Genomic DNA, 140,200 nt, shown 5'->3' on the forward strand with positions numbered 1-140,200 from the left:
GAGAAATTAAGTGACATGCTCAGCTTTGCACAAATAGAAATAAAACCAACAACCCATTGCCTGTGTCAGCCACATCAGTACCACACCCAGCACCTCCATCTCCTATGACACTCCACCTAAGCCCGCATTTCAGCTTTACCACCACTGCTCCCCACAAGCCGTGTAGATGCTGCGTAACTAATTCAATACTTCTACTTGAATAAGAATAATTCAGATTGCCCAGTTCACCTCAATCTCAGTGATAAGACAGTTACTTCTAGTACGACTTCATAATTTCTCCTAAGATTCCAATCATGACATTCTTCTTTATCTCAACAATTTTTGTTTGCTCTGCCCCTGGGGAACCCACAGGCCCACGGGAGAGTAACCAAGCATCTTTGCCTTGTTGCCCAGCAGGTTGGGGAGCAGCACCTTCAAAAATATGCAGCGCCGGCACACGACACTGAGGGAGAAAGGCCGCCGCCAGGCCATCCGAGGTCCTGCCTACATGTTCAACGAGAAGGGCACCAGCCTGACACCTGAGGAGGAGCGCTTCCTGGACTCGGCTGAGTATGGCAACATCCCAGTGGTCAGGAAAATGCTGGAGGAGTCCAAGACCCTCAACTTCAACTGTGTGGACTACATGGGGCAGAACGCACTGCAGCTGGCTGTAGGCAATGAACACCTGGAGGTCACAGAGCTGCTGCTCAAGAAGGAGAACCTGGCGCGGGTGGGGGACGCGCTGCTGCTGGCCATCAGCAAGGGCTACGTGCGCATCGTGGAGGCCATCCTCAACCATCCGGCCTTCGCACAGGGCCAGCGCCTTACACTCAGCCCACTAGAACAGGAGCTCCGAGATGATGACTTCTATGCCTATGACGAGGACGGCACACGCTTCTCCCACGACATCACGCCCATCATCCTGGCAGCCCACTGCCAGGAGTACGAGATTGTGCACATCCTCCTACTCAAGGGTGCCCGCATTGAGCGGCCCCACGATTACTTCTGCAAGTGCAATGAGTGCACCGAGAAGCAGCGGAAGGACTCCTTCAGCCACTCGCGCTCCCGCATGAATGCCTACAAGGGACTGGCAAGTGCTGCCTACTTGTCCCTGTCCAGCGAAGACCCCGTCCTCACCGCACTGGAGCTAAGCAATGAGTTAGCCAGGCTAGCCAACATTGAGACTGAATTCAAGGTAATTCACCACTCACCACCCTGCAGGCAGCTTGAGCAGTGGGCTGTTCCAGGTGTGTCCAGTAGCCAAAGAGGTTGTCTTCCAGTCTAACACAGGTGAAGGCGTCGAGGTTTTGTCTTTTGGGCTCACAGAGAGGAAGGGCACTTCCTTAATCTGACAGATGAAGGCTTGAAAAAAAAAAGCAGCCTATTAGGTGAAATATTTGAAATCAGTTAAGTGTGAAGAGACGACTTGCACACAAACCCATGCTGTAGAAGACAAGCAGCAGGCAGGCAGGATCATACTGTGGTTCTGGTGTAAATGCTTCAGGTCTGCCCCCAGGGAACTTAGGAGTGCCTAGAAGTCCTGCGGTGGTTTCCTAGCTCAGGTCTTGAACTTGCTGTCTCACCTGCATGGTTTTGATTGTCTTGTCCACATCTCTATCTCATCCTGGAGTGTGCTGATCCTAGATTCAGTCTCGTATCTAATGCTAGAAAGACTTGGCAGCAGCCCTTTTCAATTTAGCAAGCTATTGCTTTGTCCTGTCAAAGGGCAGAAGAGAAGGTACACAAAAATGAAAATAAAATTGTCTGTAGAGTTGGGCTTGTCACCCCAGTAGAAGGGAATGGGGCAAAGTCCTGTAATTCAGTCACCCTGGTAACACCTGGACCTACAGGCTAGCCCACGGGTTGATGACCCACCTCCAAAGTCCACTATTCAATAGTGGGCCTATGATTTTTCTGTCAAATGACATTCTCCCTGAAAGAGAAGACTGGCACCTAATTCTCTTGACAGTGTTTAATAATAATTAAAAGCAAACATTTAGTGAGCAGTTACTGTGTATCAAAGACTAATCATTGGTATAGATGCCATTATTACCCTCATTTTAATCCTTACTTGAGGATATGATTTTTTTATTATTATTATTATTGATTTTAGAGAAAGAGCAAGGGGAGGAGAGGGAGAGAAAGAAATATTGATGTGAGAGAGAAACATCAATCAGTTGTCTAGTGTATGCACCCCAACTGGGAATCAAACCCACAACCTAGGTATGTGACCTGACTGGGGAACGAACCCACACCCCTTTTGGTGTATGTGACAATGCTCCAACCAACTGAGCCACAGGGCCTATTATCCTCAATTTGTATGAGGGCTCAGAGGTAAAGCTATATATAGCCAGTAAGTAGCAAAGCCATTATTCTAATCTTCATGCTAGGACATCAGAGCCAGCTCTTAGCCATTATAGGAACTTGCAAGTCAGAGCCCTTTCCATGCATTGGGCTTCTCAGGGTTTTATTTGTCTTTATCTGAATGATAAAGGAACTCTCCACTACAGAAGGTATGGCTAGAAAAGTATAAACTATAACTGGGCTCATAATTTCCCACCCTGCCATTCAATTGGAGTCTATGATGCCATGGAGCATATTTTAAAAGGTGTCAACTGTAAGGCTGGCATAGAGCTGGGAAAAGATGTCACCTGCAGGAGAAAAGTTCACTGTCCCTAAACAAGATGTCCTTCTGCACAGGACACAATTAGGTGGCTGAGGATGGAGACCAATTCACAGCAAGGGAAGGCCCATGGACACCACTGCTCAGGGATATCTCAAAGAAGGAAAAAAACTGGGCTGGGCCTTGCTGAGCAGGAGGAACTTATCAGTGAGAAAAGAAGTGGGCAGTTGGAGAAGGCAAGTGAAGGTGAGGTCCAGAATGGCCCACCTCAGGCAAGGGACTGATGAGAAGCTGCATGTGACTAGATTTACTATAGAGGCACACAGGGAATGCTGAGGAGATGAGTTGGAGGCAGACATCAGAGAGCCCTGTGTGTCAGGTGAGCACTTTGGGTGTTATCCTGCAGGAAATGGAGAGCCACTGAAAGTTTGTGATTAGGGTACTAAAATGATGAAAGCTAGAGTTTGGGGAATTTACTTGACTGGTAAGACGAATTAGAGGGTTCAGAGCCTGAGGCACTGTGATTAAAGAAAGGGACAATTTAGCTGTGCGTGCATGAGGCCATGGAAGCCTCTCTGTAGGAATGGGACCACCCACAGCCAGAAACAGAAGAACCAGGCCCACAGGGTGCTTCAGGGTACCAAAAACTGTGAACAGATGAAGAATACTATAATTAACTAATTTCATTCCATCTGTCCCCCATCTTAGACCCATGTACTGAACTGAAGGCTCTTCTCTACATCATGCCTTGTTCATGGCCTCAGCTAGAAAAATTGGTGGATGTAGATGTAGAGATTACCCAAGTAAGTTCACAAGAAATGTAGCTATTGCCTCTCCTTTCCTTGTTTCTATACAATAAACTCCACCTACCAGCAATAAGGCCAATGATGTACCAAGGAAACCTGGTGGAATTCTGCTGTACCCTAGGCTTCAGAATGAATCTGCATATAGGTCATGTAGAAAAAAGATGACTAAGCCAATTAATTTAGATATTTCTGGCCAAGAAAAAAACAATTCAAGGAAAAAATGTTTTTTGAATCAGATTATCTGGATAATGGCACAATTCTCTTCTTATCTGAAATCTGGGAGCATGCCAGCCTTACTAAATAAAATTATGCTAGACTAACATTTGCAATTACATCTGAGCTATTTGTTTCCTTTTACTAAAACCCAAAGTCTGGCATATTTTAGTACATATAATATCTAAAATTGAAGTTTACTAAAAGTATTTACTATGACATTTTGATTTAAAAAGTGAATTATGAAAATTATGGACAGTTAAGAACCTACTAACATGATGACAAATACTCTCTACAGTGCAATGATTTAAACACATGAGATTTCACATAACTACACATTTACTGACTATTAACATCCTCCTTTGTTTGAAATAGTATTTCAGATTGTTGACAAAGATGCATTATAAATCAATGTAAGTGTCCTGTCAGACCTGTATCCACTGATTCAGCTATCCTTGCATGTACATTCCTGACATCATAAATCTTCCCAGAGAAGACAGCAGCTTAGCCAAAGGGAACTCGAGTTGTAATAAAGGAATATAAGAGCAAGTGCATGTGTTCTACAACGCCCTCTTTCGGAGTCTGTTCTGCCTTAAGGGGACTACACATTACTGCTTATAGCCATGCATTACAGGGATGGCCCAACACCACCAACTGTATGAAAGCTATCAAGTTCTTGACAGAGATGTCATGTCATCCTCCAGAACGTTTAAAACACGCATTCTGGGATTGGCTCTCCTAACATTGTGCATGAAAACCTGGATTCAGTTGCCCAGGCTACTGTTTTGCAAGTCATTTTAACTAACCACCAGAACAAAGTCTAGTCATTAGCAAGAAGTACAGCTAATGTCAAGGTCTCCAGTAAATTGTGGCTGCAGTCAGATGCCTGCTAGAAAACCATTATTTTTAGTGTGGAAATGATACAGCTGTTTAAGGATTTTCTTATGTCTCTCTGTTCTTCTTGGGTCTAGAAGAACATTAAAGCTCAACATGGCCACTGGGCCTTCCTAGTATTTTGAATGGTGCCCAGTAATCTAGTAAGTGTTCCATAACACTTAGTGAAGGAAATGCTAAAAGGATAATCATTTCAACTGATGAAGCAAGTTATTACTATAGCTATGGTTTAAACTCTTCCTGCATGTATAGGTTTAATAGAGGTATTTGACAGACTTGGTGAAATGGGAAAGCTCTAAAGATTACAAGGTGGTTGAAGGGATAAAACTAACCCACATTAAATAACTAAAGACCAATCATTAGCTGCACTGTGTGGTGCCAATGATCACTAAACTCCTGGAGAGCAGAGTGTGTCTTTTTGGTCTTGCCCACAGTGCCTACCATGTGGAGTCTGGGAGCACTGCCCACAATGACATTTTGTTTGATTGGTTTATCTATGCAGTATGAGACAGAGAAGGGGAAGCCCAGTATGGGATGGACTATTTAGAGGCATTTCACTGCTGGAATGGTCTCTCTCTGTGTAGAAGCACCTACAGTAACATGGTAAAAAATAGGACTTTGTCCATCTCAGTTGAGTTACAGCTTCTGCCACCAAGAACATAATAAGGTCTCTACATTTCTCTTGAATGAGTCTTCTTGGTTTTCATTACTGATGATCTGATAAAATTGCTCAGGGTTCCCTTTACTTTGCTGGTGTCTTCCCCAATTCCTAGGCATTCTGCCTCATGAGTGTTGTTTATCAGTGGAGCTACTGTTTTGAAAAGATTACAGGTATTAACCCTTTGCAGTCGTATTAAATTTGGACATGGGTGTTGTACTGGTCGGAATTAATTTCCATTGAAAGAGCAGTGATACATAACATGCAATGTCGGGGCAATGTTTTGGTTCGTGACAAGGTTGCTTAGACACTTAAGAGCTTTCAGAGAAATTATGAACTGATACATGAATGAATAGAGTTAAGATTTGTACGGTTCCTTGCTGTGGTGGCTGAGAGCAGACATACGATCGCAAAGAGTTAAATCTTTCTTCCAATTCAGAGTTATGCCAAGAGCAAAGCCTAGCAGGGGTGAGAGGGGAAGAGAAGGAAAGGACAAGAGAACTGTAGAGTGAGGTTCAGGGCTTTGGAAGGAAGGAGAAGCAGGATGGGGATTGGAGGGATCCCTTTTGCTCTCTCATCTTTTGCTTCAATTAAAAAGTACCCCTTGTTCCCAAGCCAGGGAACTGTGGAAACCCAACAAACACTTCACCTCAGTTATTTAAGATTTGGTCATTCTGAATAACAAAACTGCAACTGAGAAAGCATTTCCTGTTGACAAAACATCAGCATGGAGGCTGCTTACTGTGCTTCAGTCGCATGCAATTTACCCTTACAGAGCACAGAGAAGAGTAGGTGGCAGAAAGCTAGAGCTGTAGCTTCATCTTGCTCAAAGTGTTGACGAAATTTCTGTTTGTCAATGAGTTGCTAACCACATGCATTATGAAAAATAATAATAAATTATGTATTAATGTTTCTGTTGCCATTTTAAGACCCATAAAAAACTCAGTGAGCCTAAAATACCACAAATTAAAAATGCAAATAGTAATAAATCAGACCAATTTGCCACCTGCTATGATCTCTAGTGAGGTCCCATTGTTGAAGGTAAAGATATTGAGATGACAGTTTGTAATCTGCTTGCAAACTTTATCAAAATGGAAAATGAAAGAGGAGGGGAGAAGGAGGAGGTGTGACTGTATTGTGGTAGGGACAGCTCAGAGCACATCTGAACTCTGGCCTTCTGGAGCCAGGAGCCAGGAAGCCTGAGGAAAGGCCCTCCCTGGGCCTGAGGCAGAGCCAAAGGCAGAATGAGCCTCCAGTGGAATCTGTGTTTGCACCTGTTTTTCACGCTTTGAATATTTTTAGGTTTTTTTAAATTTTATAGATCAACACCCTGGGAAAATACATTTCCTTGAAGTTTGAAATCTTGGCTGGTAATATAAACAAATGCCTGCTTAACATGCACGAAATGACTTGAAAACTGTTTCCTTTTCCATTGGGAAAATATTTTTTAAGCTGTGAAGGCTGCAGGTCTAAAAATCAAGTTGTTTTTTAAGAGACTCTGGCAGAAAACTCCTCAAAGCACTCATATGTCACTCCCCAAACCCTCAGGGATCTGACTGGGTCACCCAAGCTCTCTGCTTAAGTACCTGATAATGCAGAATGGAAGCCAAAAAGAGAAAGATGACAGATGTCAGGTGATTAGCTATGACTGGATGGCCCCCCACTAAGCATGCACAAATAAAGTGTAGTCAGAGCACCCATGCCAGTCAACAGGTCCACAATGGGGCCAGATCATCAGCTTTCATAGCTGACAGTAAGATCCAGAGACTGGCTTATCTCAAGAGAAGAAACAGAGATGACCTCTGCCCATCTTAATTTTGTCTTTTTCTATTTTTCTACCTAAGTGTCTGGAGGAGCACTTTCACTAGAGCCTTCATTAATAAATCATAACAGGAAAAGGAGCTAATTAATGTGTCCTTTAATGACAATTTTTCACTGGGTCACAACTAATGCCTAAAGTTAAATGATTTTCCTCTTCTGGGGTTTATGCCAAGAGTATCAGCCAGGGTACGCTGGGTGACAGGTATTTAGGTGGCATAAAGGAGGCCACTTTGCTAGGTAAGGACAAGGACAGCGGACAGGCTCTGATGAGCATCCAGGGCAGCCATGTTTCATTTCCTCAAGACTTTGGAGTAGAGAGCAAAATGGCTCTTGAATCCGAATGACCTGAGTTCCAGTCCCAGAGCCATCCCTTGGCAACCATGCAATCTCAGGCATCCAGTGGAAGTTAAGTTTTCTTATCTGAAAAGGGGGAAAGGGTAGGTATTAGAAATGTAAGATACCTGAAATTGAATCCTTATTTTCCCCACCCAAACTTCTGGTCTTACCCTAATCTCTGTAAATGACACACAATTCAGCCAGTTGTTAAGAGCTGTCTATGTCTCATCCCATTTAACCACAAGAAAGTCCTGACACATACTATGTACTCAGTACCTAATATGAGCTCCATAAATAAATGAGTTGGTGAGTGAACTAATGAATAATGACCTCCCAGGGTGTTGGTAAGGATTAAATGAGATGAAGAATATAAAACTCTTTGCAGAGAACCTGACCCCCCAACACACACACATGGCTCAGTGGGGATTCCTTTTTGTTCCCCAAAGCCCACTGGATTTTCAGTGCCACAACTTTTCCTCTCAACACAACTTAAATGTCAGCTTTTCTTCTATTCAAAGGGTCTTCCTGATTTTGCTAAGCTTCCCTCCGTCCCCAGCAAGAGATATTTCCAGAGCAAGATATAATATGGGCTGTACATGTAAGCTCCATTGTTAAAAACAGGGCAAGGGAATATTTTCAATTGGAAAAGTGCAGGCCAGTGAAACTGAGTAAGCCTGGAGTGCTGCTAAAATATTGTGGAAACCAGCAGCATGGGCAGGAAGACACAGGAGTGGAGGAGGAGGAAGAAGGAAATGGGCAGCCACAACTCCGGGACACACAGAGGCCACTTTGTTAAAAATATCTCCAAAGATTCATCACTGCACACACACAAAACTGAGAAAAATAATTTCCTATACAAGTGCAACTATCAGGTTGAACTATCAGAGATGGAGAAAATGGAGACCGTTCTTAGAGAATATTAGTCAATGAGTAGTAGCACAAATTAAATAAAATGGAAATGATGAAAATACAGGGCTTTTCTCTGGAAAAAGCTACAATGCCATATAAATTACTCGCAATAGGGTGGCATTAATCAAGGATGCTGCACACACCATCAACATGGAGACATGTTTTACTAGCAAATTCACTTTCAGATCAATGTGGAAAATATGTCAGGAGGGTGGAATATCAGAACTGGATAGGCGCTCATATTACAGAGCAACCTGATAATTCAGCTACCTGATAATTCAACATTCAGCATTATTAAACCTCTAGTATGAGTCAGGCTTTGGGTTGTGCACTGGGATTAATGATGAACAAAATAAAGTTCCTGCCCTCAGGACCTCCTATTCTACTGGAGAGGATCAGCCTTCTTCATACCACCTCACAAATGAACACAGCTTTACAAATCATGCTAAGCCTAAAAGGGCAATTTTAAGAGTTGAATCAGTGGGCAGCTGACTGTGTGTGTATCTACACATGCACACACATGCATGTGTTTAAAGAGCTCTCAGAGGAGACAGTGTTTAAAGAAAACCTGAGGGTATGGGAGAGAGAAACAGACGGTGTGGAATTGGAGATGGAACTAGGCATAGAAATTGCACACGAAATAGCCCAGTGCAGAGAAGGGAAAGAGAGGCCTATTAGAAAATTGTGAGTAGCTCCCTATTGCAGGCAGCAAAAGGGAGAGGTAGCAGGTGATAGAGGCACTGAAGAACACCTCAGCCATGAACTTAACATTGGCAGCTATAATAAGAAGCTGGACTTCATTTTAGGGTGAAGGTTTCAACAGGTGAGGGAAGACTCCTATCTGCAGTTTGGAAAGATCCACTCTACCTACTGTAGAAATGGATTAGAGGGGACAGACTGAAAGGAGTTGAGTGACCACTGTAGGAAGGGGTGGTCCACCCAGGAAGGGGGTGAGTGGCACATGAGTGCAGAAGAACCAGTTCATCTCAACCAGTGGGTGATTCAACACAATCAGAGTAGCAGCACAGTCTGACAAGGTTCCTGTGGAGAGGATAAATTCATTTCCCAGGTCTGGGCAAACTGTTCGTTGCAAAGCACTGCCAGCATGGAAGTACTGGAAAGTGGGCCTGGGAGTAATAGCCCCAGAATTTGAATTCCATTGGGTTTTGACGTTTCTGCTACATTTTCCAGATCCCAAGGACATCTTTCTCCCTCTTTTGGCTGCATGAACGAAGTAAAGTTTTCATTAAAATAGAGGAAAATGGTTCAATTTTACCTCTGATTTTTATTTAACTGGAGCTGGTTTTAGCATAAAGGCATGGAGTGGGTCTCTGCTTCTTCCCCCAAAGCTCTGGAATAGAAACTTACTCTTTCACAGTGCTGGAGGCCAGCCATCCAATATCAAGGTATTATGAGGGCCATGCTCTCTCTGAAGGCTCTAGGGAAGGACCCTTCCTTGCCTCTTCCTAGCTTCCGTGGTGATCCCTGACTTGTAGACACATCACTCCAATCTTTGCCTCTGTTGTCACACAGGGATCTTATTGTGTTCCTGTGGCCCTTATCCTCTTGTTATAAGGACATTCTTATAAAGACCAGTCATTTTGGATTAAGGGCCCACTCTACTCCAGAAGGGCTTCATCCTAACTAATTACACCTGCAATACACTATTTCCAAGTAAGGTCCCCTACTGAAGTTCCAGGAAAGTTGTGAATTTGGAGGGGACACTAAACAACCCAATATAATGGGATAGCACCATGCTGAGATGAACTGGGGAAGGATGAGACCAGGAACCCAGCTGATCCTCATAGCAGGGCAAGATAGAAGGCTAGAAGTCAATTATTCTGGGAAGCCAAAGTCAGTCCTAAAACTAGGAGTCAGTCTGGAAGAAAAGGAAGAGACTGCTGAATGGAGAAAGAGATATTGGAATTCTTGTGTGCTTGTGGTATTTGGGAAAGCAAGGTGGGTAAGAGATGGGAGATAGCTGACAGAAGGAATGGGAGAAACTTGGTACTAGGGAACTGCCCCTCTGAGGTATGAAAAAAATATTTTCAAGTTTTGGGTTTGGGGATAATGAAAATAAAACACACTGATTATAGAATCTTTAGAAAATATAGAAAAGTAGAGGGAACAGAAAGTTAAGCATTAATCCCATCATCTAAGAACAATTCATTAGTCTGTTTCCTCCTAGTGCTCCCCCTAACCCCAGGTGCAAAACTTATAATTAATACAACTCAGTTGATGGAACATTATCATGTTTTCATTTCCCTTCATACTTTATCTTCACTACTGTTCTCCCAAACCCCAAAAATATACACACACACACATATATATGTGTGTATAGTGCGTTTATATGTATGTATGTATGTGTGTCTACAAGTATTATTCATTCAAGAAATACTTATTTTGCACCTACTATGTGAAAACTTCTAGAGACTGGGAACACTCAGAGACCATCAAAGCCCTGTAACCTCTGCCTCACAGAGCTTACATGCTAATGGAGACCAAAGAAAAAATATATTGTTGATTTGTGTATGTATGTTTATAAATTACATAAAAGGGATCATAAAACTGTGATCTTTCTTACTCTTTCATTCACCACCAAGCTTTTTATAGTCTCTCCAAATTGCTGTATATAAACCTAGTCCATTGCTTCTGGGGCCTGAATTCCATTATCTGTAACTGCAGCCTTTCACTTTCTCATTCCCATAGTGATAAGACACCCAGATTGCCTCTAATTTCTTGTTACACAAATAATGCTGCAAAGAACATCCTGCACCTGCTTACAATCCTCTTTTAGCATTCTTGTGCTATATTCCCGGTAAGGTCTGCCATTGGTTCATTTCACTCAGTACCACTGATGCCACCGACACCTGCCCTTGGGGCTTTGGTTTGCCATGTGCTGCCAGCTTTAGGTATTACCCTGCTTTTTAATGTTTGCCAGTGTCAGGAATGTAGTTAGTTTCATTTGCATTTCTCTAATTGCTAATGAAGCTGGGTGCTTCGTATATTGTTCAGCCATGTAGGTTTCTCTTTTCTGTGACTTGCCTCTTCCTATTATCCTTCATCCACTTTTTTTTTTTTTTTAATATATCTTTATTGATTTCAGAGTGAGGAAAGGAGAGGGAGAGACAGAGATAGAAGCATCAATGATGAGACAGTCACTGATCCAGCCCACAACCCAGGCATGTGCCCTGACCGGGAATCGAACCCGATCGCCTGGATCCTAGGTTGATGCTCAACCGCTGAGCCATGCCCGGCCGGGCCCTTCATCCACTTTTTAACAGGCTTTCTGTTTGGGCGTATTTTTACATTCTTTCATGAGTTCCTCAGATATCCTAAATACTAGTTCCTTCTCTACTTCAGGTACTGCAAACAACTTCTCCCAGTCTATCGCTGCTCTGTTGAATTTGTACATAGCATCCTTTGTTGAACAAAAACCCTTAATTCTGAAAGAGTTTACGCATTTAGTTTAACAAGAAATCCTTCCCCCACAAGGTCACAAAGATATTCTCCTATATTACAGCGATTTTTTTCTTCTATTGCCTTCATAAATCTACCATCTACTTTTCAAAAATTTTATTTTACTAAATTTGTTGAGGTGACATTGGTTATTAAGATTATGTAACTTCAGGTGTACAACGCCTCATCCATATACTCTTTTCCGTCCTCTCCACCCAAAGTCACGTCTCCTTGTCACCATACATCTGACACCCTTTCCTTCTTCAACCTCGCCTCGCCCCACATCCCATTAATGAGTTTTTTTGTTCTGTTTGCTGCTTTCTGTTTTATATCCCACATATGAGTGAAATCATATGGTTCTTGTCCTTTTCTGTCTTTTTAAGTCCATAGTCCAATTGGAATTTACTTTTCTATACAGGGTAAGTTTGTGTCAGATTTCTGCTTTTTCCATAAGTTAGTTTTCCAGCACAGTTATTAGAAAATCTAACTTTTCCGCACTAACCTGTGATGCCACCTCTATCACACACCAATTCCCAAATACACAGGTTTCTGTTTCTGGACTTTCTATTTCACCCCAGTGTCCCAGTGATTATTCCTCTACAGTTTTACTCCCAAGACTCTGTTTTATGGCCTATTACCAGGTACAAAAGTCCAATGATTTTTTTCTGTGCATAGATTTGTTTGTTCTGTGCAATGGTGACAAGACTGTATAAAACAATTTGGAACCCTGGTTTTCTCATTAAATATTGTACTTTGGCATTTCCCCCAGGTGATGTCAACACTGTATAAGTAACAGTTCCTGGAAATTTTCAGTCCTGTGTTATGAGGAAAACTTTTACTCTACTGCCTTAGGTTGCAATGGTTTAACAGGAGAAAAGACAGAGTTTATTCATATGCGTATAGAAGCACCTAAAAGTAGCAGCCCCCTGAACAGTAAAGACAAGGGCTTATATATCAACTTAGTTGGGGGAAGGGAGGGGAGAAAAGTTTCTAAGGAAAAAGAGGAGCTTTAAAAAACACACAGGCTTTTAGGGGAACAAATGGAAGGCATGAGAGTTTGTGATGTTTGGTTCTCCTTTCTGGCTATAAAACCCACCTCTACTCCTCCTCACCCCCAACAGATTTATGGAGCCTGTATTTTTTGGGAGGCTCTGCTTAAAAGTTTAAAAAGAAGTAAAAGAAATTTAGTTGCTGTTTGTTCAGATGTTTTTAGCTTAATCTTTATGCCATTCTAATGGGTAAAGACTCCCTACACGTATAAATAAATCAATAAAACTAAATCTCTGACAATTCACCATTGAATCCCAAGCAATCCCTGTTGCCCAGTATACGTTGAGAGTGGGCCCCAGGAACTGAGGAAGGGTCATGTGAAGAACAGTATCTGAGCCCTTGGCCATGGAGACAAACAGGTCCGTGTAGAGAAGGGGAAAAAATTTTCCCTCCACCCTTCTGAGTTCATAGCTTTGGATTATTTTAGCGTTTGTTTTTAAGGATGTATAATGGTAAACAGTCATGGTTCTTTTCTTCCTCTATTAGACTGTAGCAGAAGAAAAAATCTTTTTCCCTCTACTCTCCTAGGTTCCCTGGCTAGAGCCCTATAAACCAGACAGGCAAAAGACAGATTAACAAGAAGAAAAATGACTAAACGTTTATTAACATGTGCATAGCACAGCAGATGGCAGAACTCAGAAAGGGGCAACTCAAAGGGTGCTGAAGACTTGGGCTTCTTAAAAGAAAAATAAAGTTTTAGAGAAGTGACAATACAAAGGATAAGGACTTTGAGCTTTTAGAGGCATCAAACTGTGGGAAGTTAAGTCTATGGGAAAACTAATGGTAGATGAGGACTAGTTTTAGCCAGTGCTGTCTCTGGACTAAGAGTCTAGAGTTGTTCTGTCCTTGGGGAGGGAAGGGAGGACACCCTTACAAATTTATGTCCTGCTTTTAGACAAAGAGGGGGAGAGTGAAGAGCTTTCCTTGCATCTACTTTTTCTTAACTGCCTTCAGTTCTGTATAATCCTTATACCAAAGAGGCATATTTGGGAGTGGCATATTCTGCTACCTTTCAAGCCCATGAATTATAAAAAGGCAGCAAATGCCACTGCAACTCCTGGATCCAAGACAGTTCCATTTAACACCACTCAAGAAAACTGAGAGAACTGAAATTGATTGCAAAGTGAAAAAAAATCTCCATCATTCAGAAATCTCACTTGTTATTGATGAACTAAGTGTTTCTCTCTTTCTTTTCCATTTCTAAAATATGTAATCAGTACCTGTGTTATACACGCAAACACAGTGTAAGGATAAGAAACTCTGCAATAAACACTGAATGTCCTAGCACAGGTTTCATTTTAAAATTTGCATTGCCTGAACAATAGGAGGCCATGAACTTGTCCATCAGCTCTCCACAAAACAGACCAGGTGGTATAGTACAATCTGCACTCTTTGTCAACCCCAGGAGGTCCGGAGGTGTTGGGAAGTACAGTCTTTTGTCACAATAGTGGCATTATGATGTAAGACCTAGGAAAACTAAGAAAACTAAAGTTGTACACCTAGTCCTAAAATTACAGTGACATAAGAATGATTGAGGCTAAAGTTTTCTAAATACAATCACTTCTCAAACATAAAGGGGCTTTCCAAATGCTTGGTAGCATAATTATCTTTCATATTATTATGATCACTCTGTCGCTCATATCTACAGTGTGAAATTAATAGTAATGACTTGTTATTCTGGGCTCCAGAGCAGGTTTGCTAATTACTGATGGTTAAATGCTTTGAAAATTAAGGGAGACACTGAAATGACCTCTCCTCCCTCCTTCTACCTTTCTCTCTCTCTCTTCTCTTTCTCTCTCTCTCTCTCACACACACACACAGATCCTAGAAATACAACACACTTCACTTTTACTAATAATTCAATTGCTCGGATGGAGTTGGGGGCAGAGGTCATGTTTTCATTCTTGGGAGCCTAGCATGCAGTTGCTGACCTATTGGGTGATGAAGACAAAGGCACTGCCAGTTTAGTTAATAGGTCTCTCTAGCTTCTCTTACATACTTTGAAAAAAGGGGCCCAAGAATCTTTCTGGTGACAATCTTCTCTGGTGATTATTAACTTTGCTTAAGGTTTATACTCCTAAGAATTCACCCAATACCTTCCCACAGCACACCAGAAACCTGATGTTTTATGTGCTTACAACTGATATTTTAACATTAGCATGGAGATGAGCTCCAGGAAATGTGCAGGAAAAGGAAAAAATGTTTTAATTCAGCTGAAAAAATTAGGAGCAACAGGATTTTTTTCCCTAAGTGGTATCTCTTCTTAGATTACCAATTTAGAAATCAGACTTCAAAGAAAGCTGGATCTTTTCTTCACCTAAAGGAAATAGTTGATGAGTGCTATCATGGTAATCAGATTTTAGAGATTACTTGAGGAAACCAATTAGCTTGGAGCCTTATGGTCACACTGTACCAGGGTATGGCATATGTCACAATGGACATGACATCATAAAGATCCTTTCAGGCAATGCTGGAATGGGGCCTTGACAGGTGAGGTTCCCAAAGCAGAAGAGAAGGCACTGAGTGAGGAAACCAGGCTCCACTATAAACTGCCATGTGACCCGGCCCAGTCACTCACTGCTCTGCAGCTCCTCTTCCTCCTTCATAAAGCCAGGTGCTTGGACCAGTAATCTCTTAATGAGTTCCTACTTCTCTAGCCCTTTCTGCTTCTCATTTCTATTAAGCATTTTGATAAACAACATCTAAGTTCAGGTTTACGAAAAGATTATTATTCCCATTTTACAGATGAGGAAGCAGACTGAGAGTGGTATCAGCAAAAGGTAGTCTTCCTTCTGTGTGCAGGACTTACCAGTGTAGACGACAACTTGGTAGTTGACTATTTAAATCAGCCCCTTAGGATACAGGCTTGGGTTGGAAGTAAAAACCTGGGAGTCATTAGCACATAGATAACAGTGGAAGCTGTTTATAAAATATGTATAAGTCCTACTTCCGAGTGTTATACAGTCATGCACTGGATAAATCAGTTAGGCAAAAACCTGGAACCTGATTTTCCTGATTAGATTTGAACTTATTTAAATGCAATCACTTACTCATCTTTTACTCATGTCTTCTGGGACTTTTAGACAGCTACTGCAGTTGTCTATGCACAATGTAATGAGCCTCTAACAGTCAGCTTTGGCTCTGAGACATCTCTGAGTTGCATATACTCCCCTTGCTGTTCCTAGATCAATGCCCTGGTACCTGCACGCCAGCACTTGCTTACTCCTCAGCCTCCTACAAATAAAATTCTTAAATCAGAGTATATGTATTAAGTCCTGTAATGTGGCATCTCCTAGGATGCAATATACAAATGAATAGAGTTGATTAGTTAAGTATGAAAATGTCAAAAATACAGAGAGCACTTTGACAGGGCTATTGGACCCTAAGAAGAAAATGCCACGGGGGTCCAGAGCATGGAACAGTGGCTTTCCCCAGAGACATAAGGAAAGTCATCCTGGAGTTATCTTCAAGCTGCTCTGAAGAAGGGGTAGGGTTTCTTAGAGGAAGCAAAGAGGAGCATCAGTCCAGGTTTGGAAACACAATGCACAGAGGCAATGAAGCAGAAAGAATGGAGCATGCTCCTTTGATCCAAGAAGTCATAAGTACTACTCCTTATCCACAATTTCACTTTCTGCAGTTACCCGCAGTCAACCACAGTCTGAAAATACTAAACGGAGAATTCCAGAAGTAAACAATTCTTAAGTTTTAAAGTGAGCACCATTCTGAAAAGCATAATGAAACTGTGAACTGTTCACTCTGTCCTGCCCAGGAGGTGAATCATCCCTTTGCCCAGCATCACACTGTATACTACCGGCACATTAGTCACTTAGTAGCTGTCTCAGTTATCAGATGGACTGTTGCAGTATCATAGCACTTGTATTGATAATCCTTATTTTACTTAATAATGGCCCAAAGCACAAGACTAGTGATGCTGGCATTCAGATATGCCAAAGGGAAGCTGTAAAGTTCTTTAAGTGAAAAAGTGAGTGCAATACAATAAAATATTTTGAGAGAGAGAGACCACATTTACATAAATTTTATTACAGTATATTGTTTTAATTGTTCTATTTTATTAGTTATTTTTGTTAATATCTTACTGTGTTTAATTTATAAATTAAACTTCACCATAGGTACATATGTCTACGAAAAAACACAATATATATAGGGCTCAGTACTACCCAGGGTTTCAGATATGCTTTGAGGATATTAGAAATTATCCCCCACAGAAAAGAGGACTCTGTACTAATTTGCCTAACTTTGTTTTGTTTGCTTTTAATCCTCACCTGAGGATATTTTTCCCATTGAATGGAAGGGAGGGAGAGGGGAAGAGAGAGAGGGGGAGAGAGAGAAAGGGAGAGAGAGAAAGAGAGAGAGAGAAACGGAGAGAGAAAAAGGGAGAGAGAGAAAGGGAGAGAAACACAGATGTGAGAGAGACACACCAACTGGTTGCCTCCCACAGGTGCCCCAACTGGGGCGGGGATCGAACCTGCAATGCAGGTACAAGCACCTGACCGGGAATAGAGCCTGCAACCCTTAGGTCCTTGGGTCAACCCTCTAACCACTGAGCCACATCAGCCAGGGCTAGGTTTTATTTTATAATTAGCAGGGCCCTACATTGTTCTAATTGCTACGTTGCTATCTAGTTATTTGCCTCTCTTAATCAATAGCACTCCTCTGCAGCACTATGCTTCAGCTCCAATAGGACAAACAGACCCCAAAATACTTGCTAAAAGCCAGTGTACCCTGAACAGCAGTTACTATACTGTCCCCTTTGGAATTCAGCTGGTACAAACAATGTCACTTCACCATGCTCAGTTTCTCTATGTATCTGTGGGATGAGCTGCAAGGTCCCACAGCCGCTGCGGGGAGGAAACTGCAAACCCTTGCCGCCTCTCCCAGTCCCCTAACTTCTTACATGAACATAGTAATCCTGGATGAGGCAGGGGAATCTGTTCTAGAATAGAGAAGGATGACCCCTTGGTGGGAGTCATAAGACCAAAAAGGATGTGGGGGAGTAGACAGACTGACACTTTGATGAGAGGCTTAGGGCCTTGGGAGGAATAGAATGTACCATCCCATTATGGATGACTTTTGCTCTGACACTTTGTCAACACACCTGCTGGTAACATATAGTGTGAGTCAAACTCAGCTGTCTGAGCTCAGCCAGCCTCACCTCTCTGGCCTTCCCCTGGGTGTGGACGAAGGGTACTGCCTTACACAGTTTCAGCACCTCTGCCTCTTGCCAAAAGGCCCTCATCTCTTTCTTCCTCGCATGAGGAAGGACTCTGAATCTGCCCCTTCAGGGAGGTGCTTGGGGTTTTAGAGCACTTGACAGGGAAGTTCGTATTTTTATTTGATGAGTACTTCCCAGTGTTGGGATTATAAAATTTGTAGTCAGCCATACCCAAGTTCAAATCCCAGCTGCCACCAAAGTCTCTGGGTCTCAGTTTCCCTGTCTAGCACTGTCATGAGAATTCAATGAGCTAAATATGTAAAGCATTCAGCCTAGGGCCCAGTACATAGTAAGCATTCAGTAAGTGATAACTAGTAATAACTAGGACAGCCTATGTTTTAATATTGTCTCCCATTCTAACGGGTACAGAAACCAACCAACCATGCTTAGGGCAGGAAGGCAGGGGAATGGTGGTGGGCCTGCTTCTATGTAAGTGAACCATGGGGCTTCCTGAGAGTCCTTTCTCTTTCAACTCACACAGCCTGACTGATGTCCAGTCACAGCTTGAAGCAATCACCCTCCCCCCCATGGAGCTGTAGGACCTTCACTGTCTACCTTTCCCTCTGGTCTGTCAGCTCCATGAGGGAAGCAACCATGCTTGCCTCATTCTTCATTGGCTCATACTAACCTATGGCTGACAGTGATGTACGTGAGGGAGGGGAGGGGGGAGAGAGAGGCAGAGACAGCGATAGATAAACGGAGGGGAGAAAGGAAGGAGGGACAGAATAAGAACAGAGCATTCAGAGAGAGGGAAGAGAGCCCTGGGGCCTTCCAGAGAGGTGTGGGGATGAGGCAAGGCTCACAGCGGTAGACCTGCCTTCAAGTCTTGGTTCCCTAAGTTCCAGCAGAAAAAGTACAAAGCTGAGGAGGTTCTTCTGGGAGCTCAACAAGAGAGAACCAAGCAGCATCTTTAATCTGGATAAGGATGTATACAGAGTGTATTTGAATTCCTCTCCAGGTACATAAAAACATTCACTTAGTAGTGAGAAATCATGTAAAACATTGGGTAATGTGCATGGCCTATGCACATAACCATGCTATGGTTAAAGTAGTTAGTAACCATATGGGTCCACATGTTGGTGACTGTTCTCTCTTCTCTAGGCCTTTGCACTTTCCAGTCCCTCTTTCTGGAATGTCCATTCCCTGTTACCTCTCCTCCCTCACCCCTGCTAGCTCATCCTCAGGTCTCAATTTATACTCCGCCTCCTCTTGAAAATCCCCCATTTCTGTAGCTGGGTGGCAAGGCATGTCCCAAGGCACTAATGTCACCTTATGGGCCTTACCTGGCTACTTGTTATTCTCTCTGGAAAGACCCTGAGTTCCTCAAGGACAAAGATTTATGTTTTACTTAGGTCTGTACCCCCAGCGCCTGGCACACAGGGGGTGCTCAAATATACTTGCTGAGCTAGAAAATCAAGTATTGAGTTGCTCTTCTGTTTCCTTGAGGGACAGCCTCTATCCTCCGCAGGCAAGCCTCTGAATCCATCAGAGGACTTGTGATAAAATCAACGAGCAGAGCAATCCATTACTTCAGGGACTTCACAATGTCATGGTGATGGATTAAGGAGCCCCTTACAATGTCAGTAACAGCCAATAAGGTAAACCAAAAAGCATGGTGGAAACCAAAGTATCAACAGAGCACTGTCAACACTGCCTGGCTAAGAAAGGTGGTGCAGTCACCTGCAGATTCAGGCTCGGCACCCAGGGGCCTGCACCTGCACTGGGAACTATCAAGGACTCTGCTCCAATCCCATGCTCCAAGCTTCCACCCTGCTGTCCTGCCTGCACCTTCCACCTGAGGACTGGCTCAGGGTGAAGCTGTGAAACTGAATCCAATGAGGGCTGAGTCATGTTTTGTTAAAGAAGGCACTCAAAGACCCACATCCCAAAAGAGAGAAATTTTCCATGTTTATACCCTCTGCTAACCTATAATCAGCAGGTATCATAGCATTGGCTAATACTTGTCACATGTCGTGTTAAGCGACAGAAATGGGTTATCTCATTTTGTTCACTCCTTGCAACAACCCTATAAAGTAAGTAGCAGCTGCAGCCCCATTATACAGATTAGAACACACAGAGAGATTAAGTTATACACTCAAATTCACACAGCCAATATGAAGCCAAGCTGGGATTTGAACTCAGATACTCTGATTTTTAAAGGCTAAGTACTAACCACCCAGTAATCCTTCTCATGTAAAAACTGATCAGGCCTATGCTGAAAACTTCTAAGATCACCACTGGCTCACATACAATCATTTTTCCCAAATCCTGAAACACTTAGAACAGAGACCCCTTGGGGAATGCAGGAAGTTTGGGATAAATAAAGGCCTCCTGCAGAGAGGAAATAATAAACTCAATGAGGCAGTGAGTTACCAGTGGCAGAGTTAGAGAGTTGGGTCTTTGAGATGTCACTGAACAGGGAGCCAGCCCTATCCCACCCCACCTTTGGGGCAGAACCCTGGATTCTGAGGACTGAGGAGTTGTCTAAATGCCCCTGGGAAAGCCAAGGTGAGAAATGCTGGATATCTGACTCATGTACTAAACTCGAATCATCTTCCTCGGATCTGCATTCCTAAATGCAGATTAAATCCTGAGGGATATTTGCCTTTTATGATACTTCGGGATACGGGCTTATTGATATGGGCTTATTGAAGGTTAATGAAAACAAGTGTGTATGAAAGCTGAACCATGGACTGAAGCTTTTCCATTTTCGTCTGCAATAATGAGCAAGCACTAGGCTCAGGTTTTTACCCAGCATTTGACACCCACTAATTATTTCAGTGATTCCAGTTACAATTAATAAGAACTCAGCCATGTGTGTTAAATCTCAATATTCCATTTTGTCATCCATCAACTGAGTGGGGGGACATGCAAAACGGAGTGCTGGAGGGCAGGATGTAGCTCTAAATTCCTTTCTTACCTAAAAGGTACTGAGAGTGACCTATGTGCCCAGCACTATGCTATGCACTTCACTTCACCTGCGTTGTCTCACTGATTCCTCACATATAATTTAGGTGCTCTAACCCCTCTTTATGTCATCACCATCTGTCTCCCAGGTCACCCCTCAGAACCTAGAATCGATTCTCCACAAGACTTCTCATACCCCAGCTCCATCCTCATACCTCCTTTCTTCATCTCCAGATATCCTCCCACTTCACCATCTGGAAATCATAGTTCCTCCTCAGTAAAATCTCTATCATTGCCCTCCTCATAGAAATGCAGCACCGTCTTACTCTTTCTAAAGACTGGCTCCCCAAAGGACAAGTGATTCCCCGGCAGCCCTCTCAAGAGAAGCTGATTTTACTCCCACAGTCCTCATACAACTGGGCTGGGAGTGGGAGGTATATCTCTCTTGCTATTTCTTACCACTTCCAGAACTTTCTCTTTATCACCTCCCTAAGAGAATTCAGCTTTAAATCACATTTCATCAGATTATATTATACAATAACCCTCATCATTGCAATCTGCAACAGTGGTCACTCTGTCATTTCTCCATGGTTTTAATCCCCACTATACAAATTCTTGGCACTTTAATATATACACAGATCACCCTTTTAACACCTTGGCTCTGTTTTAATGAACTCATCTCCTCCAGTGGTCTTATTTTAGTTACCATGAGCCTACTTGAGCCTATAACTGTCCCAATCAATAAAGGCAAACTCTTCTAATCGAGGCATCACACCTCATACTACTCCCTGACTACTTGATCTAATTTCCCATCTCCCTCCAATCTCCTAACTTTGTCAACCTTTTGCTTCCCCCAGGACCTGTCCTCCAAATCACTAACCTAACCCTTTTTTTTTTTTATAGACTTTCTTTTTAGAGCAGTTTTGGGTTCACACCAGTATTTAGCAGAAGATACAGAGTTACCATATACCCTCAACTCACATACTTGCACAGCCTCCCCATAATCAACATCCCCTCAGAGAGTAGCACATTTATTACAACTGTTAAACTGACACATCATTATCACCTAGAGTCCATAGTTTATATTGGGGTTCACTCTTGGTGTTGTACATGAGTTTGGATAAACATATATATCTACCATTACAGGATCATACAGAGTAGTTTCACTGCCCTAAAAATCATCCATGCTCCACCCTCCTCACTAATCTCTGGCAACCTCTGATCTTTTCACTGTCTCCATAGCTTTGCCTTTTCTAGAATGTCATAGAGTTGGAACCATACAGTATGTTGCCTTTTCAGGTTGGCTTCTTTCACTTATTAATATAATTTAAGTTTCCACCATGTTTTTTTCATGGCTTGATAGCCCATTTCTTTTTAGCACTGAACAATATTCCATTGTCTGGATGTAGCACAGTTTATTTATCCATTCCCCTACTAAAGGACATGTCAGTTGCTTCTAAGTTTTGGTAGTTATGAATAAAGCTGCTGTAAACATCTATATGCAGGATATTTTGGTGGACATAGTTTTTTACTCCGTTGGGTAAATACCATGGATCATAATTGCTGGATCATATAGTAAGAGTATGTTTCGTTTTGTAAGAAATTGCCAACTTTATCTTTAAAGTGGGTTTCTTGTAGATAATAGTTGGGTCTTGTTTTTCTAAGCATCTTTCCACTTTCCTTCCCCCCTGGAAGTCCTGTCTCCCTCCATACCAGCCTCAATTCCATGGACTATCATTATAATCTTCGTCACATACATCTCAGTTCTTTTGCCCCTCTCTTGATTTGTTGTACTCTTTGACAAAAATACAATCCTGGTAAGATCTAATTATCTACCTTCTCCATGCTAGCACCAGGAATGTGGTTACAAAACATCAACCATATTGACTAGTCTCATTTTATTATTTATTTATTTATTTATTTATTTATTTATTTATTTATTTATTTATTTATTTTTATCTGAGAGAGGAAGGGAGAGAGAGAGAGAAATATCTATGGGTTGCCTCCCGTATATGTCCCAACCAGGGATCTAACTCGCAACCTAGGTATGTGCCCTGACCAGGAATCAAACCAGCAACCTTTCAGTGTACCAGATGACATTCTAACCAACTAAGCCACACTGGCCAGGGTAGCCAGTCTCATTTTCAATTTCTGGTCATGAACCTCAAATGGGCTCTTATTGTCCTCCAGCAAGCATATCCTGTCTTCCTAACCCATTCACTTAAAATTCTCCTAAAAACTATTTCAGACCTCCTCTCCTCAAACTTCTATCACCTCCTCCCTAATTCTTACTTTCAAATGGTAACTTTTCCTCCTATTTCACTGGGGGGAAAAATTGAAGCAATAGAAAGAAAATGTCTAGAATCTCACCCACATAGTTGACCTTCCTCCTACCATAAACAAACTATATGCGATTTTATCTAAATTTATTCCTATGTATACAGACTAATCCAGTCACCTGTCACCACTTACTGGATTAATATAATAATCTACGGATATCATATCAGGAGATTAAGGATCAGCATAATTATCCACTGAAACATTCCTATCAAAATTTAAAATATTATGGCTTCTCCCATCAGAAGAAAGGAGGGATGAAGGGAAGGAAAGAGGATGAAGGGGGAGCTTTTCTTGACCCTACTTCTCCAATCAGCTTCTTACCATTTCTCTGCCCTCCTTTGCAATAAAGCTCCTCAAAAGAGCTTTCTATATAACTGGCTCCAATTCTTCTCTCTCTTCCCATTCCCTAATTCTCACCAGGCATGCCTTCTATTCTCCCAAATGTGCTCCCATCACAGTGATCAATGACCTCCAAGTTGCTTAATCTAATGGCCAATTCTCAGTCCTTGCATTATTTAGGAATAATAATACTATCAGCATTATAGGGTAATTGTGACCATTTAATAAAATATTAGAATGCTTAGAACACTTTTATTGTAAACTGTTATTGTAATCATTTCTTAAACAAACTTAGCCTAAATGTCAAAAGCAGAAAACCTCGCAGGATGACAGCATGCACACTTACAGTGATTTCTCTCCCGTTGTACTTCAGTTGGAGCTTTCAATGAACATTCCTTCTCCATAACTGGGTCTCTGAAGGGAGCAGAGGGGGAGTGCATTGGAGGCCCACACTCTTTTTCAATCTAATTTCTAAGGTCTCCCTTGAGGACTAAGTGTTAATTATCCTGTATTGTGTGGGTGTCTCTACAGCATCAGTCTGAAAAATTAATTTAACTTTTGACCAATGAGAGTAATAAGCTTCTCTCTCTTTTCTAATTTAAGTTTGACAGTAGCTTTGAAAATGTCTGAGAGTTGGGGGTGTTAACCAAAGTCAAGCAAACTAATAATTTCTTGGAATTGGTGTTGTCAAAACAATAGCTTCAGCACCAAACATTCAAAATTATCAACATATCATGTTAAATCCTTTGATTTAGCCTCTGAATTGGAGCCAGAGATTCATCTCAATAATAAATGAGTTTGAAATTTATAAACCAAAAAGGAAAGATAATCTGGAACAGTTAAAAAGCAAACAATCTCTGTTAACATCTATGTTGAGCAGAGCACAAGGAATAAATGGTACAAGAATATCAAAAACTATTCAATACGTTGAAAGCAACGTCTGAGTAAGAATCTGAAGGAGTTGATAAAGCTGTCCATGTAGCTACCTGCAAAAGAGCATTCCAAGCACAAAGAATGACCAGCACGAAGACGAGGCCCGTGCCCAGTGTGTCTGAAGAACAGAAGGGAGTGAGGGTGGCTGGAGTAGACTGAGGACAGAAGACAGCCATAGGAAACAAAATCAGAGAAAGAATGGAGAACTAGATAATGCATGTTCTCAAAGAACAGTGTAATGACTACTTTTACTCTGAGGGGATGGGGAGCCTCTGGAGAGTCTGAGCAGAGCAGTGTCATCCATGGTCTAACTACTTTTTCTAAGTATCCCTCTAACTGATGTACAGAGAATACACTATAGAGGACCAGGGCAGAATTAGGGAAACCAGTTTGGAGCCTCTTGGATTAGTTCAAGTAAGAGATGGCAAAGGTAAGAAGAACAGAATTGGTGGAAATATATAAAATTATATATATAGAATCTGACCATATGTATATTTGGAAGGTACAGCTGGCAGGACCTAATACTGAATTACATGTTGGGTGAGAGAAGAAGACAGCCATCATGGATAAATCCAAGATTTTTTTTCCTGGACAACTGAAAGAGTGGGGAAGACTAAGGTGGAGAAGATGAGATCCAGAGTTAGTCTGGTTAAGTCTGAAATGCCCATTTAGCATCCAAGTGGAAATATCAAGCTAGCAATTAGATATATGAGTTGAGTTCAGGAGAAAATGCCAAGCTAAAAGATATAAGTTTTGGAGTCATCAGCATATAGATAGTATTTTATGATCTTAGACAATAAGACCACTAAGGCAATGAGTATAAACAGATAAAAAGAGAGTTCAAAGGAATGGGCATATCTTTGGGCATTCCAAAATTAAGACATCAGGGATATGAGAATGAATAAAAAACAAATGCGAAAGGCAGTACTTTGGGGAGAAGAACACAGAAGGCAAGTTATGTTGGAAGCAAAGTAAAGAACTTGTATTAGGGAAGAAGAAGTGATCAGCTCTGTCCAAGCACTTGATAGGTCATGTAAGATGAGGACTGAGAGAGACCCCAACCATTGGATTTAGCAACATGAAAGTCACTTATATTCTGATAAGCTCACTCACAGTGGAGGCAGTGGGTATAGAGGTGAATGCCTTATTAAATGGGATAAGAAAAACTACAAGGAGGACAATTGGAAATACTCAGTGTAGACAACTCAATTGAAGAATTCTGCTATAAAATGAAACAGATAATTAGAGTAGTGATTGGAGAGGGAACTGGGGTCACAAGAAAAGAAGATTGCAGGAGCCATGTACTTGAGTAGGCATAAGGGGTGATGTCTAGAACACAAGAGGAGGAGCTGATCATAGACAGGAGCTGGGGCAGTCCATCCACAGGAAGAAAAGGGAAGACAGTCCATGAATAGAAACACATGAAGGGAGAACATGTGATGGTGTAAGCCCGTGGCATTCCTCCTCTGATGACTTCTAGTTCCCAAGTAAAAGAGGAAGCAAGGTCCTTATCTGAGTGTTAGGAGAGGGAGGAGGTGTTAGAAGACTGAGGAGAGGGAAAGGTATGAAATGCTTATTTAGGTGAGGGGGAAGTAAACTGCCCACGGGCACTCAAGCCTACCTGAGGTTGTAGACAGTGACTTTACACCATGCCTGTCACTGCAGTCGTGTGTTCTCTGCCACACTTACTGTGCAGAGGCAGCAGCAGAGCTGGTGGAGAGTTAGACTCAACCAAGGTTCGGCTTTTATCCAGTGCGGAGGATGAAATAGGAAGAGGGCAAGAGAGCTCCTAACATACACAGGGCTGGTTACAACGGCTGCCCGCCAAATACAGGCTCTGTAAGGAGGGGACAGGGACCTAAGAAGAAATGAAAACCAGTGGAAAGGTAGGTAGCATGGCCAATGGCTTGTAGGTCTGGAGGAATCAAAAGACTGCTAGAGTTCAGGTCTCAGAGGGAGTGAGCTAGACATAGGAGGTGGTGATGAGAGAGAGGGAAACTTGAAGTTAGGGTCATGGGTGTGTCAGAAATAACTAAGAGAATGAGTGATAGAGTTGGAGCTGAGAATAGGTCATTAGAAAATATGTTATCAAGGAAATGAGAAAGCAGGGTAATGGGAGGGTCATCTTCCTAGACAATGAAACTACCAAAAATAACAGCAGCAGTAATTTTGGGAGAGTGACAGTGAGACAGGGGTTAAACTCTTCAGGGACAGTGAAAAAGTGACCCAGAGATAAGTGACTAATACAGTAGTGCCCTCATATCTGTGATTTCAGTTTCCACTGTTTCAGTTACCCATGATCAACCACAGTTCAAAAATATTAAATGGAAAACTCCAGAAACACACAATTAAGTTTTAAATTGCGCACTGCTCTGAGTAGCATGTTGAAATCTCACCCTGTCCTACACTGTCCCGCCTGAGATGGGAACCATCCCTTTGCCCAGCGTATCCACACTGCATATACTACCTTCCTGTTACTCAGTAGTCGTCTCGGTTATCAGGCTGACTGTCATGGTATCACAGCGCTTGTGTTCAAGTAACCTCACTTTACTTAATAATGCCGCATTAACATAATTTTTATTACTGTATAATTGTTCTATTTTATTATTTTTGTTAATATCTCACTGTGCCTAATTTATAAATTAAAATGTATCATAGGTATGTATGTATGTACAGGAAAAAACATAGTATATATAGGATTTGGTACTATCCAGTTTCAGGCATCCACTGGGTATCCTGGAATGTATCCCCCATAAGTAATGGAGGACAATTGCATAGGGAAAAGTGTTCTTATCTCTTTGAATCTCAGTTTCTTCATTTGTGAGTTGAAAATGCTGATAGTCCTTCCATCATGAGGTTTTTACAAGGATTGAGTGAGATAATACAGGTAGGACACCTGTCACCCATTGGGATGACAGAGTTCAGATTGCAGAAATGTTCTTTTTAAAAGGGGTGCCTGTAAGGTCTTGGGTGTGTGTCTCAACTAAGTTGAGGAATGTGGCTTGGAAGGCTCACTGAGCTCAGGGATAACCCAGGAAATCATAATCATCATAATTGCCCAGGGTGTTCTGATAAGCCTGGGCCAGCCATGACCCTCCTATCTGCAACTATCCACATTCCTGTCATCTCCGAATTCCAGGCAGACACGGATTCTCTATTTCTTCCAGCCATCTGTAGACACCAGGCTTGCTGCCTTCTAGTAAGAGTGTCTAATACAGAAAGCAAAAATCTAACTGCTTGCTCTGGTGTGTCTCCCTGTACTATGGTCAGGCTAGCTAAAAAAGCCCAGAAAAGTGAAAATCTCTAATGAAATGATGCCTTGTATTCTGAACTGCACTGAACCAAGAAATGTGCAGAGGCTCTGGGGCAGTACAGTCTGAGTTGCTCCTAGCATGAGGAGCTTGGGCCAAGGCATGGGTCAAGCCCTTTCCACTTTTCTGTATCCATCCATGCATTCAGCTCTAGGAGGGAGTTTCCACAGAGACAAGGTCTTATCTAGTTAATAGGGAAGTTTGTGTTTTACCAGGAACAGGCAGTAATATTCAGAGACTCCTCGTTTTTGAGAAAATGCCCATAAAGTTGATAGAGTAGGGGCCAGAGATTTAGGGAGACTGAGTTGCAGCAGCAGGACTGCCAGAGTTGAATGGGCCCATGTGATGAGATGACCCTTCTTGTCCATTTTCTTGAGCTTCCCACCTCTGGCTCATTGAGGGGTCTCAGATTATCTTAGCTGGGACAAGCTCTAAGCAAGTTTCACTTAGCATTACTCTTGCAGAATCATAAGAGTGGATCCCTAGCCTTCTCTACCCCCACACTACTCAATGACCACATGTGTTCTGTTCATTACCAATTTTTCATTCCTAGTATACAATAGGCTCTCAATAAGGAAGGGAAAGAGGGAAGGAGGAAGGAAGGAAAGAAGGGAGGGATGGAGAGACGGAGGGACGGAGGGAGGGAGGGAGGGCCACAGCTCTTCGTGCCACCACCAGCTCTTTGGGCTATGCGCCAAAACACAAACTCTCCAAGCATCTTTCCTGAATTTTCCTCCATGACAATTTTCCTGAGCTGAGCAATCATTTTTCTATCCAGCATTTCCCTTCTTCTCCCTAAATTACATATATAAATAGGAGGCCACTCTTGTCTGAAAACATCTCCTTGATTCTTTTCCTCTTCCTAGCTAACAAACATTCACTTACCTCTTCTCTAATGCAAAGTGACATTTTGATGCAGCAGTGCTGGAAGGAGACAAGAATCATTAACTCAGAAAAATGGCTGAGCTTCTGTGATTTGCCCAGCCCCCACCTATTTGCTGAGGAATCCAAGTTCTGGAAAAGCAAAACTGCACTCCTGCTAATCAACTATCACAGGTGGAGGGCTGCTGACATTGATTAGCACTGAAAGTGACATTTGTCTCTTGTGTCCTTTCTGAACCAACTCTGAATAGACTCCTTTCAACTAAGAAACCAACAACGAAGCCCCTAGGGGAAGACATTTTGGGGGGAGCAGTGGCATGAGGGTGACATGAAACATTCTTTTGTCCAACATATTTTGGATCATTATCTGGAATTGAAGCAGTCTGTCTGGGGGAGAGAGAAGTTGGCCTGTCAGAAGTTGGAAGTCAGCCTCTCAAAGAAAATTCTGAAAAGTATACCGAGGGAAGAGAAGAGAGAACTCCAGAGGCAACCTACTAAAAAACAAAACAAAACAAAAAAGGTCGAGGTCTAAAATTGTTTATTCAACAGGCAAGTAATTTAAGGAGCCATGATTCCCCATACAAAAGGATTTGTAGTAAGAAAGAATCCTACTAGATTTAAATTACATTTGGTTTGTAAATTGATAATTTACAAGCAGGTTTTCCAGCATGTAAAAGGAAAAGCACACCTGTGTACATGTTTTCCCAATTTAGCATATCAGCTGTATCTTTGCAGTAAACTTCCTGTGGAGAGCAGCTGTTAAAGACTGGTGGTAAAGAGTGCTGTGTTAGTTCCACTAGCCTTAGAAGTTCATTTCTTTATTACTCCTCCCTCAGAATTGGGCAGGGAGAGCTGCTGCTTTCTAAGAGCCTGGGATGGGCTTTAGAAGGCATCAAGGTTGAAAGACAAATTCCTGGTTCTCATCCCCAGGAATTCTGACTCGATACGTCTGCAGGGCCTGATATCTGCAGTTTTAGCAAGCACCCAGGGTGACTCTGATACAGGCGGCCCAATAGAGCACACCTTGACAAATCCTGGCTTAGAGAAGATGTCCTCTAGGTTGTGTATCAAGACAAATTGCCCAGCTTCTGGATCCAGCACATCCCCTGATTCTAATGTTCTCCATAAGCTCACACTTGGTGGACAGTTGCTGATCGACACTGCTATGCTGGGCAAGCCCACCTGTGGGGCTCAGTGTGACATACCCCTGATTTCTCTTTATTCTATTAGAACGATTACAGGAAGTTATCTATGCAATGCAAGGATTTTGTGGTGGGCGTGCTGGACCTATGCCGAGACACAGAAGAAGTGGAAGCAATTTTAAATGGTGATGTGAACCTCCAAGTCTGGTCCGACCACCACCGTCCAAGTCTGAGCCGGATCAAACTCGCCATTAAATACGAAGTCAAGAAGGTAAGCTTCCCACCTCTCCTGGCCTTCCCACCTCACAGGGCTGCTGGCCTAGCTTTGTACTCATGCTTATTTTATGTTCATGCAAGGTAATAGTGGCAACACCAATACCCAACTTCTCTCTAGACAGGGAACTGCTCAGAGGCCCTCTCACCAACCCCCTTCCTGATCCCCAGCCTACCAGGAGAGAGATACCATAATAGTCATTCCATAAACAGGCTCTGAGCCTCAAGAACAAAACAGGATTTCCAGCATCCAAACCACTGGCAGGGCCAATGTCACAGTGTTCCCATCAGTGAGCAGGCCAATTCATGCATTTTCATGGGAAACATATTACTCAGGTTGTACAGCAGTATGTATTGCATTTTCTCATGTGCCTGGGGAACCGTCGTGTACAAAATGCTTTGGTGTAGAGACTTTGTGGGATCCCTGGTTCTGGGAGGCTTAGAGGAATTTTACTCCTCAGGCTCATGAAAGTCCACAGTATTTGAAAACTCCAGTTGGCTTTCACAAGAGCAAGCTTTTCTAATGGCCACTGACACCCAATAGCCCTCAGGCCCACAGTGGCTGGTCAGACTGAGGTCCTAAGAAGCAAAACTCAATTATGGTTCCAATTTAGATGTACTCTGGGTTCTTTAGAATCTGCTCTTACGTTAGATGACATCATTCACCCTGATGAAAACAGCAGAGCTCCAAAGATCAAAGATCCAAAGATGTGTTTAAATATCAAAGTGCTTTCCACAGATGCAGGATGGCTAATCAGTCTTTCAGGGTTTTCCCCCATTATTTCAAAGGGGCAATACTGAGCATATTTTCAATGCCCCCAAAACAGCCTCTAAGCATTTCTCCTCTTGTCTGATTGTCTAAATTTGTGTGGGGTGAACCGTCCTTCAACAAACCACATACATCTATGGAATTCATCTAGAGATAGCTTCTAAGTTTGATAAAACCTTCCTGCCCTTTTACTTTTAATAATAATCAAAAATTCTAAGAAAAACAGCTTTTTAAAAAAGGCTCTGAGTCCCAAATATAAAACTGATAAATCATGGAAAAGGTGACCTTAGATAAATATTTAAAAGTATAGAGTGATGGGAGGAGAGGAGTCAGGCTACAATTTGAAATACAATACTATTTTCTTGGCTCAGGGAAACTCACTTTTTAGCCTATCCCAAGAGCTCACTGAGGTTTTACATCAAAGTACTGCCATCCCTTCCTGAAGCTGCTGACACATTCATGGCCTTGAAGTTCAAACAAACCCTACTGTGAAACTGGCAATGGTAAAGAACCACCAGCATTTCCTGAGTCACCCAGCCAGATCATCCCCCTCCCTCCCAGCACAGAGAAAAAGGTGAAGATGTCTTTGAAACCCCAAAGAATCAGGAGATGCCTAGCATTTGCAGATTTACATTCACAGTTTTGGCTATTCAGGAGCAATTACAACAGTCCATGAAATACAAGCATTCACCATTTTTCTAAAACATAAATCCACATATCTTAGCAAAACTATCACTGAAGGTAGATCAGTCAGCTAGTCCAGAAGTCTCGTCACCACCTCATAGCTACATGTTCCCTCTCATTGTTAACTACCAAGTCCCAAACAGCCACAGCGATGAACAAGAAGAAAAAGTGAACCACTCCATGAACATGATGGTTCTGGTCAGAATAAAGAGGTTTTACGAGGGAAATCATTTACTCCAGTGGTATTTGCCAATTAGGCAGTTAGGAAGGTCTCAGGAAATACCCATCATGAATGTCAAGTGTCTGCTGCAATCCATAATTAGGATAACAATAAATGACCTGCATAAAATGTCAGCCTTGCTCATTCAAAGACCTCCCTCCAGTGGGTAAATTCTCCCAAACCATGTATGTCATCAGCAACAGCAGGCAGACTCATAGTTTTCCTTGACTTTTATTCTATTATGATTTACCAGTGAAAATGCCTAATATTAAAGGCTTATTAATATTATAATGAGATTTCTGTTTTAATTTATGAACTTTAGCATGCTTGCCTGGACACAGTCTAATCCTGGGTCTCTGAGTTATGAAATGACTAGCACCAAGGCCTATTTACAAATACACTGCCCCTCACACCTGATATATATATGAGTCTTAAGGCTGAAATATAAATCTACAAAAAATTCCTAATGCTCTGCCCACATGATATCAAAGCAAACCATTAATTCAGTGATTAAAACAAACTAGTTGTTCTTGACAGTTTCATGGGTTGCTAATAGGTGTGACCTTCAGAAAAGGTTTTGTGTTCCAATTAGACAGATTTCTTTGCTTAAAGACATTATAGAGCCTTTAATATGCACTACTACTCTAAAAGAAGGGGACAATATGTACTACTTAACTGCAGAACTGTATTTCTCATGGAGTATCTGGTGAAACTAGTTGTCCATGTAACAGTCTGGAAAACTCTTAATATAGAATCAGCCTAAAGATCTATGAAGTACATAGATCTGAATGAAGTGGGCACTGCCCTGTGGCTGGTACTGCGCCCTGGATCCTGTCTTTCACTTGCATGTTTGCTTCTCTTTAGGCACCACCCTCAGGTCTGGTCCCCTGGCTGGCTCTGTCATAATGCCAGCCTCAGTTAAATAAAGACAATCACCCCACCTTGGCACAGGGAACACTTGGTAAAGAAAAAGGAATCATGAAGTAGATGTCAGGAGATTTCTAGCATGCTTCTTACACTTACTAGCCATGTGGTCTTGGGCAAGTCTCTGGAGCTCTCCAGACCTCATTCCCCATCTGCAAAATGGGCATATAAGTTTTTGATTCAGAGCTTTCTGTGAACTTTGACATGAACTGACATGAAAGGAAATGATCTAGAAACTGTAATGTTCTGTGCAGCTCCTCAGCAAAGCATCAGTGCTATAACTCAGTGATGTCCCCTTCCTTGGGACTCTAGGGGTCCTTCTATCCCCATAAACATCCCCTAGCTTATCCTTTGATATCTCCCCAGACAATGCTAGAAATGTCCCCCTGTGTAAGGACATTATCCTTACAGCCTAAAATTCCTCCCAAAAGACCAAAAGCCTAAGAGGATATGGCTGTTCTCCACAACTTCTATTTTAAAGAAGGTAACTCAGCCTCCCCAATAACCCAGGTGGATGTGCCATCTGAAATATTAGCCCCTGTGCCTGGAAGGCAGTGTTGGAGAAGTGGCTAAGAGGGTACCCTTTGAGGTTAATCCTGGTTCAACTACTTATTATCAGGGTAACTTGAGCAAGTCACTAGCCTCTCCGCCTCACTTTCCTCATCTATAAAATCTGGATAATAATGCTTACTTCATAGGATTATGAGAATCAAGTGGGATAAAGTATGCATGCCTCGAACAGACACAGGCTCACCATCCTGCCAGTATAAATAAGGAATGTTAATACACACACTGCACTGGCTTAGAATGACATTTCTGTTACTCATCTCAGTCCATCCCTGCTTTTAAAGGCATAGTCACTTCAGAACCCAAACTTGCCACATGAAGAAGCAAGTATGTTTCTCTCCCCATGCTGAGTCAATTTATGCTCAGAAGCAACTCCACTTGTGTCTCATGGATAAAGGAAACAATTCCTCCAGATTTGGCCTGCAGCACACACGCACACACACACACACACACACACACACACACACACGAATACATAGACAGGCCTTAGTATTCCCCTCCAGGGTCAATCTAAATAACAGACATCTTACTGTCTTCTCCATTTCTATCTCTGTCCCCAGGGAGCCATGCCCAAATGTCCTTTTTAAAGGCCCTTTTCTCACTTGCATATCAATTCTGAATAAATGCTTAGGGGACTTCCAGCCCCACCGACTGGGAAGACACAACAGTCTGAATCTGTTTAGGTTCAGCTGGGCCCAGGCTGCACCTATAAAGGGAGCCCAGTGTCTGGAATGTGGTCATTGCTGAGTGACCAGTCATAGAACCCAGACGCAATCCTTGGTGCTGTTATCAACTTGTCCGAGAACACACATCTGGGCCCTTCACTTTCATCCCTCCCTCTCTCTCCTCTTTATTGTTTCGTCTCTATGCTTACAGGGTTGTTTTTTCCCCTACATCATTTCTGCCTTCTTCCTGACTCCAAGTCTGTCTTAATGATGATCGGTAAATCTCCTACTCACAGAATTGTAGGCATGCTTCCTCCAGGCTCAACTGCCAAAGAAGAGTGGGACAAAGAGACCCAGAAGGTTCTGTTTCGCACAACAGGGGTCTTAACTCCACCTTTAAAGGAGATACAGACCCCTTTGGATGTAACAAAACAAAGGTCTGATACCAAAAAAAGGAAAACATAAATATCTTGTCCAAAATTATATTACTCCCACCGCAGAAAGCACGTCTCACATCAGGCAATATCACCAGTAAGGGTGGTTAGTTGAATCTGACAAGTTCTTTTAGCTACCACCTATAAGATCTACAGACACTGATCAGCCTGCTGGGGATCCTGAGAACAAGACACAGCCTTGCCCTCAAAGAGCCATCAGCTGTGGTGGGTGGGGTAAAGACAAGAATGCTATGACTGTAGCATAGTAGCCTCTGCATTTCACTAGCTAAGCAGAGTAGAGTTCATCACAGTTAGCTCTTCCGGACTTCCAAGGGGCCCAGTTCTAGCATGTTGGCATGTGGCTTGGTGTGGGGAATCTAATCATGGTGCCAGCCACCTTTCCTTCCAACTAATGAGACTTCCCACTTCCCTTAAGCAGCAGCTCCACTCCACCAAGCCTTCCAATCTCTAGAATTTCTGAGGTGCCCTTTCCTGACTCTGTCAAGCTCCTGGTGATTCCTGGCTCAGAAAGCTAGTCTCCCATGAAATAAAAGACCTTGGACATGACCATGGGAAGGGAGAGGATTGCAAGGAGAAACTCTCACTAGCCCTACTCAGTAACACAGTTACCTTTCTTCACATTATTGTACTAAGAAAATAATATCCCCTGTAAGTTTCACTCAGTTACTCACTCATCATTTAACACTCACTCACTGATGTCTACTACACCACCGGCTCTGTGCTGAGCACTGAGAAGACTGCGTAGACCAAGACCCAGGCCTTACCCCTGAGAGGTTCATGCAGCAATGGAGAAAATGTCTGAACAAAGGGTTACAATCCTACCTAACCAAGGCACACAGGAATGGAATGGGGGCAGCATGGAGGCCAGAGGAAGCACTGACCAGTTCAGTCTGATCTTAGGAAATGTTTCTCAGAAGGAGAAATCTTTGAGACAGGGCTTAAAGGATGAGAGGTGCTGGGTGGGAGGACAACTTAGGCACCAAGAGGTGAGGGAGGACAACTTAGGCAGAGAGAGGTAAAAGTTGAAAAGTCATAGACACCAGAGGAAGGAAGGGTCGCATGCATATAGAACATGTTTAGAGGGGATGTTTCCTTATAGCTGTATCGCTGTAGGAAATAAAAAGACTGGAATGCTTGTCAGGACCAGATCCTTGAGGGCACTGCATGTTATGCATAGACACTTGGATTTGATCCTGCCAGCAGTATCCAACAGAATTTTCTGTTATGATGGAAAATTTTCTACTTTCTAGTAAGGTAGCCACTAACCTCATATGGTTATTTAGCACTTGAGATAGGCTAATGTGATTATGGAACTGAATTATTACTATTTTTAAATAAATTTAAATTTTTTAAAACATGTTTTTATTGATTTCAGAGAGAGGAAGAAAGAGATAGAAACATCAATGATGAGAGAGAGCCACTGATCAGATGCCTCCTGCATGCCCCCCATGGGGGATCGAGCCTGCAACCCGGGCATGTGCCCTGACCTCCTGGTTCATAGGTGTACGCTTAAATACCAAGCCACACCGGTGGAGCAATTAATTTAAATTTTAATAGTGACATGTGGCCAGTGGTTACCAAAGTGTCCACCATGGTTGTATATCCTCATTCATGCATTTGACAAGCTTTCACTGAGTGACTACAAAGTGTATAGTGCTAATCACTGGGGACAAGGTGGTGAATAAAAATAACATGTAGTCAGCCATAATATTAATCAAAACATCACACCAATAAATTATAATACTAATACTATAATTGAGGTAAGCACTATAAAAGGGAAAACATGATATATAACTTCTAAAGGTAGATGTGACCTAGTCAGGGAGGTCAATGAAGACTCCTCTGAGGAACTCAGGCTTGCTCTAAAAAAAAATTAACTCAAGGTAGGGAGGACATTTCTGGAAGAAAAAAGACATTCAAAGCATGTTCAAAGGCTCTGTGGTGAGAGGAAACATAGCATATAAGAGGAACGGAAAGAAGGTTAATGTGGCTGAATTAGAAGACATGGGGAGTGGAATGAGTCTACAACAGCAGACAAGGACCACACCTTGCAGAGGCTTGTAGACCAGAATAAATGATTTTGTTTCTGTTCTTCTTTTAACATTAAGAAGCCATTGGAGGACTTTAATCAGTAAAGATTAGGATAGATGGAGAGATAGCTAGTCCTGGCACAGGATATTAATCAAGACAGGTGAAGTAATGCTGTGTTGACAAGCAAGACCAAAGCTGTAGTGGCTTTTAACAAAAGGGGGTTTATTTATTGCTCACCCTATTTTCATCTGGCAACAGAATTCACTGAGGAAACCAAGCTGACAGACTAGCCACCATCTCAAATGTTTCCACCCTGCCAAAGAGAAGTCCAGCTCTGGAGAGACTCACACCAGTAATTCAATGTTGCCACCTGGAAGTAACACACACAGTTTCTGCTTACAACTTGTTGTCAACAATTAGTCACATCATTCACCCTACCACACGAAGGGCCAGGAAGTATAACCCTGCCGTGCATTTGAAGGGAGAGAAAAATGGAGCTATTTGGCAAATAGCGCGAATGACTACCAGAAGGAGAAAAGCTGAGGGAATTCATATTAATGGCCTTAACTTCTCTGCAAATAGGTAGAAGGCAGACTGTAAAAAAGTTAAAAAAAAGTTCAGGAAAAATTCTGTGGGAGATGTGAGAAGAGAGAGCTGAACAGGTCCAACAGCCTAGCTAAGACAAGACTGTAAATTCTTTGACAATAGCCGGTATTCTTAATAAAAATGGAAAATCTCTACGAAAAACTAGTTAACACACCAAGTCAGTGTCTTCCACGAACCTCAATTCTCTGCTGTCAACTTCATTTCAAGATTGTTTCCTAGACATGAGACCCAGAAATACACAAAGTATGCCCATGGGGCACAGTACCCAGAAGGTTCCCTTCAGAAAAGAAAGTCCAGGAGGAAGGGGTAAGCTTATAGGGAAGGAGGTGGGGGGCCAAGTCCACTCACACCACTACTCTGTCTAAAGCTGGGCCACGGCATCTATTCCCAGCACTAGTCCCTTTGCTTCTTCCAAAAATCAGCATCTTGTGCATATTTTATATTCATGCAATATGTGGGTTCATTTTTCTAGCTGGAAGAACTCCAAGAAGAAAAAAATGTTGGGTAGCAATGTAGTATTATGGTGGGAGCCTGTTACTCAGTTTCTCCACTTACTAAATATGTGGCTTTAGGTAAGTTACTTAACCTGCTGGCCTGCAGGGGCCTCCCAAATAAGGCAGACACTGCTCCAACCCTAAAGTGCCTCCTGGCCTAAATCTGTCTTAAAAGACAATGAGGCCCTGCAGTAGATGTACAATTGGCTGAAGTTCCTCACCCCAGTGCTGGGACACCAGAGAGAGCAGATGACCTCTGCTGGGGTTCAGTTTCATTTCCTCCATCTGTGCAGGACCAGTGAGCAAAGGGGACCTGGGGACATCAGGGCTTTCTGAAGGACACCTAAAGGGGAGTCAGAAGCTCACATGCCTTGAACAGAGACATTCTCCCACTGTGTTTTCCTGCTGAGGCATCGTTTGAACAGATGCTCAGAGTTAAGAAGATCAGAGTTATCAGAAACACAGTCTGGCTGGTCAGGCACTACCCCAAACTGCGCAGCAGGATGCCTGCTAGCTGCTGTTGGAATCCACTGCTGTTGAAAGCATCAATCAGCGTCCTCTTTGGGATTCCTCTCAGCACTTCCGTTACCCTAGCCTGGCCATATGGCACAAAAATGATCAACAACCATTAATCTCCTGGCTCAGAGGAGCTATCTTTTGCATATAAAAAGTTTTGCTTTTTCAAGCAACAAATCTTAAGAAGAACTAACCCAAGTATATATGTATCCCTTTTCTGCCTGGAAAACTAGCAGGAGAAGAAAAACAGGACCTGTTAGGCAACAGTATAATGTTGTGGCTAGAAGCCCAACTGCACCTGTTCAAATCCCAACTCCTTACTTTGTTCTTCTAGACACATGGCTATAGACAGGTTATTTCTCTCTGGGCCTCAGTTTTGTTATCTGTCTGATGGCAACAAATAACAATACCTAATAAACAACAATTAATGTTTATTAACACATGTAATGTAGATAGAACATGGTAAGTGCATACTAAATGTTACTTAATGGAAGCTGTTTGCCATGTTGGCTTTATAAGCAGAACTACCCTTAAGACGACACCAGGGTTTGTCAACCTCAGCATGACTGACATTTGGGACCAGATAGTTTTTTGCTGTGGGCACTGTCCTGTGGATTATAGGATATTTAGCAACATCCCTGGCCTCTATCCACTAGATGTCAGTAGCACCCTCCCCCAAGTTATCAACCAAAAACATCTCCAGACATTGTCTCTAATGTCCGTGGGGGAAGGGGAAAGACAATATCATCCCATTTAGAATCTCCAGTATAGTTTTCAGGATCTGGGCGATAACCCCTTAACTGTAAACTCCTGAGGACAAAGATTGTAATTCTCCAAGGATGCTCTGCAATCTCCCTAGACCAAATGGAAGGTTAGATAAAACTCAAACTCATTTTCTCTCTCTAGAACAAACTAAATTCTCAAACTTAGCTACACAACAGAACCACCTGGGAGCTTTGTAAAAAAACACCAATGTCAGTGTCCCACCTACAGAGTTTCTAATCCAATTCTTCTGGATGGGAGCCTGGGGATTGTGTTTTTAAAGGCTCTCTGATGATTCTAATTTTTGTAAAGACTGAGCTCCTAGAAAGTGGGACCTCTCCTCATTCATCTTGGTCTTTGAAGACAGAGCAGGCTGGGTGGTAAGTAAATAAATGGATAGGTGTAAAGTATAAAGCCATAGACTTTAATGCTTCTCCAAATTCCCCTTTGTGATTAAAAATCCATAGAACAGAATTCTGATGGTGTTCCAGGCTGGCTTCAGAGCATGGGCCCATCATCTCCATTCCCTCCATTGCTGACCTGTGTCCCTTTTGGGTTTGTAACTCTGGAAAAGAGCTCTTGCTGTCCAGAGAAGCACTGGCACCGGTTCTGGCCTGGCGGTCTTAGGGATGGAACAAAGAGCTGGGTGGCTCCCAGGGTGGCCCTGCACTATTAGAGAGGGGCTACAGGGCCTTCGTCCTCCAGAGGGGAGCTCAGCTCACCAGGCACTCCATAAAGGGTCTCAGAGTCTCCATCCATGTACTAGTCTGAGTTGCTGGCCCGCCCCCCACCCTGCCTGGCTCAGCTTTAAGAGAGAAAAGCAGAGCACTTGATGCCTCCTCTCAGCCTTTTCTCAGGCCTGCTGCTGTGAATCGTCTGACACAACTTCCTCTAAAGAGCAGACACTACTGCACATTTGCAAAAAAGATTTCACATCCTCATTGTATGAGCTGTCACAACAGGGCAGAAAATTATTGCCTTTTTAGTTATTGTGCTGCCTTTTGTTCAGCTCTTTCAATATATAAATATTTGCATGAATGGATAATCCTTTAAAACATTTTTCTTCTTCCTGGTTATCATGTTCTCTAAGCTGAGTAGCCTTAGCTTGTGTAACTATCATTATACTCATCACATGCTGCATTTGTTAACACAGTCAGAGACAGACTATTACATACTGATTTGAGAGTTAAAAAGAAGAGAGGAATTTGAAGAGCATTCAAGGGAGGAACATAAATCCCCAATGCCCCCAAGAAACAGATACAAATCAGATGCACTTACTAGCCCAAAGTACAAAGGACAAGAGCCATTTTCAAATTGTCTCTTTTAATCCCAGAGTCAAATGATCTTAGAAATTACAGTTCCCCCACCCCAAGGACCTCTGACTAACTTCAATAATTAGTCTAAAGACCAACTACACATTTCTGTCTCATTATTTCAGTGCTGAATGCTCCTATATGGATTCTGAGTCTTAATGAGCATTTGTTCTTTTATATATTCCTCCCATTATATACATAACTCATTATTCTTTTATCAACATTCATCTGCCTAAAGTCACTTGCTGATTTCTTGATGGCAGGGGAGTTTTGTAAGTAAAATTGAGGTGAAAATCTTTGCTTAATAGAGATGCTCTCATTTATATAATACAGCCATACTCCTATTTCGCCTGGATTACTGCAACAGCCTCTAACTGGTCTACCTACCTCTGCCCTCTCCCTCCTCCCCTCTTCTTCTCCACCCCGCCCCACACATACACGCGTACACACAAGTAATAATCTGAGCAATTTTTAAGTAACTGGATTGTGTCATGCCCCTGCTTAAATCTTACATCTAAAAGTGAATGAGAGAGGCACAGTCTCTGCCCTCAGGGAGCTAACAGTCTAATCATCTTCACTGCTAGAAGCAGCCTGAAACAAGGGTCCCTGTGCAAGTGAGTGATCTCTGGGGAAACCTGCAATGAAGGGCAGAAGCAGGATGGAGCAGGAGAAGAAGATAAGAGGTTTCAGTGAAGCCTAACTTCAGTCTCATCTTATGGAGGAGCTCTGGAGTGTGAGGAGCACTACAGACAATGGCCCATACTGGGGCAAAGGGACTGGCCTTTCGTACACCTGTACCACTCAGTCATTAGCTGCAGGCTGCCCCCAAGGGAAGGGCATATCTTCTCAGGCATTTGTGGTCATAGTAGCCCCAGGGGCTGAGGGGACTTTCTGGATAAGGTTTTATCTGGGCCTCTCTGTTCCCTCAACATTCCACACTAGTTCCCACCCCAGAGAACTTACTGATCCCTTTCCCTCAATTATCTGCTAACTGGATCCTTCTCATCATTCCAAATTCAGACCAACTGTCTCTTTCCCAGTAAGACCCTCCTGGCTACCTTATCTTCGTGTGGCCACCATGTTGCTCCCTCCCTCATCAACCACTCCCTATCCTAATGTCCTCTTTCATAGTAAATATCATTTGTTTCATTTGTTTATTTATTGTATATTGCCCCCAACACAGTAAACTTTGTGGCAGCAGTTCACCACCATAACCCTAGCCTAGAGCAGACCCAGTCAAAAAGATTCTTAAAAATATTTATTGAACTTGATAATTGAATGAATGCAGTTCTTATTTTTCTGAAATACAAGAAAATCCCACATTCAAGATGAGATGCATTCCTAAATGCTCTTGAGGAAACTCTCGAGGATTCTCTTGAGAATCAAAATAATATAAGCAGAAAAGTCGCCCATAAGAAGCTACTAGATACTAGGCATTAGGTATCATTCTTGAACTCCTACAACTATTGGCATCAAGGCCATGGAAACTCGGATAATGACTAATGGTTTTATTTTATTTAAAAAGAAGGAAGGGAGGAGGAGAGGAAGAAGGAAAGGTCAGTTAAATGCAAAATATCGTTTGATTAATAAAATTAGTAATAATTTGGTCACAAATTGCATCCTGAAGAAATTACAAATCAATTAATTTTTATACTAATTATTCTATAATAAATCATCTGATATGTCATCATCTGACTGCTTTGCTTGCTCCCCTTCTGATGTTAGCTCTCACTGCACAGGCAGACGTACAAGCTTCAAGAAAGGAATACTCATGTGACACCTATTCGCAGCTAAATCTGTGGACATGAAAAGACAAGTGGGACCCAGCCCTACCATCAGGAGCTTACATCCCAAAGGGCTACACAGACCGAATCCAGCCTTTTATCCAACAAGAAAAGGAAAGAGTAATTTAGGCAAAAATGATGTGGGAAACCTTCAAGGAGGGAGGCAGGTAGCTTCTGAGTCAGCGTCTGAAAGGTGGGTTGGAGCTCAAAAGAAAATGAGAATGAAGACACTGCAGATGGAGAACACAGTATGGGAAGCACAAAGGTGTAACAATGTTTGAGGGCATTTAGGAAGTTAGGAGGGAGAGGAGAAGGGGGGAAATGAGGTGGGGGATCAGGAGCATGGGGTTGAAGGAAATTGACCTGCTGGGGAAGAGGGAGGCTGTGAGGGGCTGTGGTGGGCTATGAAGATGTGCTGAAGGGCCTTATTTCCATAAATTCCATAATAGAAAAGAACCTTCAAGGTTGTCCTTACATTTGCCTTTATAAATCTACTTATTGTATTTACTGCACAAACAGCATTGTAACAAGAAAAATATTTAAAAGGCAAAGAATCGTCTACAATCATATGCCCCATGTCAGTCTTCATTTGTTTACATTCTTTCAATTCTTACCCATGTGCAGACATGTATCTACATACTTATAAAGTTATTTTGTGATTTGATTCACCTAGCATCAGAAGGTAAACATTTTTCTATTTTTTCTATAATTATTATTTTTCTGTCAGCATAAGACTGATGTACCATTATTTATATATCATCTCTACTGGTGAACATTTGTTCACTTTTCACACATATTCTATTTTACTATTATCACCACACAGTACTTTCTTTCCTTTTTTTCTGTTTGCTAACACTGAATTTCTGAGAATGAGACTACTGGGTCAAAAAACACAAATATTTGTGAAACACACTATAAAATTATTTTCTCAAATAGCTACACTGTTTTTTATATCAACAGTATTATACAACTGAACTTTGCAAACATCAGGTATTATTAGGATTTTTCTCTCCAATTCAGTGGGTGTAAAATACTATGTTATGCATACTTTTAAATGCATCCCTCTGTTCACTGGGGAGATGAGCGTTTTCTCTGTGAATTCCGCCTCCCCGTAGCCACTCATTATACCACACCACCGCCATCCTTTAGCATTTCCAAACTGGAGCCTTTATCTTTTCCATGTTGATTAGTACAGCACTTGTACAATAGAGAACTTTCTACCAGTCTGTGTCCAAATCAGTGGAAGTCATGACTGTAGGTAGCCTTGCTTCTGTAAGACAGTTCTAGTAGCAAGGTTTGATGGTGTACATGAGAATGGGACTAGCTAAGATGCTATTTGGAAGAGTCCAGTGGGAGGTGATGAGGGCCTAAAGTGAGGTGGTGGCTGTGCTCCTAAAAGGAGGAATCTCTGTAATGGTCATTTTGGAGGTGAAAACAGGACTTTGCAATCTAGGGCAAAAGTTCAATTGAGAAGCTTCTGTGAGGGTCTGGCTACCAACCACAGGATAAATGGTTTTATTCATATCCTAAGCTGTCCTAACAGAGATTTCACTTAGGTGAGGAAGGGAACTGTAGCCCATCTAGGAGCCTGGAGGACTTTGTGGTAGGATGGGGCAGTGTAAAGACCTGGGCCCACATGGATGAGGAGAGGGGTTGGGGGAGGACAAGGAGAGAAGAATCAGGACTTGACAGAGATGCTCAGAAAGAAGGTGCTATAGAGTAGCTCTCTCTCACTGAGTGCCAGCCCTGTCCCTGCTCTTCATGTGCATGCCAGCCACATCTTCATAGCAGCCTCAGGCACATATTCCCCTTTTTACTGATGAAGGAGGGAGAGAAAGTGAAGGGAAGTTAAGCAGCTGGTAAGAAGCAGGGCAAAGATTCCAACTTAATCCCTGGTCCCAAAACCTTTGTTCTTAACTACCACACTGTGCTTGGGGACCACAGGGCCAAGACCAGCCATCCCTGCCTAGCAGGCTGCCAGAGGAATTCCCAAAGCAGGGAGGCAGAGGGCAAGTGAACCGCAGAACTGGGAACTCTTGCTCAATTCCACAGGCCCTGTGCATGAAGGCAGAGCAGTGCCAGAAACTGGAGGGGGCTGCCTGCATAAACTAATACAGCCGAGATTCTCAGAGACACTAAACCTCTCATCTGATCCTCAACTACCCCTTCTTATCCAGTTTCTCCAGATTATTTTTAATGGACGCAAAATAATACTTGATTTTCTAATGACGACCCTCACTCAATAGGCAAAAAGGAGATGTTAAAATGTTCATTAATTTAGAAGCTGCTTTCAGTAACCATTATGCAAAAATTCAGTGACAAAGTTCCAACAACCAAATCCATTAGCACTAGTTACAGATCCTTCAGTGATAACAGACCACTGCTCAGAGAAAACTAGCAGTGCACAATAAGGGCAGGGATATATGCATGCACATAATATTATTTTATAATTGTACTTAGTTATTATATTTATAAACAGTGCACACACATCCTGAAGGTTCTTTACATGGATGTTAAAGACTTCTTCCTGAAATAACTGACTCCAAGATCATCAAACAATGCATGTTTCTGCTGAAACACAGACCTTTCAACATGTGGAACAAAGACTCTTGTGGAGTAGTGGTTAGAATCACAAGCTCTGGAGTGAGGCAGCCTGGAGTCCCTTAGCCAAGTCACTTAACCTCACTTTTCCTTTGTCTCTAAAGTAGGAATACTACTACTACTTGGCCTATAAATTTCTGGCACATATTAAGTACTGGTTAAGTGTGGGCTACTGGAAAATTACAAATGTATCCTTCAGGAATTATTCTGATCCATAGCAGGTACTAGTTAGGTCATTGGCTACATACTGCCTGGGTCACAGGCAAGTCATAGCACACTCCAAGTTGTTACACTCTATTACTAGAAAAAAATTCTCTATTTCTAACCTTAACCTTATCTATTGGAATTATTTTATATTATTAAATTTTAGACATATTATACATTATGTATATATATTAATATGTAACTAGTGAAGAAACAGGTATAACAACTATGACTTTGCTTCAGGGGTAAGAAATCTCACATTTTAATTGCTACTTGGTATAGATGAAACTCTAGAGTGAGAGTGTCTATGGTTCACATCTTGACTGTGACCTTAGACAAGTTACTTAACTTCTCTGGGCCTCGCTTTCCTCACTTTTTTGGGGGGGGGGGGGATTTTAAGCTAATAATTATGTCTGTGTCTTGTGAGGATTAAATACATGAAAATCACTTAGAACAATGCAATGTCTGATGCATCATAAATGCTCAATAACAGTTGGCTCTTATCATTTTTTAATTTTTCTAAAGCATGTGAAAGTTGGCTCAGTTATTCCAGAGTTTTTCAAGGAAAGTCTGTCCCAGTCACTCTGGGGCATCCTCCTCTGTGTCATACCAGTCCTGTTGACTCACGTGTGTGCCCAAAGAAGGGCTCATGGCCTGTGTCCTCCTTATTAGTACCTGATGTCCTAACATGCCGTGATCAGCACCATCTGCCCCAAGCTGCGACTCCATTTTAGTCATTCAAGAGTTTTGTTTTGTGCACCATGATGAGCTAAATACTATATTAGGTGCTGAGAAAATAATTAACAAAAACAAAACATATAAGAATCCCTTCCCTCATGGAACTTCCAATGAAGCAAGATCTCTAAGCCAAACTGGTGCCAGGACGCTCTCCTTTCACAAAGAAGCCCCTTGGGGTTGGTCAATCCCCCCAGGACTCTGGAATGACCCCATTTCTGGGTCCTTGTACCTCCTGGGCAGAGAGTTCAAGTGGAATTTTATGTCTACACCCCATGGGGAATTCCTAAGGCCCACTCCACTCTTTCAGTCTGGGAAAGTCTCTCTCCAACACTAGATACCCTCCTCCAGCCCCTCCCCTTCTCTGGACCTTGATCCCAAGAAAAGGCCAGCATGTAGTCTTCAGAACAATCCCTAAAAACCCCCAAAACTGTGACCTTACTCTTGAGCCAGGACCACCTGGCTCACAGAGCCCCCTGGTCATCTCCTCAGGAAGTGGAAGGTGAAATGCCACTTACTCTCCCATGATCAGACTTCAGCCTAGGAAACAAGACAGACTCATCTCCCAGGCAGATTATTAAGATACCAGTGATGCAGAGGGGTCAGGGGAGGAAGCATTTATGGCTAAGCAGGCGGCAGGAGGCATCTGGGCTACAGAGCTGTCAGAGGGAAGACAGACACAGAGCAGAGTGGTGGATCTGACAACCAGAGGAAATTGACACAATTTTGAGAGCAACTGCAGCGGAGTTCAGAAGCCCGATTTCAGATGGTCCAAAGGCCATAGGGAAGATCAAGAACACTGGTGAGCACCGGCTCTGATTAGGAGGGAGGGATGCTTCTTCTCCTGGGAAAGGAAAGGAGCAGAGGGGAGCATCATGGCAGTGAAGAGGTGAGGACTGAGGAGGGAGCTCTTGCCCCACAGAGGAAGAACCAGATGAAGTGCTGGGGACTGGAAACTAGAGAGACGTGTTCAACTTATCTTTTTGTGCATAAAATTTAGTGGCTTTAATAAACCATTCATTTTATTTGGTTACAATTCTGTGGGTCAGGAAATCAGGCAGTGCTCAAGTGGGAAGTTCTAATGTGCTACATCGTCTGGAGTCATTAGCTCAGCTGAATTCATTTGTTTTTTGGACTGGAATGGAAGACACCAGAAGGTTTCACTTATATGACTGGCATCTCAATGTTCCTTCATATGATGTGTCTGTCTCCCTCTCTCCCTTCTTCCCTTCCTCCCTCTCTCCCTCCCTCCACCTGGCTATGTTGGGCTTCTGAACAGCATAGTGGTCTCAGGAGCTGCTCTCTCACATAGCAGTTGCCTTCTAATACGGAGCTTTCCCAGGAGTGAAGGTAGATACTGAGGATCTCTAAGGCCCAGTCTTGGAAAGTCTTGCAGCATTACTTGTGCCATGTTCTATCGATTAAAATAGATAAATGGGAGCTAGCCCAGCTTCAAAGGCAGCAGGAATAGACCCCACCTCTCGATGGTAAAGTCAAGGTCACATTGCAGAGTTGCCATCAAATGCAGAATGAAAGAAGTATTAGAGCTCCCATTTGTGGGGGTGCACTGTAGAGTTAAAGAGATGAGCTGCATGAGTCATTCATTCAACATATATTTATTGAGAGTCTACTATGTACTGGACACTGTTCTGGGTTCTATGCAATAAAAACAGTTCTTGCCCTTATGGAGCTTACATTCCAGTACAGTGACAGACAATAAATGCATAACACACAGTCTGGTGGTTGCTAAGCAATATAAAGATACATAAAGCAGGGTAAGAGGACAGAAAGGGACTGAGTGGTAAACAGAGGGGAAGACTTCTGTTTTGGTCAGGGTGGTCAAGGAAGTCCTTGGTGTGTTTCAGGAATAGTGAGGAGGTCAATGGGGCTGATTCAGGGTGATGTGAATCAGGCAAGAACCAGATTACTGAAAGTCTTATAGACACAGGAAGAAATGGGATTTTTTTTCTAAACATAGTGGGCAGCCACTGGTCTGGCCTCTTGTCCAGCTGAAGGAGGCTTACTTCTTAGCAGACACCCATCCTCACTAGCCAGATAATGCCCTTTCCCTGCTCTGGGGGAGATGAGGGAAGGGGAGATTACACAATCCACCATCATTCTTGAGCCCTTTGGCTCATCCTCCGGTCACCAGGCTTCCCTCTGGATCCTCAGAGCTTGGAGGTAGTGTTTTTGTTATATGTTTGATGTTATAACTAGTGACTAGAAGTTATCCAAATCTGGTCTGGAAAAAAATGTAAAAAGAATTCTGCAAAGCTCCAGATGGCTTTGTAAATTAAATTAAACCGACAACTGGCCCAGGAACTTTCCCCATCATAATTACACTCCTGATCATTAACATTTGAAGAGATTATAAACAGAATCCTGGACATTGCAATAAATTATCATTGTCTACTGGGAATGTTCTATGAACCAGGTGCCCCTGGAGCCTTTTGAGACTGTCTGATGCTGTTATTTAAATGATGCTGCTCTGCTCTTTGGTAAGTGGGAGAACACGGGGGGTGGAAATGGTGGCAAGTGTGTGTGTACCTACAATCTACACTGTGGCCCATATATCTAAAAATGAAAGTCTGTTACAATTCCCCCTAGTTCCCAAGGCACCCTGCCTTTCGAAGTCATGTTTAGTCTCCATCTTGGCATGATGCAAAACCTTTGAGGGGCTCCCATCACTCCCCAATGGGGCACCCACCCTGAGCCATCTGCACCTCTCCTGACACACCAGGCTCTAAGGCAGTTAATGACAATTTATTAAGAGCTTAATCAGTGCCCTTCACCATGCCAAGTTCTTTGAATGTACTCATTCAGTGCACATCAATACTGTCATCCCCACTTTACATATGAAATAGATCCTGCTCAGAGGCAGAGTCAAGATTTAAACCAAGGTCTGACTCCCCAGCCCAAACTCTTTTCACTCCTTTTCCTCAGCATGCCCTTTCTGACTGTCTCAATGGCCTGATTACAGCCTTCATAACTCAACTCAAGAATCCATTCTCTGGGAAGCCTATCATCACTTCATCACTGTCCCTCCACGTCCCCTTTTGGGCTGGGTGTCATTTCATGGTACTCTGAGCTAAACCCTGTTATAGCACTAATTGAGCTTCATTGAATTTGCCTGTTTACCTATCTGTCTCCCTGACAAGATTTTGAGAGCCACAAGAGCCAGGACATTATTTTCAATCTTTGTGTTCCCGGTGTCTGGCATGGTAAGTATTTTCTGGATGGATGGATGAACGGATATAAATATATGAATACATAGATGTAAACTTAATATATCACAATAACATACGGGGTTTAGTTTCTATTTCTGAAGAATAGGATCGTGCTGAAAGAAAGCGATTTTATTTGCTAGAGGTAGATAAAAAAAAACAGCATTCAAATATGACCAAAATTAACTAAACCAATCAAGACATTTTCTATTTAAAAAAAGACATCATATTATATATATATGATATATATATCATAGCTTGGGTTTTAGCCCCTGAATGACAAGGGGGACTGCTACCTCTTTAAATACCAACACAAGTGTCACAGAACCTTTGCATTGGTTGCTGAATACTCACACTCCTCATCTGACATCTAAGAACAAGCCAGCAGTCAGCTGCAGATGTGCCTTCACCAGAAATGAATGTTGCATGTTTCTCAGTGTTTGGGGGTGTGATGAATTTCCACATTTCCCAGAGAAGTGAAAGGAGCAATTGAGGATGTCCAGGCTGGAAGCCATGGGTGACAGAGCAGGCACAGATACCACCAAGAGAAAAGAAACCAACAGTCACTAAGTATCTGGCTAAGGTATGTGCCAGGTTCTTTGTCTAAGAAACATTGTCCCTAAAAGTATCAGAGGGTAGAAATGGCTCCAGATGTGAAGAATTATGCTGGTTGTTGGGGACAGGGCTGTTCAAACTTATTATTTGCACAGGATGCAGAACCACAAAAAAAAATACTGAACACTGTCTACACTGGGTTTAACTTTGTTGGTCAGATTGGCGCTGGCAGGTGGAAGAGTAAGAAATGAGGTTAATTTCTTGCTCTTCCACCTGCAAATGAGAGCAAAATTCCCAGAAGTGAGAAGTCTGGCCAAGACCTGTGTACGGGATGAGCAGTGATTCTGAGTTCAACATAAGGTGGTCCTCAGAGTCCTCCCACAAGCCAAGATGAGCAGTATGTAAGAAGCTAAGAGTGCTGGCTCAGACTTAACACCACTCTCCATCCCTTTTGGGAAGCTAACTCATGTAATTAAGTGGAGGTAAAATGAAATAAAACAAGTAATCCTCTACTTGACATCATCAAAAGCAAAACCATGGAGGCCTGAACCCTGAGTAGGAGAAACTGTGAAACAATGGAAGGCATTATTTCAGCCTGGGCATCACTTCCAGAGACTCTGTTGGGGTACTGTCCTTTGAAAAGATGGACATGAGAAGAGACAGGCATTTCTGGGGTAAGCAGATGGAGATATGGAGACAGGCATGATGGAAAGCAAGTGGCTATCTCCAAGACACCCCACAAACCAAGAAGGCATTCAAGATCCTGAGCAACTCAGCACCCACTACCACGTGGGAGCCCACCAGCCCGGCAGAACTGTAAGAGAACAGCCCCTGAAAGCAGAGCAGGAGTGGAGGGCTAGACCCACTCCACAGAAGCATGGACGAGCCCAGGAGGCTCCAATGCAAGCAGAACAATGTATCAGAGAGCTGGAAGTGGGGCAACCAGAGCAGGGCTACAGAGACGCAACAACAGCTATGTCTGTGCAATGGACCTGGGAAAGTTCAGAGAACATTTAGTGGCAGGTAAAATGAATTATGTAGGGTATCTGAATCAAGTAGAAATACACAGGAGAAGGCCATCATAAAAAATAAAATAAATTAAAAAAATTTTTTTTAAATTCCCTGTCAGCCAGCCAGAATTGGCTTCAAGTCATCAAGAGTTGGAAATTAACAAGCTTCCCAAAGATAGAGGCCTTGACCATCCTGCTCACTGGTGTGGTCTTCCATGCCTGAAGGTGCTTGGTGCACAGTATCAGTGTTTACTATCTGTCTGGTGGACAGATGGATGCATGTCTACCAATGGGGTTAGGTCCTGTACTCAGCAGCTACCAAGATGTGGAACATCTGTGTCACACATATGCTATTTCTAATTCTTAAGCCAATGGTTATGCCATTAGTTCACATTTATGCCTCATATTATCAAAATATTGCTAACAGTAACATTTTATAAGTGTTTATCATTTAAAATTTCAGATTTAAAAAGTGACACAACTTGAGTATGCTTTAAATATAAAACTGCATATTCAAATAAAACTCTCAAGTAAAAATGATATGTCACACATACATAAACATTATAATTTTATAGGGGGTGAAATTAATTTTAAAGTTACTTTTAAATAATTACATAAAAGTAAAATATGAAGTGGGTAGTTTTGCGGGTAGTTTTTATCACGCACTCTACTACCAGTCAACGTAAAACGTATAAATACGTTTCCCGCATACAATGTGTTAAAAAGTAAAGTGTATCAAATACATTATTGTCAAGTGATATGCACGTTTTTCTTTGCAAGAAAAATCTCAAGAACTTGGAATCATGATGAGAAAGTTTTAAGTAAACTCCAAATATTTCCCTCTGGTTTCTTCATCTGAAACTAATATTTCTTCATCTGAGCTAATATTTTATTCAATAATTTGAGAAATATTTTTGAAAATGTATGACCACCCCACCCTATCAATTACACTAGCTCCATCAACCTAGGACTACTTGTACTGATTAGAAGCTGTGTTTCATATTTCAAGGAAGCATTTCCAGTCTCTCTGTCTTCTTTTGTTTAATTAAGTATAGATGCAGAGTTCCTCTATCAACATCGATACCTCTGGATCCATATGCTCCTTGTTGATAAAGTCTCTGAACTAGACAAGAACTATTCTTGCAAGAAAAACTTTGCTTACATTGATAATCACATTTTTCTCTACTTAAGAACCATGAAAAGCCCTAGCCGATTTGGCTCAGTGGTTAGAGTGTTGGCCCACAGACTGAAGGGTCTCAGGTTCAATTCCAGTCAAGGACATGTACCTCAGTTGCAGATTCGATCCCCGACCCCAGTCAGGGGTGCTGGGGGAGGAAACCAATCAAAGTGTCTCTCACATAGATGTTTCTCCCTCTCCCCCTTCCATTCTCTCTGAAAAAAGCAATGAAAAAAATATCCTCAGATGAGGATTAAAAAATAAATTTAAAAAAAAAAAAAGAACCATGAAAAATACAGATTACTGTGTAAATGAGCATACTTTTGATTGATTACAAATTTTAAAACATGATATAATTCTTTGGACAGGGCTATGTGATTTATATGTCTAACTTTTATTATAAAATATTATAACAAAAAAATACAGTATTTTGGCACTTAAAAGTTGAACCATAAACTAAAAACTGGAACTGCATTTTCTCAACCCTTGGAAACCCTCTGAGTTAGGCATGATTATGGTCATTTTATAGATGGAGAAACTGAGGCCCGAGAAGTTACGCTTCTCTGTCCCTCACTAGTCAGTGGTAAAGCTAAGAATGGCACCCAGGCAGGCTGACCCCAGAGCCTGTGCATCTTCTATGACCCCATGAATCTTTGCACTCAAGGGACAGTATAACCACCAGGAAAATCTGCAGTTATGGATCCAACTTGGGAACATTATCTAATCAGACCTCAGGCTCAGAGAATTACCTGAAACTATAGCTCTTCCTAGTAAGATGTATCAGGTGAGATTTGGCAAGAACCCTGAGATCCTAATAGGTCCTCCTGTAAAGCATTCTTTGGCTGGAGTCTGCACTTTTTTCAGGCTGTAAATCAGGCTTACTTAGCCTCCACATTAACCTGGTTCCTGGCAGAGTGGTGACCAGGCAGCCAGCAGAGCCATTGCTGAATCTGCTGCTGCTGTTGTCTGCGTGCGAGAGAGGGGCCAAGCTTCACCATTCAGGGAGATGAAGCTGTCTGGGAAACTGGCTTTGTGCCCTCACCCTTGTGTATTCCTGATTTTTACCTCCACTAGGACTTGGCTGACCCACAGGCAGAAACACAGAGAAATGAGAGTCCTAACAGCATCTTAAAATGTGAAGTCTCCTGGCCTCTGTGGGCTTGCAGAAATCACTGTGATCTCTCATGCTTTGGTGTGTCTGCCTGATTTTAAATCTACCATGAGGAAATACAGGATAATAGTTCAAAACATTGTCCTTGAAGTCAGACCAGCCTGGATTCAAGTCCAGGCCCTGTCATAATCGCCTTTGTGATTATAGGCAAATTACTAAATGTTTCTGTGTGTCATGCTTCCATATATAAAATAGGGACACAATAATACCCATCTCAATAAATGATGTAAGGGTTAAACAGTATAGTGACTGTTAGGAATGGAGCCTGACACAGAATACATACTCAATAAACATTAGCTGTTCTTTGTAATGATAATTATTATTATTACATAAATATCTTCTGGATTGATGTCAGTTTGCAGTGGTAACTGCATACAAAGAAAGTAAACAATCTTCAATACAAGAGACAACCCTCAAACCCTATTTTAACCTCATGTTTCAATCTTCTCTTCCACCAGAAGATAAGAGCCTGGTTTAGTTTTCATCACCTCTTCCTGTCTGCTCTCTAGTAAAGATGTGAAGACAGTTAAGTGTTCAGCAGACCCTGAGCAACAGAGGATTTGTTATATTTAGAAATTATTCTGCGATAATGAGTCAGAGAAAAAATCATGAAGCAAATCTTAGAGGCTTTGGAAGAGCATGCAATTTATCACTCAACAGATGTTTCTTGAGCACCTATTATGTGCAACACATAAGGCTGGGGATGCAAAGAGAGTTGGTTCCCTCAAAGAGCTTAAAAATGGCAGAAGAGATCAGATGTAAACACAGTGGTATAGCAATTCTCAACTTGACCACGAGCCATGATTGCCACATGAGTGGGCCACAAAATAGGACCTAAAGGAATCCAAATCTATCAGGGGGCTGAGGGACTTGGTAGGACTTCAAGGTGGAAAGAAAGTTGGGTCTCGAAGGCTGATTAGGAATAGACCCAGAGAGAAGTAGGATGGATTGTCCTTGAACACAGGCTAGCAGGGAGCAGGAGGGCTACATAGGCCATGTTTGGGAACAGCATGCAGAGCAACTTGGCTGGAAGGGAAGGCTCAGAAAGAGGGGTGAGTAGTTGGACATAATCCAAAAAGGTCTGCTAGAAGTTGCTTCCACTTCTCCTTTGGTTTCAGACTATGGCAGAGCCCTAAGTAGAGAGAGCCACTGCCCAAGTATAGAGTGTGGCCCCTTTGTGACATTGTGAAAGAGCAGAGGCAGAGATCTGAAGCCAGCTAAAAGCTCACTCTGAGCCCACTGTGGTACTCTGGCCATGATAATATAGCCAGACTGGAAAACGGGTCACCTAGTCAGCACTCTCTGGGCTCAGTGCTATGAGAGGGCTCCTGGTGAGCACTGGAAAACCACACACTTAGCATTTGCCTTGAGGAGGGCCAACCAAGGCCCCCTGCCATTCCACCTGCCCTCAGGAAATGGTTCACCCACAGCTCTAGAAGTCCAGCACAATTTGTTTGGATCCCTGCACTCTAAAGACTGAAGCATAGGCTGGTTCACAAACATCTGTCCTCATCATAGAATCCTTCTTTCCCTGGCAAGAGAGAAGCTGCCGAGTCCTCAGAGCAACCTACCAATTTGGGACATTTGTGTGAGTAATCCCTCTGGAAAATTGGAGGTTTGCTTAATTTGAGGTAGGAGCAAATTTTTCATGTCCTCTTATCCCTGAGAAACAGGAACAGAGAGCTGTCTTTGAGAATGGAGCAACCTCCTCAACTGAGTAAGTGCTATCAAATCTCTGTGGGAGTGAAGAGCCCTCTGAATTGCCCATCTCCTCTCACTGTCCAGTGGACTTCCAGTGAGCAGCTATCAGCAGGACCTCTAGCTGTGGAAAGAACTAAGAAGCATGCCAGGGTTGGCCGGGCTTGTTAGTGCACAAATGGAAGAGGAGGGAGGGAAGGCTGAAACTGAGTGAGACATCTGTACAGGCATCCACATGGAATCTTCTAGCAATGAAAAATGTTTCTGAAAGACACTCGGGTGGTCAGAAAATGGAAAATTTTGAAGGTGGTGCTGAAAAAAGATGAGGAGAGGGAGGCCGCGGCAATGTATATGAAACAAAAGAACCAAAAATCCCCGTGAACTAAGTCCAATTGCTGTCCTCGTCCTTGGCTCAGTTCTTGAGCAAACCCCTTCAGATGACAGTATAAGTTTTTTCCTGATAAGATTCTTACACTCCTAGCTCAACTGACTTTGGGGATGTAGTTGTTATTGTTTTTGGATCTAGCACTTTGATAATAAAAATAAATTCAGTGGAGACATGAATTCATTCATTTACATATTCATCATATCTCCAAGAGAGCAAGCAAACTTTCAGCCTCTTGCACCCATGTGCCTCTTCCAGATGTATTGACATGGCCAGAGTGCTGCGCACTTTGGGATGATGAGTAAGGAAGGCCACTCTGGTCCTATAGGTGACACCAGGTTTGCAGTCTACACACAGAGTAGTTGCAGCTGCACCACTTATTCATTCAAACAGTACTGCCTGAGAACCCACTCACTGAGCACCACACTAAGGACTACACGAGCCCTCTAAGAGTTTTTTCTCCAGCAGAGGATCATACAGGCATATAACTTTGATAAAAGGCAGACAGTAAGACCTGCATGAGAGGAGAGGAGAGATTCTCACCTAAGTGGGTAGGGTGAGCTTTCAAGGAGGAGATAGTTATTGAACTGGACAAAACTTGGATACATGGAGAAAAGAAAGAAAGCATTACAGGTAGCAAGAGATACCCTGAGCAGAGGCTCAGAGATGGTCAAACTTAGGTCAGGCTCTGAGAATAGCTTTGCTGGAGTTTGGTCAGAGGCCAGGGATGGGAAGGAAAAGAGCAGGAACCAAGCTGGATCAGCAGCTGAAGTCTGGTTTTAAACTCTATTGCCTTTGCTCTGTTCTCTCCTTTTACCTTCCTTCATTCCCTTTCACTTGCTTACTTTCTCCCCAACTAAAATCCCCTCCTCCATCTATGCCTCAATCCTTCCATCCAGCCCAAACAGTGCAAATGGAGTGGACATGAAATTAGCAGAGAACTTGTGCTGCTGTGGAGAGGGAAGGCATCAGTGTGATAACTGTCCTCCCCAACAGGACACAGCCCACTGCCACAGGATGAAAGGAGACACCCAGAACTCTGGCTGGAAAACCATATGTGCATCTCTGTAGCACATCCAAAATCTGCAGGCCCACAGAGATCCTCTCCTCTTTGCAGACAGAATGAAATAGTGATATGACCTGGAAAAGATGCAGGAAACTTGAGCTGGGAGAAGCAATACAAGGAGTGGTGAAAATGTCTGCTCTGGAGACAGATCTGAACAGTCACAGGACGACCAGCTTCATAACGGATGTGATCCTTCTCACCTCACCATGTAGGGAGGATGAAATAAGAAAATGTTCATAATGTGCTCAGCACAGAGCCTGAGCCATATCAGTGCTCAGTAAGTGTCTGCTTTTTATTGCTTTATTTATGACAAAAGCTAAGACCAGGAAGGGCTAACGTCAAAGCCAATGAAATCAAGAGAGTTCCATAGGGAGCACAATGGAATGGAAAGCACCAATGAACCCAATCTCAAGAGATGCTCCAAACAGGAAATTCAGGTTGACTGTCCACACTGCGAAAGCCACTTGATGCTACAGTGCTTATCTCCCTTTGCCTATGTAAAACAGTTCCAGGGGAGGAGAGGGGTGAGATTTCTATAAGCAAATTGCTGGTGAGCCAAATGGAAAATCTTAGCTAATGAGCCAAATGGAAAATCTTAACCACAGTCTCATCAGACATCAGTGGGGCCTTTGATGGTTTATCTGTATTAAAAAAAAAAAAAAAAAATTCTCTATAAGCAGTTGGATTTCATAAATCTTTCTCCAGCTAAGCTATTCTTCAGTTTAGCAAATCATGCACTGCCACACATTATTCTGTAAATTAGGCCTAGTGTCAGAGAGAAAAATCTGTGTTTAAGGGATATGGAAATCACAAAGCCTCAAAGCCTCTGAGCTCAAATGTAGCCCTCTTCCCCTCCCCCAAAAAGGGCAAAATGCAGAAGTTAGCATCTTTTAAGGTGGAAGGGGAAGGGGCACTAGAGAGAGAAGAGAATTGCCTTCTGCAGGTTCAGTAACCTCATTGATGGAAGGCTCCATGACCAGGGTACAGCTGAAAGGACTTGATGGTACCCTGACTGCCCTAGCAGAGGCCAGCCCATTCTGAGTTAACTACCTGAAAAAATCAAGTTGCACCTCCAGTGGAGGATGAAGGAGGAGCGATTGGATAGAGCGGCCTAACCCACCTGGTTAGGCTACACGGACCTTTCCAAAGCACTAACACTTCAAGAAACTGCTGAAACAACATGGAGGTCAGACAAAGAGCAGAGCTGGAGAGTGTGCAAAGGAGAAAGAGAGAGAGAAATGGGAAAGGAAAGGAAAGTCATGGGCTCATTTTTATTCATCAAATACAAATATAGTGCTTACTATTTGCCAGGAGTTGTTCTAAGTACTTTACAAATACTCAGTTATCCTCATCACTGGCCTCATTTTACAGAAGAGGGAAGCTAAGCACAGAAGAGTCAATGACCAAAGAGCACATGGCCAGCATGTGGCAGGGCCAGGGCTTGAAGCCAGGCAGCCTTGCACCAGTTCATGCGCTTAACCACTCCCTCCCCTCATTGGGAAAGTTTAGACCCTGTTGTAAGGTGGGTATCTTGCCCAAGGGTCTTAACATCCCCTGAAACAGCCCTAAAATTACTCAATAGTTAGTCATGGAATGTTTATAGCTCTCCAACAACTGTATATTCTTAAAATATCAGATATTTTCTTGTGAATGAATATAAAGTAGAGAAGAGAATGAAGGAAATGGTTTTCCGTTGGCCCGTCAATAAATTAAAAGCAAAGTAACAGTCAGTATTTGGCCAATATACTGAAGAGTTCTCATATGCCAGCATTTTATTCTCACTATGTCACCAGGGTCTGAGAGGAACAAGAAATTCAGGTGAGATATTATCAGAAAACTACCTTTGGACAGAAATATTGTTATGTTAACCATAAAGACTGATCAAACGTGCCACCAGGATAACTGACTTGGGTTAGATTCAAGAACCAGCAGCCACATACATTCTGGTCCCTCTAACTTGCAGGTCTTGTTTTCCAGTCTGGCTCATCCCACCGGTCTCCTTTCCCATTATAGGGACTTCTGTCTCAGAGCTCCCTCCTCTCTCTCTTCAGAGTTTTACTTCTCTTAGCTCTCCCCCTGCCTCCTGGCCAGGTCTCTGGACAGTCCATCGCAAAGGTGAATGGGGTTTGACTTATATCCTCTTATGAGACCACTCAGCTCCATTTAAGCCCACTTTAACAGATTCTCAGCTCCAGGCATTACACAGCTCCTGCTATGAAGAGTGCGAATCATGTTACTGGGGAAATGGAGGTGGTTCCATCAGTTCTTCCCTAGAATAACTGTCATAAAAGTGTACCATGACCTAGGTCCAGATGTTTTAGGGGCAGGAATGCCCTGGGCAAAGTTCTTGGTGTCACCCAGCCTTTCATCATTCCATCCTTCTGTGGGCTAGATGCCAAAGAAAGCAGGCTCAAGACAACAACGATTTTCTGAGTTCCCATTTTATCCTAGCTGTGCACTTTTCTTCCATTGGTTCCTCTCTGACCATTTTTTGAAAATCCTTCCCCTGCTCCTCCCCCCTGGCCCCCAGGAATTCTTCCTGCCTTTGTTCCCTGGTCGAGTGCCCTTTTGGTTAGGGTGTTCTTTGTGTCCTGATGGTATGTCTCATGTTACTCTCATCTTCCTTGGTTCAGGGATGATATTTCTAAGTGCTTCAAAAGCACAACAGAAAAAAATCCTTTTGATACACATTGAACTCTATGTCATGAAGTTGTTTTCGAAGGCCTACCACCAATACAGAAAAGTGCCCATATAATAATAAACAATTCAGGCGTCAGCTTTCTGGGAGGAGTACAACATAAATTCTGTCTACAAATAATAGCAATTTTGGAGCTAGGTTGTTTTATTATGGAGGGGAAAAATGAAGCTGTGGAAATTAAGAAAGATCTAATCAGAGGACAAAACCCTTAGAGAGCCCCCTTGTTTTAGTGAGGACCACTATCTTACTCCAAGGCAGGCAAGGGTGAGAGGGAATGGTTCCCACTGTGTTCTCTCAGAAATTCCTCCCCTCCAGTTCTGCTGCCTAATCAGTCCTGCTGACTTGTCTGCAGGAGGCAACAGAAACAGCAAGGATGAACTCTCCCAGATACAAATGCCGTTGGAGGGATTTAGGACTGGAGCCCTGCCAGAGTGGCTACAGTGCAGAGAGCCACTACACACTCCACAGGGTCTTCTGCTACTTTATGGGCATATGTCCTATCCTCTAATCAGGCTGTGAGTTCCTCCAGAGCAAGGCTACTACAGCACCCAGAGAAGGGTGACTGTTGAAAAAACTGACTGTGCTCCCCACACACCCACCAGCCTTCCCTCTGTGGGACCTGTGTTGTGACCAGGCTCTCAGAATTACTGAAACATCCACATGATTGTCTTGATTGCTCCACTTTGCTGTGAGCCAGAAAGGGCACACAAAAGCATATCACCTGCTGGCCTGGGGTTCCTATCTGGGTTAAGGAGTATCGTTGCTCTTGTTCTCAGAGGTTGCTATGAGTAATGCTATTTTAAAAAGTCTCGTTCACAGCTGCTGTTTGGGTTATAGAATTATTAGGGGCTACTGCAGGGCCAAATAAATCTTTGATAGTGACCTTACAGGTCACTTGGCTGCTGCCATAAGTTCCCAGAAACTGTAAATAAGAACGTGTTACCATCTGCATTGAGAATTTTAAAAATAGCTTTATTTATATTCTTATAATGAAAAAAGGGATGTTGCACATTTCCCAGGAATCACTGTACGTGTCTCCTTTAAACCCAATGATGCAAATGAGATGAAAACTGGCATATTATACTCCAGGGAAATCAGATGGAAACTCAGCCCCTTTGAAGGATGCAAGGTCTGTCTGCTCTAGTCCATGGGTCCCAGCTCCTATGGCATGTGGCTATCCTGGGTAGGGCCAAAGAACAGGGCTACCAAAGCAAATAATGGCTTTCTCCTGTCGCAGGAAGAAAATAAGCGAGTATAATTTTCTCAAATGTAAACTGTATTCCCATAAATTTTACTTAAATATTACCTATTACCAGTTCCCATTCGTCAGGACTCAGAATCAACTAACAATTGACCAAGTGGCACCAAATATTTGCAGAAAAAGAATGTGCAGTTGCAAATGAAGTCAATTTGCTGGATTAAGCAGAAAAAGGTTGAATCCGGGGGTGTCTCGTGGACCACATGGGCAGAGTGGAGCTGGGCTCCAGAGAGGGTTGGACACTTTCTGAGCCTCTTTCTACACAACTTCATTCTTCTTTTTCCCTTTTTCACTGGCTAGCTTTGCTAGTCCACACTTAGTACACACAGTAGAAGATGTCTGCCCAGATCTCCCAAGGTTATATGTTAACACCCCTCGAAATAAAGAGATTGCCTCTCTCAATCATAGTTTCCAATACTGGTGAGAAAACCTGATGTGCCCAGTGTTAAGTCAGGGCTCCACCCCTCGTCCAATAGGCTGTATCCAGAGGGCTGAAGTCAATAATACAAAATGGCCACAAGAGGTCAGCCATATAACCTGGGCATTAGGGCAGGGCAGTTCCAAGAGAGGAAGGAGGTGGTGAGAAGCTGCTGAGTGGGGGATAGAATGTGTTGGTGCTCTAAAGAATCCCAAGCCAAATGCCACTGAAATCCAGAGGGGAAAAACTGAGGAGTGTCAGTGTCCTCTAGAAACACTGCAGGCACTTTTTCTTAGACTTCATAGGAATAGAGAGAGGGAAGCTTTCTACAATATCTCATTTAATCCTGTAAGAATATGACAGACTCTGTTTTGCAGATGACAATATTGAGGCTCTGGTGAGTTAAGTTAAATAGCTGGCCCAAGGTCACAAGGCTACTAAATGGTAAAACAAAACTCACATCCACATGGGATTCCCAAAACCCCATTCGTGCTCCATCCATTTTTTCATGCTGTCTCCCACATGAACTCTGCCCAGAGATAATTCTCCCTGGATTGGAGATAAGCCTTTACCTAGAAGAAGGTTATCGTTTTCTGTGCCTGGGACTTCTCCAGGCCCTGATGCCGCCAGTCCTGAGGGCTCTGGCCACTGCACAAAGACCCCCAGCCCTCCTGAGTTAGAAGGACCTAGCAGGAACCTGACCCATATGCTACTGCTGTAACACACAGGCCACCCCCAAGTGGAACATTTCAGCCCCAAGCTATTCATAAGTTGTTACTGTTCAAGTGCTACTGATGCCATTTCCTGTTTGCATTTTGTTTTTGTTTTGTTTTTACAGTTCGTTGCTCATCCTAACTGTCAGCAGCAATTGCTTACCATGTGGTATGAAAATCTCTCAGGCTTACGTCAACAGTCTATCGCTGTGAAATTCCTGGCTGTCTTTGGAGTCTCCCTAGGCCTCCCTTTTCTCGCCATAGCCTATTGGATTGCTCCATGCAGCAAGGTACAGATTGCTTAAGGTGCATGTCTTTGCGGTTATTTCTTCTCTACTTAGCAAAACCAAAGCCCATTTTGTTCAAATAAGCAACTGATCATTTCCCACATTTAAAGAAAATAGCTCTGAGATACCTAGCAAAAGTAGCAAACCATATTAGAGGGAAAATGTTAAGATCTGCTTTCTTTTAACCATCTTTTTTTTTTGTTAAAGAGAGCAGTGATAAAATGGGAAATTTTAAACTTGTGAGACAATCTAATCAATAACAGATCAGAGAGGGAATAAAGGCACTTTTCCTCTTCTAATTATGCAATTTTATAAACATGTCTTCCTAACCCACGGTAATAATAATTATTATAATAGTAAGAGGAATAGTCAACACTTATTGAATACTTGCCTTTTGCTAAGTGAGCCCTTTTCATGGACTATCTCATTTCACCCCCTCGATTACATTATGACGCACACACTCAATGACATAGGTTCAGAAAAGAGAGTAACTAGTAGGCCAAGATCAAATGCTGGGCGCTGCAGATCCATGTCAACATCCTCCCAGTTTCCTTGGCTTCCTCGATTGAGTTCTGGCCACATGGATAGCTAAATTAGGTCACAGAAAGGAAAAAGACAAAGAGAAGAGAGGAGCTTTAAAGGTACAAGGCTGGGTTCTTTTCTCAAGGTGAAGGTGCAGTGTCTGGTGCCCAATGGTAATGAAAGCAGTGGAACCTGCAGGTCCCAAGCTGCCACACACACAGCTGCTATCCCCACAGCGCAGCCATTTGATCCACAGCCACAGAAAGCACCAGCAGCCACTCCAGCTTCAGGCAAGAGTTAGCGCCTATAAGACCAAACCACGCAAAAATTTTGAAATAAGTTTCATGGGTCAAGATGGTCATTAAAGGTTCCAAAGCTGCATTTATCTATATATTATGCTGATATATTAATAAAGAAATTACACTTAAGTAATCAACATTCAGTAGAAGAAATATGACTAAAGAGAGATTAGTTCCACAGAAAATATGATTCACTAATGCAGTTAATAAAAGTGTCATCAGTGAAAGGATCTTCTTGTCAACTCCACCAAGAGGGAACTCATGCCAGTATGGTGGGCCCAAGACTCAGGGCTGCTGATGGGGCCACCTAAGCAGGCAGGCAAGGAACTGGCCATCTTAGAGTAGCAGGAGTGTCACAGAGAAAGGTTAGGACTCAAACTCCTTCTTCTGCAGAATGGCATTAAAAATAAAAGTCCTCATACTGAATATCAGTGGTGTTCAACCTTATCACCATTGAGGATTTTATTTCTATGTCAGTCTACCATGACACAGATTTCTAAATCACAATTTCCCAAATGATATATATGTAGGAGAAGGCAAGTTTTTCTGTCCTTCATTATGAGCTGGAAAAGTACAGTGAGTGAAAAAAACAAATAAGATTTAAAGCTGGATTTGAGCTGATCATTGGCTTTAGGCACAGGTTTCTAAACTAGAATTATCTGATCTGTTCTACAAATTAGATCACTGCCTTCGTCCAGAGCTGAAATGGACAGGGGCACTTGCTTCCACACTCTCTGAGCCCCAAACTAATTCTAGGATATTCAGTCATTAAAATAACAACCACTTGGTGGAGAAAACACTGCCAACCTCCCTTTTACTGTAAAACTAAATGCAACAGCTTCCAGGAAACTGGGACTAGCCAACACCAGCAAATTGATTTGCCTCTGACTGTCCGAGGAAATATTCACAAAGAAATGATATGCCAAATGGCTAACTTTCTAGTATGTCTGAAAAGAATCTTAGCCAAAATCATCCTGGGGGAGTGGGGAAGAGTATGTGTGTGAGGGGGAAGGAATTCTGAACTTTCTTGGGGCTCAGTAAATCCAAGAGACTGATGCCACCATGGAACATAGGGGTCCAAGGTAGAGCAGTCTTCTGGAACATTCTAGAAGAAATTATTGCAGGGGAGTTTGGCCCCATAGTTGAGGCCTCCTCTCTGTTCAGATTCATGTCTGAATGACATCTGGTGCTACTGGAGCTTCCAGTAAGACTAAGAAACAAAGCACTCAAGATAAATAAGCTGGTTATTAAGCCACTGTGGTTTCTGTGCACTTTCTGGGCTCCAAGTCTGAGCTCAATGCAGTGGAGGGTATGTCCTCAGCTGAGCGACAAGTCTTAGTTTACAGCATGAGATTAATTTTTGGTGGCAATGCTCATTCTGAGGAAAGATTCCTTCATTAAAAAGCTGTTTAAACTTGCTCTGAGGCAGACAAAGGACAGATAAAATAGTCAAAAAATGTTTAGTCTTTCCTTTCACAATTTAGAAAGAAATGTGTTCAATTTGGCAAAGAGATTATATAACCAGAGATCACAAAGGGGTCACATCTTCCACATGAAGAAACCGACCCTCTCTAAAGGCTCCTGATGCCCAGCATACAATGTCCTCCCAAGAGGAGTGGCACAGTGGAGAACTCTGTTAATATGCCAGTACCCTCCTCCCAAGAGTCACTGCCTTTGTATCTGTCTAGAAATTCTATGAAAAGGCCAGTATCATTCCAGCAAGCCCATGTTCTAATGACCTTATTACAGCTCCCTCAAAGAAATAAGACCCTGATATTCTTTAATAAATGTATTCATAAAATCTCACTGCTAAATCTCATCAACCAGCCACTGTCTATCAATATCTAATAAATACTGAGATTTCTGCTTCCAACGTAATGGTGTATTTACTTCCTAACAGTTGCTGTCATTATCTAGGAACACCAAAATTACTTGATTAGCCTGCCAAAATCATTTATTTCCTATTGAATTCCCATGACTGTCAATTCTGTTTTTACGAAAGTTTCTGAAGGTCTCTAAGAAAGACAGTTAAGTAAGATGATAAGGTTAAAGGTGTCAGTAGAAGTTCAGCTTACTGATTTGGTGACTGAAAAGGATGACCAAGTCGAAGTTGTGTACACATGGTGGTAAGTGCAGGTCTGGAGCACAGGAGAGGTTTGTCAGGGTCAATAAACAGATTAGTGATTTTTTTTAAAAACAATTTCTCATTGTTTTTAACACCAACATAGGTAAAGTCAAGCAGCCCCTGAGGGGCCAATGGGTTCTTATCCACATGGTTGCTCTCAGGTAGATCTTTTTCTAGAGAGCTCTTAACAAGGGCCCCAATGTCAAAGGGCCCTCATGGCTGATTAGGCTCCTTTCCATCCTTTGCTGTTCCCTTGTGATTCATAATTTAGGTTGTTTGCCTACTAAAATCTGACAGCTGCGAGAATAACAGCCATCTTCAAAGGCTCAGTGTCTCTATAGCAGGTAGACTGGGACAGAAGTCAGCATCATGAGAGTGTTGAGAAACCACACTAGTCCTAATTATAAAAGTACAAGAGGGAAGCTGACTTCCTGCATTACCTGTTAACCTCTGCTGTTCCATTATCCTTATAAATTAGTCCCAGGACTCAGGCCGGGACAACTGTAAACAACTGTAGACTCCCACCTAATGTCTTTGCAGTGTGATCTATCTGCCATGCAACTCTTGCTTGCAGAATTATCAAAGTGTTAGTCATTGCCCCCAACCCTCAGCCCCATCCCAAATAAAAACATCTAGTCAGGAAGGCATGGGTGATTCTACAGCTTTCGAGGATCCCTGCTTTGCCTTTCCAAAGCTAACACAGTTTGAAACATGGTCTAGGGTCAACCAGGAGAGGATAGTGCCTCCAAAACCCTCTGTGTCTCCCTCATTTGCCTTTATGAGAGAGCTACCCTGGATTAAACAAAATCATGATGCAATTTTTGAAGCACTGCCACAGAGGGGGATTTTGCGCCAGGAAACAGAATTTTGTTCCTTTGTTACAAAAGCTTCTGCCCTCAAATCCAAAAGGAGAGTCCATCACTTGTTTCCCTGTGGGATAGGATTTAGGAGTGCCAGAAGGCTGATCACTTTCATACCCAGCCCAGTCTGAGACCTGTAACATTCTCTTCCCATCTCTTCATCTATTTCTTACCATAGTTCAACCTGTCTCTCCCCACTCGAAAACCAGCACCTATGAAGGGAAGAACCAACTCATATAGCCTGTTTCATCTCCATCACCTCCAGTGCCCACAATCATGTTGCATATAAATAGTGCCCCAAAAAGGGCTTGTGACATAAATACATAAGGACTGTGTAGGTCTCCCTTTGGGAACCCTTGCATATAAGCTTCTCAAGAATCAGTCAAGTATAAGTTTCCTCTTAGGGAAACTGCTTGAGGCCCTCCAGTGCGACATACTGAGTGCTTCCTATGTGCCAGGCACTGTTCTGCTTTGCAGGTATTAAATAATTCATTCCTTATGTCAATCCTATGCAGAAAATACTATTTTATCCCCATTTTTACAGATGAAGAAACTGAGACACAAAGAGATTAAGTAACTTTCCAAAAACTATGATATGGAGCTGTGATTTAAACCTAGGTTCTCTGGCTTCAGAGACCAGACCTTACCCACTGCACACATACACACATACCAACCCCCATCCCCCCCCCCCCCCCCCGCCAATTACATCAGCAGCATTACCACCTCAATGCTGAATGCAAACATCTTAGCTGCTAATTGACTTTAAAAAGGACTTAAGATCTTTAGAGTCAGCAAGACTTTTCTAGAAGGGAGGAATAAAATCTGACACATAACAAATACTACTCCTTCCTTTTCTTTCCCTGGAAACCCTACCTTTGAAATTCCACTACTACTCAGCATCTCTTCAGCCCCCAGGATGAGGGGTGGATTCATATGGTAATGAAAGAAGACTCTGATTAGATACTCCTAGGGAACACTTGCCACACCAAAGGAAGCGAGATTCCTGAGCCCTAGGTTAGACATTTTGAATTACATTTTTGGAGGGAGCGGTCTGAGGAAACTACCACTAATTTAAGCAGGATCTCTCTAAAATGGGAGAACCACTCCAGCCTTGAAGACGTTTCTTTTTGGAATACTTGATCCAAAGTTTGTCTCCATTCAGCTTTCCAACTTGTACACTGAGCCTTTGCTTGAGGCCACTGGCACCTGGCGAGAGGGACTCTGATGGCACAGAATGGGGAGAGATGCTGGAATCAGTCTCTGTGGCTTTCCTGCAGTCCTGGCCTTTTCTGCGGGCATGTGGCCACCAGGCCCAGTTAGGTGCATATACTTGGGTTAGCATGAAGAGCCGGGTGGCATGGAACAGAGGTGTGCCAACCAGTAAATAGAAGCAGGTGCCCAGCCCTGAGGGCTCATAAATGCAGCTCATTTGGAGCTAATTCAGGAGTGCTACTCAGTTATTCTCACATTCATGTAATGCCCAGAAAGTTTGGGGTGAGCCAGACTTAGCTATTATAAGCTTGATTTCCTGGTATGTTCTTAGCTTGTATGGTCCAAGTAATGACAGAGCTGCTGAGCTCATATTCCACACTAATGAGTTTTGCACTCCAGGCAGAGAAGGCCAAGGCCCACATCTCCCGAAGCTCTGCCATCTCTTTCTACACCTATGCTATTACCTGACCCAGCTTTAATGATTTCCAGCTCAGAGCCACTGGCATATATTGGTTGACTTTTCTCCTCTTTTGGCTCACCTGGTGGCCTTGTAAAGGAGGAGGTTTTCCAAGTGTAATTTGCTTCAAAAATTACTTTTGTGAGACATATAGGAATGTCATACAAAAAGAAAAAGAAAGAAGATCACTGAAATAATTTGATATCATCTGACCTTTATCGCAGTTTTACCAGTTAAAAAGACGCATTCAAGCCTGAAAGAAAATTAGGAAAGGAGCATCAATGCCTAATCTCACTTTTCCTCACTACAGCCTAGATCAAGTGGGAACTGAGCCCAACATAACCTTCCAAATTATAGCAGGGCCTTATCAGGGTTTTCATATGGTTGGCTGCAGATATAGTAATTTTTACAGATGCATCTTGTCAGAAAATAATAATCAAGGGAAGTAACAAAGACAACAGTAAGTTCCTCAAACCAGCTCTCGCAGGGCCTCCCAGGGCTAGCTTGGATCCAGCATGCAGATTCCTCAAGCAGGTGCCGCACCCAGGTAAGAAGATGGGGAAGTAGCCTCACATCCTCTCCAGGCAGTTTCCGGAGATGCTACGCAGAAACCACTGGTAAAGGATGGGGGAAATGTAGCCACCAATCCCTTTAGAGCTTGTCTATCTCTGTGTTCCTCATCTTTTCTCTGCTATTTCTGGGACCCGCTGGGACACACAAGAGCTGGTGTCCCCTGCCCTCTCCTTCACTTTCCCTCTCCCCTCGACCCACATCCCCCACTGCAATCATTCTCCATCTTCCCTAGCCTCTCACCACTACCCCAGCAAGGACACGCTGACAAGAAACAATGTGATGACTATTTAAGGATGTCTCCTGGATACACCAAAGTGTCCCAGTGTCCTGGTTGGGAAACAGGTCTCCAAAATACCAACACAGTCAACTAAAATACTGAAAAATTCAACTGTTACTTGAAATCATATAAATCAAAATGAGATATGATTTAATTCCATTTTTTACAGAATTTATGTGAAATATTTTATTTGTCCTTATATTAATCTCTGCATTCTGAATTTAGCACATCTACTTACAGCCAAAAATAATCTACCATCCCTGTTTTATAAATAACAAAGTTAAACATTACAAAGAAAAGACATTTCTGAGATGTTTGTGGGCCCCATGGTTTTCTGGTAAACATCTTTTTCCATTTCCGAAGTTATTCTGGTGCCATGTGACAAACTGGTAATTCAGGCAAATCCCAACAAGTGTTCTCCAGCACAAGCAAGAGTTCTCAACATCTGGACTTAAAACACAGGGTTTTTTTTTTAAATAAATACTTATCTTTTCTTAAATTTCAATAGGTGGGTTCTATGGCATGAGAATCACAATAAGTCATGCTACACTAACAGCGAGCATAATTAAAGTAGATGATGACCATGCTGAAGCACATTATGAAGCCATCTGATTTATAAATATTATGTTGAACACAGTCATAATGAGGGAAATTTTACCTAGAGAAACCCTGTAGTTAATCTTCTACTGAACCAACACTCCTGGGTGGCATTTCACTCTAGGACTCCTGAATGAGGCAGGATGTGGACATCAATTAACCAGTCACTGGCTATAAGTGAACATCTGCCCTGATAAGGAGCTGAGCTTCAGAAAAGGAATCTGTCTTTGCTCGTGTCTCATCAGTACACCCGGGTGTGGCGTAAGAGTTGCTACTTATATGAGGGTGATGGCAGTGACCTGGAAGAAACTCAAGTGAATTCATTAATAGGGGGTCAGCAAAGACTCACTGTTCCACCCCAGTTTCATCCTCAAAGATCTAAGTGTCCTTGGGATGGCCTGCCAGGGATAGAGAAGATGTGACCAATATTTGCTCCCTAACAGGACATCTTCTGGAACATTTCAGGTTCACATGGAACAACTACACAAGGTAATTATGTGCTAGCCCACAAGGAAAATCTCAGTATGTTTCCTGTAATATCAGAGCAGCTATGATCTATACACATGATGCTATTAGAATTTTTAAAAGCAGAAAAAGTCCTATATGTCTGATAACTAAATAACCTCAAATTAAAAATGAAATCAAAAGGAAAATTTAAAAATATTTAATAACTATCAATAAAAGGCTACATGTCAAAATTTACGGGAATCCAGCTAAAGCAGTACCTAGCAGGAAATGTACAGCTTTAAATAAATTTACGAGACATAAGAAACACTGAAAACACATCATCTAAGCATAAAACTCAAGAAAACAGACAAAAGAGCAACAGAGCATATATACACACACACACACAGAGTTTTGTGTGTGTGATTTTTTAAATCCTGAATGCTATTGACACACATTACTTTTTCCCCAGATTTGAAGGGCATAAAATTCATATCCATGTGGTTGGGGGGAGCTGTGCTGTCAAAGTGTAACCTAATGCTATGTCAGTGCATTCTACTCCTTTCTACTTTCACACTAAACCCTCTAAGTAGGAAAAACTGAAGTCCGTGTGAAATAGGTTTGGTCAAGCAGCATCTCACATAAAAATGCAAGAGAAAATGTTACCTGGGTTCAGTTAGCAGTTTCTGTCCAAAGACCTAATTCAACTTTTAACAAAAGCAGTGTTTAGAGAGAGACGCGCACCCACCTAGGTATCCAGTTTAACATGTCTTGTACATATTTTGTTTCCAGCTAGGACGAACCCTGAGGAGCCCCTTCATGAAATTTGTAGCCCATGCAGTTTCTTTCACAATCTTCTTGGGATTATTAGTTGTGAATGCATCAGACCGCTTCGAAGGCGTCAAAACCCTGCCCAACGAAACCTTCACAGACTACCCAAAGCAGATCTTCAGAGTGAAAACCACGCAATTCTCCTGGACAGAAATGCTCATCATGAAGTGGGTATTAGGTAAGCAAGTCACTCTATCTTTTATTCTCTCTCCCTAATTATAATAGGACATTGCTAAACTCTGGCTTCTGAACTTCTTCTCCCTCTCCTCTCAAGTACACTCTTGGCAGACAAAACAGTGAGTGATGACCAATAGGTAGGTCAAATTCAACTTCTGTGTGTGTTGGTGTGTAACACACATAGACCTGTAGTATAAATACCAATTTTGACAGCAGATGTTGGGGGAAACTGTTACATACTTTTCATTATATGTGTATAGAAAGTGATTGTAAAGTGGCTTTGCATGGGAAAATATAATCCTTTTCTCATTTAAATATAGTGTCCTGGAAGCTTAGGAAATCAAACTGTGCTTCTGAAACAGTATAAAATTGCAAAGCTAAAATATACTTTTGTTATCATTGAATGCTGGTATATAGTAGAATCTTGATGATTAATATGAATCTGAAAAGTTAGGGGCATACATTTTCTCATTATTTGTGTTAATGAACGTAACACCAAGTTCCTCTGTGGTGATATTTTGTGCTGCCAAAGTCTGCCACTGGAGTTGCCAAGGAAACTGTTCCCATTCCCCACTGACTAGCTCACTTTTGCCCAACTCATAAAAACTATTACTAGAAGATAAAATATAACTGGCAATGGCTAAAACTATACATGACAAAATGTGTTAGAGATTTTCCTAACACAGAAAACTTCAAAACTGGTTAAAAAATCACACTTGATAGGAAAAAAATAAAAACCTGCAAAAGCTATTATCAGTGACATTGTATATAATCAAAACCTGATCAATAAATTATAAAATTTAGCTATTATCAGAAAGACAACAAAAAATAAGCACTGTGAGGATGTGGAGAAAAAGGAACCCTCACACACTGTTGGTGGGATTGTAAATTGGTGCAGCCACTATGAAAAACAGTATGATGATTCCTCAAATAATTAAAAATAAAACCACCATATGACCCAGGAATTCTACTTCTGGATATTTATCCAAAGAAATTCAAAACACTATTTCGAAAAGATATACGCACCCCTACGTTGGTTGCAACATTTTTTAAAATAACCAAGATATGGAAATAATGTAGGTATCCATCAAAAAGATAAATGGATAAAGAAGATGTGGCATGTTTGTGTGTTTGTGTGTGTGTGTGTGTGTACAATGAAATGTTACTCAGCCATTAAAAACAAAAAGAATAAAATCTTGCCATTTGCAACAACATGGACAGACCTAGAGGGTATTATGCTAAGTGAAATAAGACAGAGAAAGACAAATACTGTATGATTTCATTTATATGTGGAACTTAAAAAAACAAACAAAACAAACCAGAAACAGGCTCATAGATATAGAGAACAAACTGATGGTTGCCACACGGGAGGAGGATAGGGGAATAGGCAAAAGGATGAAGGGGCTAAGAAGTACAAACTGCCAGTTATAAAATAGTCATGGGGACGTACTGTACAGTATAGAGAATATAGACAATAATATCATACGTATGCATGAAGGCAGATGGTTATTAGAATTAATCATGGTAATCACTTCACATGGTATATAAATATCTAATCACTACATTGTACACCTGAAACTAACATAATATTGTATGTCAGCTATAACTAAAAATAGATTTTAAAATAAATTGTAAGATTTATATCAGAAAAATTTGACTTTGATAAGAATGCTTTGAGTAACACAAAACTGAAGATAGAAAACACTGAAAAAATTTAGCTATGCAGTATCAAACTTTGATCAGTGATTAAATTGCGCTTCTGGTATTTATCCCAGCCCAGGTTTGTTTTAGTGACGAAATTTCAATACTGTTGTAATTTTCATTACTTTCATGTTCACAAACATTTAGTCAAAATGTATTCAGGGTCAAAGTATCTGTGCCACTGATTAACAAAATCACAAAAGAACAAATACATGAAAAGACAGCCCAGCACATGGAATAGCCTAAGAGAGTCACAAGAGTTGAACCACTGGAGAATATCCTACAGAATGCCCAAGCTGAGAGTAACTGGGAATATGGTCTCTTAGCTGGATCTCTCGATAGCCAAAGGGAGAGAAGAATACCTTGATCCAAAGGGCAGAGGCAGAAAAGCACACTATGCTTCCAAGACTTGTAATCAACTGGCAGGTCTGTAACCAAAGGCTCATGTAGTGGAGTCACTGGCATTAAAGTTGGAAAGGGACATTAAAGCCTATTGCAGATTGAGTTCTGTAGCCTCGTTTTTACAGTTCACAGTCTATCCCAATTCCCCCTGGTACACTCGGCACTTTGCATGGACTGAATGCTAACATCCCTAAAAATTCAAATTCTAATCTCAAGGTGATGGTATTAGGAGGTAGGGCCTTTGGGAAGTGATTAGATCATGAGGATGGAACCCTTATGAATAGGATTAGTGCTCTCATAAAAGATAACCCAGAGAGCTCTCTCACCCTCTCCCCGCCAGTGAGGATACAACAAGCAGTCTGCCACTTGAAAGAGGGCATCCTGATCTTGAACTTCCAACCTCCAGAACTGTGAGAAGTAAACTTCTGTTTATAAGACACTCAGTCTATATATTCTGTTGTAGCAACCAAAACTAAGACACAGTTTTAATAAAAAACAAAAACTCACATGTTGGGTTTATGGATAAAATAAAGTATTTATGCACCAATCACTCACCCATCCATTTCCCAATTTAGACCCCCAAGTGGAAGACTCTGGTGCAACCATGCTTTCCCTTGACTGGGTATGCTACCACAGTTAATGGCTCCTACTGAACCATGACTTAATCCTGAGCCCACATATTTCTCTTCTTATGTGTCAGAGCATTCATTATCCCAACAAAAGGAAGGCATCACCAACTACAGGCATTTTACCCACTTTTATAGCTTGGTCCCAGCTTCTGCCCATCAAAGCAGAGCTGAGTTCTTAAGGCTATTGCATCAGAAGTACTGCAGAGGGGAGAACTTACTTCTTATTACCTATACCCTATTAATGTTTCAGATAGAAGAGTCTATTTTTTCTCACGTAGATAACTTTTTCAAACATTTTATTATAAACAATTTAAGAATATCAAGAGAAGAGTATAATGAACCCCATGGACTGATCTCTCATCTTCAACAATTAGCAAGACCTGGCCAACCTTTGTTTCATCAAAACCTCCCCCATTTCCCTTCTCTCAACCCTGTAGTTTATGAAGCAAATCCCAGGTTTAATAAATTTTTTCCTATAAGCATTTTTTGTGTGTATCACTAAAAGACTAGTTCTTTTTTTCCCAATCTTTCTCTCTATGCCTCAAGTTCACTGATATTTTTTCTGCATTATCTGTGATTTTTATCTCTAACCAGTGAATTTTTCTTTTCAAATATATTTTTCAATCCTGTAATCCCACTTGGCTCTCTTTTATATCTTTCATTTCCTTCCTCCTGATGCTTGTATTTTCCTTTAAGTCCTCAAAAATGTTGTGCATATTTATAGTAACTGTTACAAAGTCCTTGACTCTTAATTCTAACATTTCTGTCATTTCTCAGTTTATTTCTACTAACTAATCTTTCTCCTAATAAGGATCACATTTTCCTGTGTCCTGATGTGTTAGTAATTTGAGAGAGAGAGGAAAGGAGAGGGAGAGAGAGAAACATCGACGTGAGAAACATCAATTTATTGCCTTTTGTATGAGTCCTGACCAGGGATCAAACTTGCAATCTAGGTATGTGCCCTGACCGAGAACTGAACTCAAGAACTGCACATTGGTGTACAGGACAATGCTCCAACCAACTTAGCCATACCAGCTAAATATGGCTTGATTGAATAATGGGCACTTTACATGTTATATTATGGAGAAGATAATCTAGATTTTGTCTTTTTCTAAAGAGTTTTTGGTTTTATTCAGACAGGCTGTTAACTAGTTGTCAATGACTTTGAACTCTGGACAGTGTGGCAGAAGCACAGCGAATTAAGGGGAGAGAGCAGAGACAAGATCAGAGAGACAGGCAGAGTTGGGTCATGCCAGGCACTGTAGGTCATGGTACAGAGTTAGATTTTATTCTAAACCACTGGAGGGTTGTGAGCACAGAAGTGACATCATCTAACTACAGTTTTTAATGGATCACTGGCTGCTGTGTGAAGCATACATGATTCTAAGACAAAAGCAGAAGCAGAGAGACAGTTAGGAGGTCACTGCAGTAATTCAGACAGGAAATGGTTGTTTCTGAGGAGGTGGTAGATGGTGATTATATTTTGAAGTTAAAATCGATAATTTTTACCATTGGATTGTTTATGGGGTATGAGAGAGAAAAAAGCAGTCAAGGAAAATTCCAAGTGTGTTAGCTCAAGTAATGGTACAACAGAGGCCCATTTATTAAGACAGAAAGACCAGGGGAGGAGCAGTTCAGAGAAGGAACAGAGATGGAAATCAAGAGTTCAGTTTGAGATTATCTATTAGACATCCAAGTGCAAATGTCAAGTAGTAATTGAATTTATATGTCTGAAATTCAGCGGAGAGGCTGGGGCTGGAGACATAAATTTGGGGATGTTGGTGTATTTAAAGGAAATTATATGCAATTGGCTCAACTGTGAATGTGGGCAGATGAACTGAGGACAAGGCCCTAGTGCATAACAATATTTAAAGGATGGGAAGATGAGACGTATCCAGCTTGATACTGAGACTGAGCCAAAAGAGTGGTGTCCCAGAAGCCAATCAAACTGTCTGGAACCAGGGAGTGATCACTTATTCCCAATGATGCTGATAGATCAAGTAACATGAGGCCTGAGACCTGATCATGGACTTTGGAAGCAAATTTCTGAGTAGCAAGAAGAGATGGGACCCTGTAGGTAACTGGAGGACTTGGCCCCAGCAGGACCAAGGACAATTCCCCCACTGTATCAGGAGGGAAGGTGGAGGGCATGGTGCAGGTGTCCTGGTAAATACAGTGGTGGCAGCAAAATGGAAGTTTGTTGATATTGTTTCTACATTCTCAATTTTTGTCAATAAATATTCTCTAGTTATTAACCATTATATTACATATCAGGCACTGTACTAGATACTGGGGAAGAAGCTCTAAAATAAGACTAACATCTTGTCCCTAAATACCTTCTAGAGTATTTTAATTATTACAAATATACATAATAATAATCTCTGAGAGAAAGATTTTGAGCACTGTGTTCACTGTGTTCTTTTTGCTGGCACACCCAAAGGTCCACAATCCACTCCACTCTGCTCAGACATTGCCAGGCTTGAAATGGCTCAGGCCTCTACAGATGGATCCTTTGCATTCTACTCCCAGGCACTGCCAGGAACACCTTGATCAACCAGAAACGGCAGCACAAGTTTTTTTCTCCCATGATGTGTCACACTCATAAATACAGTATTTCCGACAGACTGGCTATAAAAACACCTAAACCATTACTCCCTCTCTACGAGAAGCAGCCCTAGAACTAAAGACAACCACAGGACCCTAGCAAGTCCAACCTGCACCTTTAAGGGATGGCAAGACTGACCACAAAGAGGCGAATGGTCTTATCCAGGTGTCCCTGCTTCTGCCCTTCCCACTCCATGCCTCAGTCTATTCTCAGCATAGGAGCTAGAGTGATCCATTTTAAATGCAATCAGGTTTGTCGCTTTTTGCCTCAAAACCCTTCAGGCTTCCCACCTTCCTAAAAGTGGCAATGTCATTACAATGGCCTACTAAGCCATCCACCTCTCTACCCCATCTCTTGATCTCATCTCCCTCCACTTTCCACTGCACTCATTATTTCACCCCACTGGCTTCCTGCTTCATAGTTTCTGCCTCAGAGCCTTTGCTGGGCTGTCCCCTCTGACTGAGCACTTTTCCCACAGGTAGCTGCCTGGCTCACTCCCTTTGCTCAAAAACCTCCTCAAAGTGAGGCCTTTTCAAACCAACCTATTTAAAGTACAAAGTTCCTCTATCCCCACTGTTCTCCTATTCCCCCTTCTCTTTGTCTTCCAGCAGCTCACGCCTGACAATACTACATGCTTTCCTTCATCTCTGCCTGTCTCAATATTAATATTTATGTAATCATACAAATTTGTAGTTGACTCTTTTCATCTGTTGGCCCTCTCTGCATGCAGTTCTCCCAATGACCTCTTTCAATGGCCACACAGTGTGAAAATGCTCTTACTTCCCCAAGCCCCTATTCGCACTGGGCATACAGGCTGTTCTTCTGCTGTACAGTTCTACAGAAGAGTTAAACCCAATTAGAAATACATTCTTCCTTTATTCCAGATACTTGAGTACCAGCAGAATTTTGGTAAAATTCTAGACTGTCAATCCAGGAGACTCGAGGTATACGCAGAGGAGGTGGAGACGACAGGGACTAAGCATACATACCCCGAGGTAGAAGAAAAACCAGAGCACAATATCGAGAGAGCCAAGAACAGAGCAGACCAAGGGTAGGGGATGAATCTGCTAGTACTCGTGTCTCTAGAGCTGTCAGGCAAGCTCGCTGCCGTGGGGAGGACTAAATGAGCCGAGAACATCACTCCTTCCAGCCTGGAGAGTCCCCAACATCAGTTCATTCCACAGGAACCTGTCTTTCTTGCCGTATCATAAACAGCCATGCTGGGGTAGTTGAGCTTATAGTAAAGCTTTTCAACTGGAGGTTGTGCCTATGGAGACATTCATCAGAGGACTATGCAACAACATTAAAGGCTCCCAGGAAGCCATCAGGCTTAAAGGGCAGAAGCCTCTCCACAATGCATGTCATTTCTCCATCTAGGAAAAGAATCATGTCATGAAGACTCCTTTTACACCACTCTTACAGAGAACCTGACAGTGTTTTCTTAAACAGATGCCCCAGGATTGAAAGCTCAACTGATGGAGGGGGATGGAAATGCCAACATAGCGGGAAAATACACTTAGAGACCCAGAGAAGAGGAAAGAGCTTGGAACTGAGTGTGAAGAAACCCAGTCTGACTGTGTCCCTTCCTCCTTGGTGGCTCTGTCCGAATTTGTTTTCACCTGTGTAAAATGTGAGGATCAAGCTGCTTCCTCATCCAGCTACCTGGGATTATAAACTCTTTGAAGGCAATGCTAAGACTTACCTCCAAAATCACATGTCTAGGTTGGGTCAAGAGTGAAACTGTAAAATCACATGGGCTGGGTTCCTCACCTAATTAGTTCTTCTGATGGTTTCGTTTATTTAGACAAGATTTCCAAGCAGACTACTCCAACCAACTTGCCAAAATTTCTCCCAGTAAGTCAGACCATGTTTCTGCCCTGCTTATCACCTTTAGGGGTTATCTAGCTGTCTCGGGTGAAAACCAGTCTCCACCTCATGGTCTACTGTGCCTTCACTAACCTTTCCAATCTCCAGTCCTATGCCCTGACCCTCGAGCCACACTGAGCCTCTTGCGGTTCTCTCATTTCCATGGCCATGACCTGGAACACCTTGCCAGTCCCTCCTCCTTCACCTAGCCAACTCCTGGCTCCTCACACCAAGTGTTACCTTCTCCATGAATTCACTCCTCACTCAGTCAACAGCTATATATTGTACTAGATACACTGCTGAGTCAAATATTATAACACAGATTGCTCTTATCCCTGTCTCTCCACAAACAGTCCTGGACATCTTTTCTTACATCATCTGTCACTCTTTAGCACAGTGCTTATAGATATATCTGCCTCCAGCACTGAACTTGCTAGGGAAGGGATGCCATCTTCCTGGTTGTTGTAACCCCATAATGGTGTCTGGCAGAGACATGGTGCTCAACAAAGCCTGGTAGATGGGTGAATAAGTTCCTGACCATGGGGTAGCTGTGCCTAGCAGAGGGCATAGTGGGTGACAGAACAGGAGAGAGCAAGGCTCCTAGACTGCCTGTGTGACTTCAGATGACATACTTGCCATCTCTGTACATGAGTTTTTTCATCTGCAAAGTGAAGATAATTACAGTAGCTACTTATCAGGTTATTAGGAAGATTTACTGTTAGCAAAGTACTTAGCACGAGGCCTGACACCAAACCGGTGCTCAATAATCATTAGCTACTAAAATCAGAGGAGGATGAGGAGCTTTAAGAAATTTTTGAATCTATTAATACCATCTTCCTACCAGGAAAACAAATGAATCCTGAATGTGTCTGAGGCCAAGACCTGTTGCAAAGGACCTGCCACTGAGATAGTTTGGATATTAGGGCTGAAGACAGAAAGCTTCTAGGCATATTCTCCCTCCTGTAAGTTCACAGAACACCCACATCCTGCCCCAATGATGAGAAACTGGCCTGAAAGAGCAGACAGGCCTTCCAGGAGGTGCTAGGGAAGAAGTGTGCTCTACTCAGGCCCTGGGACAGTGTAGAGGAGTCCTGGGGACCATGGCCATTCAAGGAGACTGCATATTTGTCTCACCCACCCAGAATTTTGAAGAAGAATTCCTTTTGAATAGCATCTGAGGCAGGGGTGGGAGTGAACCACCTTTTGAACTGTCAAGCTCCATCTCAGCAGCCTCCGGCCATTACTCCAAACCTGCACAAATGAAGCTACTCATTGCCCCCAAGGCTTCCCAGCATTTCCCAGCCTGTTCCCCTGCCAGCCACCCTCATTAATTATCAGTGACCTTGTTCTCTAGGTTCCTGTCTTCCCTGAGTAAAGGGGATTATGCCTGATGGAGGCTCCAGTAACCAGCAAGCATCCTGACCCCCAGAGCCGCAGGGCTCTAAACACTCCTCTGATTGACATGCTGGAGGCAAGAGACCATGAGGCTCAGCTTGGATATAAATTGCTGAACTACCCCCAGCACCTTGGAAGCAGAGGGTCTAATTTCACTCACTAAAGTATTTAATTTCACACATTTCTTTTTTCATTAAGCATTCCTGCTGCTCAAACCCTTGGGTCCATGCTACTTTTACTCATGGCCTTGGAATAATTTAAATTAGTCTGGGTGAGTTAATATTCAAATCCAGAAAGACTGATGTGGGCATTTGAGCATGGAGTAAGTAATTTGCAATGCCCAATGAGGAGCTCCATATTGGTTAGAAAAGTGAGTTTCCTGCAAATAATTTTCATTTTAGATTCATAGAGCTTTTAACACTTGTAATTACTCCAAAACCCCAAGAAAGTCAAGGGACTTATCCAAGTTCACACACCCAGTATGTGGACAAGCTAGAACTTGAGCCAAGGCTTCCTGAACTAAAGGCAGTGATAGCCTTCAATGGTAGCCTGTGCCCAGTTAAAAGCAGTTCCACTAAGCATTAAAAATTTTAATTTGGGGTAGAAAAAAGCAACAAACATTTTTTCCAGCCTGGAATGGTTTTCCTAATATTTTTTAAATATCTATTTGGACAGGCACAGATGAAGGTAAATCTCAGTGTTAAGGATATTACTTCACTGAATTACCACACAAATTTTGAAAGAGTAAACTTAAAAACTATGGCTATGTTGGGCGGGGGGGCAAGGGTAGGAGAGGGGTGTCTTATAAATAGATTTGCAGTGTTTTGGGATACTTCCTGTTGTAGGGACTCCAATTTCATAAAGACACACAGATCTTAGAATCTATTTGATCAAACAAAGCCACAATTTCTCTACATAGCTGCTCTTAATTTTCTTCTCAAAAAAAAACATTTAGTTTCAAATCCTTTTATTTGATGGACAATTTTCACCAGAATATGAAAAACTCTGATTTAAAAAAGTCCCTGGGGCCTGGCCAGGCGTGGCTCAGCAGTTGAGCGTCAACCTAGGATCCTTGGTGATCCGGGTTCAATTCCCGGTCAGGGCACATGTCCAGGTTGCGGGCTGCAGCCAATCAATGACTCTCTCATCACTGATGTTTCTATCTCTCCCTCTCCCTCTCCTTTCCTCCCTCTGAAATCAATAAAGATATATTAAAAAAATAATAAAAATAAAATAAAATAAAAAGTCCCTGGGAAGAGTCCCAGACGAGTGGAAATGATCAGCTCACCACTCAAATTCAACCAGATGTGGCCCTGTGACCAAGTCGGCCATGCTTCGGGCCCCATGACCATTTGTCTGCTCCTAGTATCATCCTTACCTCCAGGTTTTGGTGGTCATCTGACAGTGTGCTTGGGTTTGAGGTCTGAAGGAAGACATTCACCTGTGGGCATTCACAAGGAAATGAAGGACAAAGTTGCGGGGTGGGTGAACTTACACAAGGAAAGAGGGAAGAATGAAAAGGCTGAAACCTTGGAAAGTAGCAGCCTTTCAGGATAGGAGGAGGAGGAGTAACAACAAAGGATGCTGTGGAGAGACGGGGAACCTGGGAAGGCAGGTCATCGTGTCTGATGCACAAGAGCCAGGGGAGTGCCAGGGGAGCGCCAGGGGAGCGCCAGGGGAGTGCTAAGGGAGGCTAGCAGTGTTAACATTTCAAGAGTGTGTGGTCAGTCAGAAGGAACTGTTTCACTAACTAACAAGTTAGTGATTCTTCTACCATACTAACCTCCTAAGTATGCCTCCTAGCTAGGCACATTATGACTCTCTGTGCCTAAAGAAACAGCTGTAAAACTGAGACAATAGAATTTACTTTATAAGATTAGATTATTGCAAAGATTGAAGGGAGTTAATATAAACATATATATCAAACAGTGTCTGGCACATACTAAGTGCTCGAAATGTTACTTAACAGTTAACTTTTAATAACTCAAACCAATTTTGTTTTAATAATCAGTAAAAAGGCAAAATAGCACTATTCAATAAAAATATAGTGCAAGACATACCATAAGCCACATATTTAATTTTAAATTTTCTAGTAGTCACATTATAAAAATATATAGGGGAAATCAATAAACAATATATCTTATTTAACCCAACATATCTAAGTTATTGTCACTACAACGTGTGATTGATATGAAAAATATTTGAAATATCTTACATTTTTTGTACCAAGTCTTTGAAATCCAGTGCATATTTTATACTTATACAGCACCTCTCAATTCAACAGGCCACATTTTAAGTGCTCAATATCCACATGATTAGTGGCTACTACACTGGACAGTGCAGGTATGGAAGGATACATACCAAATTGTCAGTCTAGGCTACCTCACAAGGCTGTGTTAGAAGTGGGGTGGGGGAACTAGTAACACTTTGTTTACATACCTCTGCATAGTTTAATATGTAACAATGAGGTCATGTGCCTTTAAAATCCAATAAATTATAAAAAGGTATTAAAATATTATAAAAGAGTGCCCGGCTGGGCGTAGCTCAGCGGTTGAGCGTAGACCTAGGATTCAGGCGATCGGGGTTCGATTCACGGTCAGGACACATGCCCAGGATGCAGGCTCGGTCAATGACTCTCTCATCATTCATGTTTCTATCTCTCTCTCCCTCTCCTTTCCTCTCTCTGAAATCAATAAAGATATATATATTTTTTTAAATTATGAAAGAGTAAGAAAAAAATTAGTAACTCAAAACTAACACTCACCAAAACAGTCACAGAAATATAGAGGAAAGCATTCTAACCTGGAAGTTAGAAGATGGGGGTTCTAAGTCACATGTGGGACCTTCAGAAAGCCCACTTGCACCTCAGTTTCTTTACATTTACTTCAGAAATTAATTCCTTAAGACCTCCCCATTCTTAAAATGTATAAAAGTCAGCCACTCTACTTCTCTGATATTGCCTCCAAGAATCTATCAATGAATGAGAACCTTCTCCTGACTTCTGGAGATAGATTATCCATGAGGCACTGGTGAAACCTATTCTCACAGTCTGAGGATTTGCCAGTTCTCAACCTACCTACCTTTGAAGACAGGTTTCTGTTTGCTACTGGCTATCAACCTTCTCAGCTCCAAAGAGTTTTTATTCACATTTGTACCCCAGTTCCCTCTGTGACCTGCTGCAGTCACAAATACCAAGGAAACTGAAAAATGAGCCTGACCTCATCGCTCTCCCACAGGAATGATTTGGTCCGAATGCAAGGAAATCTGGGAGGAGGGGCCTCGGGAGTACATGCTGCACCTGTGGAATCTCCTGGATTTCGGGATGCTGTCCATCTTCGTGGCCTCCTTCACTGCGAGGTTCATGGCCTTCCTGAAGGCCAGCGAAGCCCAACAGTACGTGGACCAGCACGTGTCAGACGACACACTACACAATGTCTCTCTTCCGCCAGAAGTGGCTTATTTCACCTATGGTGAGTGGGTGTACTCTTCCGCATTCCTCCCCAGGCACTTCCGGGGCCTGGCCATGGGCCCTTAGCTTGGCTGGTCCAGCAGCAGCAGGTTTGTCACCCAGAGGCTTTGGTCAGCTAGAATGCTAATGCAGACACAACTCTCTGCCCCAAAAGAAAGTCCTAGTCACTGGACTACAACAAGCTGAATTAGTGACTACAGGAAATTAATCATTTTGTGTTAGGATGGATTTGTGTGGGAAAGGCTCTTTGACCATTTCTGTGGGATTTTTTTCTTTTTTTAAACAAAAATCTCTATTCTTAATAAAAATGCAGATCCAGGAGCTTTTCCTTCTATGTTGGATCCCTGTGTTTTGTGCAAAGATAAGTCGTGACTTTTCAGTTTAAAAGATATTTTCTCATGGCAAGACAGTATCTTTGAAGATTCCTTAATTCTTTCAAACCAGTGTGAGATGCTGGATTGAAATTTTAGGAATAATAACCAGTTATAGCATCTATTTACTGAGGACCTACCAAGCACCATGAACTATACAGATATTTTATACCATAAATTGCAGTCCTTGCAAGAGCCCTGCAAAAAAGGTCTTTTTTAATCCTATATATGAAGAAACAGGTTTTCAAGGCAGGGTTCACAATGATCCCATAAATACAGGATTGCCTTGGATTGCAAGGGATCCTGGCCCAACATGAATTGAAAAACATGCAGAAGGCACAGTAGTTATGTTCTCAGGCTTTGGAATTAGACCTGAATTCAAACCCTGCATTTGTAGCTTATTGTGAAACCTTGTTTATTTAACTTTTCTGAGCCTCCATTTTCTTATAGGTAAAACTGTGATAATACATATGTCAGAAAGTTTGTTTTAAGGATTAAATAAAATAGTGCATATGAAGAATTTTGTACTGTATTCTGAAAGTACTAAATGCTCACTAAGTAGTAACAGTTATTATCATACTATTTCTTGGGTGGTTTTCTTGCTCAAACACTGTACTTTCTGTACTAAAATAGAAAGATGAGTGGGGAGAAGAAACAGTAGATATTTATTACCAGTAAATTAGCTGGACATTTAATAGGCACTCACTAATGGCAACTGTTACATCATGAAGGGTTTGAATGTCATATGTCACTGTTAAATAAAGCCACATGGCTCCTGTGACCCCAGAATCATGATCAAGTACAGCAATGATGTGCAGGGGGCTAGCCACTTAGTGCAAAAGTCAACTTGCTACCCATATTCAATGTAGATTGTGGTATGCAGATTGTGTGACCTTTAAATGTGGCAGGGAAATCCCCACTAAGAAATGGAGAGTTTTATAGTATGACAAATCGTTCACTCTTCATTTTTTGGTTCACAAATTCAGACTTTTTAAAAGTAAAATGGTCTTGTATATTTTCCCCCCTGTGCTGCTCAGGGTTCATCAAGGAAAGATTAGAGAATCTTAATACTGTGTTGAATACTTTTCTTAATGCCATGATTCAGGCTTCATATTGTCTACTTGTGACTTCAATTCCTTTTATGGATTATATTAAGGTCTCAACCAACCCAAAGCATTGCATATTATTGCCCTTGCTTTTATGGTTCACTCCGTGCCCTTGGAAATCTTTTGGATCTGTGGTCGCTTGTGCTCCAGTTGTGGAGGAAGAGCGCCCTCTTGTGGCAGCCAGACAGTGGCACCTTCCAACCTCTGCAGCACCAAGTAGGTAGATATTTTTCAGGTTAGGACAAATTTTCTCACAGAAACAGCTCCAAGAAGAAAATCCTTTTGTCTGAATTATCACAGTGCTGCTTGCTTCTACACCTATAACAACTCTTACAAGTCAGTCCAAGGAGAATATTTTTCACTAAAAAGTCCTGACCTGGTCATCAGAGTCTGATGAAAGTTAAATCTATCTTGATAGATTGTAGGAGTGCCTTTTATTATTTCAGTTGAGGTTTAAGATGGAAAATTGTTGGGGGAAGAAAAAATAATTCCTTTTGGTGTCTGTATGAAGAAGCTAGGTCCTATTTCATGTTATCCAAATGTATTATTTACCCATAGAGGGTGACAGATATATCAGGAAAACATAATTTAGTCTCCTTACTTGTCTTTCATAGACTTGTGAGTTATGACCTTGATGAGAACATAGAGTCTGTAATTTTATTATACTTCCAAATGTAATTTAGAATGCACTACATGAAACTTTGTGGCAAATAGAAGCCTGCTTCCCTTACTAAAGATTTCTTACTGCTCTTTATTATTATAACTGTTTGAGTATAACTTTGAAAATAAAGAACAAAATTCTTCCTCTTCCATCTCCCTTGGGGCACCAAGAATTGTTACGTAATATCCTGGCTCTCTGCATTTACTTGGCTCTGAAAAGGACACCATACCCCAAATCCAATCTTTAAAATGGAAATAATAATATCTACTCTACAGGGCTGTTGTGAAAATTACAGCTAGTGTAAGGGCTAATCGAGGTTTCTCAGTGTTTCTCAATTTAAGTTTCACTTAGTATTTCTCAACAGAGACACTATTGGCTTTTTCAGCAGGGCAATTTTCATGGTGTGGGTCTGTCTGGAGCACTACAAGATATTAGCATCACAATAATACTCCTACCCAGTCATCAAGACAACCACAGACACCCTACACACTTCCCCAGGAGGAAGGTGCTGCCCTCATTTGAGAATCACTGTGTCTTGACACAAGGTAAGCAGCTCATTAGAGAGAGATGCTGCTTCTTGCACCATCAGAACTGCAATAGGAACACTTTGCAGGTTTTCTCTGCTGCAGAAATACACCCAGGGCAGCTCACACCCTTACCAGCGACCACAAGCATCTTCCCAGCCCAGGACAGGTCCTAGGACTCTTGCCACCTAGAACAGTGCTGTCATAGCAAACCTGGATGACTGATCACCACTTTGGGGGCCTTAACTCAATCAGGGAGCAATTCTTGCAGACACACAGTGAGGAACAAAACCCAGGAGCATTTCGTCAGGCACGATCCTTCAGATTCCTGGACCCCATGTGAGCTCACTTGTTCTGATTTGTGGCTAGTCTAAACTTGTGATTAGGATTTCATTCTGTCATTTAATAAACATTTATCAGCACCTGCTGTGTGCTAGACCCTTGTCCCCAGGACCCTCTGAATGGCCTGAAGTTTGTTTTCTAGCTAAGCACTTTACATACATGGCTTCATTTCAACCCCACCACACCTCTGCTAGGCTTTTATTTCCCAGTTTACAAATGGGGAAAATGAGGCTCAGAAAGTTAACTGACTTGCTCAGAATCATACAGCCAATGTGCAAAAAAGCCACCCTCAACCTCAGGTCTCTCTAATTCCAGGTCCATGCTCCTCCCCTCCACCTCCTTGAAAAGGGGACAGCCCCTGCTGGTGGAGCTCAAACACAGAATAGCAAGCAGCATGGTAAATGCCACCACCGGGAGTATACACAATACTGTGGGAGCAGAGGGGAACAGGGAGGCTGCCCCAGCCCATGGTGGGTCACAGGAGGCTTCCTGAAATTGATGACAGCTGAACAGTCTTAAAAAATGATTGGGAATGAAATGAACCTTGAAGTGAGAGAACAATATTCCAGGCAGATGGTCCAGCACATTCCAAGAGGGAGGATGGCACCTACAGGGTTTGGGGATTAATTTAAAGACAAAGGAGGAAATAGCATGTGATAAAGATTAGAGACCTCTAAAGACGATTAACTGGTTTCTCTTCTAGAGAACATCCTGTCCCCAGTGAGTAACCCAGATTGTTTTCTTTTAGCCAGGGACAAGTGGTGGCCTTCAGACCCTCAGATCATATCAGAAGGGCTGTATGCAATAGCTGTCGTGCTGAGCTTCTCTCGAATTGCGTACATCCTGCCAGCCAACGAGAGTTTTGGGCCCTTGCAGATCTCCCTGGGGAGAACAGTGAAAGATATCTTCAAGTTCATGGTCATTTTCATCATGGTATTTGTGGCCTTCATGATTGGGATGTTCAATCTTTACTCCTACTACCGAGGTGCAAAGTACAACCCAGCGTTTACAACGTGAGTATCCCAGGGCTCCCCCTGAGAGTTCCTATGGGTTTCCCAGGAGTCTTTGAGAGTATCTTCCAGGTGGCTCTTTGCAGAGACTCAGGTTTCCTTGGTATTTCTAAAGGTTAAAGGCAACTTATTCAAGGGTAGTTCAGAGTTCGTGTTCTGCATTTGGAAGAACAAAAAAACTAGGTTCAATCTCATTTTCCACTTACACACCATGTGGCCATGAGCATGTTTGTTCCTTAACTTCTCTGATCCTTAGTTTCGCCGTTTTGGTTTTTTTTTATAAACTGTGGTATCTTTAAAAAATGTGTTTTTATTGATTTTAGAGAGAGAGGAAGGGAGAGGGGGGGAGAGAAACATCAATGATGAGAGAGAACAAATCATTGATAGGCTGCCCCCTGCATATACCCCCACTGGGGATCAAGCCTGCAACCTGGGCATGTGCCCCAACCAGGAACTGAACCATGACACCCCGGTTTATAGGTTGATGCTCAACCACTGAGCCACACAGCTCTCCTCTTACTGGATGTGTGGCCTTGAGCAACTGCTTAAACTCCCTAGGCCTCAATTTTCCCAGCTCTGAAGTGAGAGCACTAAGATGGACAGCATCACAGGATTGTTGTAAGGATCCAAGAAGAAACAGGAACTGAATCAGTGGTGTATAAGGCTTCAGTGACGTGATGGTAATCATGGTGATGGTGAATGAGAAGGAGAGGGGAGGGCAAGCTGCAAGAAAAGAGACCTGTGGACTGAATTAGCTCCATAGGACCCTTTCTGGACAGGGGCCTAGCTTACAAACTGTTCACCAGCTCAGGCCAAGTACATGAGTGAATCAGTTGGACTCCAAAACCCAGTGATTAACTGTCAAAGGAATGAAATCACTGAAAAGCACATATGCTATAGACCTGCTAGAGGCAAAGTTAAATGTATCCACTAGGTACGGGATACACTGTTATTGAACAACAGTCAAGCACAGGCTCTTACCCTTGGCGGTCAGACCCTAATGTCCCTCCTGTGTTTCCAGTCTAGCACTATGCTTGCACACAGTATTGTTTACCAAGTGTTTCATAACAAGAATGAGGGAATGAACAGGAGAAACAAAGCCAGATGTGAGGCAGCAGGGAAAACAATGAATTGGGAGCGAGACTGTGTAAACTCTGTCCCATTTCTACTGTCCTGGTGTTCTATGCAATCCTCCTGCACTGCCTGCCACAGCTCCTTGGAAGGTCAGTACCATGACACATGGGAAGATGGAAAAGGTCATGACTTAGAGCAGGGCTGATGTAGCCACAATTCTCAGCTAGATGCAGCACAGCTAATCTATAGGGAAAAGGTGAGAGGAGGAAAAGGGGACAAAGCAATTAGCTTATCCCATGGGAACCAAATGGAGAGTTCCTAGCCATAGAGACCCAACCAAAGAGGACCCAGGCCCTCAGGGATGGGGAAGGGGAAGGAAGGTGTTGTGGTGGCAGCAAGTGCAGTGAACAAAAGACAGGATATTTATCTCCTTGGCAGCTCCTAAAATGGGATGTGCAGCTGTAAGTAAGATTTGATTGAACAGGAAAACAGTCAATAGAGCAGTGAGGTGGAGAGGAAAGAATGGATTTTTGTAAATGCCATCTCTTACTTTTTGATTGCTCCCTGGAGCATGTAAGCTCTAAGAGACCTTCTTTGATAAACAAAAACCCACATTGAGATAAGTGAGTCTTGTGCTTTAGGGGACTTACAACTATTCAGAATACCAGCTAAGCCGATGATAAAGACCAACGATACCACTCAGGTGAATGTGCTTCATAGTAGCCCATGCCCAGGCTACCCTGCCCAGCTCGGGATCTTCCCTTTGGCCCACCCACAGGGGTTCTTTTTGAGCTTGTAGGGAAAGACTGTCTATCTGCAGAGTCAAAAGACTCAGTCCTACAGAAAGGAAATTTGGCCTGCAGTACACTACAGGTATCCTTGCCCAATCAGTGACCACTGCTACCCCGCCCCCCAACCTCACCCTTGCCATGTTCAAGGACAGCTTGGATTCCTAAAGGCTGTTCAGAAGTCTACTTTGAAATTCATCTGTTATGAGCCAAGAGAGAGCTGTCTCATAGGACCCTGTTCACCCTAGGGGTACAGTCCCAGGCCAGCTCACAAAAGCCGGTCCCACTTAAACCCCACCTGGTACAGTACTACCCAAATGGGAGAAGTAGGGACATCCTGGGACAAAGCCAAGGTTTCTCCAACTGCAGACCCCCAATCCTCAGTGAAGCCCTGCCCTAACCCCCATTGTGTGCCAGTTCTGGAATCACATACCTCTACAGGCTGTTGTGGAGACAGCTTCACAGCATAGCTGGGTTGAGACCTTTCTAGTCAAAAATAGTATCTCTCCTAAGGTTATTCTGTCTCCCCAGGAATCATTGTAATGGAAGGAGCTTCAGCAGTGCTAGACAAAATTAGAAGCTTCTGTTTTCCATGATAGTTATGGAAAATTTTCACACACTATAGATAGATTCATATGCCCACTGGAGGCAGAAGGTATTGATTCAACTCCACCAGTTCCAATGAACCTGAAGGGATACTGGGCCAGTTCCAATGAACCTGAAGGGATACTGGGGCTGAGAAAGACTCCTTGAGACTCTGCCCACGCCTCCCCCACCCCAGGACCCCTGCACCATCCTGCTGTTGAACAACTTGTGACAAGCACATGAGCTACTCTCTCATTTGAACCACACAACAATGGAATGACACAGATATTACCACCAGGAAACTGAGGCTCAGAGAAATGCTGGACTTTCCCAAGATCACAGAACCAAGAAGAGGATTTGAACCCAGATCTGCATGACTCCAAGCCCATCCTCCACCTTTTAACCTTAAATTTCCCACTTCCCACACCAGGGCGTATGCTCTGAGGTGGAAGCAAAATGTCTTTACAAGTTGGGTCACTTTCCTGTGGCTATTCTAAATAATAGCATACTAAATTCAGATTTTTTATGATGACTGAGAACCTGATGATTCTACATATCTCAGCTCTAAATATACAGCCTGTGACCGTCCCCTGGGTACAGCAGCTTTCTACTCCAAAGTCTGTTCATTCACTTGACAAACATTATGGAGAAGCAACCCCATGCCAAGTTCTGTGTTTGGCTCTGGGGTCATAGAAGTTAATAAAACAATCCTTGAATCCCCAAGAAACTCATAAACAAGTAGAGGAATCAGAAAAGTAAAATAGCAAGCATCAGCTATTATACCATGTGACCAATCAGAGGGTATTTGAGCAGCATAGTGAGGCGGAAGCACTAGACTCTGTCTGGCAGGGTCAGGGAAGGCTTCTTGGAGAGGGTGACCCTAAACAGGTCTTTGAGGGTGACTAGGAGGGTATTCCAGCCTGTGCAAAGTGTAAACAAGAAGGGCACTTTTTTGAAGCGAAGGAGAAAGCAGCTGCCTTAACATCCAGATATTGATGTGCTCAGATGTTTCAATGTCTCATGATACAACAAAACCACAAAATTTAAAAAAAAAAAAAGTTGCTTCCAGTAGCAAGGTTTGGGGAAGGGACAGCAAGAGCCATGTCTGGCCACAAAAGTGGCAAGCAGCAGCCCAAGTGGCCAGCCAAGGTGACAGATGAGATAAGCACTGGAGCAGAAACAACAAAAGAAATATAAGGAGCTCAAAGAGAAGGCCAGTAGGAAGGGGCCCCCGGCCACAAGTGGAAGTAAGAAATCTGCCAAAAAGTAAGCTGTTCCTTGTGCCTGAGCTAACAGTGATCTTTAATTCCATTCCTGTCTAAACATCTGGATTCCCTGCCATAACATCTGCTGCCACTTATAGCTAGAATGAAGTGTTATCTTGGAGCTTACTGTACATATAACAATCAACTTCTGCAAAATAAAAAAGGGGGAGAGTAGGCCAGAGTTTGGGGAAATGGCAGAAGGTCAGATCAGGTACCCCAGCAGGAGCCAAATCCTAAAGTTATTTATAAGTCCTGATAGGGTGTTAGCATGTCTGCTAAGGCCTTCTGAAAAGCAGGAAGTGAGATCAGGTCTGCCTTGAGAGAGTACTGGGACAACTGGGCTGGAGGGGTTGGGAGGGGAAGCCCTTGCTTGGTGTGAGCTTGGTGCTGGGGATTTTACAGTGAGCAAAAAGTCACAGTTCCTCCCCTTATGGAACCTGCAGACTGGTTGGGAAAACAGATGTTAAATAGTCACTGGAATGAGGGCATGTTACCAAATGAGAAAATGTCCTAAAAGCAACTTGAAAGAAAGGCAGCTCCAAAGGATGCTGAGCTCGATCCATTAAGAGGCTGTGGCAGGAAGCCGAGTGACAGAGATGCAAGCCTGAAGTATGGAAGTGGCTGTGGGATAGAGAACGGGAGATGGAGAAGGGATGTTGAGGAGGTTAGAGTGGCAAGGACGTGGTAATGGCCTGAACGTGGGGTGAGAGAGAAAAAGAATGTTCTTGGGGTTTTGACATTGGAAAGACCCTAGAAGGATTTGGGGAGGGAGTCGAGGAAGGTATGATGGAGAAGAGGGCAAGGTCCCTGGTGATGCAGGAAAGAGACAGGGGCTTTGGCCTTCTCGGGGACCCATACCCAACAGAACTGAAGGTAAACACTTGGATCCACTTCTTAGAAGCTTGGGTGCAATCCATGTCCTAAGGGACTGGATGAAGGGCCTTGAGAAGGAGGGCCCCATGCTCAGCACCAAGGGCCAAGCAGAGACTTGCTGAAGGGGTAAAATAGGCTCTTTAACTAAAAGTGAAATATTGTGCTTTGTAAGGAGAAAACAGGAGCCTGAGACTTCTCTGGTCCAAGGAAGGGAAAAAGGGATACAGGTGAGCCATATAAGCCCAGAGACATCCAAAAGGAAGGTTTGAATTAGAGGGGTCTCCTGACAGCAAAGAGCCACACCTCCTCTGTCTGCAGAGGTGGTCCTGCTGGGGCAGCCAAGGCCAAGAACATTGTCTGCCCTCACAGACACACTATAAGCCAAGGCCAATTAAGAGAAACCAGGGAAAGATCACCATGTCTCATCAAAGGACCATGATCTACTGCTGTGTTCTTTGTGTGGAGCATGCTGAACGTGCCTGCCAGTGAGACCTGGGATGCAATCAGCGATGTTAACATTCCGGAAGACATTCTTCTAGGATCCTGGGTCAGTGCTGAAATACTGGCACCTCTGATACAAAGTGTTATCATACTGTATTATATTAGAAAGTTATAATCTTGCCTTTCGTCATATAAATTCAAGTAAAGCATTGGAGGGATGAGAGAGTTTATTACACCCATTTTCATGTGCAGAAAGCAGCACAGAGAGGTCTAAGATTTGATGGAGGAGACAGCAGTGGTCAATGATGGGCCCCAGGTCAGGCTCAGAGAGGCTGAGCAGCTGGAAATAGCCTTTCCAGCTACTGTCAAAAATATATATATCTTGGAGCTAATGTTAGTTCTTATCTTAGCATAACTCTCCAATAAGGGATAAACATATAGATCTTTTCCTGCGCTACTATATATTTTTTTGTTAATCCTCACCCGAGAATATTTTTTCCATTGATTTTTAGGGAGCGTAGAAGGGAGAGGGAGGGGGAGGAGGGGGACATCAATGCGAGAGAGACACTTTAGAAGAATAATTATGCCTGTTACCACAGGCATTCTACTATCCTATAATGTTTATTTATACCCTCTCTTCATGTTTATTCATGACATGAGTTTTAAAAGCCTGATACCTTTGAGCTTCTGGAACAGGCTGAGAGCCCACAAAGTTTTGAGGAAAAGGACTTGCTGATACACTGAAGATGTGGCCTTTTGGATGAGTCTTCACAGCACGTTCTTAGGCTTTCTCCCAAATTCTCCTTCTTATACTCAGACTGACCATAGCCATCCTAAAGGGAAGAAATCCCTACCTTTTTGTTCACTAAAATTCAGTTCTAGGATGTAAAATAAGGTTTAAACTGCCATTCCTCAGTGACAGAGGGAGGACAGGAAACTGGACTGTCCTAGGTTAGCTCTAGAGAGCTATCAGAAGAGATGGTTCTTGGGCGAGTCTGAGCAAGCTGGCTAAGACCAAATTCCTTCACACCTCAGTTTCTGAGAATGCAATCATTCATTGAGAAAAAATGTTTACTGAGTCCCTACTATGAGCTGGGCACTGTTCTGGGTACCGATGGCAGAGTGGTGATCAAGTCAGGAGGCCGTGCCCTCATGGAGGTCGCATTCCTCCATGAATGTGGTAAGAGGGAAAAGAAGCAAAAAATAATAATTAAAAAAAATAAGCAAATGGACATATAAGATCATAATAGATTTAGTGCTCAGATCTAGGAAAGAAAAAAGCGCTGCACAAAAAGTAATTAGGAGAGGGCCTCCATCAGACACAGCAATCAGAGAAGGCCCACCTGAGCATGTGATAATCAGTGAAAGCCTAAAGGATGAGAATGAGTGGCCACCCGGAGAGAAGGGGGAAGGCATTCCAGGCAGAGGGACAGGGGAGGCACAGAGGTGGAAGGCCTGGGGCTAGGTGAGGGAGGGAGGACTCATTACCCAGGGCCTTAAGGCCTGGGTTAGGTGACTGGGTTCAGGTGGTAGCCTATAAAGGAGAGGGGCAGGATCTGATTCATATTTTTAAAGGGTTATTCTGAGAAGAGTCCTTTGCCCTAATCCTGGAGCCAATTGCAATTAAGAAAGAAAAAAATGAATACCAATAATAAAATTAGTAACATTTATCACATATTTGTTATGTGCCAGGCAGTATTTTATGCCCTTTACAAAAGTGCTATTAACCCTTTTAATCCTCATGACAACCTTATGAAGTAGAGATTGTTGTTTTCCCATTTTACAGCTAGAAAAAAAGAGGCACAGAGATGCTAAGTTATTTGGCCAAAAACTCACAGTCAAACCCAGATTTACCTGTCTTCAGAGCCTTAGCTGGGCTAGGTGACATTGGGATCAGGTACCAGGAAGCCAAAATGTACATCAGAGATTCATTCATTCATTCAACGGACACTGAATTTATCCAGAGCCTTCAGTGAGCCAAATTCTGTACTAGGTTTGGAGTTTCAAGCGTAAAGAAAGCACAGCTACAGCTTTGCCCTCAAGGAGCAACCAGGCTACTGGAAGAAGAGTTTGGTCCTCAGTATGAATAAATCTGGGCTGTATGGACTTTGTGCATCTGAGTTCCTTGACACTGAATCTGGGGCCAGATTCCTCTATTTCTGGGCCAGTATGCTACAAGAATTTTTAAAACATGCAATACTTGACCATTTAGTCAGGGGCATTGACCTCTTTTCCCTTCAATCAGGGATGGGAAACGTTTGGTCTTGCCCTGCCAGTGCAACTGCAAGGGGGACTCAAAATTCAATAAATCTAGGAGCTTTTTTTCATAGCTAATTTTTAAATTGATAATTTTGTATGGCCCACAAATGATGTTATAAATATCCGAATGGCCCTTGGTAAACAAACGGATCCCCACCCCTGCCTTAGATTGTTAAATTTTTAAAAATGACAACAGCCAACACAACAATAGCTATCCAGTGTGAATGAATCAAAATTATACCTAGTTTTTTGTCATATCGTCAAAAAATATATTTTTTGGTGTGCCACAGAATTTTAGTAATTAGTTTATGTGTACCATGAGATGAGAAAGGTTGAAAATCGCTGGTAAAGCTGCTCGTTTAGAGCCAGATAAACCAAGTGATTCGGAGGACACAAGCTAGCAGGGCTTAGCAAGGGGTGAGGCTCAGATTTTCTCAGGCATCTGGCTCTCTTCCCCTGCACTTCCTCAAGCCTCGTCCTACTGTTCTCGGTCTCCAGGTCTGGGCATTAGAAAAGTATGGCCCTCTCACAGAGTCTTTCTATATCCCAAGCACCTTCTTCCATCTCCCAGTTCAGTGGCAGGTAAGCACTGTTTCTGCTTCAGCAGACCTCTAGCACAATGCCTGCTATTGTCTCCTGAACTTGAGAAACAATCTTTTAGGAGCTGATCCTCCAGCTTAATTTTACCCTGCTACATGCAGATTTTGGTAGGTAACTGGCCTTAACTGTTTTGGGGAGGGGGAGAGAGTGCCACGACATTGGGGGAAGGGCGTCATGGCATTCTGAAGCAGCAGCAGTTTTCATAATACCCCCAAGCCCTGCCCTGTTGATCAGTTTGTTCTCTGAGCCCCATACACAACTGCCTGGTCAAGCAGGCTGTTATTAAAGTCCCATTATGCAGGTGAGACAGACCTGGTAGAGAACTGATTACCATGTCCCTGCCTTCTGCTTGACAAATCAGCCCCAACCTTCCCCCCACACACCCCAACCACTAAAAGTGGGTGAATCACACTCTATTCAACATTGCTCACTGACACTTTCCCCCTTTTATTCCCTAGGAGCCCTTCTTATGCCAGAGCAGCCATTGACTACATGTCAAATATTGAAAGACAGCAAGGGCTGGAGGAAGCAGAGAGGATTTGCATGAAATCAAGGGTTTGTGGTGCTCTTTGCAGATAGGAAGGAGAATGAGGCTTGTTTAGAGAAATCAACAGGCAGCTGATTCATTAACTCCACTCAGTCCTGTGTGGAAGCACCTAAGGGGCTGATGGGGTTGTATGTGTTCCCGGGTGAGGTAAGGTGAGGTAAATGGAGCGTCCTTGCCTACGTCCTTATAGCATTCACTCACCCTAATGGGCTTGCTTTAAACTGGGACCCCCACAAGGACAGAAACATGTTCTGAGCAGCAGAGTATCCTTATCACCTGGACAGTGCCTGGGAGGTCAGTGAATATTTGGCAAATAAACAAATGAATAAAAATAATAGCTACCATTTATTGGGCTCTTACTATATACATTACATGGTTGTTCATTTAATCTTCACAGCAACTTAGTAACAGCACACCATTGTCCCATTTCATATATGAGTAAACTGAGACTCAAACAGGTTTTGTAACATGCCCAAGCTCACAGAGTTATTACATGCTGGAGCTGGGATTTGAACCCATGCATGCACCTTTGCTGTTCTTCCACCTCTAGCTATCTCTGTGAAGATTCCCATGGCTGACACAATTGAAGGAATCTGTGGCAAACTCTGTAGCTGGCCAGAGTGGATGGGAAGATGAGATGCAAAACCAGTGGCTGCCTTCCTTATCAGTATAGAACCTCAAATTTAGCCTTGAGACCAGCTAGTTGACAGTGGGGGCCTTTTGTGAGACAAATGGCTTCATAGTGAATATTAAGGAAGTCAATTGCAAGATACTTTCTTCGTGAAAGACAGTCCCAGACCTTGGCCATAATTAGTCTTCTGCCCCATGCCCTGAGTCCCATAGCTCCTGAAAATTGTGAGTGCCAATTAGTACATGACTCAGAGAGCATCATAACCTCCCAAGACATTGGGATTAGCTCCAGTGCCCAAGCTCTTGAGATTAGTAATGTACTGTCTTCTATCCAAGGCCAAGGTTAACACAAGCCTTTTCCCTCTCAGGGCAGTCAAGAGAACTTTCATTTGTTTCCTGCTATGTACTAAGCCAGAAGATGCCACAAGCATGGCATAAGTTAATTATTGGACTCTCGTCACCATAAAAACATCAAGTTTTCATGGATTTTTCCCCCCTTTTTCTTTCTACTAGGATGTCTGTCATTTTCATATTGATTTCTTTATGTAAGAAAGACATCATCCATCGTCGTATTTGTTGCATATACAAATTCTTTCCTCTCTTAGTCTTTTTACCTTATATTTTTATGTTTTTTATGTATACAAGTTTGATTAGAGCAATTCTTTCCCTTTGTAGTTTCTGAAACCTCTCCCAGACCAAGATTATATAAATATCAATGTTTTATTTTGTTCACATAATTTTTAAACATTGAACTCTTAAATTCTATTCAGAATTTATTTAGTTATATGGTTTAAGCTATGGATAAAATACTTAATTGCTCACCACTTAGCCCAGCTAATTAGGCATAACTCATCCCATAAGGACCCCTCTGAGAAATAACAACAACAACACTAGTCTATCTCGTTAGTCCACTGAATGTTCAAGGAGGTGTGGGTACTAACGAAAGACCCAAGAGATGACAATGGTGAATCTGGCCATTTTGGACGATTCAAACCAGTGGACTCTGCTTTTTTGTAAAGGTCTTTCTTACTGCAACTCACTTTGTCCCATAATAAAAGGAAGCAAGGGCTATAGAGAAGCTTGTTAAAAACACATAGTTTGGGTAAAACCCCTTCCTGCCAGGTCAGATGCCAAGGATTATAGCTCGGGAGGGAATCCCCCTCACTCTGGCAATCCCAGTGTGCCTAGGCCTCTTGTAATTAGATTCTCCTAGAAGTCATGGCCAAATTCAAGTCCAGAGGCTAATCCTTAAGCTATAGAATACAAACAAAACATGTTTGATGATTAACTAGAAGCCAGACAACAACTGAACAGCTCATCATTCCAAGCCTCAGTGGAGGGGGTAGAGGGTGGGTGTGGTGAAGGAGAAGTACAGGCCTAGGTTTAGAGATCTGTAAATATTCTTTTACTGGAACATATATGGCTAATGGACCAGCTCTGCCTCCTTCAGATTATTGACATAGAAGGCACCAAGGATAAACCAGAGCTTAGTGGCAATAGTCATAGCAAGAAGCAAGTGAGAAAAAATATAAGCTGAATCTAGGGCAGTTTCCCTAATCAGAATTCAGAAGGCCTTCCTTGGATGTGTTCTATAATTGCTTGCTTCACTGTGTCAGCCAAAGGTTTGTGGGGTTTTCCAACGTAAGAAAGGGAAGATGAATTTCTGTAAAATGTCTCTCAGTAACATATATTATCCATTTCTTAGGCTGTTCATGGTAGTGCATAATCCTAAACCAGTACCTGTTTGCCCAGCCCTCCTTTGGACAGAGTGTCCTCCAGGTTTCACCTGATCCACTAGGAAAGGAACAACTATCAGAGAGGTCACGTCCTGCTGTCTGGGGTTTGGTTTTGGGTTCTCCCTGCCACTGTTCCTTTCCACTAGGGTGATAACCGAAAGAGTACTCCTAAATGGAGACAATACCTGCAGTGAGCCATGCCCCACGTGGAACAGCATCTTTTTTACACAAATGGAAGCTGCATCTCACATGAGAAAAGAGCTTTCCCTCTTTCTAAAAATAGCATCAGGAGCTAGAGCTCTAAAATAATGGCTTGTTACCCAGTAGTTACTTCCAAATCCCCAACAAAATTCCTTCTTGCTAAAACTAAAATGAATTAAATTTTCCAAACTCATAGTTTAAAAAGAAAACAAAAACAAATAATGACTACAAAAACCCACTTCAATTTTTAGTTTTCAAACAGTGGTGCATAGTACCAAACAGCTGGCTAGACACACACACATGTACACATACACCCACACACACTCACATACAGGAGAGCTGAAAATTCATGTGAGTCAGAGTGAAATTTTTAGCCAACATGACAAGTACTGGTATTTTTGTACATCTTGTCAAATGAATACCAATCCTTAAGAAATGCTGATTTTTTAAAAATCTAGCTAATTCTGGCCATTTGTGGGTGAGTGTTGAAAATCTGAAATGTTAAAGAGAAAAAAGTAAAGTGCTTTCTCATAAATGGTACCAGAAATCTGGATGCAAACTAAAAGAACTGCTCAGCCATTCAGTATTATCAGATACACATGCATGTTCTAAATCACGCCTGGATTTGCACCTCACTTTCCAGCTGAGTGCTACTGGGAAAGGCACATAAGGAAGGCTCTGAGCATCAGTGGCTCCATCTGTAAAATGGAGGTAACAAGGGAGCCCACCACAGAGGTGGTTATTAGGCTTAAGTGAGCTGCTCTGTGTCAAGAGCCCTGCAAGTCCCAGTCACCAGTCATGCCAGCGCCATCAGCAGGCACCATTCCTTCCTTTCATGTGGGACTGGGTAGTCTGAGAAGAGGCTTAAACTATTAAAGCCTTCTGAGAAGCCTAATACGTATAAGAACAAACATTTGCCCTAGTGTTCAATTTTCAATGTTTAATTACAAGATAAAAATGATACTGGAGCCAGTAGTCCCAATAAATGGACTGAATTAAAAGAAAGAGCCTGCCCTTTATAATACTCTTCCAAGTCTTCTTAGAAATCTGAATGTCTCATTCTTTCAGAATACAGGCACCACCAGCCAGCCCCAGCCCCACTCAGGGGTAACTATTAAAGTCTGGGTAATGGCAACTTTCGTGTGAAAAGTGTTAGCTGGTACAAACTGCCTGAAATGACTGCTGTTTCCTTGCAGGGTTGAAGAAAGTTTTAAAACCTTATTTTGGTCCATTTTTGGCTTGTCTGAAGTGATCTCGGTGGTGCTGAAATATGACCACAAATTCATCGAGAACATCGGCTATGTTCTCTATGGCGTTTATAACGTCACCATGGTAGTAGTGCTGCTCAATATGCTAATAGCCATGATCAACAACTCGTATCAGGAAATTGAGGTAAGACCAGTTAATTGAAAATCCTCTCTTCCTTGTTTTCATTTACATTGCTGTTTTCAGCAATGAGGGTAATGACTTTAGAAGCCCATGTGTTATTAAATGTGAAGCCAGAACAGCAAGCAACAGGCATTCTTCCTGGATTACTCCAAGAAGCACTTCTGTCACCTGCTGCAAGGCACAGCAGGCACCATACATAAAATGTCCTAACAAGGGCAGAAAGACTCGGGGTCATGACTCTTTCCTCTTTTACATGTGTCCCCAAAGGACAGCATGCAGCTGACCCAAAGCAAATCAAAATAACTATCTTTCAGCCTGCATTCCCTTCTACCTCTCACATGTATTTATTAAGTACCTACTGTATGCCAAGCCTGTGGTAGGCATGACAATACAGAAATGACTAAGACACAGTCCCTGCCCTCGAAGAACTCAGTCCAGTGAGAAAACAGACATGTCCATCAAAAACTGCAGTGCCCTGGACCAGCACACCCAAAGAAGTCCTACCAGGTGCAGAAGGTGCAAAGCAGAGACTGTGAGAGGCCATGGGTGGAGGAAGCCTGCAGAGGTGATGCCTGAAGGCCATTCAGAGACTAATCCAATTCTGCCAAACACATAAGGGAATCAAGAGAGTGTAACAGGAGGAATTTATCAAAATCTAAAATGCACAAACCATAAGCTACTGACTGAAACCTAGAAATTAAAAAGAAACTAAATGAGCATTAACAGGAATCTGAGTAAATAGATTATGATGCATCTCAACAGTGGGATATTGTGCAGCTTTAAAAAGGGATGAAGATGTTCTCTATACGCAGATTTGGAGAAACCTTCAAGGTAGAGTGTTACATGAAAAAAAGGTCAAGTTGCAGAACAATGTACATAGTATACTCTGTCTGTGTACAAAAGGGAAAGAGAGGAATACATATTCATTTTTTTATTGTATAAGCATTTGAAGAAGAAAAAAACCTCTAAAAGGATACATAGAAACGCACAGCAGGGTGCTGTTGAGAGGTGGGGTTGGGGGACATGGTGGTTGGAATGCCTTTCTATTTATTCCTTTTTATGTTCTAGAAATCACATTATTGTTTTATTATTATAAAGTTAAATAAACTAAAAATTAAAATAAAATGCACTAACCCTTTCATGCAATAACTCCGATTCTAGGAATAGATCTTTGCAGAAATATGATTTTACACAGTTGTTCATTAAAGGAAAAACTTTGAAATATCTCAATATCAGAATCTTTAAATAAACTGGTACAGTATAGATTTTAGAATACTGCATATAATACTGTATATACAATGAGAAAAATTTTCTTTTGCTGACATAGCAAAATTTCTATGATAAAAGGAAAAAATGCAAGTTGTAGAAGAATATAAGCAAATTTTATCTACATGCAAATGTGAACACACAGAAAGAAAAAGTAGAGAAAGACAGAGAAAAGATATCACACCCCTGACCTCGGGTGTCCTCTGGGGAAGGAAGGGAGAGAGAAGATATTTGAAAGGGGACATTCACATGTGCTTTTTATATCTCTGTACTTAAATCTTTTATAAGAAAGTTACTTGTGTATTTCTCACACAGAAAAAAATAAAGACCTGCATGTATTAGTTAGCTAGATCTTCCATAACAAAACACCACAGACTGGGTGACTTAAACAACAAAGTTATTTACTCACAGCTCTGGAGGCTGGAAGTCCAAGATCAAGGTTGTTCTCCTGAGGCCTCTCCTTGGTTTGTAGGTGGCTGCCTCCTCATTGTGTCCTCACATGGCCGCTCTTCTGTGTGCACGCATCCCTGGTGTCTCTTCCTCTCCTTGTAATGACACCAGTTATACTGAATTAGGGCCCCATCCTTATAACTTCATTTAACCTTAATTACCTCTTTGAAGGCCCTATTTCCAAGTCAAGTCACATTCTAAGGTATGGAGGGTTAGAGCTTCAACATATAAATTTTAGGACAAATTTCGTCCATGATACCCTCCAAAAAGAAGAGTACGCTAAATAGTAGGAACAACATGTGCCAAGGCAGAGGAGGTGAAACAACGTGATAGATTATGCAAGGAAAAGAGGCAAGACGTGAAAGGCAGAGGTGAGTTGGGCCATGAAGCCCTCATTCCCTCTGCACCGCCCCCCCCCCCGGGAAAATGCAGAATCTGTCGATACGCAAACTTATTTTTTTGAAGTGCTATACCTATTTGGTCACCTGTGTGGATGAGCTATTGCTAACTAGTCCTCCCTACCTTTCTGAGCCTCAGATTCCCATGTGTAAGAAAAATCAAATGGTGCTTAGTAATCTGTGGGTCTCTGTACCACTCACCTGGGATTTTTGGCCCCATCCTAACAAGCATATCATGCTTTAGTCCAAATGAATGTGAAATGTAAAGTCATGTTATTGATGCCCACTAGTTTGAGGCAAACCTATGGCTTGTCAAGTTATCCTAACAGTGTTGTGACAGGAGGAAGATAGAACTCACTGCAGCCTACACCTCCCCTCTCCAGGCTCCGGACATTTCCTCATCAGGTGAGAGCACTTGTCCCCCACCCACCTGACTGGAGGTGCTTCTGCAGGACCATGAGAAGTGGAATGGGGCCGCTGGAAAGTGCCCTCTACTCATGATCACACTGAATTTTGATCAGTACATATTTTTAATGCTTTCCATGAGAACACTAATTCGGTCAATAAATCTTTTTTAAAAATATACATATATACATATATATATGTGTATATATGTTCTGATTGACTTCAGAGAGAGGAAGGGAGAGGGAGACAGAAACATCAATGATGAGAGCATCATTGATCAGCTGGCTCCTGCACACCCCCTACAGGGGATTGAGCCCGCAACCCAGGCACGTGCCCTGACCAGAAATCAAACCATGACCTCCTTGTTCATAGATAGATGCTCAACCACTAAGCCACACTGGCCAGGCATCAGTTAATAGATCTTGAGTACCTACTGTCCAAATCCACACACGCGCCTGCTTCTGCACCTGCCATGCCCCACCTGCCCTCCTTTTCCATCCCAGCGCCCTGCCCACATGTCCTGGCTACCTGGCCTTGCCTCCTCAGGAGCCATCATTATCCCAACTCCACCTGCATCATCACCCTCACCTTTTCCATCTAGTCAGCATTTAAATAAGTCTCTGAATCTTAAAAAGTAACTACAAAAATTCCTCCCTCAATCTCACTTTCCAGCTCTCAATCTCTTCCTCTCCTGCTCTTTATAGCCAACTTTCTCAAGTTGTTTACACTTCTCACTGCCTATTCCGCTAATTAACTCCCACTTTTCTCCACCTGCCAGCCCACCCACATTTGACCCTGTTGAGAACTACTCATCCCTTGGGTCTCAGCTCAAATACCAGCCACCAGAGCAGCCTTCCTGATCCCCATGGCCAGGCCATAGGCCTGAACACCCAGAGCCTCCCACAGCTCTTAGCACAACACTAGGTAAAAGTCTAGCTGATGTGTTGTCTAACATACTCATGTCATTGGCCAGACTGTATGTTCCACAAGGCCATGGATTGTCACTCCCAGTGCCTACCTAGCATATGCCAGTCACATAGTAGGTGCTCTATAAATGTTTACTGAATGACTAAAGGTTGAACACTAGGCACTGTGTTAAGCTTTGGAGATAAAAAGTATTTACGGAGGGTTTACCAAGAGTCTGGCCGTTTTTCAGGCATTAACGCCTTTAATTCTCACAACCTATGAGGTAGGTATTATTATCCTCATTTTACAGATGAGGAAACTGAGGCCCAGAGCAGCTAAATCACCTGCCACTATTACACAGCTAGTAAGGAACAGAGCCAGGCAGGCTCCAGAGCCCATGTTCTCACCACTGTATCACCATTCCTCTCAGGTCAGGTGTCCCAATCATACCTCTTTGTTATATAAAGAGCGACCCCCTGCGCTCACAAAGCTTCCAGTCTAAAAGACCCATATAGGATGTCCCATAGACCAGGCCAGGTGCCAATGGGATCTCATCAAAAACAAACAAAATAGCCATGCCTGCTGGTGATGACATTGTATCTCATGTCACATCCCTGCAGCCTCACACAGGTGCTTCAGTGTAGCCAATGCCTGTGGGGAGAGAAACCCACCACTCATAGAGCACATACTCAATGCCAATCTCAGGGCTGTGTGAGAGAGGCAGCATCATTTCCTTGAAGAGATGAGGAGCCCAGGGCCCCTGCCTAAAGTCACACAGCTAGTAAGGGGTTGTGAGCTCAGGTCTGTCTGATCACACGCCTCTGTCCTGGCCTCAAACAGCCCTCCTAGGACAGAGGCCTAAGGAGCTGGCCTACAGAACAAACACGGCTGCTCCCTCCCAGGAGGCCCAGTCAGCATTCTGGCACTGACACCAAGTCAGACGCAACAGATCTGGGGTTACAATCCACCACTACCACCTTGGAAAAGAGTAACTATAGTTACTATAGTAACAACTATGACTGAAGTAATTACTACTAAGTCATAGTTACTATGGCCTGACTAATCATAGTCAGGTTTGTTCCCCTTGAATTACACATGCAGAATTTCTTAGCACCTTCCCGGGCAGCACTCTAACCAATAGAAAATACTCAAATAAAAATTATGGCCCAGTCAGCATAACTCAGTGGTTGACCCTGGAGATCAAGGTTCAATTCCTGGTCAGGGCACATGTCCGGGTGGCAGATTCAATCCCCAGCAGGGGCACATATAGGAGGCAGCCAATCAACGACCATCTCTCATCACTGACGTTTCTCTCTCTCTCTCCCCCTCTCCCTTCCTCTCTCTGAAATCAATCAATCAATCAATAAAACCTTTAAAAAACAAAAAAAGAATTACGCTGTGGTGTCCAATATGGTAGCCACTTACCACATGTACCTAGTGAGCACCTAGTGGCTAGTTCAAGATGAAATGGACCCTAAGTACAAATAATACCACACGTATTTCTAAGACTCAGTATGAGAAAATGTGAGCTAGCTCATGAATAATTTTTATAATGATTACATGTTGAAATAACATTTTGGGTCCACTGGATTAAATATATCACTGAAATAAATTTCACCTGTTCCATTATACTTTTTATAATGTGGCAACTATAAAGTGAGTTTACCTGTGTGGTCCACCTTTGTGGCTCACATATTTCCATGAGGCAGTACTGGTCTAAAAAAGTAATATGTTGTTGCCATGGTGTTGGTGATTCAGTGAGCAGAGCTGTGAATGTTCATGGATGACTGGATTAAGGGGCCATGAGAAACATTCTCTGGTTAGGGGCAAGTGGAAAATGTTGATAAAAATACCCAGTGGAGAATAAGGAGTAACTGACTTGAGGTTTTCAGTGGTGAATCCAAGAAGTTAAGTGCAGGTCTTTTGGAATGAATAATTGCATAGGGTTTTAGAAAGAGCAAACTCCCCAGTGTGCCTCCGTAGTGAAGATCCACACATGTACTGGAGTCCTGTTTAGAAATCTGCTTTCAGAATCTGGAGGTTGCACGCCACCCCCACCCGATTGAGCTCAGTTGTTAAATCGTGGCCTTTGATGGTGTTTTGTTGTTTCCCTTGTCCACAGGAGGATGCAGACGTGGAGTGGAAATTTGCCCGAGCGAAGCTCTGGTTGTCTTATTTTGATGAAGGAAGAACTCTACCTGCTCCTTTTAATCTAGTGCCAAGTCCTAAGTCATTTTATTATCTCATAATGAGAATCAAGATGTGCCTCATCAAACTCTGTAAATCTAAGGCCAAAAGCTGTGAAAATGACCTTGAAATGGGCATGCTAAATTCCAAATTCAGGGTAGGTAGCATGGAGTTTATGGGGCTAAGAAGGCAGCAAAAGGCGGAGGGGGGAGTTATGTGCGTTTGATTCAGATGGGGCCCCATACAAGGGGAGCCAGGCACTGAGAGGGGCTGATGCTTTTCAAAATCCTGGGCCCATCAGCTAAGCTGCAGCATCAGCAGAGGTGGTGGTGGCTACCTGTCCCTCCAGCTCCACGGACAGGTGCATTGCTGGGGACTCAGCCTTGACCCCAGTATAGGGAAACCCCTTAGTAGACTCGGAAGTGTAACAGCTCTTCCTAGAGTGTAACTAGAGAATGCTCTCTGGGTAGGAAGTTTCCCTGCCCATTATCTCCTCTTCCTGAGGATTCTCAATATTTATTAGCACATTAAAACCTCTGAGGAGTCCTGGAGGACAGACACCCATATAACTTTAACTCAGTGCTTTCCAGGGTTGACCAAACAGTATTCTGAAACCTGCTGACATCCTACAGAACTAAAGTCCCCAGGAACAGTGTCCTAGGAAGCCAATCAGCAGTGGGTATGTCAACCTCCCAAGGTTCCTCTCTTTTTAGGGGCCACTCCTCATGTAGATGTTATTCAATCCTACCAGGTATGTATGCATCATGTATTATATATGTATTTTTTTTCCAGAAGACTCGCTACCAGGCTGGCATGAGGAATTCTGAGAACCTGACAGTAAATAACACTTTCAGCAAACCCACCAGATACCAGGTAACCACCCTTTTCTCAGGCATGGGCAGAAGTGGACTCCATTAAAACATGGATTCAGTCATATGGCTGTGTCATCCCCTCAGAACACCGCTTCAGTCCTTCCTTTATTCCCCAAATATTTACTGAGTGCCTACCATATGCCAGGCACTGTGCTAGCTAATGAGGGTAAAGACATGGTTCCTATCTCAGTGGCACTTCAGTCCAGTGAGGGAGACAATGAACAAGTAAACAGATACATTCAAACTGATAAAAGTGCCAAGAAGAAAACAATAGGGTACAAAGATGGGAGAAAAGAGGTAGACCCTGCTTAGATATGGTTACTAGAGGAGGCCCGTTCAAGGAGAGGGCAGTAAGCTAAGACCTTGTGGCTAAGGAGGCAGCATGTAGGGCCTTCCAGGCAGAGGAAAAGCATCAGCAAGAGCTGGAGGGGAGAAATCCCATAGGTCCAGAGCAGGTGGAGCCCAGCCAGCAGTAGGGAGGGGAGGGCGATAAAGTCAGAGGAGAAAGCAGGCAGCCGGACCAAGGTCAGGGTATGGATTTTACTCTACGTGACCACCAAGGCAGTTGAAGGAGCAAAACTTGGGGGAGGGAGAAGATAAAATTTTATTTATGCTTTAAGAGGACTGCCTAACTACTATAATGAGAGGAGAATGGTGGAATCAGAGAGGAAGCAGGGAGGCCAGTGAGGAGAATGTGATAGTCGTGAAGGGAATGGCAGCCTGGATTGGGGTGTGAGTAGGGTGATGGAGAAAAGCAGACATTCTAGATATAGAGCCTATGGGTGAAAAGCAGCCTGATTCCCAAGTATTGTTTTAGCAACCAGGTGGCTATTGCTGTCTTCTGAGCACCTGGCCTTAGACTGCCAGCCTGGAAGTCTATTATAAAAACTAGAAGACGATCTTTTGTGCTTGCAATCCTTACATTGCTTTTGAAAATTAATGTCAAATCTCTGTGTCAGTTTGAATCAGCCCATGCGCCAGTGATAAATGGTAACTACAGGTTACTGATTATAAAAGTGCAGCCATTCTTTTCCTGACTCTTCCTTCCCTATAATCATGGGTTTGATCCATGCTGATCATTTCTTATCAGATGTGAATTTGAAGCTGTTCTGAGCATTCCTCTGGGCCCAGATGCTGTGTCCCTAGTGCTACCATCCCAGAAGGAGCAATTATAAATGTAGCATCTTCCAGACACGATTCCCTAATGGAATCTCCGTCTTTATTTCAGAAGTTAGCTGTGCGGTTAGGAGAATTTAAGTACAACTTAGAAACGGCTCATCCATCAAAATACCCCTAGTATTATCAGATAATACGGGATAAAAATTGGCAATGGGCAAATCTTGTAATCACACACAAAATTGGTCCTGCCCAGTTTGATCTGCTTTGAGTTATTTTACAGGACAAGTCCTTTGGTCAGTGGAAGGATTTTTCTTTCTCAGTTTCTCAGAGAGAAGTTTAGATTATCTGTGTCACTGAAAAGATAGACAACCCTGGGGTTAGGGCCAAATCTCTCCTAGGTTTTGAGCAGAGTCAATTGCTGAGATACAGGAAGACTCATTATGTGGTCAATGTCTTGTACCCCAGATGAACCCTTTGTAAGTGAGACCATTTTCAAAGGCAGTCTCAGGACTCTCCCATTTTTGTCCTCCATCATCTCTGACTGAGTTCTGCCAGCCTTCCATCTTCCAGAGAGCTTCCTACTGTGATTACAGAAACTGGTCAATTTGCAGCTACTGATAACCTTGGAAAGCTGCTCACCGTGTTCTGTAAATCCACCATGAAAAGCCTGGGACTACTTATTCAAACAATTGTCACAGAAAGGGAAGGAAGGAAAACTGAACCAAAGGCATCAGAGGATAGTAATAGGAGCAGAGGCACCCTGCATTTGGTCAGAGGACAGTAAACAGGAGCAAAGAGCACCTTGCATTTGTACATCTGCACTTTGCTCAGCCCTGCTCACAAAGTCTGCTTAGACAAGAGTAAACCTTGAGAAGACATGAAAGGACAGCTGGGAGCAGACTAGATACTAACATTGGTGTGACCTTACCACATTCCTGTGAGAGGGGCAGTATCTTTGATCCCGTTAACAGATGAGACAACTGATGCTCAGTGGCAAAGGTCACACAGCTGGTTGAACTGAGATTGTCGCAGAAGGGAACCATCTTTCACCACACACACTGCCCAGGCACTGGCCCACCATTCATCTTCACAATGTTGTACCAAAGCCTTCCCGGGAATTTGCCCTGCCTGTATTGACAGTCACTAGGAAGAGATCCAGCTGAGCCTTTTCAGCCTGAGGGGAGAAGGCAAAGAGCAGGGAAGGCACTTTGCTATCAACAGGTAGCAACAGTAATCGGGAAGCAGAGTGAAGGACTCAGGCAAGGAATTACGAGGCCTCATCTCTTTTTCTTGGGCCCACTGGTGGCTTCCGAGCTGCGCTTTCTTCCCAAAGCAACTTCCAATGTGCAGAGATCAGCAGTCATCCAATCTCCTCCTTCTGTCCTACTATCCAGAGCTGCCATCTCACTGAGCACAAATGTCATCAGCCTCTGAGAAATTCTGTAACATTCCCAGTAAGAAAAAACCCTTTGTTCATCCATGAGTGGTTTTTAAGCTTGTTTCCTTTGTGTCTCTTCAGCAGATCTGCTTGACTATTCAACCTTAGTGCTTCAGGCATTTATTTTAAGCTGTCAGTCCTTCATTTTGGGGATGCTCTCCACTGTAAGGGAAGGCATTTCCTTTAGACTTGAGGCTCTCTGTGCTTTGCTTTCTTAGGCTTCCAGAGGTCTGAATTGTTATTTTTCACAAAGTTGGTTCCTTGTTTTTGCAATGATTTTTTCCAATCTGGGTTCTGAGACTCAACAGTGGAACAAAACCACAATACCAGCGAGGTGGCTGTAGTGTGCCTTCTATCAAAGCTCCCCTATGACCTGTTCAAGATCCAGTGTGTCAATTTCTTGTGTATTGACCCCACATACAAACTCTCTGAGAAGTACACTTCCTTCATGGGCATAGCAAACAAGCCATATCCCAAATGAACCAGAGAATCCAGGCACAGTCCATCATTCAAATAAGCCGAACCTTGATGACACAATCCCTTCCCCATAACCTGGTGGGGAGTCCTTTTCACATTCTAGATGGCCTTTTCTGTAGAGATCAAAGCAAACAGAGGAGACAACTTACCAACGCTGGTTTCTTTTATTATGGTGTCTGATGAACCCAGTATACCAGCTAACTGTCCCAGGATCCATTCTGTTCACTCTATTCCAAATGTTCCTCAATTTCTGTTTTCCTAGGTGAAAATATTGCTTCTCTCAGGATTCTACTGTTTGCCATTTTCGACATGTCACATGGGTTCTCTTCCTCATCTATGTCTTCAGCTGCCTTGGCTGCATAGAGAGGGTTGTCTATTTTCCCTTCACCAACAGCAGCCAGATACCATCGCCCCTTGGAGTGTGGGCAAGGGGAACTGTGTGCCTTCTTCCCTGGATTTAGGTCTCAGAGTCACAACCATTCTTACCCACTGTGCATCTCAGTATTGGTTCTTTTGCCTGAGTCATGTCACTAAATATACTCATCTCTAGCTCTTGCTAAATGCCTGGAGGAGGTGGGCCGAGGTGCCACCAATGAAGACATGTAAACTTGGGGCAAGTTTATCATTTCCTTGAAGTGAAAGGCCTCTATGGAAGCTAGCATGGCAATAGCACAAACTCATCACAAAGGAACACACTTTCCTCCATGCAGTGAAGGATGGGAGGCTTTTGATGTCCATCTTTTCTGGAAGAAAAGAGCTTTGGGGCACTTTCTAATCATTTCAGACTTCCTGGGGATAAGACTGGCATCTTATCTTGCTCCTGCAGATCCCAAGTTGTCTAATATGCACATGCCAGAGGGGAAGCTAGGTCCCCATCAGGAAACAAAGTCTGTAAGCAACTGACAGGTGGTCACATGTTCTCCCTTAATTCTTGTCATTTTTCTTGAAAGGCAACAAACTAACTAGATCCCCTTAAGTTGCATCGGCCTGAAAGTTTGCAGGGGGAGACTACTTCTGAATACCTACTCAGTAAGGATGCTAGATGGTTGGTATCTGCATTGTTTGTTCGTGTTTGTTTTTTCCCCATGAGACTGGTTTTAGGTAAAGTTTTGTTTTGTTTCTTCAATTCAAAGTAAAAAGAGCATTAATGAGCCCCATGGAAAGGCATTTGTTCTTGTAACTTAGGTAACCTGCCTCAATGACCAGGAAAATACCAATGAGACACCTAACACTAACCACTAACATAACAAGACTCAGGCCTCTCTGAGAAGGGGCAGCAGGAAGGGAACTGGCTAATTAACTACTTGGCCTGAAGTCAGATCACAATTCAAAGCACCGAGTAAGTGGACCAGCAGCCCACTAAGGGCCAAGGAAGGGCAGTGCTGGTCTAAGTGGAGAGACAGAGCTCACCATAGAGAGCCTTTGCCAGGTCCCCTTGAAGTCTTAGAATCACAAGGCCAGGAGACACATCCTCAGCAAGGTCATCACCATTAAAGGCCCTGAGAGAACCACTGTTTGATGATAATGAGTTAAATCCTCCAGTTCTTTGCATCACGACAGTTCATGTCTTTTACTTGCAAGAAGCTTTTCCTGAGCCCATGTAGTCAGAGAGAACTTAACAACCTGTTTGACATCCCACAGCTAAGCTAGGGACAGAATTCAGGTCCCTTCAGTGTAGAAAATGCTCCTCTGTCCCCTCAGTCCTCAGGTGTGAGCAGGTAAGCGGGTCACAGGAAGGGATGACCAAGGAGCAGGGAATCCCTCCCTCTCTGCCTGGCTGCTCATTTCTTGCAAGATTCAAAAGTCTCAGCTACCAGAATACTTTTAAATCCTGTGATTTCGCAAGAACCCTGGAACAACTAGCTGGCAAAATCCAAAGTTCACCCCCTGCAGTCTTTCTTACACTTGGCTCAATTTTTGGTGTCTCCTATTTGTTCATGCCTCATTTGCTTAAAGAATTCAGTGTCTGCATATTAAATGAATCTGCAGGCCAAAAACCCTTTCCCTCCAGCATGACTAGGGATGGAGGGTCAGGCATGTGGGGTTTCAGCGAAGTGGTGCCTTGGCAAACTTCCCGAGGCCCAGCTGTATCTGTTCTGCCTCTGGTAGAGATTTTCCAAGGTAGGGTGGGCTTGTCTGCAACCCTGGTCCTCACTCTGTACTAAGTGTATCTTGGCTCACGCACAGCATCTCAAAGGGATGCAGATCCACCGGGCTGGCTGCTCAGACTTAGTATTCCCTCCTAATTGCATCAGTTGTTGAACTAAAACAGTGTTTCAGAGATGAAGCCCTAAGAAGAGGACATAACAGGCTGAGATCACAGAGAAGGGCAGGGTTGGGTCAGGCCTTAGACCCTAGAGCAGAGTCTTAGACGATTCTCTCTTTCCTTGGCTCACCCTCCTGCCACTGAAAATGTCCTGTTCTTCCATCCCAGGGTCAGGCAGTACTAAATCCTGGGTGGAGGGATTAAACAGAAGGACTGGCCCAGGCTCCTCCAAGAGGCAGGGCACCAGGCATAGGAGGACTCCCAGCAGCTGCCTGGGCTCTGTGGGAGGGAGGAGTCATGCACACACAGTGCAGTCCGCCTGTGTTCAGCCAGGCCTATCTAATGCCTTCCTTGTGCTCACATTTCAGAAAATCATGAAACGGCTCATAAAAAGATATGTCCTGAAGGCCCAGGTAGACAGAGAAAATGATGAAGTCAATGAAGGTAAGAGATTGGATCAGTTTCCTGAAGGTCGGCGGGAGTTTGGCATAGTCTCACAAGACTACAATTATGGTGTTGTCAGCAGGGCTGTGCTCCTGTCCAGAGGCCCTGGGAGGCTCAGTCTCCATGCTCGCTTAGATATTGGCAGAACGCAGTTCCATGCATCTGTAAGACTAAGATCTCTAGTCCCTTGCTGGCTGTCAGCTGGAGTAGCCCTTTGCTCTAACACAGAAGTCACCCTCCAGTCTGCCTGTAGCACGGAGCCACTCACCTCAGAACCAGCACCAGGGCACCATCCCCTTCTCATGTTGCCAGCCACCCCTCATGTCCCTTCTGTCATCACATCTCTCTGACCAACTCCTCCACTTTTCTCTTCCACTTTGAAGGACTTGTGATTAGACTGGATAAACCAAAATCATCTCCCTATTTAAGGTCAGCTGATTAGCAACCCTAATTCCATTTGCAACTGTAGTTCCCTTTTACCACATAATATAGACGGAACACCAGGGACATCTTTGGGGGGGCAGGGTAATTATTCTGCCTACTGCAGTGGTGGCTACCTTGAGTCAGCCTCATGGACATTGAGGTCAGGGATGGCCCAGAATTCCTCCTTCCGTGGCACACATGCAGATATCGGTCAACCACACCTCTTTCCAATTCTGCTACCACCTCGATCCAAAGGGCTCCGACCTGTCTCACTTCCAGGCTCTCAGAATCTGACAACCTCAGTGTTTCTCAACCCTGCCTCAGAGTCACTTGTTAAAAAGGCACATCCAGACCTAATGAAACAACCTCCTCCTTGAAAAAAAGGCACTATTCTCCCCTTGCTTGAGCCTCAGGAGCCTACAGGAAGAGCGTGGTCATTATCAGTGACCCTCTGCTTCACCCTAAAGCTTCCCCTCTGGGCTGACGCTGTCTAGGGACTGAGCAGCAGCCCTTCTACCCAGCCCTACTTTTCAGTCTCAAACATAAAACTGCCAGGTGTCAGGCCAGCTGCCTCGAGCAGTGTGTAATTGTGACTGAGAGGAAGGTACCTGATTATAGAAGGTGGGGCTGCCCAGGGTTCATGCCACTGGAATTACACCATGAAACCAGGGCTCAGTGAAGCTCCCAATGAGCTTTGAGGGATGTCAAAACTGACCAAACTGTACCTTTCACACCTCTATGTAAGGCACACCTAGAAATCAGATTGAATAATGTGTCCCTAGGCACTGACTCCCAGTTGAATCAAGCCCAGTGTCTATAATATCAGGAAAGAACCTTCTGACTCTAATTTGTGGTTAATAAAATGGTTCCCACAGCCCAGGCCCATGTGGATTTCTAACCATGTGGTTCACTGGGGAAATAAGTGTAAGTATCCACCTGGTAGTCCCTTGCTACAGAAGAAAGGCCTGTTGTAGGGCTTCCATTACACGGTGCGTTACATGGTGCATTACACGGTGCTGCTTGCATTGCCTAGATGAGCCCAGTTCCTGCGAGGCCACCCACTGCAAGACCCAGTCAACCATGCCGAGTTTCTCCCCTCTGCAAATAATGACAGAATACAGAGTGCATCATGAAAACAAGGGTTCCAGTTAATAAGGGTGCCCCTCAGAGTCTTGAAATCTGCCTTTATTGACTCTAAGACCAATATCCTAACAATCACGATATGAAATAGGTGCTAGCAATTCACAACCCTGATCTTGACTCCTCCATCTACCTCAAACCCTTACCAGAGAGCTTAACCAGCAATGGGAGGAGGAGGGTCTCAAATGGATGAGTGTGTCTTTCAGTGGTAGCAGCTGGGTGGGACTTGGGTCCAAACGAAGCTTCTGTCCCTTCACCAACACCCCAGGTGGGCTAGACCAGCAACCTGGGATTCTGCTGGAAGGGCACATGCCCTGAATGCATGTGGCATGAGCCCCTCCTGCCTGCTCACACTCACCAAAATCTTACCTGTCCTTGCAGGTGAACTGAAGGAAATCAAGCAAGATATCTCCAGCCTGCGCTATGAGCTTCTAGAAGAGAAATCACAAGCTACTGGTGAGCTGGCAGACCTGATCCAACAGCTCAGTGAGAAATTTGGAAAGAATTTAAACAAAGAGCACCTGAGGGTGAACAAGGGTAAAGACATTTAGCAGCTCACAGGGGCATCTGTGATTTCTACCAGCATTCCAAGGCCAGGCTGAATGCCCTGGCCACCAGCTTTGGTGGCCAGGGGTCCCAAGCCCCCTCCTCTGACCACTGGCTCCATCCTGAGCAGTCTTGCTGATATCTGTAGCTCAGTGGCCTGCCTGGATCCAGAACTGTTGTGAATCTAGGCTGTTGGGTGAAAAACACAACCACAGGAGGGGAGAAAGTGCCCCTACACTCACACATGTGAGACCTTCAGTCCAGCCTCAGTGACATATGTCCAGTGGCCAGTGCAGGAAAAGGCCTTCTGGGATGCACACACACCTTCCCCCTGCACATGGAACGCAGCTCTGTCTGTGTCCTGGGAAGACAAACCACCTCATCCCATGTGCCCCTTCTCACCCCCTCCCCGCCACCCACACACATCCAAACAGAACCGGGAGGTGACCTGTGATCTATTCTTAAGTGCCAGATGAGAACACAGATAGCCTAATAGCAAAATAGTTCTATTTCTTTATAAAAAAAAAATTTAAAAATCCTAAATCAAAAATTGTACTGTAGGTAGTACTGTTCAAAATCCAAATGATGTATTTTTACCTTTATTAAGATTATCTTGTATTTACTATTTTTACCTAAAATGAAAATAAAATTACCTCATAATAGCCTGGGAACCTCTGTGAATGTGCTGCCCTGTGCCCTGTCTGGAGGTGGACTTGGGAGCCCAAGGACCAGTGGTTCACTGGGAAGAAAACAGGGCAGGTGTGAGTGGGAAGAGTGGCCACCAGAGGGCGCCCCAGTCCCAAGCAACACCCATTCAAAGCACGATGGTGCTGCCAGTGGAACCCAGGAGAGCCCACTAGCCCACAAGCCCCAAGGAAACAGTTACCAGTAACACTAGCTGGATGTATTGTGTGAGCACTTGCTGAGTACCAAGCAGTGCTGACAGCTCTGCATGCATCAGTTCACCGAACCCTCACAGCAACCCTGATCAAGGTCACAAATTCAGATGCCTTGCAAACACCCTGGAAGGACAAAATACATGTTTTATGTATGCATATGTTGGGGGGTGTTTTGTGACATACAGTGTATCTTCAGAGATGAAAATTTTTTACTTAACTGTGCTCTAAAAGCAGATCAAATGGGGCAATGAACAGAACTGAAGGTAGTTCCAGCACTGGGGGTGGGGAGCGGCCATGACAAACTAGACGGCTGTGCCCTCCCAAAGCGGGCCAATGACACTCATCCCAGCCAATTGCTGCCAGGAGGACTATAGACCCAGTTCTGCCAAATCTTCCCAATTTCAGGAGGGGGAGGAAGCCCACATTTGTTGGGTCCCTGGTGACTGGAGAAGATGCCCTAAAATGTGGCTCCATACCTGGGCCCTCCTGGCACCACCATGTCCTCAAACATGAAATAAACAGAGGCATCAGAGGGGTCCTGGGGCATAGTGTGTGTTCAGGGAGCTCTGCAGAGGTAAATTCTGCTTCTGGGATGCTCGTGAAGGTTCATGGGTGAATTTCAATGGACCTGCAAATCCGAAGGTGCCCATCAGACTGTGTGCTTGTCTTTGTGGTGGTGAAGAGTCTGGAGAGAATACCTGGCTTTGCTCAGATACTCCTCCATGGCCCCCAAAGCCTGCACGTGAGGGCTGAATTCATTCAGGGGATATTTACTGAGCCCCTTGCCAAATACAGGGGATGACACACATGCTTCCAGCAGGGCTCCTTTTAAAGCCTGGCTCTGAACAGAGAGGCTGGCATGCTCTGTAGGAAGAGCAATTGATTTATCCCAGGGACAAATTACCAACATTTCTGGGACATTTCCTTTCAGATCCCTCACTTGTCTTTATCAGAATGCTAATAAACACTTCTAAGATGCATTATTCAATTTCCCTATCTGCCTTTGACCAGAAGCAGCTGGCAACCCCATTTTTAAATCCCAGGGTGCCTTTTCTTTATCACACCTAAGTCTCAAATTCACCCTGTAAGGAGATAAAGGAAAACAAGTCCCACTAAGTAATTAAAAACTATCCATTAGGCTTTGGATGGCATGTCTGGGAGGTGAAGGTAGTCCAGGAATGGATTCGTGGCTGCCAAAAGGATGTGGGGGAGGAGAGGAGCCACTCTTTTGTCAAAAGCTGTTAGAGCGGCCTTGGAACAGAGGGCTGGCACAGCTATCAGCCTGGAGTAGGGGCGGGGAGGCTTAGAGATTTTCTAGGCACTGAACCTTCCTCACTTCCCTCCCAGCTCCTTGGCTTCTGTTGAGTTAGCCAGGCAGGGGAAGCAGTTCTTGGAGAAAACAGGAAAGTGAGGACTGGAGTCTGGGAGGGGGTAGAGGGCAGACAAAAGGAGGAGAAAGGGCCCAAACCTGGTCCATCCCCTTGCAGCACTCTGCACGCCTTCTTTGGTCTAACTAATGTACGCATGTAACATCTGTCTCCACTGCTTGGGGAGCTCTATGAGGGGCCCAGGTCTATTTTATCCCCACTGTGCACTGGCACAGAGCCAAGGAGTACCCACTCAATAAATCACTGCTGGACCCCAATTTTCTAAGATTCCTTCAAATGGCACCATCAGGCTGTGAAATTCTGGTGAGTCTGCAGGAAATACAAGATACCCCTGCTGCAGCTTAGTGCAGGGTCAGCGGAAACATGGGCCTGTTTACCTCTAGTCACAGCATGGAAGGAGCCCGGCTCTGGCACCCTTTGCTATTTCTGAGCTTCTTCAGACTCTGCCCCCGCCACAGGCCAGCCAACTATGGTGCAGACCTGGCTGGGAGTGCTGAGGGACTCAGGAGTGGCAGCTCTGTCCAGGTCTCCCGGTAACCAGTGGTTAGGCAGCAAGTTCTCTAGCAACTTATCACCTTCTGATGGCTCATAATAGGTCTCCACAAATCCCAGTGACAATTCCTGTACAAAACCCCCTAATCAGTCCCTAGAGCTATCCTAAAGGACAAGTGCTCACATACTTGGGAAAGCACAGCCGGCCTCCTCTGCCCATCACAGGGTATCTCCCTCTCTCCCAGTAAGGCCCAGAAGACAAAATAACCCAGCAGTGCGTTAGGGGAATAGAAGGCCAACAGTCTGAGCTGTGTTGCCTAATGTGGGTACAACTCTGTGAGGGCTCTTCCAAGGGGCCACAGGCCTGGGAAGGCCGCTACAAGACACCTTCATGTCTGTTGCCCCCACCCCCCATAGGGAGGGGGTGGTGAGACACCTTGCCCTGCTCAGGAGCACAGTGTCTGGTTAAAAATAAGCGGCCCCACCACCTGTCACTCCTCAAAGTGCTCATTAAGACTTATGTAAAATATAGAGTCTGAGGCTCTCAGAGGCTGACAGAAATTAGGAGTTTTGATCCGCTGAGGCAGGGAGGCAACGCCCCATTCTATGTTTATCCCATCCCCTCATGCCTTGAAGGATGATGGTGCCAGAGGGAAGGGACTCCAGGAGACATGCATGGGTGTAAATCAACTCAGGAATGTTAACCAGGCAGGAAAAGCCCTTCGCCTGGGTGTGCAGAAATGGCAAGCTCCCTGGCCTGTGCTGGCTCTTCCTAAAGAAACCCCACTAACTCCCTGTGTGGATTTCTCCCTTCGCTTCACCCCTGTCTAGCCGATAGGATGTCCTGTGCCCTCTGCTCAGGGAAGGAATGACACAAACACAGGGAAAAAATAAAGGTGACCTGGGCTTGGGTTCCCAAAAGCCTGAGTCTAAAAAAGGGAGAGGATTGAGGGAAGAATCTAAAAGTTTGAGAGAAAGCATGTTTGAGGAGCACGGGGCTCTCTCCCTTACCCAGAAACACTTCCCTTGGACTGAGCAGGAGATGGAGGTGATGGCAGCCTGGCCGTGTCTGCGTGGGATAAGTGCTCCACAGAAATGGGGACCACAGCTGGAAGGCCATCTCCTGGCCCGGCCGCCCTCCCATGGGCATCCCAGGAGGCACGAGGCAGAGGGAGGGGTGCCCCCAGCCCAGGCCAGGGCCAAGTGCCGTTTAATTACAATCCACTTAAAAAGTGTCTGAGTCTGAGATAACTGGGTCCAACAGAGCCTGCAGTGTGTCAACGAGGATGCAGTGTCGGTTGTGCCAGCTGACAAAGAGGCCCACAGGTCCTGTGGCACTGACCCAAACACACCCGGGCCAATGGCTCACCCACCCAGCAGTGCGTTAGGGGAACAGAAGGCAAAAGAAGGCAATTTACACTCCAGTAAAAGTTCCCATGGTCACTTTCAGGAGTCTCAGTGCAGATGCAGACACTCCCAGGACAGCCAACACTGGTAATGTTGCCACTCCCCCCCCACACCTCCAGAGGATGTGTAGTCATAGAAAAGAAGAGGGAAGGGGGGGCTGTGTTCCATTTGAGTTACATACATACAACTCGATTGGGTTACGGGGACTTTTGCTACTTTCCATGAACACAAACCACTAGAGTCCCATGAATACCAGCACCTGTACCACTGACTCAGTTCCAGACTAGTGGTGCTGGGGGTAGTAGTGACCACCCCCAACCTGAGCTGGGTCAGTCTCGGAGAGAGGAAATAATTCTTGGACCAGAGCCCGGGTTTTGTGCTCAGCTCAACCAATCACAGGATAGACACTCCATCAAAACAGAGCCTCTGGTGCCTTCCCAATCCGCAGAACGAAATTAGAAGCCCCCAAAGCCCTGTTGAAGGGGACAGTTCTGAGCGCCAAGTTGTTTTATTAAGACACATCTTCACGTAAAGACGCTCGCAGCATCGTAGCTGCCTGTCACCAACAGCATGAACAGAATGTGTCTCCTGCACTGCAGCGAAGGCCGCGGACGTGCGGCGGTTCCCCGCCAGGATGCACAGGCGTGTCTGCCGTGTCCCGGGACTGCTGAGCCGTTACGTCCCCAAGCCCCAGCTCAAAGGTGACAGGTTCCCTTGTGCGGAGGCTGCAGCGAGAGGGTGGCACAGATCAGTATTCCAGTCACTCTGCACAGATTCTCAGTTTTTCTCCCAAAGGGCAGAAATACCATTTCTGTGATTCCTGAAGACCTTCCCTCTGTCCTCCCACTGCACATACACGACGGGAAAGATGCCGCCTGAGGGGAAACCTAAGGGTACTCTGCTGCAAATCGGAGCCGACAGTCTGAGACAAGGCGTGTGAGGAAACCAAGAGGACTGTCACCCCCCAGGACCTAGGTGTGCGTCCACCCACAGGGCTGGAGGCCCGAGCTGTGCCAGGCCCGCAGCGCACTGCGCCTCGGCGCCGGCTCCCACCGCATGGTCAGAGAGGAGGAACGGGTTCGGGGGGAGAATGGAGTCTGGGCCCAAGACCCCAGCACTTCGAGAAAAGGGAGGAGGAGGCGCGGCCCCATGGAGGCTCTCACAGGGGCCCACCCGGTGGCGAAGGCCCGGAGGCAACCCAAGCACATGTGGAGAGCGACGGGGTTGGTGGCTGCACTTCAGGGAGCCTGGGAGCCACGTGGCCCCCCCTCCGGAGGCCTGCCCAGGAGCGAGCCCAGAACCCACGCGTAGGAGGAAGCAGCTGTGCGGACGCGCCGCGCAACGGCAGCGGGAAGGGAGAGGAAAAGTAACAGCATGCTCACCGGCCAGGCCTCGAGTCCCCTCCGCGCAGGCTGTGGCTGCCCAGGGCGAAGCCACCACAGACACAGAGCACAGGAGCCCGGGTCCGTGTAACCTCCCGTCGCACCGCAGGCCTCCGAGCCAAGGAGCGGCAGCACGTGGGCCCGGGTGGCAAGCGGACGGAGCTCAAGGGAAGACAAGCACGTGGCACGGCAGCTGTCCCGCCCTGTGAAGGGTTTGAGCACCTTCCCAAGAGAGGAAAATGGACGCCTCCAGCTTCGAGGGCCCTCGCGCCTGCCCCTCCTCCCATACGGGCGCTCAGTGTGGTCACGTGACTTGCGTGAGCCAATGGGATGTCAGCAAGCACAGCACCAGCAACGGCTGGACAGCACGTGCCGCTGGGCTGGGCCTCAGCGAAGCCCGCGGCTGCGCTGTACGGATGCCCAGTGGAGCCCGGACCGACCGTGCAGAGGCCGCAGGAGAAGCGCTGCAGGGCGGAGGCCGCCGGCCCTTCCCGGTCTAGCCCGGCTCCCAGCCGAGCGCCGCCGCAGGGGTGAGTCCGCGCCGTGGAGCAGAAAGCCGCCCAGCTGAAGCCTGCGGCCCACAGCATCAAAGGAAATAATAAAATATTTTAAGCCCCTCAGTTTTGAGGCGCTATTGCCCAAGCAGTAGATTACTCAACGGGAACTTTTCTCGCCGTCCTCAGCCTAACCTTAGGAGAGGAGCCTCCCGCACTCACCGCAGGGGAACGACCCAGCTGAGGGCCTCCGTCAGCGGTGCCCCGGAACGCAAGTCTGCGGGTGTTTGGTTCCCAGACGCCCCGGTCAGCTCTGCTCCACCTGGAAAGAAGCCCGGTGTCAGTAGAAAGCCGCGAAGCAGCTCCGGCCATCTTACAGAAAGCAGCACTTTGTGGAACAAGCTGAATGGAGCCGGTTGCAGCGTGCGAGGCACTGAAAAGACGCTGTGCACTCCCCGGCCCGAGGAGCTCGCAGCCTCACTGGAGGGAAAGGAGGGGAGCCTGGGAATAGTGAGGTAGATTTGTAAAATCTTTAATGAGTGGTGGACAGTACGGAGGACATGTCGCGAGGCAGTGTTATCATGGGCGATGATAACACTTCCTTAGATTTCCAACCTGACAGCTATCGGAGCACTTTCACATCCCTTATCTCATTTAATTAAAACAACCCCCCCCCCAAAAAAATTTTTCTTCAAATAAATGAATAAATAAAACCCAGTGAAGTGGGCAAGGCACGGTTAATTACCGCCGTAGCATAGAAAGAGTTTCCGTAGTGCAGGGGTCCCACTGAGTGGGACCTCCCTGAAGTTCAGCCCCTGGGTCCCTGAGCCCCGTGAACTGGACTAGGTGCAGAGTGGGTGCCAATGAACACGGCTGAATGGGCGGGATGCCCTTAGGCTGGACGACAAGTGTAGAAGCCGGTCCATCGGAGGCAGCCTGGGGCAGAAGGGATGGTCCTTGCAGGGTATTTCTCAGGGCAGTCCTCAGACCCTCTGCCTCAGAGTCCCCTTAGGCACTTGTTAATGATGTATATCTACAGACCAGGACTGGGACCTAGGAATCTGTATTTTATGGTGCTCCCCAGTGACTCTGATGGTTAACCATATTTGAACACTATTGCCACAAAAGTCACCTGGCCCAATGCACGGTTTTCAAGTCATCTGCCTAGTGGGTGGTGGAAAGGGACTGGGGACTCGTGGTCCAGTGCTCTAGCTAGCTCTCTGGTCTTCACCAGGGAGGTAGGACTGATTGCATTTTGGAAGGATGTGTAAGATTTGGACACATAGAAAAGATGGGAGATAAAGAAAGCATTGGAGGCACCAAGAAAAAAAGTAGAGGTGAACAGTTCAATGCCACTCTATCCTGTGCTGCATATCCATTATTAAACAGCATTATTATGAAGCAAAAACCCAGCGAGCAGCCAGGAAACACTAACAAGGGTTTGGGTAACAGCATTCTCCAGGGATGGCCTGGTTTGGATTTTGTCTTCTGTTTCTTGGAGGTGAGGAAGTGTCACTCTTGCACCGAGGCATGGGCAGGGGTCCCACCCCCTCTCTCCTGGGGTCTCAGGGCTCACCTGGAGTCAGAGAGCAGGGCCCTTAGGCAGACAACCTGTCACAATGAGGTCAGCAAGCTTCCTGGGTGTCCTGGCATTGGACCACAATGGGCAGGGGGACCCTTCACCCCCCCCCCCCCATTCAAACAGGTTCTGCCCACAGAGATGTCAGGGAGAAAATCTCCAAGCTGGCAGAGAGGGGAAAGACACAGGACTGCTTCCTCATATTTGAGATCCACCCATTTGTTTTTTTAATCACCCTTTCCTACTCTTTGTGACAGAATCAGAGCCACTTCCGATGTGTATCAGAGGAAATGTGCTGTGTAATTGTGCTCTTTAATAATCAGCATGTTTCTCCCTCTAGCTCACTAAGCCTCCCCTTCCTGCCTCCTGTTCTATTTTCATCCTGTCCCCTCCCAGGTGGGGATTCCTTAAAGGGGCCCAGATGGTTTGTCCTTTCCCTTTCTTCCCAAATGGCCCTTTCTGTCGAGCGTGGGTCTTTTCCTCCTCAAGATTCAGAGTGAGGCTCCGAACAAGGGCTCTAAGGGCCAGAGAAGCAGATTCTGAGGAAGGGCGCTATTTTGGGAGCTTGGAGAGTAGAAAGGCCCAGGACTCTGGCTCAGCAGATCCCAGCTCAGACCCTCCTACCTGGGGCGGAGGAGAGACCGTCTTCACAAAGCCAAAAGTGAAGAGAGTGTGCGTTCCACCCTGGCTGTCCTCTCAAGTGGGTGCAGAGAGGATTAAAAGTGTGCTGGTGATGCTGTCATCATGTGATCGTGAATCAAGGCCTATGGCTCCAGCACATGTCGGGCCAGCAGGGCAGGAAGGGGCTCCAGGGTCTGAAGGAAGCATGATGGAGGAAGAACTTAAGGACTGACGACCCCAACGAGGGAAGAGACATAAAAAAGCAAATTACTTTTGCTGTTTTTATACTGTTATTGTTATTATCATTATCATTACAAAAGTAAACTATGGTCACTGGAGAAATTTTCAAAAACCTTGGCACTCAGAAAGAAAATGAAAATCTCCCTTCATCCCATCATACAGAGATTATTATTTAGTCGTGGTTTTCTTTGCATATTTGTATCATTCTTAATCTACAAACTCAAGTGGGTAAGAAATGTGAAATTATTTTTCCGTTAGTCAATCTCCCTAAGGAGCCCTCCTCTTCCCCCCACCCCCAGCTTTTCCCCTGAAATGGTCCAAGTTTCAGCTCTGGGTCCCCACAGCACGTCTCCAGGCACTGTGCTAACGTCTGCTGGCTGAAGGTGTGTGAGTGGACATCTTTCTGCACAGGCTTCCACCAAGCACCTGCTGTTCTCTCTAAGGTCAGCCCTGCAGGTTGCTGCTATGTGGACCCTCATTCCCGTCCAAAAGATGTCCACAGACGCCTCCTTGCCACTTTCATGTCCTTCTTGAAGCACTGGCACAGGAGCCTGTCTTCTGTCCCAAAACACTTTAGAGCTGGGGGAAGCCAGCTGTGCCCCTGGGCACTTCCAAGCACACTTAGGTGAGCTTGTGGGAATTATTCTACCACGTCACAGCCGGTGGGGCTGGGGAAGCGATCCATACTTAGGGGTTCTGCTTCCCTAGGGCTCTATCCAAGAAAGGCATTTATTATTTCCCTCTGCACCCTCATCCCCAAAACTGTCTGGTTTCTGTTATCCTTCCCATTGCAGAGAGCCCCTCTCAGGGAACCTCCAAATCTAAGGTCACCTTGTTTCCCCACCAACACTCCTCACCCCTCACCCCACACTGCCCCGAGATCAGGGAGGTCTCTTCTCATGTCAGGGTGGGAAAATTTGCCCTTTCTCAGGGCTGCCACAGCAGGCTGAGCAGTGTGTGCACTGCCCAAATGGGCGCTGCTGAGGGGCAAGGGTACAACAGGAGAAAGGCACATTTTTATAACTCACCCAAAGGTGCCATATATGCTAGCCACAGCTCTGCCCTGACTCATATCTTGTTCCAAACCTTACACCCAGGCCTAGACCATTAAAACTAAAAAAGCAATCATTTGACTCCTTTGCTAAGTTTATGTTCCTTCCTGGAGGCAGTTAACATTGGGCAGTCTGACTGTTATCAGCCTGCAAGGAAGGGTCACAGGTGTTGGGAAACCCAGGGGTTGTCTTGGTCAATGGTTGGTCACTCACACACACTCATGCAGATGCATACACATAGACACACACATACATGTACACTCCCAGCTCCAAATCCTTGGTTTGAATCTTTGCCATTGGGGCCAGACCTGAATTTAAAAAGCTCCCCACATGATTCTGAAGGAGCTGGGAGAGGAGGAACCGTGAGACGGAACTAAGACCCAGTTCCTGGAGAAGCCGCCCCACAGCCTGCAGCAACCTTTGGAGAACAGTGCCAACGCTGCCCTTCTTGCCGGGTGGGCGAGTCCAGGTCCAGGCTGTGCAAGATGGTGGGCTGTCAAATCTCAAAATGCCCTTTACACCCCCAAGCATCTGTTTTCCCTATTTGGTTCCAGTTGAGATGTTGAGAAAATCCACTCAATGCCATTTCTGGGGGAGAGTGTCATCTGAAAGGCTTTCTTAAGGAGGGGTCTGAGGATCTTGAATCACCCAGCCCACTTCTCCCATCCCGCAGAGAGCCGACAGCCTCCTTGGGGAGGGGTGGGTGACACCCCTTCCCCAGCAGTACCACATGTGCCTCCCCGGAGAACTTTCCAGGATGGAGACACCCTGACCTTGGACCTGGGAGCCAAACCCCAGGGGAAGAGCAGTTGGGATTTCTGTTGCCTTGGCATAAAATGGCATTGCTAACGTACTTTCCAATTTAGGTTTTAAAATACCACTGAAAGGACAGCTTCAGTTCTCTCACTGAAAACTTTTTAAAAATAATCACATTTCCTCAAGAATCAGGCCCTGGGCATATGTGTCCCTCCTTCCCTGTCAAGAGGTGACAGAGCTAAAAGGACATTCTCTCAGATTTTTTCATAACCAATGTGCTGCTGCTTTGGTCAAGGGGCCCTCTCTGCCCCTACTCCACATGTAGAGTCCCCTCTGCCCAAGACGCTGGACAGCGCACCATGACGCCCCACCTCCACCCCCAAAGATGATGCTGCCCAATGGCAGAGGTGCTAGAAGGACTAGAAAAGACAGGAGAGCTGTCCCTCAGACACTAGCTAAGGGAAGGTTTAGCGCAGGGGTGACTGGCTATAGAATGGGACTTATCCAAAATTAAGATTATTGGGGTCCCTAGGAGTTTTATGGGAGAGAAACCAAGGTGTTTTTTGGTTGGTTTTGTTGTGTTTAAACTTTGGGAGAAAAAGAAAATATAATTTTTGTTTATGGATTAGGAATAATCTTTTAGGAATAATTTTCTAATTATTCTTAACAGAATATGTTCCCAACTTTTGTAAACATGGAAGCCCATTCCTATATTTTAAGTATAGGTGGAGGGAGGGGTTATTGTCAGAAGGATGACTCTCTGATCCGACCGTCCTGTTGATGTGGAAAGTGACTTCAGGATTTGTGCCCATGAAGACAGGGTCTCAGGAGGCCCAGACTAGCTGCCAGGGGCCTCATCAAAAAGGTACAGAATTTTTTAGAGGACCTGGTTTGCAGGCTTGACCTGGTCTTTGGGGTAGGGTAAGTAGGGAAGGGTGCCTGTCCACGCAGGCCCAGGACTAATCCCCTGAGATTCTGGGAAGTCAGGCCTCTAACTGCCCAACAGAGAGCCCATACAGGAGCAGAGTGTGGAGGCAGAGCTCAAGCCTGCACCGCTGCAGCTCCCCATCCTGGGCCAGCTCCCCGCTGGCTGCTCAGAACTCACTCCAGAGGCAGCCAATAGAATGTACTGGTGACAGGAGCTGGTCACACCCCTTCCTGCAGGTTCCCAATCCCAGAGCTTCTTGGTGACTCAGATCAGGTCTTTCTAGCTGGTGCTGCCCTCGGCCATGGGGAGGGTGACACGTAGCCTGGACCATCATCTAGACCTCTCTCCAGAGACTCCCAGCCCCAGCCCCAGGCAGCCCTGTGAACCACATCATTGACTCTCTGCACCCTACCGTCTGATCCTGTAAGACACTGCAGGCTCAGGGGATCGGGACAGAGGTAGAGGCCTGGTTTCTAGGAGGGGAGCCCTATTGCGAACACTCTCCTTCTAGAACCACCTCTTCCTCACACCCTTCCTTTCTTCAGTTATCCCACTCCAAAAACCAGACTGCAACCCCCTCAAGAGCTCTGGCTGACCATTCTCCAAGCCTACTACTGCCCATTCCCACTTGGAAAGCCTCTTCATTTCAGAGCCTGGGCATGGCCTGCTGGCTGCCGAGTTCTAAAATGGTAATTCCAAAATGCAACCTTAACTTGCCAACCACTGTGGTTGCCAAAGCCATGTGTAAAAACAAAGTCAGCCCTGGCCAGTGTGGCTCAGTTGGGCATCATCCTGTGCATAGAACGAAAGGTTGCCAGTTTGATACCTGGTCAGGGCACATTCCCGGCTGTGGGCTCGATCCCCAGTTGGGGGTGTGCAGGAGGCAGCCAATCAATATTTCACTCTCACATTGATGCTTCTCTCTCCCTCTCCCTTCCTCTCTCTCTAAAAATCAATAAAAAATCTTAAGGGGAAAAAAAAAGTGAAAAACAAAAGCAAAAAGAAAGCTGCTGGGGTAATGGTTAAAAAGAAAGGTCTGCAAGCCAGGACACCCTCAGTATTCACAGAGGAAGTGGAAGCCATTCCACAACCTCCTGCAACACAGGGGAAAGCAGCCAGCAGCAACACACTCTAGCATTCAGACAGCAACATTTCACCCTTGATCTTCACCCTAGCCTCTTGGTGATGCTAAGCAGTTTAATAATAAATCCCCTCATGTGCAGAAGAAACAGAAATAGCTTCACCAAGCACTGGAGGCCATCACAGCACAGCTTATGAAATTGTGGGGCTCTAATGCTCCGAGTCTCCAAAGTTTCCATTAAACAGATGCCAAATAGCCCTGCGGTGGCAGGAAAGGCATCCTTGTCTCGCCTCTCGGGTCTCTCTCGGGTCTCTCCGCAGACAGACTGGTGGGGAAAGGAGCATGTGTCACTCAGCAACCATGTAATGGGAAAGAGGTCACTCTGGGGTCCTAGCCCTGTGATCCCTGCCTGTCAAAGCCAACCTCTGAGCCCCTTTATAATCTTTTTCGAGACTTAAATGTGTGGGTACACAAAGCTCCCTTAATGGGAGGTCGCTCTGGCTTGTGTAAAGCTGTGTAAACTTCATCTCTGCATTTACATAGCTCCAAGCCTTGTTTAATTTCCTGCCTGGGGATATTCAGAGAACATGACTGCCCTCTCGGGTCTCTGAACATCTTTCAGAAAAGAAGCAGTGTCCCCCCCCCCCCCCCAAAAAAGGCAATATACCTTCTCCAACTTTACCAAAAGGCAAGGAAGGCAGTTTAACCGCATGCCCTTGCCAAGCTTCCCATTAGAAGAAGCAGCTTAAGATGAGTGGACAAGCACTGGCTACAGAATCTAAGACTCTCTTACACCATGACTTGGCTGTGTGACCTTGGCAAGTGATACCACTTCTCAAGGTTCCAGCTTCCTCCTTGGGAAAATGGGGGAGATAGAAGTGCCCATCTCACAGGTTGCTGTGAGGAGAAAGATCATGCTGAGGCCCAAGCCAGTGCTCAGCCTATGGGAAGAGATCGGCGAATGGCAGCTACTGGGACTGCTCTGCCATTAGAGGTGGCCATGGCAGTGGTTGAGTGCATGGACTCTGGAGCCAGGCTGCCCAGGTTCAAGTCCCAGCCCACCACTCACAGGCTGCAAGACCTTGCATGTGTTACTTCTGCAAAATTCAATATGATTATGAAAAGCAGCAGCTGTGGGGGAGAAATGAGCAGTGTCAATGACCACAGGTTCACAGATTACCCCTCCTAAACCCCAACACGAGCAATGGAGCTGCAGGAACTCCACTACTACCACCTCCACCACCCACACCAAGCCCTTCACAGGCTCTCTCTGCTCCATACCCATTTCCTGAATGCTCACAGCATATTTCCAGAACAAAACCAGAAGTCACTTACCATAAACCCCCATTTTATAGCCCCAGGTTCCACTTAGGACCTCCCTACTAAGCTGCCCAGGCTTCCTGCCACCGCCTAGTGTCTTACCTGAACTCACGGGTGGCGTGCAGAGGTAGTGGGGACAGCGGGGACATGTTATTCCCCATGCAAATACAAGGAGGAAATTCCAGGCCAGACTACACACCAAGCCCTTCAAGCCCTGTAGTCAAGCTTTACCAGAACCAGGGAGTTCAGGGACAGCCGGGGCTCCACCTGGATAAACTCGCCTCCATCCAATCCCCATGCTGGCCCTCCCCATGGCTGACAGTGTTGGTCAGGAGCCTGTTCTGGTTTCACATCATGTCACCTGGGGTCCTGCTGGCTGAGTAAAATGATGTCAAAACAGGCCAGGCTTTCAGAGAAAGGGACCTGGGTCCCTCGTGCAAGTGGCCCACTCCCATGACTGCTGCTTCACTGCTTCATGTGGCTGTCTTGTGCTAACAGGGATAAGCCTTGCCCCTCTCAGAGCCAGCTTTCCCATATGGAAAAGGAGGGGTTGCCCTAAGCAGCCGGACATAGGGCTCAGGGTCTGGTGTCTTTGGAGCACAATGGGCAGCTCCCCAGGACCCAAGGTGGGCAGAGGGGCAGTGCTGAGTCCTACCAGGTCCTGCTGCCCACCCTGTCTGCACACACACAGTCCCCTTCCAATCCAGGGAGGCCCACAGAACCCTGTCTGTGGGACTAATAAGAAATCACTGAATAGGGCCTCTAGAGCACATCTGCACCTCAATCAGCAAACACTCTGCCCCTCACTCAGCCAACAGTCAAACACTCTTCAGGGTCAGAATTTGGAACCACAATTTCAACGTCAAAGAGCTCACAAGGGTGTTTGTCCTGGGCTGAGCTGGGATTTGTGGGAACAAGTGGTGGTCCAAACTGGCCACCTCTGTTCACTGCTCATCTCTGTCTTGGCCCTCAGGCCTTTGCCAGGATTGCCAAGGGCAGGTGGGCCATCACCAGCATCACTCTTCCTCTTGCCCCTGTACCAGAACTGGCCAGGCCAGGGAGCTCAGCGAGTGAGATCCTGGTAGGGGAAGCACATGTACCCTCAAGTCACAGCTAGAGTCGCCTGGGCCCACCAAACCAGCCCCAGCTTGCCTGGGAGTGTCCCTGGCTTCCCTGGAGGCTAATGCCCTGCCTGAGAGACCCAGCGGCCAGTGGGGCTCTGTGCCAAGGGGCTTGGCGAAGAGGGAGAATGTCGAGAATAGGAAAGCCCGGTGCATGCCTGGCTCACCTTGTCTCTGAGTCCGCCTGCTGTCCACAACTGTCTGTTTTGCGTGTCTCTGTTGATACGTCTGTACCTGTTTGTCAGTCTTTCTGTGACCCAGTGTTTTTTCTCCCTCCTTCTCTGTGCGTCCCTGTCTGTGAGTGATGTGAGGTCGGGCAGGAGCAGTCACAGCCCTGTCCGCTCTCACCCTCATTGGTTCTCAGCCACTCCCGGGGACAGCCTCTGCCAGTCCCGCCCCCCACCCGGGACCTGAGCTGCTCAGACCCGCCTCAGCGCTCAGACTCCAGCTCAAGACAGGAGCGCAGCAGCTCACGCCAGCGGGACGGGGTCGCCGCGCTCCAGCGTCTGGACAGGGCCTAGAGGCTGCAAGGGCCACGCCGACAGAGGCGGCGCCGGAGGACTCCCAGCCTTTGCCCTCGGTGGACCAGGCCTCCCGACGGCACCGAGCAGGAACCCGAGCTGTGGCCTCGCTCACCGGGCGCCTCTCCGCCGCCGCAGCCCGCAGGCAGCCCGGAGTGAGGCGCTCACCGGAGCTGGGGGTCCGAGCCCAGAGGGCGGCTGTAAAACCTAGAGACGGGCGATCCGGCACCGCAGGCGGGGACGAGGAGACGCAGGGAAAGCCCGAGGGGCCCGGCGCGGAGCTGCCCAGCTGCCAGCCCAGGGGTCCTGCACCCCACCGGGAGGACAGCGGAGCGCGGAGGCAAGGGGGCGACCGCGCTGCAGTCCGGGACTCCGGGTCCCTAGCGCGCGGCGGGGCGGGGGGATGTGCCATGGAGGCGCCGGGCAGCACTAGTCCGAGCAAGGCGCAGTGAGCGAGTCGGCCGGGGACCCGCGGGCCATGTACCGCGACGTGCTCAACGCCACAGGCGGCCTCGAGGCGGCGGTGGGCGGCGCGCTGGCCTTGGCAGCTACGGTCAGGGCGGAGGGCGCTCTGCCACTGGAGCTGGCCACCGCGCGCGGGATACGGGACAGCGCGGCCGCGAAGCCCGACCTGCCCACCTACCTGCTCCTCTTCTTCCTGCTGCTGCTCTCCGTGGCGCTCGTCGTCCTCTTCATCGGCTGCCAGCTGCGCCACTCCGCCTTCCCCGCGCTGCCCCACGACCGCTCCATGCGCGACGCCCGTGCGCCCTGGAAGACGCGGCCGGTGTAACGGCGCAGCGAGCCTTGGCCCGCCGGTGCCGTGCCGGGTCTCGCTACAAGCAGTGGGTGTGAGCCGAGCAGGCCGGGTCTGGCCTCGGGGGTTCGGGGATCCTGACCTCTGGGGGTCGCCGGCCGTGGGCACACTGCACTCTGACCCAAAGGCCCTTCCGGACCTCAAGCGGCAACCTGGGCGTAAAGGGAGCCGGGGGCGTCAGGGCTGCCTAGCTCCCCGCTCCTACTAGCCACGGGGTACCAAGGCTCTGATCCCCTGGCAGAGCCTTTCTTCCCCGGGACAGCGGGCCCAGCTGGGACCTTCCTGAGACCGCGCGCCACGGACAGAGGCGCCTTCGGGGCCGCCTGCAGACTTCGCTTTGCGCACGTAAGGGGCAGGCAGGGCGAGCACGCAGCTGGCCGGGACATGCCTGTGGGACTCGCTGGCCCTGCGACAGCTACCACCTCTCCTCCTCGTTAGCACCGAGGACCCTGCTAGGTCCCGAGCGTGAATTCAGCCTGACTTTGTGAAATGATGGCCCTTGGGGACTGCGTGCCCCAGGAGAAGTGAGGGGAGCGGGAGTTTCACTGGGTCCGAGGATCCAGTTTTTCCTGCGCGCACGGATGGAGGGAAAGCCAGTCTAGAGACACAGGGTCCCACTGGCAGCACCCTGCTGTGGGGACCCACGTCCCCAATATACAGGGGCCGCGTTCCTACAATAAAACCTCACCGAATTAGACCCAGTGCTGAGAATGCTCTGGTCATTGTTTGTGCCACTTTGGAAAGTGGGATAAGGGCTGGGCATCCTTTTGAGCATCCTGAGAGCCAAGCGCAGCCGCCTCCTGCCTTGCTGTGGCCCAGGTCAGTTTTAATGGTACTCCTCTTCTCCAGCTTTCCCCCTGGGTCAGTCAGTTACTTGCTCTGGGAAGTGTTTTTAGAGCAGCTCTGAAAGGGGAATTACTGCCTTGTCTGCTGAAAAAAAATCCCCTGAAAAGGGGCTCCATGGCGACGTTCCCTTCCCTGTTCTTTCCTTTGCTCTCAGAGCCATCCTGGGCCTGAACCCTTCCAAAAGCTCTATCTGGACCAGAACCAGCTGGTGAAGGAAGGGCCTAAGGGTCAGGCAATGAGACAGCTGCTCAGCACTTATTCCCAAACGAGGCAGGCGGCCAGCACTGGAGAGCACAGCAGAGAGCAGTGGATGAGTAAACCCCATCAGGAGGAGACAATCTCAAAGAACCTGAGAGGGAAAAGAATTGTGGTTATCCTGACTATTTTCAAAGTGAGCCTAATTCTAGGGAGTTTATGGGCATTTAAAAGTTTCAGGAGTCACCTGGCTCTGGGGCACTAGAGCTGAGAGAATGTTTGACTAAAAAAGAATTTGGTAGCCCTGGCGGGTGTGGCTTAGTGGTTAGAGCACTGGCAGAGCAAGGAAGGATTGAGGGTTCGATTCCCAGTAAAGTGCAGGTACCTGGGTTGTGGGTTAGCCCCCTACCCCTGGTGGGGTGCAAGGAGGCAACCAGTGGATGTGTCTCTCTCACACAGATGTTTCCTTCCTTCCCTCCTTCCCTCCTTCCCTCCTTCCCTCCCTCCCTCCCTCCCTCCCTCCCTCTCTGGGAAGCAATGGAAAAAAATATTCTCAGGTGAGGATTAACAACAACAAAAAATGACCTGGTAGATTTGTGTTTTAAACCATTTGGGGTCACTCAGATGTCGAGAACCTGAAGGATGCTAAGACACGTACCTCTGGCAGAATGCACACAGGCACACAATTCTTTGGTAAGGGTTGTCAGACAGAAACCTGTCTAAGGACTCAGGCTGAGGCTGGGGAGAATACGTGCTAGGGCTGGAGTCTCAGGCCTGGGCTCCTAACTGCCTCTCAGCCCGTGCCTGAGAGTCCCTCCTGGCAGCAGAGATGAGCAGAAGATGTTTCACCTTGGGCTTAATTATGCATCTCGAAGAGCTAACACCAGCCAAGTCCTAATGGTGCTAATTCTGTGATAACTCACAGAACATTTTAGTTTGGCCTTTGGAAATGTAGCCAGATCTCTCCAGCCTACATAGTAAGGGTAACTCAGCTAATCTGTTACCCTTGGTTGCAGAATCAACTAAATGGAATAAATGTAAGGAGATGTGAATACCCCAGGCTGGCATAAAGAAATCACACAATGCTGATATGGGGGACCCTTGGGCCTTGATCTGGGGGCTGTGAGGGGTAGGAGATTAATGTAGAGGCAGAGCATTCCTCTTCAACATCTTCCCATGGATAGACCTGAAGGCAGTGTGCAGAGAGGTCAGAAGCACTCGCTCTGGAGTCTCATTGTCTGGCTTTAACCCCAGCTCCACTGTTCAGCCTGTTTCCTCATCTGTGAAATGAGTATTATATCACTTAGCTCTACAACATAATATTAAACAACATAACCTATGAAACATGCTAGCACCCAACACACAAGGGAGAAGCTGGCCCTGGCCGGTGTGGCTTGGTTGGGTACCCTCTCATGCACGGAGAGGTTGCTGGTTTGATTTCCATTTAGGGCACATGCCTGGGTTGCGGGCTCCATCTCCAGCAGGGGGGTGCAAGAGGTAGTCGATCGATGTTGCACTCTCACATGGATGTTTCTGTCTTTTCCTTTCCTCACTCTCTAAAAATAAAAGACTATTCTTTAAAAAAGGGAGAGAGGGAGAGAGAGAAGCTGGCCCACAAACAGGATGTGGTCTCCCTGGGGACTACAAACAAATGTGCCCACAAACAAATGCAAGGATTGGTCCTTGCAGGGGAGAATATGAGTGGATGACTGGCTTAGAGGTCACTTGGAGTTCCTGGGCCAGAATCAGCTAAAGGCAGAGTGATCCAGAGGCTGTTGGGATACATTAATAAAATACTGGCCCAAGGCATACAGAGCTTAAAGCTAAAAAGTGCTAACATGGAGACAACTTGGAAAGCATTCCTCTGATGTCTCTAAAGGGTTGCAATGGCCTCAGCCACTGAAACCAAAGGCTTCAGCACTTCAAATGAACAGACATTTCTGGAAGAAACTCCTTGGTAACTGGGCCTCCAGAGCTGGAATCTAGAAACCAAGGGGGGGGGGGGGGGACTAGTCTAAGGTTCTGCTTTTTAAAGTAAGTACTGTGACCATGAATCATTTCATTCCCTTTCCTAGGCTAGTGTTAGACCAGTTGAGCAGTAATGGTCCCTTTCTCATCTTGGACCTAGCCCCAGATTCTCCTCTGGAAAGTAGGAATGTGCCTGCGTTCATGTCTGCCCTCTCCTGATATGCAGGTAAGTGGACTACAATATGGTATTGGACATTTAGATGGATATCAGGGAGTCAGTCTATACACACTTCCTCCTGCCATCTGCTCTTCTGAAGTCCCATGATGCCTTGTAACCACCTTTGGGGAGCTGAGCATGGCAGGCTAAAAATAGGATAGGACCCATGATATAGGTGTTTGGGCTGCAATGCCATTGGGTAGCAGGCAAGAAGGTTGAGAATATATTTCTCTGATGGGAGGTGAGGGATGGGGGTGGAAATGAAGGAAAATGGTTGCAGATGCCAGGAAGCAGGGAGCAGCAGCAAAGAGCCTCAGTCCTGGAGTGACATAACCTGACCTTGGTCATCCACTCTATGCCTTGATCATGTTTCTGGATATCTGGGAGTCTCTGATTCCTCATCTGTAAAATGGACATAATAGCATCTGCCTCATAGGATTTTTGACATTGCATGAGACATTGTAGGTAGTGTTTAGCTGGTGTTTGACATGTAGGAGGTGCTCTGAATGTGAGCTATCATTCTTACGAAACAGGATGACCATTCCAGAAATGTTTGTAGTAATACAAACAGTAACTGCTTTCCCTCAGTGACTTGCATTCCTTTTCAAAAGGCATGTGCTAACTCAGAACAGTAAAGAGGTCTGCCATTTCCCAGTGGATATGCCCAGAGCTGGAGGGCAGCTGTCCTAGGTCCTTTCTCACAGTGCTTTCCACTAAACTAGCTCATCCACTTATGTGGCTTCCGGTGCTTTTCAAATAACTCTCTCCAGACCTTACCCCTGAGTTCATTCAGCACCTCCATTTGCATATCTCATAGGGAACCTCAAATTCAGCATGTCTAAAACTCACCTTTCCATATAAACTAGGTCTTCCTCCAGTTTTCTCCATCTCAGCAAACTGCATCTGGTTGCCTAAAGTAAAAATATGTGGTGGTAATTCTTGACCCCAAACTGTTCTTCATCCTTCCCACATGCAATCCATCACCTAGACACCCCACCACTCCATCTTCTCCCCTCCATCTCCACCAGCACCACCTGAATTCAAAGCTTAACACCCACTTTTGCCTCTGAAATCAAAGCACACATCCAATCCCATTGACATTCCAGTGGCTTCTCTTGGGTCTCAAAAATTAAAACCCTAATCTTGGCCTACAAGACCCAGCATCGTCTGACCCCAACAACCTCCCCAGCCTCATCTCCTCTTGTGGTCCAGGCTTTAGTCACTAGTGCCTTTCAATCTCTCAGGTCTCTCTGCCTAAGCTGTTTGTCTTTCGTCCTTCATTTGGCTAATGCTTTCTTAGCCTTCCGGTCTCAACCTAAATCTCTCTTCGTCAAAAAGGACTTGCTGAGTTCACATCAGTTTCATTCATTCATAGCCCCCAATCAGCTCCCTTACCACAGCTATTAAATAGCTTTAAGTCATAGCCTCATGTCTCTCCCCCTACCAACACATAAGCTGTACAAGGTCAGGGACAACATCCATCTCATTCACTGCTGCTTTCCCAATGCCTAGCACCCTGTTCAACACAAAATAGGCAATGAAGAAGTATCTGTTGAATGAAACATAGTGAAAAGACAGAGCCAGAGGTTAAGGTACAAATTTGCCCATGGGTTCTTCCTCTGAACGCTTCACCTTTATTTTCTGCCTTAAACTAAACTTGTATCAGATGAAATACTGAGTTGGACTCCCCTTACTGATTGACCCTCCGAGCGGCCAGTTTCCTGGAGGTGGTAATCCGCAAAGTTGTTAGCAACTGACATTTCTTGTCTCCATCTATGTAAAACCTCAGTTATTACTGTATCTTCCACAGACGCTAAAAGAACACACAATTAAAAAGTTAGTTCTTTTAGCTATTTCTGCTTGAACTACCCCTTTTCCTACAGGGACACTAAGATTTTTACAGTATGACCCATATGACTTCTGAATTGCCTGACGAAGAATCAGCTAAATCACTACTTCACAAACCACCTTCCTCACCTCTTCCTGGACTTAGGTCAAAGATTTCCTTCTCAGCGAGCCCTTCCCTGGCGTTTTGATCTAAAGCTTCAACTGCCTTCCTACCCCACTCCCACCCAATATTTCAAATCTCCCGTTCCTGCTTTTTCTCCTTAGAACTTATCACTACCCTATACTACATTTCACTTAGCTTGTTTTATGTCTCTGTAACCAGAATGGAGCTCCTTGAGGGCATTTTTGTTTCACTATAAGCCTGACATCTAACAGGCCCTCAAATATTAGTTGAATGAATGAGCAAACAACCTAATATTGCAGTATTCCAGAATACTGTATTCTGAAAAAATAGAAAAACAGAAGCAGAGTCTGTTTTTAGTTTTCTTCTCTGTTCCTGTGTTTTTTCCACCCTCCAAACTGATCAGATAACCCTAACTAGATAGGGACTGAAAACACGAAACTGTTACAGCTTCCCTTTCCATGAGGACAGGAGGCGACTCCCTGCTCCTCCCTGCTGCCCAGCATAAAGCCTACTTGTAGAGAACACTCAATAAAGGTTTGGTGAGACCAAGCAAATGAGCAAGTATTAATTAGGTTACATTCTGAACTGTTATACCAGAGAACACCCTCCATCTCTTAGTTTCTTGTGCACATAACCTTCCAGGAGTAGCACAGCTGTCATCCTATCTCCCAGCTTCCACGTGCACTTCAAGGTGGCTACTCTATCTAGTTCCTGCCATCATACCTGCATCCTAGCCACTGAGAAGGGAAAGGGGGCAAGAACAGTGCTCTTTGGTGCATTCCGCCAAAACAGCACTATCACTTCTACTCAAATCCTATTGGTCAGAACTTAGCTACAGGACCACCCCTAGCTGAAGGGGAGGCTGGGAAAGGTGGTAGGCAGCTGGACAGAGGTGTTCTGTAATTAAAGGGCAGAATGGGTGTTGGTGAACTTCAGCAGCTCATTAAACAGACAATAAATTTAAAAAGGCCCCTTCTTTTCAGATGGTCATCTTTGCAGTCTTACTGCTAATACGTAACTGCTTTGTGCTTGCAGTCACCTTCCCCTTCACTGCTATCACTTAGTCTAAAATTCTGTACAATTCACAGAATCTTATGTAAAGAAACGCAACCAAGGAGTGTCTATTATTAGTTAATCTTAACTGATGGTGGTATCACCCAAATCCCCCCGTGCTTCCCTCCCCCCTACAATCACAAGGAGTCTTCAGCAAAATTAATCTTTTACTCTGAAGTACAAATACAGGTCACTATGTTGTCTCTTAAAGGCACTACTTTGCTGCCCCACCTGAATGCCTGTCCTTCATTCCCACAGTTGGGGATGATATTAGGGGCTCTCAACCAGGGCACCAACATCAAACTACAAGGCTCTTAACACTGCCTGCCATCCGTGTAAGCTCTAAAAAAATTTTTACACTTTTTTGGTTATTTTCTCTTGTCAAATACATCAAAGAAAGTATATCCTTTCTCTGGGAAAATATTAATAACTGTTATTCTGTTAGGTTCTCTAAGCAATAATTCCAGGAACCTGGTAACTTTGGGGCCAAGGTCCAAAAATTCAATGAGAACATGTGAGTGTCTAGTTTCTTAGTTGAGTTTCCACTTCATCTCTTACAAGGCATGTAATAGAGACCTAATAGTTAAAGTGCTAAGCTGGAATCCATTCAACTAAGTATCTTCATTACACAATTTAAAAGATGAATTCTAGTACTCTCATTCATTCAGCAAACATCAGAGTGCTTACAAAATATCCAGAACTGTTTTGGTAGCGGGGACACAGGCCTGGTTTCATAGAGCTGAAATTCCCATGAGGTAAGACAGTCTATAAAAAGAGTAAAGAAATATATACATATGATGTTAGATGGCGATAAATGTTCTGAAGAACGAAAACCTTTTTTTTCTCCTTAATGTCCAAGGTCTTTTTTAAAAAAGCTTCTGAAAGCCCTCCTAGATTCATCCCAATTGTCTTTTGTTTGTTTGTCGCTTCAGTAATCTCAGTAAAAGATCTGGGTAGAAAGGCTTGATGTTATACATTTTGGAAAGGTCTGCCATTGAACAAAATAAGAGAGAGAGAAGACAGCAAATGCTCTTTGGTATAGAGAATTCAAGAAACACTTCAGACCCAAACAAATTTCTCTGAGAACCCTTTCAAAAGAGGAGCTGTATCTCCACCCATAGTCAGCTAAACTTTTGTCAAAGACAGGAAAGGACCGATGTAGAGTGATTACCAGAACAGGTTAGCAGGGCACACACATAAAGTGTAGTGGTTAGAGAGAAACAAGGTGGCGGCGTAGGTAACAGCTGCGCCCGCTCCTCCCGCAACCACATCAAAATTACAACTAAAATACAGAACCACCAGCACTCAGAGCCTCCTCAGATCTGGCTGAACAGAAGCCCCACAACCAGGGAACTGAAGAAGCACTGAAACCGGTAGGAGGGACCAGACCCGGGCGGATGGAGGCTGAATCGGGGCTGAATAGGAGACGTGCTGCAGGCCCACACCCGGTGCCGCGGTTGAAACCCGGGAGGGAATCTCGGTGGTGGGGGTTTCCCGGACGAGAGAGGGGTCCCAGCACCATAGCAGATCCCCAGCCCAGGGCTCCAGGGCCGGGAAGAAACGTCCCCACAACTTAGGGCAGTGCAACCAGCGGGGACTGTCGCTGAGGGTCGCGGAGGCTGCGGGAGCCCCAGCAGCTCCTCTAAAGGGCCCGGCACGGACTCACTCGGACGCTCCCTCTGAGCCCAGCGCCGGGCAGCAGCCTGAAAGGACCTGGGACACTCGGGAGGAACTAACCTGCCTGAAGTCGGGGCGAGAGCTGGAGGGGCGGCTTCCTCCCAGGCAGAAGGGCTGGCAGAGGCCCTGGCTCCTTTGGAGAGTCCTCCCCGCACACAGCCGGCAGGCAGGCGCCATATTTGAATCCCCAGCACCTGACTCTCACCTTTGGCCCCGCCCCGTGATTCCCGGAGGCCCCGCCCCTCCCCACCTGCAGCTCATCCAGGCCATTCCCAGGGGCTTTTCTGTGCAAGTGGCCTCTGGAGCCTTATGCTTAGGACTTTCCGAAAATCTCTCAAACAAGCAGCAGACCCCATACGGCTTGATAAGTGGCCCCAGGCCTGGCACTAGCGGCAGCCTGCATTGGCTCATAGCTTGGCCTCTCCTGGACAACGCAAAGCCCAGCACAAGTAGCAGCCAACTACGGTTTGCTGTGTAGCTCATGCTGGGTGGGCCTGGGCAAGGCACTGGCAGAGGCTGACTGTGCACCTCCTGGGAGGCCCCAGAGACAGTGCACCTGGTGGTCAGACTCGACCACGCTGGATTACAACCCTACCACAGCCACGAGTGACACACTCAAGGGGCACACTTGGTGAACACCAAAGCTCCACTGAAGTAAATCCTGCTCCATAGGGGTGTCTCCAGGCACAGCAACTCTTTGGCTGTAGTTGCAGCTGGTCCTCACAGCTGATTGGCCTGGGGGTCAGTTCCTCCCAGTGACACCAATAGCAACCAAGGCTCAACTACAATAGGACACTGCACACAGCCCACACAGGGGAGCACCTAGAAGGCCCAGCTCAGGTGACTGGGGAGGCTGAGCCACTGGACCCTACAGGACACCTACTACACAAAGCCACTCTACAAATTCCAAGAGGCATAGCAGCTCTACCTAATACATAGAAACAAACACCTGGAAGCAGCCAAAATGGGGAGGCAAAGAAACATGTCACAAAGGAAAGAACAGAAGGAATCTCTAGAAGAGGAACTAAATGAAATAGATCCAAGCAAGCTAACAGATACAGAGTTCAGAATTTTGATTATAAGGATGTTTAAGCAGACTATTAGGGAAATAACTGAGAAAATTGATAACATAATAAAGTACCAATTTGAAATGAAGGCTACAGGAACTGAAATGAAGAATAATTTACATGGAATCAACAGTAGAGTAGAGGACTCTGAGAATCAAATCAGCAATTTGGAACATGAGGAAACAAAAAACACCCAACCAGAAGAGCAAAAAGAAAAAAGAATCCAGAAATATGAAGATAGCATACGGAGCCTCTGGGACAACTTCAGGAGGCCCAACATTCATATTATTGGGGTGCCAGAAGAGGCAGAAAGAAACCAAGGAATTGAAAACCTATTTGAAAAAATAATTACAGAAAACTTCCCCTACCTGGGGAAAGAAATCAACTTACAAGTCCAGGAAGCACAGAGAGTCCCAAACAAGAGGAACCCAAGACAGCAAGACACATCATAATTAAAATGACAAAGGTTAAAGACAAAGAGAGCATCTTAAAAGCAGCAAGAGAAAAGCAGTTAGTTACCTACAAGGGAGCAACCATATGACTGTCAGCTGATTTCTCAACAGAAACTTTGCAGGCCAGAAGGGAGTGGCAAGAAATATTCAAAGTGGTGAAAAACATGGAACTACAACCAACATTGCTCTACCCAGCAAAGCTATCATTTAGAATTAGAATTGAAGGCCAAATAAAGAGCTTCACAGATAAGAAAAAGCTAAAGGAGTTCATCACCACCAGACCAGCACTACAGGAAAAGTTGAAGGGTCTTCTTTAAGAAGCTAATGAACAAAAGAATCTGATGAACTAAATAGATCAAGACATTGACGCATGCAACAGACAATCATATTTCAGAGGAAAGAGGGAAGGGGGGTGGAGGGTGGGAAGAGATTAACCAAAGTTATATGCATATATGCATAACCCATGGACACAGTCAATAGCAGGTTGAAGGCCTGGGAATGGGGTGGGAGCGAAGCGGAGGGGATCAATTGGGGGGAAAAATGGGATACCTGTAATACTCTCAACAATAAAGATAAATTAAAAAAAAAAAAAAAAAGTGTAGTGGTTAGCTAGTCTGTCTTTTTCTATACTGTTAAAATTCTCCACATTTATCTCAGGTAAAAGTATTTTACCTGAAATAACAGGTGAAGTTTTTATTGGATGGGGAGAAAGGTAGGAGAGTAAGACAAATGATAAGGAAGCTTTCAAATTCATCCCCAAACTTCAAAAGACTGCCTCAGTAATTGCTTCTCGGGAATTACACGCATCCACTCCATAGACTGGATAATGAAAGCCCTAGCTGGTTTTGCTCAATGGTTAGTCAGCTTGCGAACTAAAGGGTCCCGGGTTTGATTCTGGCCAAGGGCATGTACCTCGGCTGCATTGCGGGCTTGATCCCTGGCCCTGACCAGGCACCTGTGGGAGGCAACTAACCAGTGTGTCTCTCTCACATCGATGTTTCTCTCTCTCTCTCTCTCTCTCTCTCTCCCTTCCACTCTCTTTCAAAAGCAATGAAATAAAAATATCCTTGGGTGAGGATTAAAAAATAAATTAAAAAATAATTAATGTGGATAATGAAAGAATGTTAACCACCAATCTAAATCCCCCTTCCACCTCCCACCCAACATACTTTAAGATGGAAATGGTTAAGCAAGCTGCCAACAACTTCCTTTTATATTTTCCCTAAAGCCTCATTCCCCTTCCTTTAAAATACAACCACAAAAAGTGATTTAGATCAAAAGAACATAGACTTCCCCCCCGCAAAAGTCAGTTTATTAAAGATAGGCTTACAAACTCAGCAACAACCAAAAGCACAGTAATATTTAAAATGTTAAATGGGGGAAAAGAGTTTTTATAAATGCTTCCTTCTTTGAGCACTGAAAAAGTACTTCCTTATAAGCTTGCTAGCCTGCTGATACTTGTAAATATTTATACAATATGAATTGCATCAAAACTGCTATAACACGGAATAGCTTTGGCCACCAAGTCTCACGTCTAAAACTGGAGTGGGCATCACAACTGATCCCATCACTGGAACTGTTTGGCTACAGCAATTTGAAAATTAATTGCCTTAGATGTGAAAGAAGCTCAACACCTCTCACTGCTCACTAAAATCTTTGGCCAGAACAAATGTTTTTTAAAAATATGCTTCTAAAACAGCAAGTGAAGTCGCTACTAAATACTTTACTAAATGCCTTATACTTGAAATAAAAAGGCATTTAAGAAGGGATTGAAGAAATGGATTCCTTTGATGAAGTTTTTCTCTAAAGAGAATAAGAGCTTTTATATTTATTATTTGGGATTAAAATATTTAGCTTGGGTTTTTCTACTTTCCTATAGGGGCATATGGATTTTTACCATCCCTTCCTAAGTAGGATGAGTTTGTATTTCTAGTATATACAACACAGACGTGGAAAAAGCATGCATTTGGTGGGGATGATAAAACTAATCTATGATTTTAAATTTTTTTAAAAAGGAAAAAATAAAGAAAAACAAAGCTAATTCACAAAGTGGATAATCAAGGGTTGATCTACTAAAGTCAAGCAGCATCAGAAATAATTCCTCTGCATCAAAGAAGATATGTAAGAGATGGTAATAAAATGTGAGTTCTTATATGCCAGGTACTGGTTCTTAGTACTATATTTGTATTATGCTATTTAATCTTCCCCAAATCCTATGAAGTAGGTAGACTTTTACTTTACAGATCAGGAAACTGGGGCACAGAGCTCAGAAAGCTGAGGCCCAGGATTCAAATGCAGGCAGGCAAACTCCAGAGCCAGCTCAGCTAAGAGTTATTCTATCTCCTGATCATGGGTGAGGACCTCCCATTTATAGATAAAT

The 140,200-nt window shown here is 44.4% G+C and overlaps 2 protein-coding genes across 2 annotated transcripts; both read left to right on the forward strand.

Moving 5' to 3' along the window:
* Positions 1–403: 403 nt before the first annotated feature.
* Positions 404–112,283, forward strand: TRPC7 (transient receptor potential cation channel subfamily C member 7). The gene is made up of 11 exons (XM_016197578.2): positions 404–1,174; positions 29,924–30,106; positions 60,937–61,101; positions 69,257–69,473; positions 81,307–81,540; positions 85,292–85,556; positions 97,749–97,944; positions 103,489–103,710; positions 104,346–104,426; positions 110,094–110,169; positions 112,114–112,283. Exons 1-11 carry the CDS (start codon positions 422–424, stop codon positions 112,281–112,283), a joined length of 2,562 nt encoding a protein of 853 aa, XP_016053064.2. The 5' UTR covers positions 404–421.
* Positions 112,284–128,037: 15,754 nt separating this feature from the next.
* On the forward strand, positions 128,038–128,999 carry SMIM32 (small integral membrane protein 32). The gene has a single exon (XM_087815934.1). The coding sequence runs from the start codon at positions 128,038–128,040 to the stop codon at positions 128,347–128,349; it is 312 nt and encodes a 103-aa protein (XP_087672060.1). The 3' UTR covers positions 128,350–128,999.
* The last annotated feature ends 11,201 nt before the right edge of the window (positions 129,000–140,200 follow it).

Source organism: Miniopterus natalensis, chromosome 4 (assembly GCF_054644295.1).
Source record: "Miniopterus natalensis isolate mMinNat1 chromosome 4, mMinNat1.hap1, whole genome shotgun sequence".
Lineage (NCBI taxonomy): Eukaryota > Metazoa > Chordata > Mammalia > Chiroptera > Miniopteridae > Miniopterus > Miniopterus natalensis.

Excerpts from the sequence above, each read along its gene's own strand:
- TRPC7 (XM_016197578.2), top strand. The coding sequence starts at position 422 with ATGCAGCGCCGGCACACGACACTGAGGGAGAAAGGCCGCCGCCAGGCC. Across the intron at positions 30,107-60,936 it reads TTAAATACGAAGTCAAGAAG|TTCGTTGCTCATCCTAACTG; the intron begins GTAAGCTTCCCA and ends TTGTTTTTACAG. Across the intron at positions 81,541-85,291 it reads AGTGGCTTATTTCACCTATG|CCAGGGACAAGTGGTGGCCT; the intron begins GTGAGTGGGTGT and ends GTTTTCTTTTAG.
- SMIM32 (XM_087815934.1), top strand. The coding sequence starts at position 128,038 with ATGTACCGCGACGTGCTCAACGCCACAGGCGGCCTCGAGGCGGCGGTG.